This window comes from Haplochromis burtoni, unplaced genomic scaffold (genome assembly GCF_018398535.1).
Source record: "Haplochromis burtoni strain Fernald_Lab_line unplaced genomic scaffold, NCSU_Asbu1 Contig_5, whole genome shotgun sequence".
In the NCBI taxonomy this organism is placed as follows: domain Eukaryota; kingdom Metazoa; phylum Chordata; class Actinopteri; order Cichliformes; family Cichlidae; genus Haplochromis; species Haplochromis burtoni.
In genome coordinates, this window is record NW_024582366.1 from 2,825,519 (window position 1) to 2,960,487 (window position 134,969).

The 134,969-nt window shown below is 40.3% G+C and overlaps 3 protein-coding genes and 1 long non-coding RNA gene across 7 annotated transcripts; 3 read left to right on the forward strand and 1 right to left on the reverse strand.

Moving 5' to 3' along the window:
- The first annotated feature begins 2,837 nt into the window (after positions 1 to 2,837).
- Positions 2,838 to 28,615, forward strand: ankrd13c (ankyrin repeat domain 13C). Its single transcript, XM_005920980.3, has 13 exons — positions 2,838 to 3,548; positions 5,165 to 5,206; positions 11,733 to 11,837; positions 17,425 to 17,510; positions 19,276 to 19,321; positions 20,233 to 20,299; positions 21,537 to 21,681; positions 22,113 to 22,244; positions 23,130 to 23,291; positions 26,266 to 26,345; positions 26,556 to 26,654; positions 26,839 to 26,939; positions 27,056 to 28,615. Exons 1-13 carry the CDS (start codon positions 3,152 to 3,154, stop codon positions 27,184 to 27,186), a joined length of 1,593 nt encoding a protein of 530 aa, XP_005921042.3. The 5' UTR covers positions 2,838 to 3,151; the 3' UTR covers positions 27,187 to 28,615.
- A 1,975-nt stretch (positions 28,616 to 30,590) lies between these two features.
- Positions 30,591 to 38,066, reverse strand: LOC102301899 (serine/arginine-rich splicing factor 11). 4 transcript variants are annotated; one of them, XM_005920976.1, is made up of 12 exons: positions 37,690 to 38,066; positions 36,498 to 36,631; positions 33,757 to 33,866; positions 33,092 to 33,181; positions 32,949 to 32,995; positions 32,727 to 32,857; positions 32,478 to 32,559; positions 32,257 to 32,370; positions 31,957 to 32,046; positions 31,709 to 31,780; positions 31,448 to 31,625; positions 30,591 to 31,365 (listed from the first exon to the last, which is right to left on the reverse strand). In XM_005920976.1, exons 1-12 carry the CDS (start codon positions 37,809 to 37,811, stop codon positions 31,162 to 31,164), a joined length of 1,374 nt encoding a protein of 457 aa, XP_005921038.1. In that variant the 5' UTR covers positions 37,812 to 38,066; the 3' UTR covers positions 30,591 to 31,161. The 4 variants fall into 4 exon arrangements, with proteins under 4 accessions (XP_005921038.1, XP_042078469.1, XP_005921041.1 ...); XM_042222535.1 differs by adding an exon at positions 34,144 to 34,263 and having other exon boundaries at positions 36,498 to 38,066; XM_005920979.2 differs by having other exon boundaries at positions 33,757 to 34,263; positions 36,498 to 38,066.
- A 224-nt stretch (positions 38,067 to 38,290) lies between these two features.
- xxylt1 (xyloside xylosyltransferase 1) lies at positions 38,291 to 65,117 on the forward strand. The gene is made up of 5 exons (XM_014333195.2): positions 38,291 to 38,933; positions 40,364 to 40,991; positions 47,302 to 47,449; positions 52,024 to 52,156; positions 61,256 to 65,117. Exons 2-5 carry the CDS (start codon positions 40,455 to 40,457, stop codon positions 61,650 to 61,652), a joined length of 1,215 nt encoding a protein of 404 aa, XP_014188681.1. The 5' UTR covers positions 38,291 to 38,933; positions 40,364 to 40,454; the 3' UTR covers positions 61,653 to 65,117.
- Positions 65,118 to 97,948: 32,831 nt separating this feature from the next.
- LOC102301300 lies at positions 97,949 to 129,181 on the forward strand. Its single transcript, XR_315688.2, has 4 exons — positions 97,949 to 98,146; positions 105,180 to 105,314; positions 127,547 to 127,600; positions 127,675 to 129,181. It is a non-coding gene; the product is annotated as an uncharacterized LOC102301300 (long non-coding RNA).
- Positions 129,182 to 134,969: the final 5,788 nt, after the last annotated feature.

A 134,969-nucleotide genomic window follows, 5' to 3' on the forward strand; every position in this document is an offset into this window, starting at 1 on the left:
AAAAAAAAAAAAAAAAAAATTAATGGGAGCTGTGTGTTTCAGACAGTGTTAATGGAGCGTGTTGATTTGTACATGTTTCAAGGATTTAGGTCTGTGGTTGGAGTGCACAGCCAGTGTTGCATGCTGACAAACTATTAATTGTTACCACCTGTGCCTATTAGGGATTAGGTCCCGGTAGTGTTTTGTGGATGGCTGCGCCCACATGTGCATTAGAACTGCTGAGGAAAGCCTTGTGCTAAAATGCATTTGTATTTTTCTTATTATCTAGTAATATTAAAGATTTTACACATGAAATTGTGAGTGCTGTAGTTCTTATTCATAAGTTAATACTTCCAAACAAGTTATATTTGTTCAGTCTTCTTCTAAATGTACTGTCATGAACTTAAACATTGAATTTGTTAACCGAAGTCTGCAGAATCTGAAGAGTAGGTCTTGGGCTTTTGGCAGTTTCTCTGAGCATTGCACTGTCTGAACTGGAAATCCACTCTTGGAAAGACTGTTGCATTGTTTTAACACAAACTGTGAAAACTTCTGCTTTTACACTTCCAGATAATCAGTAAATCAAGTCCATTTGATTAGTATCTGGCTGCTACTTACTCGCATAATTCCTGTGGAAGCAGAAAGGGTGTATTTAGTTTGAATGCACAGTCACATGAAACCTCACATGACTGTGACTACTGTAAAACAAGATCTCACCTTTGTTTTAGGAAACTGTGGACATTTCATGGTTTTGCAGGTATCCAAACAAATCAAGCTGCTGCTGCTATGGCCTTTTCTTGGCAAAGTACTCACTACAGTTTGAACAGAAATTCTGTGAATAAGGGCTTAGAGATCGTCGTGTTTTGTTTTGCTTTTGTCTAAGTATGTTTATGACTATTTATGAAACGGAATCTGTCATATTTCTTGTATTTTAAATACCTTTCTTTTTTCCTGAAGCACTGAGTCCATCATTGTCAGAAAGAATTAATGTTCATTGTTCACTCAGGCTTTTGGTCATACACTTCATTTTAAATGATAACATGAAATAGATTATAAACTAATTACTAATTAGTGGTGATAAAGAAATGCATTCACTGAGTTATCTGGGTGCAATTTTAAATACATGTTTATTTCTGTTCTTCTTAGTATAGATCTTCCACTATAGATTAATTTGAGAGTTAATATTCCTGGTTATTTATTCGAGCTATTCAATGCAGATGATCCACAGAGAGTATGATACACATAAGATTTCCATCTCCAGCTCTAAACTTTTAAAGTTTTAAAGCTGAGGTCTGTGGCTGAAATTAACACTTCCATATAAAAACATTCAGCTGATGTACTATGTGGTCATTAAAATGTAGAACTTTTATTGTCATCGATGTACATTGATGTATTTTGTAGTATGACCTTTAAAAAAATTAAAGTACCTTAACATTTTACTGAATAAAATATTTATTTATTATATTAATATTTATTTTATGTTGAATTTATTATTCAGTATATATTGCAGATCACGTGGGCAGATTACACACTGGTAAAAGACCTTAATAAAATGCAGAAGACACAGTAATAAAGTATAAAAATTTAAAATCCAATAATGAGTGCAATAGGCTCCTTTTTTATGAATAACAAGCATGCTTGTAACTCTTGTAACTCTACAAATAAACAGTGCAGTGTTAAATAAAAATAACAGTTCCACAGTGTTAAATTATTACTTTACAAAATGTCCTTCATCCAAGTTTTTGTTTTCTGAAAAAACAAAAGAGAACAATATTTTAGAAAGATTTAGCATAAAGAGGTGGTAAGTACACTGTACTGTACACACAGCTTTTATGAAAATAAGAGACAAGCCCCTATGAGCAGACAGTTTTTGTTACATACATAAAAAATATATATAATTATTGTTGGGATAAACGAGAATAGACTGTGTTAGCTGCAGGGGGTTGCTGGCTGTTTCCCATGTGTCATGTAAGTTTTAAAAAATCATAGGAAGTGTTGATATATTTGTGTTGATATATTTTTGAATGCAGTGCTTTCATGCACAGTACATAATAAAAATAAAATATGTTTAGATTTTAAATAAGTTGCGACCTCCAGTTCGGCAGAATTAACAGCCTGGAAAAAGTAAAATTAAATTAAAAATCATTAAAAAAAATTAAAGAGGCGCGAGGAAAGACTTTTCATGAGAGAATTAATTGTAGTTTTTGGGGGATTTTTTTTTCTTTTTTTGAGGAATTTGGTTACTTGCGAGCAATCTGAACGCTTTCAGTTACAAGGCCAAAGCTGATGGGTAGTTGATGTGTGTGGGAGTTGGATTTCGGTGTTCGTGTAGCTATATTAGAGGTCATTTTAGATTAAAAATGTAAAATATCAAATCACTTTTATTGTCACATCACATGTGCAGGTACACTGGTACAGTACATGTGAGTGAAATTCTTGTGTGCGAGCTTCACAAGCAACAGAGGTGTGCAAAGTACAATAACATAAGAACAAGCAAATATAAGAATGGCTAAATCTGAGAATTATATGAATAAATATATGTACAATATAAGAGTGTATGCATATTACTGAATGTGTATACTAAATATGTATGTCTACGTGTGTATATATGTGTGTGTGTGTGTGTGTGTATACATATTTTACAAATTAAATAGAGTAAAAATAAAATAAATATATAAAATATACAGAGGTTGGCTCTTATATGGCTCTTAAATTTGGACTCAACTCAAATACATGAGTAAAATAATAGAAAACCTGTTTATTTTACACTACTGTAGGCTGTGTTTTGATAAAATAGGAGCGGCTTCAGTGAGTGGCCGGTAATAACCTTTCCCAAACTCTCGCGATAATACGAGCCGGAAGATATCAGCCGAAGCGTTCGTACTAGTCAACTGGAGCCGCTTATGTTGTACTGCAGCCGTCGACAGTTTGGGGCGGTAGGAGGAGAGTGGACTGTTTGTTTTCATAAGAGACCGGCAGGAGGGGGGTGCTACTTTTTCGTCCTCGAGCAAACTGTAGTTTTTGTGTGTCTGTGGGAGAAGTAAGTGTTTTCATGTTGTGCAGTTTCCAGTGTTTGCGCGAAGACTTCCAACTGGCGAATCGCATCAGTTCGCCCGGAGGGTCATCGTCAGCGACGACACCCTCTGCTCCGTCAGCGTCGACCGTTTAGAAAATGACCGGAGAGAAGGTCCGCTCCCTGCGCAAGGACCACAGGCCGAGCAAAGACGAGGACTTACTGGAGCCCGACGAAGAGGCTGCGACCGGGACGTTTACAGCCTCCAGGACGAACAACAAGAGCAGAGCGAGTAAAATCTTCAGCAACCACAAGTTAATCAAGTCTTCATCCACACAACAACAACAACAACAACAGCAGCAGCAGAACCAACAGTCGCAGATTAATGCTAACACCAACACACTGTCAACAGCCGATGTTATCGATGACAACAACAAAAACCCCATTATCCGAACTGGGCAGGACTTTCCGGTGCACGAATGTGTATTTAAGGGAGATGTCCGACGACTGTCTTCGCTCATACGGACGCAGAATATCGCCCAGAAAGACGTCCATGGTGAGTTTAACAACTGCTCATCTCAGCTGCCTTTAAAAAGCCCACAATGAACTGCCAATTTCAAGGTCCAGTGAAGCTTAATTTTAGCTAATAGGCCATCATTCTCCGGCAGCATTAGATGTAGGCGAGGTTTCTTCTTGCCAAGGCCCAGATAACTGATGTCCAAATTGAGGAGCAGTTTAATGTCAATACCCTGTAATTTCTTCAAATTCACTTCTTTCAAGCCTGCATAAGGAAAGGTTCCAGCGGCCTTTCAGTCCACATTTCAAATTTATCACATATTCCTTGTGACATGAGTCATCTTTAAACACTGGATGATAAGTTGGTTCAGGGCCCTATGGCTAACGTATCAAGGCGTGTTGTGCGAAACTTTGGGATTCCCAGACTTGACTGCAATTCATCTGCAAGGCAAAGTCTGTTCAGATAACGCCACATTTTCCAAATCAACGCATTCTTAACTGACAGATCTACAGCGAAGGGTTGTTCCGGTTCGCATGTAAAGAAAAATGTGCTTACTGTCAGCTCTGGAATGTGTTCTGTCCTCAAAACACTGACATGCTGTAATGAAACAACGTAGCAGAAGGGGAGGGCATTTACTCTGGTGATGCTGAAGAATCTGAACTTGTTAAGCCTTTTTGCCTTCTCGGTTGATGGTTACCTGGGCTCAGTATCTTGAATTCGTGGCTTTATTCCCATAAATTTTTAGCTTCTAGTGGATATAAGTTGAAGCTGGACCATCAAATCACTGAAGTAAGGCAGGCTTTGTTTGATATGTTTATTAACACTATTATATTTCATCCATTCACTTTGCTGTTTTGTTATGATTTTTTTTCCAGAAAACTTGTTGCTTAAAGAAATACCTTTTAAACAATTGTTTTCCACTTGCTTGTGGGAGGGAGGAAATAGTCCCAGTGAATCCAGACAATACTTTCGTAACACTGTGTTGTTGACGAGTTAAAATGCAGCTTGTTTACAGATTAAACTTCATTTACATCAGCTGACTTTGGATTGGTGCTTTAAAAATATCAGTGGTTTATTTGAAACTGTCTACAGTGGTGGCTGTAAGTGAACTCAGACCTCATATACACAGAAAACAAATCTTTCTGCTGTTCATCACAGCGTCCCTTGTGATTTTTAGCTGAACCCCAGCTTTGGCACATTTCCCCATATTTACCCCACGTTGTTTTTGGATGCGTGCCTACCTCCGTCTTCCTCTGTCAGGGAGAGCCTGAAGGAGCTGGTCCTACAGTTTGGCCAGATAGTAGGTAGAGGCTTTTTCACACCTGCCACAAATATCATTTCTCTCTTGAATGATTACCATGTAACACATTCATTGTGTCTGTTAGCAGGCCATGTGCCTGCCTCTGAAATGTAGCTTGCTTTGTGGTGCAGTTGGGTAGTAATCAGTGGTATTGCCATCATGGTAGGAGAAGGCACAGTGAGCACAGACTTACCATATCATTTGGAGTTTAGCAAAGGCTGCCTCCCAGATTAAACATCTAATTCACTCCAGCTGTGACAGCCCTAAAGGCAAAATGCTCTTCGAAGTCTCTCGCTTGTTTTTGTTATTCTTAAATGCAGTACACAAATTCTGTTTTTTTTCCCCCTTTCTTCAGGAAACACACCGCTGCATCTTGCTGTCATGATGGGACATAAAGGTGAGTAGTGTTGAAACATTCACCTCCACGTGCTTTATTTTGGTTTCTCTCCTTGTCTCCGTCTCCGTGGCTTTTTAAACACGCCTCTCTGTGGGCCCGTACATCTTTTGTTTGTGTGTGTTTCAGTTTATTTCCCTCCCTTTGTGTGTGCATTTGCCAGGCTAAGCACCACCAGACATTTGTCACAGATCACCACATAGATCCCAGAAGGCAAGATGCTCATGCATGAATAAAGAGGTTGTGTTAATGGATTTTCTCCTGGTCAAAATCACGATGGAACAAGAGACCTTTCCTTCTTTATCTGTTAAGAGCGAGTTTTCTTTTCTCCCCAACTTTATAGATTCACAAAGGATTATCAGATCATAATTAATCAGTGAGTACTGGATAATGATGATAGTGCAAGAATTAGGCCCCTCTCAGTAGTTAAAGTCTCATTCTGATTGATGTAACACTGCTGGCTCGAAAGACTTTAACTTTGAAGCTGGCACAGGAGGTAATTAGTTGAGATAAGCGATGTAATTTTCAGTGCCTATAATATTTGCTTAGTCTGTTATTTTTAGTTACCTGCCAGTGTCTCTCGCACCAAAGAGGTTACTTTGGTTTTGTGATCGGTTCGAATTGGCTTGTGAGAAAGAGGTGAACGTGTTTCAGAGGCTACAACAATGTGTATTTTCTCAGAATGTTGAACATATAACAAATTGCACATTAGTGAGATCTGGGCATCTTAGAATAACTGTGAGTTAAGAGTATATAATGAATATGTCATGATGTATCAAGGCAATGTAGGAATCTTACATGAGTTTGTTTTTAGAATGAATTGCTCTGGCTGGACTGAAAGCATCCACATAAAACATTAAAACGCTGTCCCTTCGAGACTCAATGCCTGCATTTTAATATGACAAGGAAACATCAGAACATGCTTCTGAAAAATTAATTTAGCCTTTTTTGCAGTCAGCTCCTGATCAACCATTCAGGCATAGGGTTACCCGTGCTGCACATTGTCATTTGTGGTGTTTGTCACTGAAGCACGGGTTTCGATTGATTTCACATTCGCACAGCTCAATTTCTGTCAGTGTGATGGCTCTGGCACTACCTACTGGTAATTCAGATAGCAGAGTACCGAAGTGTTGTCGTGGACGGGACGCCATGGAATTGATTTTGCTAATGAGGTTGCCTGTCTCTTGCCTGAGCTGCTGCCTGGTCCTCTAGGGATGCTCAGGCCAGACGGGCTGAAGGCTACAGCATGAGATCACAGCCTGGGTGTGGCTGGCCTGTTGGGATGCAGAGGACAAGGCTCTCTTTGTTTCTGGCTTTTCTGCATATATGTCCGCCATTGTGGTAATGACAGTTGTGCATATCAGCAGTCTACTGTCTGATCGTTTGCATGACCGGAATAGTTGCACAGGTGAAATATCTAACGTAAAAGACGAAGAAAATCCAAAGCAGAGCATAATGCAGTCCTGAAAGCTGACGTCATTGTCAGAGGAGTAAGACAGTTTGTCTGGATTCTGCTTCCTGTCGTGTGCCTGGAAAGAAAACTCTTTCTTTTTTGTTTCTTTCTTTTTTCTTTTTTTGTTTCATTTGTCTAATGGGTGTGAATGAAAGATAAAATGGTGAGATTCTAAAAATGGCTTTGAAAGATACAGTTCCAGTGAGTGTTTGACATTAGTGGGCCACCCTGGCTGGAAAAAAATACTCTAAAGTGGCACACACATGCTCATTTTAAGATTTTGATTAAAATAGTGCATTTGAGTCAAACAGGAAAAGAAAATTTCCTGTTTGACTCAAATCCACAATTGCAAATGTTGCTGAGCATGTAAATAATGGTTAAAAAAAAAAAAAGCCAGATCAACATTTAAAATGTACTCAGACTTAGTCAAAACTGTAGGGTGAAGGTAGGGAGCTTTAACAGCAATCAGATCCTGTCGACAGAAGCCCCATCTGCAGCCAGTGCACAGCAAGTAGCATTAGATAAGTGCTTTACATCACCATCCTGCTCCCTCACTCATGAGTTGAATGCGACTCAAGCAGGACGTCTGTGCAGCAGATGCACGTGCAATCAGCCCAGCAGCCCACAAGGAGTTTTCCTTTATCAGTGCTCACACAAGTGCATATTAGATCGAACAAGACAGCAAACGGTGGCTAATAACAAGCAGCCTAAATGTCATTTTATCCAGTTAGCTAACTTTGTTTATATTTAAAACACTAAATGCACACACAGCAGTACATTATAGCCATTTTGTATAGAAGCTATGCTGCCCAAATTGGGACAAGTGATCCCAAATTTGTCATGATTTGATCATGGTTATATAAAGTTCAATTTCATTTTATTTATATAGCGCCAAATTACCACAGCAGTAACCTCAAGATGCTCTTATATTCCAAGGTAGAGACTGTAATACACAGAAAACAACCTCTTTTGAGCAAGTACTTGGCAACAGTGGGAAGAAGAAACGGGAAGAACCCTCCAGCAGAACCAGTAGGTTGGGAGTGATGGGAGGAAGGCAGGACAAAAACACACTGTGGAATGGATCCAGTGGAAGAGATAAACAATAACTAAGGATGAAATGCAAAATGGTGTGTGTAAGCTCATAGTGAGTGAAGAAGAAACAGCCATCATGGAAAGCCCACAGCACCCTAGGCCTATTGCAGCATAACTAAGGGAGGATTCAGGGTCAACTGATCCAGTCATAACTCTATGCTTTATCAAAAAAGGAAAGTTTTAAGCCTAATCTTAAAAGTAGAGAAAGTTTCTGTCTTTAATCCAAACTGGGAGATGCTTCCACAGGAGAGGCTGTAGCTTAGGGGAGATAGCAGGTCATCTGCTAATCGGAAGGTTGGTGGTTTGATCCTTGGCTGCATACCAAATATCCTTGGACAAGATACTAACTCCGATGCATTAATCGGAGTGTGAATATTTGTGAATGTTAGAAAGCACTTACATAGAAAAAGCATAGAAAAAAGTGCTTGTATGAGTGGATGAATGAGGTAAGTTGCATAAAGCGCTTTGTGTGCTCAGAGTTTACCATTTGAGAGGGGCCTGCTTTTAAATATCCTAGGAACCACCAACCAAATAAACTAGCAGTCTTTGAGCAAAGTGCATGATTGGGTGGGTATGGTGCTGTGAGGTTTTTAAGATAGGATGGGGCCTGATTATTCAAGACCTTGTATCTTGTGAGAAGGATTTTAAATTTGATTCTGGATTTAAGAGGGAGCCTATGAAGAGAAGTATGGGTCAAATATCCTCTCTCTTTCTAGTCTGCTGCAGCATTTTGGATCAATTGCAGGCTTTTCGGAGAGTTTCTGGACACTCTGATAAAAATGAATTCGGAAGTGAAAATTCTTGAATGATGGACAGAAAACAAAGCATAACTGATTTATTTGAGTAATTTAGTTAAACTACTTCTGATAACTAAATACTAATCAAAACATTATTGTATTAAAATTTAATTTGTTAGGAATCTTGTGGAAAAATCTGATGTTCAGGTCACAGAATTATCAGGTAAGATACTTTTGGAGAGAGCCAAAGGAAATAAAAAAGGGGTGGGTGTGTCTGTCTGTGTCCTTGACTCTGTAGTGACCAGTGAAAGATAAAACAGTATCTGTTTGTCTCCACCTGAGCACCATGTCCATGATAATGTGTAAATCGACTAAAAAGGTCCTGCATGTTACTTTGTTACGATAAGAAAACAGAACTCTCGGCTGTTCCAAAAGTTTGACTTGTTACTCATTCCTGAGAGAAATGCAAGTCTTTGATATCTCTGAAAGTGCCTCTGTGGATGTAGCTGCCATGTTGCTGTGTGTGTCTTTCTGAGAAAATGTTTGATGGTTGATTATGAAACTGTCCTTGAAACCAAATGGTGGCGTGCCAGACACAGGCACATGCCACCTTCATCCTGACCTGCTTTTAAACTGATCCTCATTTGCTGCTGTTTGAAGCCATTTCATCTACAGCCATGGCTCAATATCATAGCTCAGTCTTTACTTAACTGTTGGTAACAACTTGAATGCGTCACAAATGCTATTATTTCATCAATAAGAGCAAACAGGAGACAAGTGCTTGAACCGGGAATTACAAATGTTTGCCTGGATGTTCAAGTTTAAACAAACACTTTAGTCAGTGGAATAGCCACGTGTCTTTGCTGTTAGTCACATTTGATACAAAAAGCCTTCATTATCTCAACATGATGTAGCTACAATTGTGCTGTGATGTCCCGCTTACCTCACAGGTAATGGAAATGTATCAGAGTCGATCTTCGAATAGCAACTGTTTGTAATTTTTGTCTTAAAGTGCGAGGCGATTAACTTAGTTTCTGCATTTAATTCACATCATAAACAACTGACATAGAACTCAAGTGTTGTGTGCCTTTAAAACAAAAGTGTATCCATGATGCCGCACTATACGCTTATTGCATCTGAAACACAAAACTCAGACCAGAAGCTTGAAGGTGTGGGGCTCAGGACACACGGCCTGGCTGTTCTCCTCGTGGTTATATAATGCATGTCTGCTAAATGTTGTCGTTATCATTACACAATCGTTGGATTTAGCAGAGGGACATATAGGTCAAAGCCTTGAGGAAATGCAAAGCTTACATCAGAAAGCATGCTCTTGTCCGTTTGTTTGCCTGTGTTGCCTCCATATCAACTTCTGTTATCAGCGACTGAGTCCCGGAGCTGGGTGACAGTTTGAACTAACATGTAAAGACTGGGGTTTGCTGTAATGTTGCATTAGTCATTCACTTTTCAGCTATCTTCCTGTTACCAATGCAGCTATTTTAAGTAATTCAAGCATGCGATATGAACAGTATTAGTCAATCTTTTTGAAGTGGTCAGCTTTTGGACAGCGTTCGACATCAAGCAGAAATTTACCAAGAAAATCCATTAAAGCCAGTAATGAGCCAAGTCTTTGAAACTCTGCATCACTGGTGTGACCATAATGACTTCCCAGCGCCGCGTCTCTGTTCATCTCGATTTTCTTTGCCATGCTCCCATCTTGATGTCTGCTGTACTATACACAACTGGTGTTACTGTTAATTGCTTATGAGGAGAATGTAGCCTAACTGTTTGAACTGGTTGATGTCACATCTTGCCCTTTTTATTTCTGTAACTACACTCCTGGGAGAGACGTGCTTCTCTTTGTTGTGTGGTTAATGCGTCTAATAAGGAAGAGTTTCAGATTGTATTGCCCTCCGTCATTAAGACTTTGTGTTACCCTCTTTCTCATTAATGAAACATGGGGAGTATGTATATGGTGCATGTGGTTTTGTGAATTATTTGATAGCTGTTATTATCTATGCAAAAAAACAAGTCAGGAGGATTTGAATGAGTTCACGTGACACACCCATGACTAAAAAGACCGGTCGAGCAAATGTAACTTCTGGCTCCAACAAGCAAAGGCCCCACATATGCACTCAGCAGCGGTCCATTAGCACTTAGCCCCTGCTTAGCATTTGTAGGACTGTGACTTTTCGGGCCAGTGCTGGGACAGAGCTGTACAGATGCCAACATTATAATGAGTGATGTCACAACAAAACTGACAGCTGAGCCGGAACAACAGGCTTCAGTTTTGGCTGGCTGTAGTTTGTTGACACGCTGCCCGGAGAGCAGAGGGATTTTATGCTGCACTTACTGCTGATCTCACCATAGAAAAGAGACGAAGCTCTTTGGCTGTTTTCCAGGTGTTAGAATTCAAGCACCGCTCAGAGGGTGACTACATAGTACCAAGGGATGTCTTTTCCTATTGCTCAAAATTTAGTTCGTTAATTTAAAGCAATGCAGGATAAAAAAACAAAAAAAACAAAAAGAAAAAAGGAAAGATTCCAAGTCTTGCATAATTGTAGGTCCCATATGGCTTTTTGGTTAAAGTTCTATACACAAACTAGCCCTCTGGACACCCTGGATACATTGTGAGAAATGTGCTCTATGTAACCGATGACACCTGTGCTGCAGAGTAGTCAGTTTGAAGTAAACACATCAGATAAAACTTGCAGAGCAGGAGAAGTAAAGCTCTTTAACTTTGCATCTCATTTTTGTTCGGTTCCTCTGTGTTTTGAAAATCGAACACATGACTAGAGCTGGACGCAGGGTTTTTCTTCTGTGTATTAAGCAGTCACCATAAAAAATATCAATGTAGTTTTTTTTTTAAAAGTTTTTATTGTTTTGTTTTCAGCATATATTGTATTATGTGTTTGCTTCATATTAATAGGATGTAAAATGAAGATACATAAAAAACAACATACCCCAAAGCACCTTTTACTTCTGTGTATTTTTATTATTAGTTACTGGAACATTAATTTCCTAATATCTATGACTATGAAGTTTGGGTGCTGTCACATTTTCAGACTATTTCTGGTCAGGAAATCATCCTTCAGCCCGTTGTCAAGTCAAGATGCCAAACTGAAATCTATTAGGTCTGTGGTACTGCTAGTGAGTCGTGTGTTAGGCACATTCCTGATGGCTTTTTGGGTTTTCAGTTTGTCCTTCTGTTTGTCTTTTGGTGTTTAGTGATTAACTGTCCTCCTTGCAGAGTGTGCCCATCTGCTGCTGGCCCACAATGCACCAGTGAAGGTGAAGAACGCTCAGGGATGGAGCCCCCTCGCCGAGGCCATTAGCTACGGAGACCGACAGATGAGTAAGTATCTCTGACTCGCTGAGTAGCTGGCTTTGCTCAATAAAACACTCACGCAGAGGTTTGAAACTGATGTTGGTCAGTGAACTCGTTTACTAAAGCGAGGCATCAGGCTTGCACCAGTGGGAGAAGGCGAGAGAGAAGTTTTCATCAACAGATACAAATCAACAAACGGCGCTGCACATTCTTCCACGCGGCCGCCTCGTAGTGAGGCCACCACACCGGCCTGGCTCTTTTGTCCCTCAGAGGGGGGCCTTCCTCAAGGCCCTCTGGCTTTTGTATTCCAGTGAAAAGCAATTCATTAGATATTTCCCTCAGTCCTGATAGGCTGATTATGCTCAAGCCCATATCACACGTGTTTTTGTCCCACGTTTCATAATGGCCCAAAAGTTTGTTTTGAAACAGTGAGAATGTTTTGTATTATTTCACTGTCACGAGTACCTGTGGCACTGTGCAAAATGTCACGTTAGATTTTTTGTAATGACTGAGGGAGAAGGGATTGAACGACAGCTGTTACACTACAGCTAGTAGTGCTCTGCTAGTGAGAATTTCACCTGCAATCTATTTAGAGCTTTTGATGCCAGAAACAGGAAGGCTTGAGGTTTGTTCACTGTGGTGGGGTCTGTAGCTGTGGTGAATGCATTAAAAGTATTTTACAACCCTTCACTACTGCTACAGAACTACCAGGTTAGGTGTTGATTGGCCCACTTCATTCTCAGCTATTGGAACATCTCAAGTACAGCATTCGGATTTTACATATAAGTTAATAAGTTCCAGTTAAAAAATGACTTTGCTAACCTAGTACATGTTGATACATGAATGAAAGAGCTTGCTCCTTCATTCATGTATCCACACAGCCACTTCGCACCAATGTTACGTCATAAACGGAAGCAGCTTTAAGTTCCTCCATCGACTGCTTCCTCTAATGAACTGACTCAAAGTATGTCTGTTGACTGAAACCTCTAATGACATTTCATCTTACAGCTGGCAGGTTTCTTGTGCAGGTGACCATGCAGGTACATGTTGCAGTAAGGTTTTAAAGAAAGGTGTAGCTCTCTATTCTCTGCTCAACATTCATTTCCCCCGTACACGTGCAGCGAGGCTTTAGTCCAACTCTCTATAGAACGGCGCTCAGGGAAACACAAAACTCGGCAGGATTTTAAACTCCTGGGTCAGGTCAGCGTGCTGATCACCTGAATCAACTGACAGGCTCGGAGAGCCGAGAGAGACTTCAGCTTCTTTCACGCTGAATCAAAAACATGTAGGCACAGAGGACTGTTTAACTCTGCCTGCCTGAGGTCTTTTAATGCTAATCCAAGAGTGCAGGGCATTGGCCACTGCTGTGACAGCTACAAAAAGCTGACTCCACACACAATAAAAAATATATATTAAAAAATTCCCACTTGGAATGTGATATCTAAAACTTTACTTGGCTGTCATGATGATATAGAGGAGAAAGGTGCTGAAGGGAACTTATAATTTTTTTTCTCTGTATAGTGCAATAAATGTTTTTCACAGGCTTAGCAAAGCTCTGTTCAGTGTGAGCTGACTCAGCGTTTGTCAGGACTTGGAGAAGGAAGTGGAGACCTGGGAACTTTTGTTTGTTTTGCAGTGAGGCAAACATCAAGGTCTGGATAGTGCTGAGAACAGGATAACATTTTGTTTCTGAAATCTGGTTTTTAGTAGTTTTTCACAGGTTGTATTACATAAATTCTTTCTTTTCTAAGGAAACATTTGGTTGAATGTGATTAATTGTTATTTTTAGTTGAAGAAGTGACAAATTACTATTGACGTCTGTTGTGCGGTTGTTGCGACACAGTGCGTTTGTTACCCGGGTGTGTGGCTTTCCGTTTGAACGAGGAGACAAAATGTGGCTCAGAAATAGTTTTTGTCATGTGTTTGGTTCAGAAAGAGCTATTTCAGTCCTCGCTCGCCTCTGCCACACAGCTGTGTTGTCAGCTTCAGGGACTTGTTCAAAGAGAGTTTCAGTCATATTACTGTATGTGAGGCAGGGAGCTGCTTTTTCATGTGGGTGTCAGGCAGTAATGGTCTCACTAGCCTGAATAAACAACCAGACTTGGCAAGAAAAGTTTAAGTTGAAGAAGTTTGGTTTAAGAAGATCCTTTTCTCTTTCTGTGTCTTTGTAATAAGCTTGAGTTTAGATTTTTCTCACATGTTTTCTTCCTGTATTCAAAATTTATAGAGCTATTAGGAGTCACTTATAAATATCCATGATTAAGGCATTAGAATAGATTAGAATTAGAATAAGTCATGATTCATCAAGTCATACATACACAAGATCACTTCATAATAGAATTAGTGCCAACAATCAGCAGCATTCATACATACAGAATAGAAATGCATCACAGCGTCTTATTTTTCTGTATACTAATTGCTTTTGGCTGAAATAATCCCTGACTATTAAATCACCCTGAGGGCATAAGTTCAACATCAGAATAAAATCAACAATGATCGGGTTTTCCTTAAGACGGGAGAGCTTATCTCATTAGATTTGTTCTCGACCAATTATTTTTTTTAATTTATTTTTTGATTCTCCCATTGCTCTGACGTCCATTTGTTTTTCTCTTTCCACAGTCAGGTTACCATACCCGACTGATATATTGAACATTATGAAATCTTTCCAGAATGTTTTGGCTAAATACAAAGGCTCCTCCCTTCTTTCTAACAAATAATCACTAACTGGCTTTCTTGTAGATAGAATCATCATTATCCATAAAATTCATCTTCTTATCAGTATATGTTGCAGTATATGCTATTAATGTTATGGTGTTATATGTTATAGTGCATGTGTGAATCAAAACAAGGCAGCATTCAGTAACAAATGAGGAGATTTATATTACTCCTCCAACCTGTGCAGAAGAGTCAGGGTTAGAATTCCTGTAAAAGTAAAGACACCAACAACACTATCACCAGCATATTTGAACATTTTCAGTTGGATAGATTTTTATTTCTGAATATTATTATCTTGATTGACTGACTGAATGATATTTTACATTTTGCTTTTTCGGGTGATATGTGTGGCATTAGAAGGAAGAAAAGTTGTTTTTTGTTTATTTATTAAGGCCATAGCAAAGCACACGAATTCTTAAATTTTATTTTCTTATTTATTAATTATAAGCTGCCATAGTTTTATTTTAGCTTGTAACTAGTGAATTTTTCTACATTTATTTGCAAACAAAGGTTTGTTTATAGCCTCACTGTAACCTCACTGACAAATTAATGTAGAGCAAAATTATTGTGCATATAAAAATATGACAGCACAGGCTGCAGGGATAAAGAACAACGGAGTTCTGTTTCAGCTTGTAATTATTTGTTATGTCTAAAAATTACATTTTCCTGATATGATTCGGAGCGTTTAAATGAAACTAAATTGAATCAAGCTCCCTGCATGTGATATGTCATCTTCAGTTAACTCGGCCGTTTGAGTTAGCTTGCAAAATTTGTCGACCTCGGCGAGTTTTCGCATCCATTTAATATTCTGGCCTGTGTCATTTTGAACTTTTCCCACATTCTTGGAGACCTGCCAGCAGCAGCCCTCCACCTGCATATCTTGTTAAATAGTTGCCCTTTGTGGTAATGTAAAAGCAAGTTTTTTTTCTTGACTCTGTCTCTTTTTATTAGTGTGGAGGTGAAACTGCTGAGATCACTCGACTAATTAGTGCCAGCAAAGTGCCCCGATCAGTATCTCGGTGAATTAGTGCCAGCGTGGAGAGTCAGTTGGGTTTAGTGTTGAAACGGCCCGCATTGGTTTCTCAGTCTGTGTTGGCTGGGTGGTCTGTGACCAGATGGTGAGATTTTACTCCCTTCCTTGTCCTGCTGCGAGGCGGTGAGGATCAGGAGGAGCCCCATCCAGAGCTTGTCTACACTCATTAGGCAGCCAGGCCACAAAGACACCCTCATCCTGTAGTTGTGTCTGTGCCGGCTGGCGCATGTGCGTTCCTGTGCTCTCATTTGGCCTAGTTTTACCGTTGAGTCCTCTGCCCCTCTGTGCTGCTGCACGGGGAGCACCAGTTAGACAATATGAACAACATGTTTGTGTATGTTGACTCGCCACATGGACATGGAGGAGGGCACAGGAGATGGTCAGGCTGATGACTATGCCATATGGGCACTGCTGCTTTTAGTCCTATTAAAATGTAGGACGGGCGGGTTCTCAGTGGCCAAACATATCCCCCCTTTTTTTTTTCTTACTTCTTTCCATGACTTAATCACTGGAATAGTTGTTGTCATTTATTCCCTTCATGGCTTCGTCAAAAGCACCACAGTTATGTTAGTGAGCAACTGATGCTCCCACTCCCTAATAAGCATCACATAACCTCTAAATAGTTGTTGTAAATTTGCGTGGAACCGTTTTCTTTTGCACAAGTCTCCTGCAGCCAGTGCTGCAGAACGCTTGTTAATGTGACCCATCATGGCTAAAAGCCCCCTGTGAGCGTTCCTCTCCCCTAGTTCGTTAAGGAGGTTAAAGGAGTTGCTCATTAACAGGCAGCTCTGTATCTGCCATTGCTGCTCCCTTTGAACTTCCTGGAACGGTTTGATCCCTGCAGGCTATGCATCAGGGTTGGTTGGATGATGCTGGGAGTGCCCCATTTGGCTCCAGGAAGCTGGTAAATCTCAGTAAAAATTGCTGTAGCCTGTAGCACTTTTTTTTTTCTTTCTTCATTGTTGACATGATTCGCTTAGAGAAACCGTTAAGTACACAGTATTTCCTGTACGTTAAAAACGTCTTGCCCTAAACTTTAACCTTACCAATATTGCAGGTCTGCCCTTTGCTGTGCAGCATAAAAACAGATGGTATGATATTTTTGGGCATGAAAGAAGCACAGTATCTGTCATTCTGATCACCACCTGTATTTTAAAATAAAACTGACGATGTTCTGCAAGGCACTCAGATTGTGGGAAATCTTGAAAGATGCCCATATGGAAGTGAAGCCCAGCACCCTTAATTTTAGAAATGTTAAAGTAATCATGATTAACCTCCTAGGACCTGGCGTCCACATATGTGGACATCACATTTTGGGTTATTTAGACCAAAATACTCAATTTTGCTCTACAAGGGCCTGATATCCACTTACGAGGACATTATACTGCTACTGTTACTCAAAATTTTAAACGAATATGCTCATATGTGGCTCTTATTTTTCTTAAAAACAAAAATAAATTTAAAAAATAAAATCTGGCAATTCTTTGTTTTTACATTCATCGGGCCCCAATGTGACCAAATATCAAAGAGAAATTAAAAATGCTGCTGTGGAAGAGTTCGGGTTACGGACAGCCTGTCTTTCAGGGAGTGTGGAGAAAATGGTCAGATTTGCCAAAACATGGTTGTTAAACTTTTTTTTTTTTTTTTTTTTTTTAAACATGGTTGATCAACTCACAGTAGAATATTTATTAAGTTTAGCAGTGGCATCGGATCCAGTAAAACAGGGTTATAAAAAATATTCATGGCAAAAAATAATGTGCCATCCAATAACCTTAAATTAAACTTTGATATGTTTTTGTATAGAAAAAGCTGGTGTGTCACTTTTTTCTCTTCTGTTTTTCTGCTCATCTTTCCGTGCGCTCTCAGTCACAGCGCTGCTGAGGAAGCTGAAGCAACAGTCCAGGGAGAGCGTGGAGGACAAGAGGCCCAAACTGCTGAAAGCCCTCAAAGAGGTAACGTAGTCCTAAAGTCCTGCTAGAAGCCAGTTTTGCCACTCTGCACCCAGCTTTGGCAGCCTCTTTTTGTTTTGTTTTGTTTTGTTTTTTGTTTTTTGGCCGCTATTTTGAAGCCTCTGCCCTGAATGAACTGAGTTGGAGCCGTAACTTTATTTTAAATGCTCAATGGACTATTAAAAAAATACATTTGCTCAAATTAAGTTTTAAAAAGTCTTTTTACCTTCAAGTTATACTTCTACAGCTTCATAATGGCTAATTCCAGAGTGCTGACACCATCGATGACTCTCACCGGAGCACTAATGTCATGCTAATTAATTCAGTAAACCAATAAAACCAGCCCTTTTTTTTATTGTAACAAGTAGATATGCCTGCCACTACATTGCAGTGAGTCTCTGCTTTGCATTTGTGTCGGTTAAACCACAGGATTTTTCGAGTACCATTTCTCTCTTTTATAATGTCTCTGATAGTCCTTGCTGCTCCTGACCCTTTGATGGGATATCTTGTTTTATGGTCATCAGGTCTTTTTACCTCTCAGAGTGCTCTCATTCAATTCTGTCCTGTTTCTTTTCCTTTCACTGGGATCTATTCTGCAAGCACAGCCTTAGCACACCTCATTCAGGTTTGTCATTCACAAATTACTGTCATTGCAATGAGCCAGGAAGGACGCATACACGCAAATTATCAGATGGTGCGAGTGGAAGATCTTGATGCTCTTGTGACCGCGTGGTATGACATCATATGTACAAACTGTAAACATGTAACTAGTCGCAGACATGTTGATCAGGGCGAAATGATCCCTTTAGCTTTGTTGGTCTCTTGTGCCTTTTTATATCACTTTTAAATACATTCTGTAAATGTTTAGACATAGACAGACTGGCATACATGTTTATCAGAGTAAGAACCTTTTTCAATGTTGTTGTGGTGTTATTGCTAAACATGAAGTTATGTAGCCAAACTGTAGGCGTTAATCATTTAGAGATTTTGGCCTCGAGGTCAGCTGTGCAGTAATGCTGAGGAAATCAAGAACAGGACACGAGCAAATAAAACTCTGCGTTTTATTGTGTTTAAAGAGGTTATACCACTTCACCTGACCTTCCTCCCTCACTGTAAAAGTTTTAAAGTCTCGAGTACTTGACAGACCTCGAAGGCTGTATTTTCCCTGAAATGATGAGACCGGCGATTTTCTTGTGTCATCATCTCTGAGATTATAAAGCTCTGGGAAGTGATGATCCTCGGCCAGCCTGACATCATTGCTGACGTGTGGATTGAGACCACCGATCGTAGCGGTGATCCAAGCCTTACAAGATAATTAGACTGTACTGAGGTGGGGTTTGCTATGTAAAGAAGCAGAGGCTCAGTTATACTTTCATGTAAAGTGAAACGCTGGCGTGCTACTTTATAATCTCATTAAATAAAACCAAATATGGTGTCCAAGTCTGTGGTTTAATTTATTTTTCTGTTGCATAGAGCTCGCTATGTCACTATTGTTACAGTGGGTGAATTGTTCTGTCATTATCAAAACCATCGTCCTCGTGGTGTAACTCAGTAGGAGTACTATTTATTTTTGAGTATTTTTAATTATTTATTTATTTTCAATCTGGTGGCTGTGAGGCACAGAGAGGGTAGGGAAGTTGGAGAGTGTTGAGAGACAGACTCTGACATTGTGGGTTTCCGGCCTTTTCATCAGATCTGTGGAATAATAATCAGCAGTAGAAACACGTAGCCTTGCTCCTTATTGATTTTTCTTTATCTGTGTTCACAGCTCGGAGACTTTTACTTGGAGCTTCACTGGGACTTCCAAAGTTGGGGTGAGTCAAGTTTCTCTGTCTGCTCTCCTTTGACAGTTTCTCAGATTTGATCCACTGTGGAAATGAATCACATGTCATTGTTCTGAAAAACGAACACTAAGGAATCTGAGGGAGAAGAACAGACTTAGTGTTCAGGTGGTTACGGATGATACTCGGGTGGATACTCAAAGTATCATGAGGGACTTTGAGTGACGTCAAGCTGAAAATGGCAGTGCCTGTTTGAAATGAGCCAATACGCCTTCCTTTAAAATGGATGTCTCACCTTTAATGATCTAATACATGTACTCAAAGATTCATCAGGTAAAACATAACAGCGGACCTCACAGATGGAGCACGGTGTGTGGCGATAGACGAAATGCCTTCACTAGAGCTCAAGCATCAGCATTTGCTTAGCTTGCAGACCAAACCCAGGACTGTAGGCCTGGGCTGATTTCTGTGTACTCAGTGTGTCTTTGTGAATTATTGACAAGGTGAATAGGGTTATGTAATACACACGTGATGGTAACAAAATGTAAAATGGTTACATAAGGATATATTTTTGCCAGTTGAGATGGTGTAATAGTGAAAGTTATATTTTTAAGGTTTGTGTGCTCGGAGAACAACACAGACTTGTATCAGATGCACATCTTGCTTATTGACTGGTCTTTATTTTCTGTTGTTGTTTTTGTTAATGCGCAACTATTCTTCTGTACTTTGGAGCAGCAAGTAGAGTATCATGCCTTCAGTTACTTAATACGATAGGGACTGTGAGTTATTAAATATTTAGCTGTTGAACTACTTCTGGTATGTGGCACTCTAGTTTCCAGGTTTATATGCCACCAAAGCTTTGAAATCTGCAGTTTTTTTTCCTCAAATGTTCTTTCTAAATTTAGACGTTTTACACACCCTTACTGTATCTTTTCATGTTGCAGTGCCTTTGCTCTCCAGAATCCTGCCTTCAGATGCCTGCAAGATCTACAAACAAGGCATCAACATCAGGCAAGTCCTGTCAACAAATGTTCATTTGAATAGCATTCTGACATTTCAAAACTCAGAGTCACTTCTCAAGCTGCCTGTTAAAGTAAACCAGAAGATGCAAGCCCTGCCATATTAAACATTTCCCAGAGAAAGCCTGCTCTTCGTGCACTTTGTTTTTAAGGCTTGCTGGTTTATTTGTAACTGCTGCTGTACACAGCATCCACTCGTCTTTCTTTTCTCTACTTCCAGTTTCTCAGTTTTGTTAACTAGAGTGTGAAATCAGCGCCTGCAGTATGAGCAGTACGAGGAAGCCGAACAGCAATCCCTCTGTGCGCACAACTCTTCCTTCTGTGTTTCGCTTTAAATCACAGTCTCATAGATGAAGCTACTGTACAGTCTACTGTGCTGAGTAGCTCACTTACAAAGAGCATCAGCAGAAATTCATCACACCCTGACACAAGCTGACACAGTCTCAACAGTGAATCTACAGTAGGAATATATGCCGCTGTGCTCCAGCGCCTTTCAGGCAAAAATCTAACGCTATGCCGGCTTGAGGGCTGGCTTCCACATTTACAGCATATGCACATAGATTTTCATACATATATGACAAATCCTGCCACCCCTTTATCACGCACGTAAACCTATGCCTCTACGTTTGGGTTTATATCAGCACAGTCTATTTGAGGATTGAATTGAGTTTGTAAAAGTGTGTGCGTGTGTGCGTGTGCGTCTTCACTCTTCCTTATGAGGTAACCTTGATGTGGAGCTTGTCATTATTCTGTGAAACCGCTCCTGGCTGTCTAATTTGGTATTCAAAATGCCCTCTTATTATGCCAGAGTTGTAGAGAGAAAAAGGGAGAGCGAGAGACGGAGCGGGTGAAAGGAAAAAAACTGTCACAGCAAGTTCATTTACATACCAGCTCCACGGTGTGTCAGGCCTATCGTACCTACCCGTAGCACCTACCGCTTTGTGCGCATTCTTCTCAAGCAGATCACTTATTCTCTTTGCCGTCACGCTTTATTTCAGGACTACCCACTCTGACAACACAAAGAAAATTTTGAAAAGTGCTGTTGGACTCCCGTGGCAGTGATTACCATACACATTGTCTCCGACCTTTCAAAAGTGTAACATCGAGCACAGTTTTGTCTTCGCTCACAGTTTTGACACGGTTGTGCTGCTGGCCTGAAAAGTTAACTTGAGCTCACAATAATTCTGACTTTTGTCTCCTCTGTGTATGTTCACGATGTGTTTATGCAGACTGGATACAACCCTGATAGACTTCACTGACATGAAATGCCAGCGGGGTGACCTCAGTTTCATCTTTAACGGCAATGCTATTCCCTCAGAGTCTTTTGTTGTGCTGGATAATGAACAGAAAGTCTACCAGCGGATACACCATGAGGTGTGTGAAACCCTTGGGGCCCTGTAATTTGTGATGTCTGTTAAGAACAAAGCAGCATATTTAAAGTTTTGTCATTGACTTGAAAAATGCAGGTTTGTGATTCTACAGTGAAGACAACTAAATCTAAAGTTGTTTAGTTGTATTTAAGTAAATTATATAACAGTGTCCCTACATATTTTGGTATTTCTTATGTCTAGCAGGAATATTTGACCTGATGACAGCACTAGACCAAAGGTCAGGGCATCTAAATGTTAACAGATGTAACCCTCTGGGAAACTACAACAGTTCAACATCTTGTGCAAACACTTCAGAAAGAGTTGGAGGAACCGACTGACATCATTGTTTCCAACACTAGGATGTGGCTGTTCAGTGTTCACTATGCATGATGCATAATGATGTGCTATATTTATTTATTTATTGTACACTTTAAGGAGTCGGAGATGGAAACAGAAGAAGAAGTGGATATTCTGATGAGCAGCGACGTGTACTCCGCCACACTGTCCACCAAATCCATCACGTTCTCTAGGGCGCAGACTGGTTGGCTGTTCAGGGAAGACAAGACGGTGGGTGTCATTTGTCAGCTTTTAGAAACTCTGCTCTGACTGTGGACCTTCAGGGATTTTTAAAAGTTTAAGACATAACGACTGTAGTCAACTTTTGAACCCAGTTCTTGTACTTTATAACTCAGTTGACTGGGATAGCTGGTGAAATTAAACTTTACTTATGGTTTCACAGATATATCAGTGTGTAACGTGACATTGATTGCAATATCTCATTTTTAGGTTGTTGTGTTTTTTTGTTTTGTTTTTGACTGTTTTCTTTAAAAAAACCGGACCTGAAAAGAACATCAGCAGCCTTTAGACCGGATCTGAAGCCTGATCGATATGAGATTTTAAGACCGATACCATGTATTTGATGATCATCAGATATATGGATGGATACCAAAACCTTTTTTTTCTTCCAGACACATGAAACATAAACAGATTTTGCTAATGTTGTTAAGTGTGTGTATTTATGAGTCCTTACTATAATAATAAGACGATGGCTTTGTTTTGCCGATGGGGAAATTTGAGCAGTGTTCGGTGGTAAACTATTCGGTGTTAATTCATAACAAAGGTGTTTTTCTTCTTTAGCTTCATCGTTTTTATTTATTGGCAATTTCAAATTCCAGTGCCAACATATCATATTTCCTGTTGTAACCCCCACGCCAGGAAGGAAAGGCAGTAAATAAATCAGAGAGGCAGTGATGACCCCAGGAAGGGAGCTCAGGTGACAGGATTGGGGTTCAAAACAACACAGACAAATCTGGCAGGGTGGAGTTAGTGACTGAAATATGACAGTATTGCTTTTTGCCCTCTCAATCCTTTGTCCTTTTGACTTCTGTTTGAAAGGGAAATTGGTCAGTCTGTGGCAGGGGGGAACTTATCTAACTGTTTATTAATCTCCAGGAGCGCGTGGGAAACTTTCTGGCCGATTTCTACTCTGTGAACGGCCTGGTGCTCGAGTCCAGGAAGAGGAGAGAGCATCTGAGCGAGGAGGACATCTTGAGGAACAAAGCCATCATGGAGAGTCTGAGCAAAGGAGGGAACCTCATAGAGCAGAACTTTGAGGTGAGCATCACTGACATGAATAAAGATTTATGTGTCTTTGTTTGATAACTTCACAAACCAAAAAAACAAAAACAGTCTTCCTGTGGCTATGCCTATTTTATGTGCAGTTGAAGTCCTGTTTTGAAGCTTTAACTTTAGCATTATAGCATCACATGTCGATTCTTTAGAGCCAACCTTCAGCATATTTAGACGAGAGGTTGGATTGATAAGTTATGAGCTATGGCCAAAAAGCTGCTTAGCTATCTGCATCCATATTATTAGGCACAGAGTTATGGAGTGCTATGCAACATTCCAGTTCAAGTTTATTTATATTGCAGCAGCACACAATAACAGTCATCAAATGAACTAGTGTCCTGCTAGAATCCAGCAGACTTCTTGGACAGACTGTAAAGTTAACCGCACATCAAGCCAAAATACACAAGCACTACAATCATAGTCGGGAGGTCCAGTTCAGTGACTTGAATTTGGAGACATGAAGTCTAGCAGACAGCTACCAGCTACAGCTGCCTGTAACGGCATCCAGGCGTCCTTCAAAGTGGTCGTGCTCCCAATAATTCAAACTTTAGGTCCTGATAAGATTTAAATAGGTGAGTTAAGTACATTTTAACAAAGACCTCTCGCTTATGAAAAGGGAAGTGGAGACCAAAGGTTTGTGGTAGTAAACTGAAGTTAGGTGCTTAACATCTGAATCTGTGAAGGGTGACTCGGTTTGGGCCAGGAAATGCAGTTTTTATCACTAAACGTTTGTCACCATACTTCTTTTAACCTTTTTTATTTCTACAGGGAGATACAGTGCTGCAGGTTTGATGGGCACTGAAATGTACTTAATTTACATTTCTCCTCTAGTTCATTTTCCCACAGGTTCTCATTCAGCAGTCGTTAAATTTGTGTTACAGTTTTTTTCTTTAACTTGGGTCAGTTTGTTCTAACATGAATCCTCGAGTGCACCTGTGTAACAAGTGCACCTGTACACCTCCTCCAGCACTTTGTCGATAAACATTGTCTTTACTTATACCTGCAGCGTAACCACCAGTCCAATCCTGAAACTGTCCTGTCCCGCTGGAACATTGGGGTAGGACACGAGCCTCTCAGACAAAATAAACCTCACAGTACTCCTCACCCCCGTGTCCATACAAAGATAAATCCTACAGAAACGGACCCTGTCGAGCCACTTTGTATGGTTTATTGAAAAATTCCTGACTGGATCCCCACTGATGTTCCTTTTGATGTTTTTATTTGTTTGAAGACAGAATGAACAAATGCCCCCTGAGCCACTCTGCATGGATTCAAATTCTACCACTGCCCCCCAGTGGTGAAAGCTACTAAGCTGTTCATCGCTCACCCACCATCCCCTCACTATAGTATGTTCGAGAGGAAGCCGCAAACACAACCACTCTGTGAACATAAAGCCTCTCGACACACAATGGACGCTCACGGCTTTTTGTTTTGTTTTTGACCGTCCTGTGTTCTGTGTTGGACTTTGTTTCATCAAAGTGTTCTCTGTTGTCTGTCAGAACTTTGTGCTGATGTGAATTGGTGCCTGCTCTTGTTTAAAGTGGGGGGGGAAACAGTTTGAAGGGATATCATTTTTTGTTTTAGTTTTGATGTGAAAATAGTCTCGCCTCCACACCTGTGGAAAATGATACATGGGAAGTGGATGAGATAAGCAGCTGCTGTGACGCAACGGTGTTTACTACAGCAGGAGAGAACAAGTCAGTCTGTGGACGCAGGCAGAGCGTGGGAGGCTTTGGAACAGAGCTGGACACTATTGATCGCACGGATGAAAGCTAACCCCCCCCCCCCGGTGCCGTGGAATGATGGGGGAGCAGGTCCGGCATGCCAGCAGATCAAGGTCTCCACAGCCTGTGTGTACTCTGTCCTCATCACAACAATGTGCCAGGCCTGGTACACAGTGTGAGAGGACATAATAAGGCTGCACACCTTCTGTCAGCCATCTCTTGGCACAGAGGTGTCTCATCATCCAGAACCTGTTTTCAGATTCTTCTGCCCGAGTTGTCGTACTCAACCGCAGCTTACAAAACAGAGATCGGCTGGTTTAATAGTGATTTAAAAAAAAATCTGAACTCTGGCAGAGCAGGGAGCTAATATTTAGGAATAGCAGACTATCAAAGCACCTCGTAGTTCAGAGTCATCCAGAACAGATCGTCCAATTTTAATATGAACTGACACCGAAGAAGAACATTAAATCAAGAAGGCCAAGCGCCAAACGTTTTCCAATTTTTTTGTTTTTAAAAAAAAAAAAATTTCTTTTGAAGAAAGTTGTCTTTGATCCTTCGTTGCTCGTGGTAAAAATGATCTGGTGAATGAATCTGATTCGGCAGCGTTACAGCTGAATTTCAACAAAGCTTAACATTTGAAGGCTGTTTACTGTGCAGCTCCTGTTTATTCAGTTATGATCACTGGTTCACACAGTTGTTATCAACCATGAACAATAACATAGGATCTAATTTCAAGGCCGGCACAACAGCATCAACAGCTCTCCTTCTCCTTCTTCTCTGTGACCGATTGTGACGCTCACCCGCTGAATTAACTAAAGATTTAACATCACTGAATCAGGACTTTCTAGATTAAGTTTGGTTGATTCCTGATTTTAGTAATTACTGATTTAGCTTTAATACTATGCTAACATTTAGCTTATTATATAAAGTTACTTTGCTGTTGTTTGATGGCTGTTAATTATGTCAGCATAAAAGTATACTGCTTAGTGATGCGCTGGGGCCCTCTAGTGGCATGTGCCGTGTATGTCATTGCTCTGCGGGGAAAAATTAAAGGTGTGTAGGTAAACACTAATGTTGATATAAAAGTGATGACAAAAAAACATCTGTATGTCACAACTTAGATCAGTTTTAACTTTTTTTTTGTTAGTTTCACTCACTGTTTTTAAGTGTGACCTTTCAGTATTTTACACTTTAGCCTAACCATGACCTTTTTTAATCTCTTTTCTGACTTTTAGCCGGCAAGAAGGCAATCTCTAACCCCCCCGTCACCCAACACTATATCCTGGGAAGAATACATCACGGCTGACAATGGAAAGTAGGTGTCTGAAGTGTTTAGGAATAAATAAAGCAGGAATAAATAAAGCAGGAATAAAGCACAACCTATGTGAATATTGCCAAATGCAATATAGGTTGACATGTTTTAGTTACTGGAAGAACACTGGTAGTTTTCCATGTCTGCATTAATGAGCTGTGAGCTCTTCCTGACTGAACTGCCTTCATCGTGGGATAAAATTTTCTGTCTCAGAGCTCCTCATCTAGGAAGAGAGCTGGTGTGCAAAGAGAGCAAGAAAAACTTCAAAGCCACAATAGCCATGAGTCAAGACTTCCCTCTGAGCATTGAATCGTAAGTCTTCATTTAAGCTGCCCTCCAGATAGTTATTAAAAAGCAGGCAGGATCATTTTCTATTGGTATTTTCAGGCTTGTTTAGTGGGGATAAAGGGGGAAATTATTCATTCATTGAGACCTAAATGCTTTAGTAAAATAGACTTTGTTTTTGTTTGTTGATTTGGGTTCTCGTGTCCCTCAGGTTACTGAATGTTCTGGAAGTGATTGCACCCTTCAAGCACTTTAATAAACTCAGGGAGTTTGTTCAGATGAAGCTCCCCCCTGGCTTTCCCGTCAAGCTCGGTAAGCAGAGTTTTATATGGTGTTGTAAACAGTAGTCTGCTGATTGATGTTCATGACTTTTTCGTGTGATGTGTTCTTCATGTCATCCATATAATTGTGCTCTCGGCTCCCCGCAGACATCCCCGTGTTTCCTACGATCACGGCCACGGTGACGTTTCAGGAGTTTCGCTACGATGAGTTTGATGAATCCATTTTTAGCATTCCCAATGATTATAAAGAAGACCCTAGCCGCTTCCCCGACCTTTAACCTCACACACTGGACACTGAACCGCAAACAAGCAACGAGGCAACATTATGCTACAGAGGGTACTTTTTGAATTTAAGAAACAAAACAAAAAACATGAGGAATAAAAACTGTGTTTTGCGACTACCCCTCGCCCGCCCCGACTCTGAATACAGACGGCGACCAGACAGCCTAACACACCTAAATTTAAATCGGAGGTAGCGGGTTGTTCGACATCTCCTCGTGTCGCAGGTTTGAACTTTACCTTTTAGATTTGATTCGATGCAGCGTCCGAGGCAGGAAGCGCAGGTGACTGTGAGAATCTCATCAGTGAAGGGGCATTGGAGTTAATATGAGAAACAACACAGCAGGTGAATTTTCTGTATATTCAGTACGAGTACGAAAAACAGCAGCTCAGCTGATGCTTTGTATTTAAGTATGTAAGTAATGTTCATAAAGGGACTGTTTTAAACTGATGTGTAGTTAAAGCACTGAGTGACTGTGAGAGACGCTGGAGAGGAATTCCACTTGAAATTGATTTTGAGATCAATTTTTCATTTTTCAAAACACTCGTGAAAAATCATCAGCCTTTTTTTTTTATTTTATGATCTTACATTTATTAAATTACATATAATAATTTATGTCCTAATCTATGTTACAGGCCTGTGTAAGAACTCTATTAAAGAACACACTAGACTATTCCTATTTAATGATTAAGGATGAAATGTGAATGTCCAAAGGGGTTGAATTATTACTAAACTTTAAAAAAAAAAAAAAAAAAGGATTATAGCGGCCATGTTAAGTAAACAAGAAAGTGAAAGGTCTGTTATTTTAATTTGGATGCAAGTTTGAAATGCCAAGAATAAGCTTGACATTTGACTCAACGATATTCTTGGGATGTGAGGTTAATTTAATTAGTTTTTTCTTAAGGTGGCCTTTATAATCCTTTGAGAAGTTTGTTTTGTATAAGGCTGAGTACTTTTTGTAGATAAAAGTCCTTAAAAAATCAGTTTTCCGTAGAATTCCACTTTAACTGTGCACATTTTTAACGTGTGAGTGTGTGTGTGTGTGTGTGTGATGATTTTTACTGGCACAGAGTCAGTGAATATTCGAGGCACTATTTGGATCCACTACACCTACTCGCCTTCCAGCTGACTTCTTAGACTCATGTTGTGAAGCTGAATCTTTAAACCTGCATTTGAAATATTAACTTTTAATGGCGGCAGTGGTAGCGATGCTGCAGATTTTAATGGTACTGCGAAGTCTGAGCGACAGGGCAGTGTAAGTTAGGCTAACCCAGCCTTTTGTTTTTACTTCATCAGATTGTTTTGTTGTTCTTTTTTTTAACTGTGTAACCAACCGTACAGTTGTGCTAAAAGAGGAACTCTGGGGATTGTACAGTGAGCAGGTGTCTGGGAATCAGTAAGTACAGCATTCATGCCCTTTTTTTCTTCTTCTTACACTTAACAAAAATCAGGCCTTTACATCGCACACTATATAAATACATGTTCAGTTATTGATTTGTCTTTTACTTTCTTTTTTTATTCCTACGTGTTTATGGGTTTCAGACATCCTCTGCAAAAAGAAGAGTTGTGTAATGTTTTTTATTTTTATGCATCATGTGACATAATTTGAGACTGTTGGTTTGTAAATGGTGGGAGTTGCTTTTTTTTGTACATACTTATGTTGCTTTAACAAGAAAAAAAAGAATCTCTTAATTGTTTTGTTGGATTTTTTTCTTTCTACTCCCTGGAGATGTGTGGAACCAATAACCTGTCAGCTGTGTGAAAAAGCTCAAAATCAGTCGGAAGGAAGGAAGGAAGGGAGGGAGGGAGGGAGGGAGGGAGGGAGGGAGAGAGAGAGGGAGGGAGGGTTTAACTCTAAGGAGTCCTCGTAGGTGCTGCTATGGTTCATGAGCTCTTAATGTTGATACAGACAGCTTTCTGTGGGATGTTGCTATTGTACTGGTGGCTCAGAGTTGTTCAGCATCCTAATCATTGAAACACCGTGCTTACATATGCATATTTAGTATGATAACCAAATGCAGTTTGACTTTTCACATTCCATAGTACAGGCAGGCGCAGCTAGTGGAAGTGTGCCTCTTCACTGACATAATGCTTTACATTTATTTGATGCTCCTTCCCGAATTCAGCTGATTGGATTTGACATGTTTTCTGTAGGAAATGATTCATCCATGTCTAAATGTCAGTTGTACAGCAAAAACTGTTGTATAAGTCTGCGACACTATTTTCATATAAAATGTACCGAAATAAAAAGCCACATATCTAATAATGTTTGCACTCGTGTTTTTTCTAACTTGGTCATATTAAAACATGCGTGGCACGGATACGACACCTCATCTGGGTATCCTTTGATTCTGAGCTCGTTCTGGGGCATCCTACACTTCCTCTTCTTTTTTTCTTTTTTAACCTTTGTGGGTTTATAAGTCTTTATTTTGCGTTTTACTGGACAATGGGACAAGACATGGTTGTCAAATAGTCAATATTTCAGTTTTTGTTCAACTAAAACGGAGCTGCGATAGGAAGTTTGGTTTATAGCTTGACTGGGCAGAAAAGAGAATCCGCAGCAGCCTTTCAGAATATTTTTGTTCACGTGGTTTCTGAAACAAAGCAGGACAAAAAAGAGAAAAAGTTGACATATAAAGTAAAACATGACCTGTCCTGTACCCTTAATGGTGAGTGTTGACACCTCAGTACATATCGATAAAGATGTGGTTTGATGACCATTGGAACAGTTACCAGGTTTTTCCAAGGGTAGCTGCATAGGCAGAGACCATCCTCACTCATTTTTGATGCACATTCAGTTATTTTGTTCTATACGCAGCCTAAAACAGTCAGACACCCACCAGTTCAGGGAAAAAAAGCTTTAAGGGTTACTCTGTTTCAAGAGTTTAAGAATTAAATTACTTTTGACAAACAAGCACTTGCACCTGAGGTGGGAGGGGCTTATAAAGAATATGTGCAGGAGGAAGGCTTTATCTACAAATATGAATTGTGGCACCCCCACCCTCTGTACAGTTCTAACTACTGCAACGTAAGTGGTTGAGAGAAATAAAATATATTTATTACTGGCTGGCTCATGACTTCTCCACACAACTGCATGCATGCCTCTAATTTAGTACTTTTCTTTCATTAAATAAGGATGCGTCTCTGCAAACCTATTCACACACAATGCACTGAGCTGTTTAATTCTCAGGCAAAGTCACTGTACATGGCAACAGTAAGCATGTATAGTTTATCCCTCAGGTTTCAGTGGAAAGAAACTCCATGAATGTAGAGATTAGGACTGAACCATAACGTGACAACACCTGAGTGAAGGTTAACAGTTGCCAGGCACCCAGAACATAACCACAGAATAAATCCCATCGTAGCAATTATTTTTCAAAATAAGGACCCTTGTGGCGCAACTTGACAGTTTACCCCAATTTTATTTGTGTCCTTTGGAAATTCTATTGCAGACAACATATTTCATTGTCACAACACATTTCAATCTACAATGTACAATAATAAAGGGTTGTAAATAGGTCAGTAGAGATGAAACACAGCTGGGTGTGTTACACAGTTAAAGCAAAACGGTTCGTTTGGAAAAAATAAAACGGTGAGTGGCAAACAACGAGCAGTGTGAATGAGGACAAAGTCCTGACCAGTAAAATATTTACAGATGCTGCGTTTTTAGAGGAAAACGCTGCGTATTCTACTGTCAGAAAGACAAACTCCAATAACAAAATCTTTAAAAAGTACAGCAATGACAATTTAAAACCAGGTTTCATGTTCTTCATATTTTAGTAATTGTTTCTTATATCTTTACAAAAGTTCTGCCTCCCCTCCGTACACCCCACTGCCTGCCCTCCTTTGCAGTGTTTCTACAGTTAAGACAAAATCTGTTTAACTTTGAGCGATCAGGCACAGACATATCGTGGCCTATATTAAAAATATAAAAAGGACAGTGAAAAGACGATGCTATCTGGTTTGGACGTTTTTAGTCGCTCATCTCCATGTCTTCCTGGTGGTGATCATCTCCATTCAGTTTGGACTTTTTGGGGATTTGGCCCTCAGATCTCTCCATCTCCTCCTGGCTTTTCGGGGACGAGATGGAGTCAGAGTCGCTCTTCCTCTCGTCCTCCTCCTCCTCTCCTTTTTCGCTGTCATAACCCTGCTCCTCCTCATCGTAGTCCCGAGTCACCTGTGCCGCATTTAATCACGTTAATGACGAGCAGAGTAATGCATCCAGCCACCTGTCGCTAAACAGTGCCTGCTCTACATACCTTAACATCTCCTTTCTCGCTGTCGGACTTGCGGTCCCGATCTCGTTCTTTGTCTTTGCTCTTTTTTTTCTTACTGTTGGAGCGTTCGCGTTCGTCTCTGCTGCGGTCCCTGTCCTCCCTTCTGTCTCGGTCCCTTTCCTTCTCACGGTCCTTGTCCTTCTTTTTTTCTTTCTTGTGGCTGTAAAGAGAACAAAACTAATTTTAAACTGTGGCACTCAAAATTAAATAAACTTCATTGTACATCAGATGGAGAAAGCTCACCGTCTGGGGGACGGAGACCTGGAGACCCTTCTCTTAGGGGAGCGAGAAGCACTGCGACTTCGCCTGTGTCTCCTGAGACACACAAAGGAGTAAAATAAGTAACATTCATAAAAACATCCTCATCATTTATTCAGGACTTACTTGATTTTCTGCTGTCTATAGAAGAGTTAGAGCTTCTGGTCTTTCACACTGTAAATTGGCTGACCTGCATTTCATCATATTATCACACCGTATTCAAGACTACTCACCGATTAATGCTCCGAGACCTCCTGGCGCTGCTGTAGCTTTTGGGGGGAGTCTTGGATCTTTTCTTGGACTTCTCCTCCTTCCTCCTGTCTCTGTACGAGATGAAAGCAAACAAAAACATTACCAAACATTTTCATGCCTGAAAAGTCTCAAAACCTGGAGCTGCCCACTGCCAACATTAAAAAACAAAGCTCAAAAATATTTTCGACAAATTTCAATTTTGAAATGATCAACCTCTGGTCTCCAAGCACACTTTGAAATGAAACACAGGAGCCATTTTGCTCCTCAGGATAACAGCTGACCTAGATCTACTGCGACGGCTTCGATCCCGGGAGTAGGACCTCCTCCTCCGTGGGCTCTTGGACCTCCTCCTGCTCCTTGAATGAGACCTACGCCGAGATCTGCTCTTCGAACGTCTGCTCAAAATAAGCAGCAGCACATTTACAAACAATTAATATTCAAAAATATACTTATTAAGAAACTAGAATGGCTTCACCCGACATTGCCGTAGACTCATCTTTACCTGTGTCTTGAACGAGATCTGGTTCGTCTACGCCGTGAACGCGAACGGGAGCGGGAATGTTTGCGCTTGTCATCTTTCTTACCTGTAACAGTAAAGACAAAGTTATACATGTATTATACATTTACTTACTGCTCTCTAAACATCAATAAACAGGTAAACTGAGAAGTAATTTCCGATAACACGTAATCTATATGAAGCAAGTATTTCTGGTACAGTTATATTTGAAGCGTGCTTTGAAACCGCACTCACTTCCTGGTTCAATAGCTGCAGAAATAAGAGACTGGGCCTCTCGGACTCTCTTCATGGCCTCTTCAATCTCCTTATTCGATGCATCAGCCTTCAGCCCTGGACTCAAGTTCAATCCAGCTGCAAGGTTCAATCTGCAAATGGTATCAATTATTTAGACACTGCTCAAATAAATATGTATGCTGACTGGACTGCACAACCCGTCTGTGTCTGCACTTTTCTTACTTGGGATCCATGGATTGCATGAGCTTCAGGAAATCTGCGGAAAGAGCCTGGAAAGAAAGGAAGACAAGGATATTACTATGATTTTAAGAACTAAGAACTTTTTCTTGAACTTAAACGGCGCTATGAAGGTAACTGATCCTCACCTGGGGGTTCATGTTCGGTCCGGGCATTCCCATAGCAGCCATCTGCTCAATGCTAGGAGCTCCAAGACCGCCAAATGGTGTCGCTCCCATCTGAAATGTGGAGCATAGACACTAGAATATATTGTAGAGGTAAAAAGCATAGCACGCTTTATTTATGTAACGTTTTGGAGGGGGGATTTTTTTTTAATAGGATACTTTCAGATGTACTGTTTTTATTATTTTCAGAGAATTGTGCTTTAGAAAGAAGAGGGGTGCTTGCAAATGGGCCTAAGGCTTTGTGATGGATCAGAGGAAAGTGTGTTCAGCAGGCTCCAAGCACCTGCTAGTCAAAATCTGTGGTCCAGTAGCTAAATCTGATCAAATAGTAGCATTGCTAACTCTGAACCACCAGCAGCTTGCTTAGTTTGAATGAATTACTGTGCTTTTAGACATAAATGTTACCAAATATCCCCACCAAGACGAAAAAAAAAAAGCCTGCTGTGTGTTTGTTTATTGCAATAAGGGAGATTCATGCCCATTTCCAAGTTAAATTTTGATTGATGGCTGCAGAGAAGGTAGGAGCAGTTTTAGAAAATCATCAACATCTAAAATATCTCTTTTTCCCCTGATCAAATAACAGTTAAATATTATTGTATGATATGTTATGTGAAAATGTAAAAACTCACAGATGCCAGAGGATTCGGTGTCGGAAGAAGGCCTCCACCGGGCATCATTCCTGCCACAGCATTGGCTGGAGCCAACAGCGACATAGCTTTAGATTCATCGGGAATGACTCCTGGAGGAAAAACCAAGAACATCTCAGTACATCTTCAAAGACGACGTCGACAACACTCAGACAAGACTTGCAGACAAGCCACCTCAGTCTAACTACACTGTAGTAAAAGAATGAAAAACAAAAATCCACTTTTTTGTCTTGTCTGTAAATCTTGATCCCTGACTTTTGTTGTTGTTGTTGCTGTTTTGCTTTGTTGTGAATATGATTGTAGGATTAGCAGCTATAAGTTTCAAAGTCACAATACACACTGTGGTCAACACTGCCAAGATTTTATCACCTGTACTTGTTTTTTAAGTCATGAACCAAACGTAAGCAAGCACAGCCAGTTGTCCCGTGGGATGTGCTCTCAACTTTCATTAGATGTTTTATGAACAAGCGACTCGCGCCGGCTGCTTCGCTATAAAGCACACAAAAACATTGAGATACAGAAAACAAAGTTCATGATTTGGGTGTAGACACAAGGGTACATTTCAACATCACTTACCATTACCAATACAAAAAACAGAAAAGGCTTACTCATTTGACCTTTTCTAGCCTTTTTCTGGTGGGTTCTCTCTCTTTTTGTTTTTTTTTGTACAACCCCACCACAAAGAACACTTAACAACCAGGTAAAGTACTGCTAATCAAATACAGTACTGACAGGTTTTAGCCAACAGTATGTCAAAAAAATATAGTAAATAAACAATAATCTACACTGAACAATTACAGGCTATTGGCAGCAAAGGTAGTGATAAGAAAAATATTCCCAAAGCTGAAGAGAACCAAACGGTAAAAATGACAGAAAAAAAAATGTCATGAGATGATCATCCATGGCTGTGCAATCTGAAAACAGGCTATTTTTTAATCTGACATGTTTCTTTACATTATGAAGGGAGGAGAGAGGGAGGGAGGGAGAGAGGGAGAGAGAGAGAGAGAGAGAGAGGGGGGAGACATGCACCCACGCACACCCACGCACACAACAGAAAGGACACTTGAGAAACAGGATAAGGCTGCAGAAGACAAAACTGTTGGTGGCATTTTCAGCGGGGCCTGGTAAATAGGGCTGGCTGAACCAGGAAAAAGAACTGTAAAACACAACAACAAAAGAAACACCACTGTTAAACTTGAGATTCACTCAACTCGTTCAGAGTCATGTTTGGAGAGGGTCAATTTAAAAAATTAAGTTAATAAAAATGCATTTTTACGGCAACATCAAGAGGCTTAAAACCATAATTATCTCTTGTGTTAGTGAAAGTTTTGGAATGCAAATTTACAGTATAATAATAATATAGTAATAACAGTAATACAAGGCTTTGGGAAATAAAGCAAGTAAATGCCGAGGGCAGTTTCTGCGCTTATTATGACCAAAAGCCAAATCAGAATTAACTGCCACAACACCCGCTGGCCAAAACTCAGATGATGGCAAACACCTTCAAAAATCTAGTCTAGCATGCACAGCTGATTAGTTCTTCTATTTGGCATGCTTTGTGCTGGTGTAGGGATGTCCCGAACATTTTCTCTTCTTTTATTGGTTTAAAGTCTGATTAGTGTTAACAAAAGGAAACGGACCCAAATCTTGATCCAGTATTCATATTTTCCCCTCTAATGTAGCTGTGTGATACGTTTCCAGCTAAAGAAATTGACATTTAAAAAAAGAAAAAAAAAAGTCAGTTCAGTTTGGATACTTGTGTGCGTGTTTGAAGGGGATGGATTCAACATCCACACAGGTGTTTTCTCTTATTAGGCTGATCAGACCAGTTTTCAGGAGCTTCCCCCTAACTCTTTTCCTGGTTTTCTTGCACCTACTGGACTAGAGTTTGCGATCCAACCATCACAGCCCAACCCAAGCCGATCCTAAAAACATGATCAAATCAACCAATAACCGAAACACCTATGTGTATGTGCAGAGCATTTACTGCTATGTCACTGTGGATCTGATGGCTTTCACAGTATCTAAGACAACATTAAAACACATTGCTGCCGAATTTCAATTCGCAGAAGGTTAAAATATAAACAGAGGATCAGAAATGGTTCCGATATGTTTGGATTGCCTTGACACTATTCTACTTGCTCGGGGTATCCCTTATTTGGTGAATGCCTACTACATGACACACATTGTATCTGAGAATATAAAAAATCCTTTCAACATGTGAGGACATTAGATTTCCCTGCACCCTCCCAAATCCCCTAATTTGATTAAGCAGTTGTGAGGCTATTTTTTATTTTTATTTTTTCAAAAAAAGATGCCTTGAACAGAGAGGAAAAAAAGTTAATATTTTACTGCAGAACAAGAGAGAGAAGGGGCTTGCGATTGGTGCCATTATTTTTTCTAATCTCCTGATGGCATCAGAGGACCACTTTCAGCCAGCAAGGAAGGGGCTCTCTGCAAATGACTTGTCCACTATGAAAACCACAACACAAATAACAGAGAGAGAAGTTTACAGCTAGATTGTAAGACACAGACACAAATGTACATTTCCCTTTTACATACCTAGAAATGCCAAGCACTGAAAAGCTTAGCTGCTTTCTCATGGCAGTAGGAAAAACAGAAACCTCAATGTCTCTAGTGTTTGCAAGTCTAACAAATACACCTACGCATTATGACGTACGTTCAGAGATGACCACAGCCAAAGGAATAAAACAGATACCCACCTTCAGCGAAAGGGACCACGATCAAGGCTCTGTCCACGAAGACTGTGTTCGTCAGGTGTTGGGAAACTCCCACAGACTCAGCCTCAAGGAATTTTACAAAACAGACACGTGAAGTCACAGGCAAGGGAGAGTCACTGGAAGAAAATACAGATAGGTTGTGCAAAGAATACAAACAAGGGGAGACAACATGCCTTCTTCATACTCAGTCTGTGTCCACAGGGACAAGAAAGCACAGGAGTGACTCTTGTTCCCTGCATCCTCTGCATAGTACAACACAGTATCATCCAGAGGTGACACACAACCTTTTTCTTCAGCCATTTCTGATCCTGTTGCACTCCTTAGCACCACAGTATGAGGATAAAACTCAATACTGGTATAAAACTGGCGGCGATCAAACTTTCAAACAGTTACTAAATTGTTACAACTACATCTACCCGGAAAATCACCACCTTGATTATTTCATACCTGTCCAGTAGCCACGTGTAATTCAACAGAGAAAACACAACACAGAGAGAATTAAGGTAAGAAAACACTGTGCAGTGTGTACTGTAGCTCATTATTGTCCACTGTGGATCTAAACAAAGCATGCACCTAAGGAAATATTCCAATTTAGCTCAACCAGGCGTGTAACCAAATGTCCCACTGCTCATTAAGAGTCATAATTAGTTGTTCTTTTGCACTGTTGCTGGTTTAGGATGCTAATCAACTGCTCATTTTATACGAAAAGCTGCCACATAAGTCCCACTTGAAATCAAAATAATTAGGAGCAACTCTGGTGATTATTAAAATTAAGCCATTCATGCTTATTTCTCCCGTGTATATTTTTATGACTTTGTTTTCTGACGGAGAGATTACAGATAACTCGATAAACAGGATGTATAGCTGCCTACCGTGTATGTGTTAGATAACCGACTTACACAAACGATTACCAATTTTTTGATTGCTTAATCGACAAATGTGATAATCGGCAGATGCGTATGGATGAAGAATTGAAGTATTGTTAAATACATGCATATCTAATTTGAGAGAAGCAAGCGTTGCCACGTTCAATAAAGACGCGGGAGCATTAGCATTAGCACTACCGTGCAGCGAGGCCTGCTCGATGCTGTAGGCCTCAGCAAGAGCCCCGCGTGAGCCGCCATAGATTGTGGAGGAGAGGATAATTTACCAGTTCATAATTCACAATACTCACTCGGGCGGGAACAGTTTGAGCTCCTCTATGGTTCCGAGGAATCCAAACAGAGTCCTCATTTGTTCGGACGTCGTACTCGGTGAAACGTTTGTCACCTGGATTACGTGCGTGTTGGAATTCATTTTCGCGAGTGCTATAGTCGAGCTAGCTATATGCTAGCAGCGTCCCCGAATCTTAAACAGAAAAGACAAAAACTGTAAACGTTCACAACTACAAAAACATCAGGCGACCACAAAAGTTAGCATCTTCCCCAAAGATAGATGGTGGCTGGTTTTTTTTGTTTTGTTTTGTTTTTTTCCTCCGGACAGCCCTACAACAGTGAGCACAGAACAACAATGCCACTGCCCAAACTGTCGTGAGGTTGCTTTGGATACTTCAGGTACTGTTTGTAGAATCGTACTTAAGAATTTTTCCTCCATATACAGTCGTCACAGGGTCAAAAATATATGCCGTACGTTTGATCTTTTCAAGAGATGGAGTAAAATTATATTGATCATAGTGGACTGCACTGTGTTACTAATAAAATCCTGGCACTTTGGTTTTGAAGGTGGAATCTAAGGTAGTGCACACAAATGTATTGATGCCTATCTCGAAATTAAACATTTTGAGGTAATTCTCAAAGTCTGTTGTGTTTTAATGTGATATATAAATAAACTTGACTAATGTTCTGTAAAATAAACGAAATAGTGTTTCATAAAGCTGAAACGAGAAATGCACTGGAGAGTAAATAGCTCTATTTTTTCCTACACCACTAAAAGGCAACACGAGTCGGAATACGGCTGAAACCAGGTGGGTGTGTTTAAGGTTGTGTCACATGATTCTGTTGCTAGGCTGTTAGCTGGTGGCTTCTCCATCTGATGTTAGTGCAGTCTATTACCTCCTTACCCTAAACTATGCTATTATACACAAATCGTTTTCAGGCGACAGCGATTTGCGCATATACAGCGAAAATTTTAACAAGCAAGCCCTGATTAATTCTTTTGATATGTGTGCTGAAAAATCATCGCTGTAGTGGCTACTCAACGACCCACATCTAGGCACGTTGCTGGCTAGCTTAGCACCCGTTTTAGGCGGGATGTCAACAGGTTTCCGTAGTGTTAGTCTTAGTTTTATCTTTCAAAACGTGAGGAGGCAATTTAGTAAATGAGACAGAAGCTGCCACTTAAACCGAGGAGATCTCAGGACAGCTTACTCCCTGGATAAGCTGATATGGTTGAACCACAGAGATCAAGAACATGAGACAGGCAAGTGGATGCACTTCTGTGTTTTATTTTGTATCATTGGAGTTAGAGTTGGTGTTTACATTGAATATAATCACTGTTTGCCCAACAACAATATTTAATTTGATTTATTTCTTTATGTAATGCACTGATCCAAAGAATAACATGTTAAAATCAAGACACTCGCATAGATGAGCACAGAATTACTAGCCCCTGTATGAAAGATTTTGCCTTTTTAAGTATTTCCTAAGTGCTGTTAAACAGGACAAGGAATGTTTAGCAGATTTTCCAAGCATCCTAGTTTTATTTGGGATGTCTACATGATCTTATTTTAACAAACAACTACCGGGGTCAAAATTAATAGCTCCTTTGATGATAATAGTCTTTTTTTTGGTGGTAATAGTGTGTTGTAGTTTTCAACAATCCCAGCCTATTCTTCTCTTTGGTGAGTTTCTAGATTTTGATGGTCTTTTGGCATGGACTTTGGTCTTCAGTTCAACCCACAGGCTTTGTGCAGACCAGCCTGTAATGTTTACTTCGGTGCTCTAGTTTCTTCTCATCTGACACGCTTCTACTATGCATAATCTTTCTTCGGGTTATTCTTAGTACACTTCAGTCTGTCTTAAGGATATCTGTTCATCCGAAGTCAAGTTTTTCTTAATCTTCAACCATGCAGTCCAATTCCTTTGCAGGGTTCTGCTGATTTTCTTCTTTGAGAATACAATTCCCAACTTGGCTAAGTCATTCACTCGTGCCTTGGCAGTTGTTCTGGGGTCTTTAGACACATCTCTCACTTGTTCTCTTTCCAGAGTCTTTGAAACCTTTCACAGGCTGCCAGGCTTGTTCTGTACTCCGTGACTCTCTTTGAATTTTTTGATGCAACTTCTCACTTTTCTGTTTCTTCGCAGTTGAAAACACTGTGATAACTTTGTGTATCCATCTCCTGCTTTGTGGGCATAAACAATTCTTTTTCTAAATTATAAACTGATTTTGTTTGTTTTTGGCGTGATGCTTTCTCAACTGACAGCACTGTTGTGTCACATTGAAAGACAAGCCTCAGTTTGAGCATTACAAAGTTAAAGCACAGCAGTGGTTTGTGGTATGGTCAGTTTTTCAGGGGGCTAATATTATTGAAATATAATAATGCCGCCCAACACGACTCTACTCTGGATTTTGCTGCATATCCCAGGATTGGAATAGCAGTGCTCAAGCGCCTTGAGGCGACTGTTGTTGTGATTTGGTGCTATATAATTAAAAATTGAATTAAATTAAAAGGAAAAACATTCAAAGATGAATTTATAAGACCATGGAAATAAGATCTTTTAATGGCTTAGCCAGAATAGATCATCAATCATAATGTTTCACTTAGATTTGGCTGATAGGTGATATTTAGTTTCATGGTCCACGCCAAAGCTTAAAACTAAAGCAGATGTTTGTTTTTGTTACTCTTGCAGGAGAATGTGGAAAATCTATGAAATCAAAGATCATGAAATGGTGAAAATCTTCCCACTCACGCTCCCGTTCTCATGACGCCAGCAGGGAGGTATGGGCTTCTTAAGGGTAGTAGCCAGAATCATGGGTAGGATCAGTACATTCAGGTCCTATCAGCTGGTGCTTCTCCTGGCTGCTGCACTCGCTGTTGTAGCTTTTTACTACTTTGGCTCAGAGAGACAGAATTTCTCCAGCACCACAAAGAGGATCAAGCAGACCCAGGCCAGTCACAACACCAACAGAAACGATGCAGACCTCACCGTGGACACCAGGCTCTCGCACCCGGACGAGCCAAAGGAGCAAGGATGGGAAGAGCGAGGTGTAGAAGAAGACGGCGACGCTTTGACATCCAGGAAAGCGGACAGTGAGGCTGGTTACCAACATTACCACGTGCTAATGATGTTCACCAAAGTGGACAAGAGCCGGAGCTTGCAGGATAAATTCCGAGTGGCCATGCTGTCCATGGTAAAACACGGACACTTCTTGGAAGGAGAGGTGTTGGTTCTCCACTTTGTGAGTGACCAGGCCAGCCAAGAACTGGGCAAGAGGATGCTGCTGGAGCTTTTCCTTGACACAACGTTTAAATACGAGGTATTTCTCGACACTCACTCCAGTAAATGCCGTTAACTTATTTATTAGTGTTTCTGACCAAGTATCTATTTATTTTGACATATTAGTTTGTTAATAACAAAACAAAGGAGTAAGTGATTTATGCAGTTAAACACTTGACAGACTGTGTTCAGCTTGATTTATATTTCTAAGATATCTCTATTTCTAATAGGGAGGGAAAAATATGTTTATGTAAATTCTTCTTGTGGGTAGCAGATCCTATTTTTAGAGCCCAAAATGCTCATGATCCACACACACTTTCTGGGATGGTATTTATATTTTTGCACTGAATGAGTGAGAAGGATTTTTTTTTTTTTTAAAGGGAGCTTCTGATAGAAATGTCTAACTTTTGCAACACCTTGACTAATCACTGAATAGAGCTGGTGCGCTTTTTCCTTTGATAAGTACTTCCTGTGAAGCTACTTGACCTTTTAATCAAAAATCCTTCCGTTTAAGAAACACATTGGCTGTACTTGCTATTTACAGTTGAAACACAGGGGGGCAGTGTTTTCCTGCCAAGCTGATGCCTCACACATGGGAATATCCCTCCCTTATTGTGTTCTTCCTGCCAAAAAACAGGATTATTTCCCCCCTCTTGTGCTCTTTCTGTTACATGCATATTTTACCCACTTTCTCCTGTTTTGTATTTCTCACAGAACACACCATCATAAACTGGCTTACAAACTACAATCTCCCCTTTCAGATCTTCGTCGACAGGCAAGGCCTCCTTTCTCAGGAATGTCTCATCTTATAAAACCTCTGCTGTGGATGTTCCACTGCTCTTTTATCTTAGGCTGATCGCATTCCTGCTGGGATTGGTCAGGGATCTGCTCGGCTTGGGATCTTGGCAGTTTAGTGGCTGCAGGTTGGATCGGATCCCGTTCAGATGATTCTTTTGCAATCAGACCTTACTCAGACTTTTCTAGTGGACAAGTTTTACTATGCAGAGCTAAGTCCTCAGAGGACTGCTGCATGGATATTAGAAAAATGTTGTGTCAAAAACCCATTTTTGGTTATATTTGCTTAAAGCATTAGCAGGGACTTGGTCAGACAAGAGTTCCTCTGTGTTGGTGCGGAAATACTAAACCTGACTTGTGGGTATTTTCTTTTCCTTTTGCATTTACTATTTCTGTCACAATTCTATGTCCTTCTTACTGTACAGATCCAGTTTTGTGCAAAAGTCTTGAGCCACCACTCATATCTTTATATTTGGGTAGGAAAGTGGGTGCACGGATTCATTGAAACATGTGCAAACACACGTGGAAGTACAGCATAGAAGGGGAAAAACAATTCTAATGAGCTTCAAAGTCAGTATTTGTTCAATCTTCAAAGCAGCCTGAAATCACTTGGGTGAGTTGTCTGCCCATTTCTGTAAGTAGACTTCAGGCTTCTAAAGGACATTCAGAGTTCTTCTTTGTTCTGCTCCCTGTCAAAATGACCCCGCACTGCTTCAATAATGTTAAGGTCTGTGCTCTGCGGAGGCCAATCGATGACTGATGTGTTTTTCTCTCCATGTTTGCTTTTATTACATTAGCATTGTGTTGGGGATCGTTGTCACGCTGAAAACTGAAGTTGCCAATCTGAGACTTCACAGATGATTTTGAATGGTGGAGCAAAGTCTGACTGCACTTTTCTGCATTCACGATTCCATCACTTTTTGACAAGATCCCCAAAACCTTCGCTTGAAATGCAGCTCCACTGTTGTACCTCTCTCCTGACCTCCTGGTTTTCAGTCCAGTTCTTGTGTAATTTGACGTATTTCAGCCTTTTCCTCCTGTTCCTTTCATTACAGCCACCCTTCCACTGAGACTGTTTGTGATCAGGCTTTAGTAAACAGTAGATGGATCGACTAAGCACCAGATCCATCTCTCAGGTCCTGTTTCAGGTCTTTTCTGCTTTGTTTTTTTCCCTTTTAGACATGACTTTCAGATACTGTTCATCTGCTGTGCACAGATTTTCAGGCCAGCCACCTCTTCCCCAAATCTGCAATTATCTCAAACATCTCTGGCTTGCCACGTATGCTTCATGCTCCTCTCTCCCCTGGTTTCCTCTCAGTATGCTCTCACGTGAAGACGTTTCTGTACTTTCTGTACTGCAGTGCCCTCTCACCTTTAGTCTGATGTAAACACATCTTGACAGTGCTTTATGTTGTTGTTGTTGTTGTTTTTTTAATCTAAGCTACACGCTCCATACATTCAAAGTCGTTTTTTTTCCTCATCAGTCTCATAATATCATTCCAGACCAGCGATTTAAAAAAACAAAAAAAAAAAACATGTTTCTAGATCATGAATCATAAAACTGCCTTCTGCCGTCACCGCCGCGAGTACAGCCGCTGTCTCTCCTGCTTAGAGACAGCGGCAGAAACGTATACCAGCAGTTTAGATGGGACAGAGACTCCTCGGGGTCTGACAAGGGCAGTGTTGACATCCTTGTCTGCTCATCTTGAGGCTCATTCCTGTTAATGATTTAACTTTAAGGAGCACGAGGATTAGATGAGTATGTATTTTAGGCTACATTGCTTCCCAGCAGCAGCACATTAAATGGCCCACTTGACATTTGCAGCAGAGAGACTGCAGAGTCACGCTGCCTAGAGGTTACGCACTTTACTCCCTAACCATATTTCATGGAACTCACTTGAGCAGTGTCTCATGCAGTGCTAACAGCTCACGGGAATTAAGCAGTGTTGTGATATAATTCCTGGGTTAATATCTGCATCCTAATGGCAGTGTTTTTGTGTCAGAGCCATTGTACAATGTGTTAGTATTCTGCAGCTGATAAGAGGACATAAAAGGCAATAACAAGTCGCTCAGGAGAATCTAGGAAACACAAGATCAACTCATAACATGGATTTAATAAAACTCAAGAAGGCTTTTTAAGGTCACTGATTTCTATTTATCCTGTAAAGTTCAGGTTCAAGGACGAGGTTAATGTCTCATATTCCTGAAGTTAATGTCATACTGACAGAGACTTTTGTGTCCACATTATTAAATCCACTTTGTAAGCATCCATCCTCCATGTTTATGTTACATATGTTCATCATTTCTCTAGCTTTTCATTCAAAAACATGTTATTGCTCATTAAGTAAGCGCAAAGTCCGAATCATTTCAAGCTCTGTGCTCTCTGAAGGGAGCGCTGCTCAAGTCAGGCCACAGAAGTCAAAAAAGGAACTTTTGCTCAGTCCTGGCACGCCTTCAAAAGCAACACGGCGGCTGCCAAACATGTCCAGCCTTTCAAGTTCACTGCTAATATTACTCGATCAACTGATATTTTAAAACATCAGAGCTCGAATGATGTGCTCGAGTTTCTCTGCTTGGTTTTTGTCGGTCAAACAAAAGTGAAAACTCTCTGGCTTTCCATTTATGTGCCACAGGTAAGAGTTTATGAGTCCGAGTGTCAGAATAAACATGCACAACAGTGTGAAGTTTTGGGGCTTTGAAAGTTGGAACTGGGTGTGTTGCAAAAATAACTACTGTTCATTAAACCAGGACACAGTATTTTAGTACTTTCACAGAAGCCTGCACTGGGAATTGATAAGGTTTCTCTGTACCAATATAGGTTACCTGGGACGTTTTATGACCTTTTTCTTTCCTTTTCTTCACAAATCCACCTGAACAATACATTTAACCCCTTAACTCTTTACCTCCTGAAAGCCTCTCGGCCTTCTAAGGCTACGTCCACACAAGCCTGGATAGATTTGAAAACACTCCGCGTCCACACTATTGTTTTCAGTCGTTTTCAGAGTTGTGCGTTCACATTGAAACGGCCGAAGACACTTACGTTCCAGTCCTGCGCATGCGTGATAGTGGTGTGTGGATCGATATTGAAATATCGATTCTTCCTATGCCAGTCATTTATGTTCTAGAATCTATTCTCATTTTTTATTTCTATAGGATTATTCTGCATCATTAAGCTATAAGAACAAGTAATGTAATCATTATGACGCTATATTATTATATTATTATATTATTATTACAATTACATAATGCAATTTATATATTGTATTATTAAATACAATGAAACATGAAGTTTTTGTACAGAGTATCGGTATCGGATCAGTATCGTCGATACCACCCTGAATTTTACTTGGTATCGGATCGGAAAGGAAATCAGTGGTATCGCAGATTCCTAATGTGTGAAACGCCAGAAGATTCGACCTGCCTCATTTCTGTCTGCCGCTTATTTACTTTCCGGCTCTTTGAAGCGTCGCGGCAGAATGTCGAGGAAAAGCAGCGAGTTTTTAAAATGGACTAATAATGAGGTGGAGTTGTTGCTGCGAGTAACACGAAAGTACAAAGTTGCAAAAGCGAGTGAGAATTAAAGAATTTGAAGAAAAGCTATCTGGAGCATGTACAGACTGATATTAATCTTTAATAGGGCTAAACAACTGCTGTATAACGCCCTCTGCTATCTTAGTTTAATTGGTCACATGACTGCATCATGTTTTAGAAAGTCTGCGTTTTTTCTGTCCACACTGCAACGCAAAAGCACCGTTTCCAAATGTATGCGTTTTCAAGAGCGTTTTCAAAACGCTGCGTTTTCCATCAGCCAAAACACCGTCTCAGTGTGGACGGGAGGCCAAAACAGAGAGAAAACCCAGAAACTATACTAATGGACTAAAACTACATCTTTGATGTATGCTGTGGTGTCAGAGCTCGTCTTTAAGGGTACAGGGGAGGTCATCAAATATCGTCTGTATGTTGAAAACAGTTAAACCTTTAATTCCTTTAGTGGGGAAAAACACCATACAGCTCCTTTAATCTGTGACCTCAGTGAATGCTGATAGATTTAAGGTCTCAGTCAATGCTTTCATGTTGTATTCAATGTAATCGTAACTGTAAATTATGATGGGGGAGGCTTTAGGGCAGGGCTACCGTAGGATGTATTATTTATTTGCTCAGTCCTATCCTTGTTTTGCTCTGTTCAGCTTTAAAACGGCAAGTTATCGACAGATGAAATGTTCTGCCTGAAGCTTTAAGATTTCAGTTTTATTTATATCGTCAGCTCACAACAACAGTCGCCTCAAGGCTTTTTATATTGTAGGGTGAAGAGACTACAATATTAGAGAGAATAGAAAACCCCAACAATCAGGGGAGACTCTGAGCAAGCAATTGGCAACAATAGGAAGGAAAAACTCCCTTTTAACAGGAAGAAACCTCTAATGGGACATCATGGGAGAGAGCTGAAATTGCTAATTGAATCATTTAATCATTAATCATGATAAAATGCAAAAGTATAAACACAAAGAGAGAGAAAAGAGGTGAGTAAAGAAGCACTCAGTAGCTCGTTGGAAGTCCCCTAGCTTCCTAAGCCTGTTGCAGTATAACTAAGGGATGGTTCAGGGTCACCTGATGCAGTCTTAACTATATCTGCTATCAAAGAGGATCATTTTAAGTCTAATCTTGTAAGAGAGTGTTGTTTCCTAAATCCAAACTGGGAGCCCGTTTCATTTTTTTTTTTTTAAAGAGAGAAAAAAAGGACCTGATATCTGAAGTCTCTGCTTACTATTCTACTTTAAAAACCTCTATGCACGCCGTCTATCCCTGCAGTGCACAAGTCCCGGTAATTGCAACGGGTTAAGACTTCTTTTCGCCACACTGACACGTGTCTGGCCTTAACAGAAAGTAGCCCAGCCCAAATCGACTTACTTATTTTTCCTCCTGCAAGAACACTTTAATGATAATCACTACTTAGTGTATTTTTTTTAAATCCTCTTGCCCTAATCTGTAGAGATATCTACTGTACAAGATGTTGTGGGATTTGAAGCTTGCAGAGGCAGCATGAAGGGAAACTTGGACATAAGAAGGCAGCACTTAATGGAATTTGGGTCATGGACTGGTGCAGCTGTTTTCAGCCATCGTCTGAACTGAAATCACCAAAACGGAAAGATTTCAGCAGAACTTCCACAGTGGAGTCAGCGTTACTTCATTGGGTCATTCTAATAGGCAGGTTCTTCATCACTTTACTTCACATTAGCTCAAGTCCAGATCTTCTGCTTAGAAAGTATCCCGTGCACCCCTGATCCTTATCACAGTGCGTAGCTCAGCATTGCTCACTGCTTCAAGTATTTGTCATAATTTAGTCCAAATAGCTTAGTGTGCTGTAAATGGATTTCAGTATGACATAAACATTTGAGTAGACAGTTACCGACACGGTAAGCGGGGGAAGTTAAAGGTGATGAGCTCACTAAACCTGTCCAATGCAGACAGTGGCCTCAAGCTGCACCAGTTGTTGAAAACAATATTATTTTCCCAGCTTTCTTTCACAACTCAATTTTGTTCATATTTTCCTGCAGGTGGTGTTTCATGACGTCGTGGCTCTGACTCAGAAGCTCTTCCCTATTGTGGAAGCCATGCAGAAGCATTTCAGCGCTGGCTCCGGAGCCTATTACAGCGACGCCATCTTCTTTCTGTCCGTAGCTATGCATCACATCATGCCTGAAAGTAAGACGTGGAACATTTTATCCCATTTAGTCCCTTTAGTTCTTATCCTATCTGACAGCAACCGTCGCCTCAGTTATTACTCTGTTCCTTTGCTTGAGGAGAGAAATGTACATAACAGATCATGTTTCACATATAGAGCTACAAGCTGTTGTTGACGGGTGACGATATGTCAGAAAAGTCTGCGTTAGTTCTCTGGCGTACCGAGCTTTAAATAAACTCAGTCACTCACTTCTTTAATTTGCTGGTGCGCAGCTGGAAAAAAGCAGGTTGGGCAGGTATCTCACATGCACGTGGCATGCTGCAGAGGCCCTGGGGAGTGAGGAAGGAAGGATGTGCTCTGTCATTACTGTCCATACCGGTGCCTCCTGTGTGGGTGCTGACTGTGGGCAGAGATCTCTTCTGTTGTGCACTGTTGTGGATCACTTCAATGGATGTGCAGCATGGGGCATGCAATAGAGATCAACAATAGAGAACAGCTTACATTTTTCAAATGTTTTCAACGTTACTCCGTATTCCAGTTTCAATTTATCCTAACATGAACAAGAGGGATGAAGCTGAAGCGTGTTCAGCTTGATGGTTGGTGATGGCAGTTGTTCAGGTGAAAGCTTGAAGAGATGAGCCTTTAAGTAATTTTAAGAGACGTCATTCATCCAACTGTCTAATTGTTAGACTGCTCAAACTTTAAAGCGAATAATTCAAATAACAAATAAAATCTCGCTGGAGATCGTGTCCTTAAAGCGCTTATTGATCAACCATGTGTTGCACGTCTGCTCTGTGTGCCCACGTGGTCACACATTTCTATTTAAAGAATGCTTTTATCTAGAAAGGGCATAATGTGGTAGTTTTGGGACAGGTGGGGGTGAGAGTATGTGATGCACAAAGCTACAGCAGGGTTGTTTTCTAGGCACCAGTCTTTGATGTAACTGTTTCTCTCATCACTGCGTGAGATAAGCAGCAGACAAAGAAGCTTCTGATTAGTGGCACAAGTGTGAAGGATGGACGTTTTGTCAGATTTGTTGCTGTTTTCAAAAGAGAATTCATGGAGGAAATTGTCAGCACTGTTACTCTTTCCTGTACACAGTCTGAATATGAAAATGTTTCATCAGCGCATATGAGAAATGCAAAATGTATTTGAGGTCCTTATGTTAATTTTTATTAATTTAGGTACAGGTTACGCCACACTGATGCTACAGTAGAGTAGCATAACATAAAGAATTCATGAGGACATCAAAACCATGTAAGTGTAGCATGCAGGTCATTAAATGTCTTGAAAACAGATCTATGTATTGTCTGTCCTTTGAGAATAGGCGAGAAATAAAATTGCACAATGGAAAGCTGTTAATTAATGACAAGGTTCCTAAACACTTGTTCTGTTTAGAGGAAAGGTGTTACGTGCTTTTGTGTCCCCTCGAGAGGTAAACGTGCTGCTACTTGAGTCTCTGCTGCGACCTCGTCTTTTGTTTTCCACACAGGGTTAAAGTGACACTGTTAATGTGCGAACCGCTTTGAAAAAGTGACAAAGATGATAACTGAATCCCAGGAAGAAGCAGCGGTTTTGTTGAAAACTGTGATTTTGAGTCACCTCTCATTTGCTTATATTTTGCTTCCAAGATGCCAGATGTCATTTTTTTCAAGTGGTCTTGAGAGATGGTTTTCCAGTTTTTCTTTGTTTTAGGCAGCAGCCTATTGCAAGAACACATCTTTTCCTCCCCATTTCTTTAGTTGAATCTATAACAATTGAAAACGATAACACAGTTTGACAGGCTTAAACTCCCAACGAGCTCTCAGCCAAAAATCTGGCACATCTCAGCGTGTTGTACAATGTGTCCTTAAAAAATTTGAGGAAACTGGACAAGAGGAGAATAAAAGAAGCGGCAAGCCGTTTGCAAGCCTAAAATACTGTCACTTAGACTTAATGAAGTTTGTGAATGCAGTACAGCTGCTTTCTGTTGTCCTGTTTTGCCATTTTATTTTTACTGTTTGTGACTGTAGGACCTCGTTGTTTGGAGTAAACCGTTTATATTGAATCAGGAAACGTACTTTTGGTGGCATTTTCTAGTGAATCTTGGTAAAAGCAGAAAACAGCGTCTCATATGAATAGACTAACATCAAGGCTATTATTACAGCTTAATGAGGTTGACCCACTTTCTTACTTTAAAAATAAATAAATATATATCGTGTTAGGTAACAGTGTCTCTGTTGTTTTGTTGCTGTGCCTGAGTTTGACCAGATCTGACCAGAGCCTCAGGCAGGCTCTAAGCCACACTAATGACATTATTCCTGCAGTAAATAAGTAAAAGCAGCACCCACACACCTGGCCCAGATTGACCTCAACTCACATATTTTCCACATAACAATATTTTTTTGTTTAACTGTTTGGGGGAAAAAAGAGTTTTGTATTTTGATCACACGGGGATGGATTCTTTTCAAAGGATTATTTATGTAGAGAAAATTAAATTGAAATAAACAAACAATGTAGAAGTTTCCTACTATTTTTATATGAGTGCGTTTAATTTATGTTTCATATCTTAGACATAAGGATACCGTTAAAGATGCCTTCAGTCTGTTTGGAGATTAGTACATACAAGTTTAAGAAATTAATTAATTTAATAATTAAGAGAGGTTTTCAACAAAAATACAACAAATCTCGTCCTCATCTCTAAATCAAACTAAGGAAATGCACATAAAAGTTTCATTGAAGTTTTGACTTATGTGTACACTGACCGCTTTCAAACGTGAAGTACCCTATTTTTGGGGCTATAAGGTGAACTTAAAATCCTGTAATTTTCTCCAAAATCGACAGTGTGCCTTATGTATGAATTCTGGTTGTGCTTACTGACCTCGAAACGATTTTATGTGCACGGTGCTCGAGAATCTGTCAAATGTTTTAGTGCGACTTTGCTAAGCTATTAAGTCGCACCGCTTGATGGATTGTCGGAGCGTTACGGCTATCGTAGGCGGAGTGATACGTACTGCGCTTCAACATAATATTACCGTATTGTGTGTGTATAACCTCTTTTTAAGTTTTGTGGATGTTATACATGGTTATGCTGAGGATATGTCGGCCAGTTTCCACTGGAAATGCCTTTTGGTTAAACTGTCAGCGAGGAATTTGCATTTGCACTGTTAAATGTTTATATAACTTTAATGCACATAAAGAACAGCTGCTTGTTTAAGTGAAAATACATTGATGGGGGGTTTGCACTAATAAAGTTGTGAAGTTGTAAAGTATTTTGTCTAGTGTCAATTATATCGTCAGTTATATCGTTATCGCAAATTTTCAAATGTATATCGTGATAAATAGTTTTGGTCATATCGCCCTGCTCTAGATAATAATATACGATAATAATATAAAGACGTACAGCAATGTAGGAGCTGCAACAGGGTTCTTTGTGTTATCATTACTCAAAAATGTAAAAAGATAAATGTTGATTTGAAAACCTGCAGCTCCACTTTCACCTTCAGAGGACTTTGTGTTGAGTTATTGGTCCAACATCAAACCCACCACATTACAATGTTGTAGGAACTGAAGGCCTTCTTCCTGTTACACTCACGCTCGTTAAGCCATGTTAGTACAAACAAACAGCGCTGACCACGCAGAGATTACGCTTCCTAGCCCCTCTGTGTTGCCACAGCACATTCGGGCATTGTGATGTGCAGCTTCCTTGTTTGGAGAGCACAGAAAACAGGTTGCTGCCGCACTGCTGAGCCATCGTCTTTTCACGTCACTTGTTTTAACAGACAGAAGCACTTAAATATGTTTATGTGTGACCTAGCTGAGTTTTTCTAGTGACTTAGGCAACATTAAATAAATAAGGTCACTGTCTTTCATTGTACGACCGCATTAGTAAGACTGAGGAGACATTTAATCACCAGACATTTAAAAACGAGAATGATGTTCTGAAGTGTCCTGGATCTCAGAAAGTCGCCACATCTTTTCAGTCCATCAGCTTTAGATGTTGTTAACTCGACAGCCTGTAGGTGTTCATCGTTGACTTTACATCCGAAGTTGACACAAGTTTTCATCAGTTCATAATAACGTTGTGAGCACAGTGCCTCATTCCTGAGCATTTCCCATCCTTTCATCACTATGCCAACCAGAATAATATAGGAAGCTGAAACAATGAACTGATGAGGGCTCGAATATCCTGGTTACTGTTATTACAGGTTCTTTCCCAGACCACAAGATGCAGTGTTAAGCATTTACTCTGCATGCTACGCCACTGTGTTCACGTTTCGTCATATTCCTCTCCACATTTTCTTCTCGTGCATGTTTCTCATTTCTAGGTCAGTGCTAACATTGCACAGAGAGAGGCCAAACGAGCCACCTCGGAGCAAAACCTCTGTCAGTGTCTGCTCTTATTTCCTCTAACTCGGTATTCCTGGAAGGGCCAGTTCTCTCACTAAATGTTGTTATCCAAGCTGAATGATGTGCTAGTGGTCACGGAAATGGATCCTTCAGGGAGATTTTACTCAGAAATACATTTTCTTGGGATCATTTTTAAAATAGACAATCTATTTCCATTATCTGTTCAACTTAGTCTCTGCATTTGTCCTCTGTGTTTCCATTTCAGGTCTGACGCGCATAGTGCAGCTTGACTTGGACCTGAAGTACAGGACAAACATCAGGGACCTTTTTCAGGAGTTTCACCGGTTTCCTCCAGGAGCAGTTATAGGGATCACCAGAGAGATGCAGCCAGTATACAGGTAAGCAGTGCAGACCTACAGAGCACCTACTAGGGAAATCTGAACCTGCCAGTCGTTGGAAGCTTCAGACTGACACCAGTCTGCTGCATCTTGACATGCACATGAATAAAAGTGAGGCTCTCTGCTTTTAACTTCGGCGCTCTTGCTTTCAAGTGTTCGCTCAATACGTCAGTATAATTTTCGGCTCAGGCTAGATCAAAGGCTACCATCTGTCATGAGGAGAGACTCGACTGCTGGGCTTTGACTTTTGGCGAGAAAGCATCCTCACTTTGTTTTTAAATTGTGCCAAAGTAAAATTCAGGTGTCAGTCTGACAAAAACAAATTACACCCTCTTTCAATTCAAAGGTTTTATATGTCTGGATGTAATAAAGAAATTCATCTGTTCCTAGCAGGTCTAAAAATGTGACAACTACAGCCTCAGATTAACAGTGGCACACAGCATATACTATATTGTGTCAGTATGTATTTAACAAAGAGCATATAAGAAGGTCATAAACGGCTAAGTGCACTTGATTAATTGAGAAGTTTTGTCAGTTTTCTGGTCTGGAGCGTTCAGGTGTGTCTTTAACACAGTGCCAGTGAGGAAAGACGTCAGCAGTGATGTTAGAGAAGCAATTGTTGCTGCTCATCAATCTGGGAAGGGTCATAAGGCCAGTTCCAAACAATTCGTCCATTATTCTACAGCGAGAATGACTATTCACAAGTGCAAAGCATTTAACACTCCTTCCCAGGAGTGGACGTGCCAGCAAATTCACCCCGAGGTGAGACCACGATGCTCATGAAACTGCAAAAATCCCAGAGCTGCATCTCAGACTCTACAGGCCTCATTCAACATGTTAGATTAGTGTGGCTTGTTTGGATGGGTTGCAAAAGGAAAGCTTCTTCTTGCTAAAATGGGGCGACCGTGGCTCAGGGGGTTGGAAAGCGCATCTGTAACCGGAAGGTCGCCGGTTCGATAGTGGCATTGCAAAGCGTTTTGGGTGCCTTGAAAAGCGCTATATAAATCCAATCCATTATTATTATTATTATTATAAAAACAACACGGCAGCACGGCGTAGGTTTGCAAAGCTGCATCTAAATGGACCACAAGACATCTGGAATAATGTCGTTTGGATAGATGAGACTGTGAGAGGTCCCGGGTTCGAATCCCGGGCCGCACAGCTGTGACAAAAACCCAGAGATGCATAGGAATGTTCAAAACTATTTTATTATTTTTTTATTTCATGCTAAGTTGAACCTGGCTGAAATAGTGTGTTGGGACCAAAAGAGAGCAGCGCATAAACAAATGCAGGTAAACCTCAATGAACTGAAAGGGCACCGTCAAGAGGAGTGGACCAAAACTCTTCAACAATAATGTGAGACACTGATAAAGTCATACAGAAAGCAACGAGACCCCAAACTTCCTCAGTTGTCGGAGGTGGTACAGGCGCTGCCTAGCCTTTTCGGACTGGACCTGAATGTGGGCAGACCATGTCAGATCTGAGGAGATGTGGACACATATGGATACATATCAATAATGTCTGTTTTATATGTGTTTTGGTCACCAGTACCACTTTCAACCGATAGTGTGACATTAACATGATTTAATCCACTGGCCTGACAAAAAGTAAGGGAAAGGGAGAGAAATAGAAAGTAGAGAGAGAAGACAGGAAGCAGGAAGTTCATCTTCATCTGCTAATTCTTCTGTCAAATGAAGTATAAAGTCCCTGAAGGTGACAAGCAACCCTTGAATTGATCGGGATCGTGCATACATACGTTTGTAAGTGGTGTAAGTGTACACACCACATTTTTAATGAAATATTAATAACAGGTTGAAACGCTGTACAAATCTCAGTCGCTCTTGTTGACCCCAGATGGATTTCAGCCTTTTTGCGCCTCACATGCATGCTCACAGTTGGTGTCTCTCACAGTTGCTAAGTGAGAAGGAACATCAGAGGTCTGGTGTCCAGACTGATTCACAGGAACCTAAACGCTGTGTGTCTTTCTCAGATACAAGCACAAATGAAAAAGTTGCAATGCAGCCTGTAACAGGAAATTAAGCAGCCTTTCTGATTGTAGTTTCAGGATTTTCATGCGAAATGAAACGCTGGGATTGTGAAATATCGACATGAGGCGAAATTCCTGCAGAATCTGAAATTAATTTGAATTTGATTTATGAAACTGCATCCTTTTCAGGGTTTTGGAAAAAGACATCTCTGTTATGTGTTTGGCAGCTATGGAAGAAATTAACTTCATTTACTGGAGACAAACACAGTTTAAGGGGAAATGCTTTGAGGGGAAATGAGGCTCTCATATCTGCAGAGACTCATATTTCACCTCTGTCGTGCCAGCATCATCCTAATGCGCTTAACTTATTTGCATCGTTTCCAAGTAGTGTTGCTAGTTTATTATTTTCATATTGTCATCTGGACTTGAAACTTGAACCTTGAGCACTTGTTGCATATCTGGTATTTATTAAGGGTGTATTGGACTTTACCTCAGCTGAACCAATCAGACCGGCTACCCAGGTCTTAACTATACCTCGATTTAAAGGTTCACGTTAATAGATTTGTTTCTAGAAGCATGTTTTGCCATTCAGCAAGGCTTGGTACTAATATGTCATTTATCTTTTCTCCAACTATGAAGAAAAGACAAATTCCCCAACACTGAAATCTGAAAACTAAACCCACTGATTGACAGTCCAATGAGATACACAAGAAACGGCAGGTGAACTGAAGATAAATAACACAGTTCATAAATAATTGTTGTCACTTCACAGCGAAGATTCAGAAAATGATTTAAAAAACAAATACAAGAAAAATCTTTGTGGAGAAGGAAAAAGAAGCGTTTTTCACTGGGAATAAAACAATCAGTCAAACCAGCAGGGGTCCTTTTCAAAGCACCCGTATACAGAAATTCAAATGGAAATTTTTGGAGAGTTTTTACAGTGAAAAGGGCTCCACATGTGGTAACAGGCCTTTACTACGTTAGTCAAATGGTTTAGAGGTCTGGCGGACTGTCCCTAAATACTCTGTCCGATCTAAAATCTGGTTTGTTGTAAAGTTTATGAGATGATGTCAGTGTTACAAGCTGTGTTGTCAAACCTGCTGATAGAGGAATGTCCTAGATTGTGACTTTACACTTGCTCCGATTTATAAGTCAGATTTATAACTGGCTTAAAATGAGATTCTGCAAGTGGCATAACTATAAGGTCAGACTTAGAAGGCCAAGTTATGACAACTATGGTGAAAATGTTGTTTTGAGTCTCTCATGCCAGAATAATAATTGAGGATTTGGCAGGAACCACGATGAGTCACCTGTTAAGAAGTGCTCTCGTCCTGCAATTCATATTTATCTCCTGTCTCTCTGTCAGAACTGCCAGGAGTAAACAAACTGTTCATCACTCACACTCAGAATCCAGCAACACGCTAGTTTGATTCATACAGTACAAAACTCTGAGTGCCCTCGTTAGGCAGTGGAAATTTATTAAATCCTCTTGGACATGAGGATCCAGCGCTCCGATGTGGCGCTCCAGATTGAATCTCTTTCCTCCCGTCATCCTCGGCTCTGCAAACATGTTTTTAAAACACTGCCTTAAATGCTCATTATATTTTATTAACATACAAAGGCGTTAAAATCAGCAGATGTGGTAACAGATGTCTGGTCAGGTTCTCTCAGTCTTTTCAGCATTCCTTTATTGGCTTTCTTACCGTTGCATTTCTGAACTTTATGAATGAAAGGCTCATAGGTGCGTCTATTCGAAACCTTGGATGAGTTTGAATCTCAGTGACCTCGACCTCAAGGTCAGAGTACGTTTTCTGAAACTGTTGTGAATGCAATAACTTGAGAACAAACCAACATAGTAAGTGTGTCTGCTGGGAGGGTGATGGGTAGCTGCATTGCCATACTTATGATGGGTTGCCAGTATTTAACTTACTCACTGGTGTCTGCACCCACAGAAGTGAAACTGAGCTGCACGCTAATAAATCTTAAAAATGGTTACTTTTATCAAATCAAATCAAATCAAATCACTTTTATTGTCACATCACATGTGCAGGTACATTGGTACAGCACATGTGAGTGAAATTCTTGTGTGCGAGCTTCACAAGCAACAGAGTTGTGCAAAATACAATAATGTAAACAAGCAAAATACAAGAATGGCTACATCTGAAACTAATAAATATATGTACAATATATAATAGTATATGCATTTCTGGATGTGTATACTAAATATTTTTCTACGGTGTGTGTGTGTGTGTGTACACATATTTTACAAATTAAATAGAGTAAACAATAAATAAAATATATAAAAATATACAGAGTTGAGACATGTGGACAAGAGAAAATCAGTGCATTACTGTACAGTATGAGGAAAACTGAAAGTTCGCATAGGAAGCTGAGGCATTGACGAAATACTAGCTGTTGCATAGCATAATGAGCAAGCAAGCCTATAATTACTTTGTTTCAGAAAGGTACAAGCCTTGTGCTAATCACTGCTGCTGCTGCACCACTGCATATTACTATCAAACTGACCAATCACAGTTGTTGAGGTCTGTGTTTCTGCAAAGGGTAATTATATTTCTGTGAAGATTCACATCAAGCTCTGTACACTGACTTAGTCATTGATGTGTGTGTGTGTGTGTGTGTGTGTGTGTGTGTGTGTGTGTGTGTTTACACACAGGTAAACAAGGGCCCCGATTTTCAGGCTCTTTGTTCCTCAGCTGATTTTTTTTTTCCAGTTTTCTCCAAGATAATAAAACAAACACACCAGGTCCGTTTAGACTACTTCACTGTTTTCCACCCCAGCGCAGCATCAAAACAGGACGTCACTGTGTGTGTGCTTGTGTGTTTGTGTCGATGTCTGTGTGTGTGAGATAGTGAGACTCAATGAGCCAAGTCCAGGTGGGAAGTTTCATGCAGGAGCAGCTGCTATACTGGTCCAAACACGGGCAGGTGGTTTCCTGTGGGCTCTTGAAGACTGTGTGCTAATAAAACAATTAATCAAAAAGTGTTTAATTTTAGAAAGAAGCCAAATAAGGATAACAAGTCACAGGTTTGCTTTCTTTGCACTATTTTTAAACCCTTCACTAGGGTGGCTGTAGACAGGAGGTAGGGCAGGTCACCTACTGATCGGAAGGTTGGTGGTTCGGTTCCTGGCTCCTCCAGTCTGCATGTCAAGTATCCTTGGGCAAGATACTAACTCCAACTTGCTCTCCGATGCATCCATCGGAGTATGAATGTGTATGAATGTCGTTAGAAAGCACTAAGTGTAAATAAAGTGCTTGTGAGAATGGGTGTGATTGGGTGAATGAGGCATGTTGTATAGAGCGCTTTGAGTACTCCGTGAGAGTAGAAAAGCGCTATATAAGAATCAGTCCATTTACCAATTTTTTTCCAGCAATTTCTCAGGCTTTTCTTTAGACATGGCTTACACATCGTACACAGAGTGCTTGTGTATGATAAAGTACAGGAAATCTTGTCAACGTGAAGTTACAGATTAAGATTTCAAGTGCACGTGATATTGAAGGCGACAAGTGTGATATTAATATCGTCTTCTCTGCAGTGCCTGTGCATTAATCTTATCACTAACCCCTAATAACTCACGCCAACCAAAGTTAAATTCCTCTGTAGCGAATGCGTTTCTACGGCCACATTTATATGTTGTTTGGAATGCTTTGTTTGCTCTCAGGATTTGATTGATGCTTGCTTGTCATGTGTGGTGGAGAAGTGCCATCAGTGGAAAAGCAGTGTTTGTGTGTGCATGCTAATCAGTAAATCTGGTGTCTCTGTTCTTCCCAGTGGTTTACCAACACTGGGAATCCCCACTAATGTCCTCCTGTGGGCCTGGACAGGCTTATTCAGCAGCAGAATACCAAGAAATCGTATATCAACTTAAGTTTTTCCACATTAAGCTCAGTGTCTGTCTCTGCACTGACATGCGACTCACTCACTCTTGCAGTTTGTGGGGGTTAAAAGCACATTCCCCGAGCTGCAATTGATTTTTCTCCTCTTTCCTTTTTAAAGGAAATTTGAAAGTGTTGACAGCGGTTAGCTTTTGCGTCACTGAAATTCTGGAGGATATTGCTGTAGCCACTGGCTGAGATCAATAGAAAATACAGAGAATCAAGTTTTTATTGTTTTTCTTTCTCTTTTTTTGGTTTGAGGATTTGTTTTTGTTCCAATCGCAGCGACAGGTCAGGACCAGTGTAATGTCAGGATGCATGATCCAAATTAAATAAGTAGCACTGACTCTGCACCCCAAAAGAAAGAAGCCTTTTATTTAATTACATTTAACCCAGACTGAGTGAACATTGGAGAAGCCTATCCGTTATCTGTTTGTTATCTCTGCATGCTGCCCTGTTAATTGGCCTCTAGCTAATGGACTTGATAATATTTAAATTTTTGAGACTTGCTATTAGCGAGGCAGAGTGCACGTCCTCTTTTCCTGTGCCGAGCAGAGAGAGGGCTCTCAGCTCACACTGCGTTTTGGTGCTAATGGACCGAGCATTATGCAGGAGAATACATCCTCCCACCAGCCACACTGAGAGCACATCCTGCCCCTGAAAAGTTCATTATTGGAAGAAATGCCCCGTGCCTCTTCCCTTGCAGCTGTCGTCGTAATGTTTTAAAACCCCGGAGACATGCTTACATAAGTGTCACAGCCACGGGCGCACACAATGAGCAGCGAGGAAATTGCTCTCTTTAAGCTTTGTGTTTTGAGGTGTGATGCATCCCACATGTTTCCCCTTTTTGCTGTAAGATGATACCGAATGCTTAATATGAAATAATGACTAATGTAGCACGGACACTGAGACACTTTGTCATTGATCTTAATAAAATTAGATTTTGCATCTGGCGGTCAGCATCATCATCAAGAACAGCGAGTCTACCATGATGCCTTCATTCAGTCAACAGAATTGCCAAACGTTGTTTAACATGACGGTGTTAAATGACTTCAATCATGCTTTTTAATGACTCTATTCTAAAATTAAGCTCTTTATCATCTCTTCTATTAAAGCGTCTCTTTTGCATCCATCCTGGAATTTTAATGTGTTTTTGTGTATCCCAACTACAGACGAAAAGGGCCGGACTTTTCATTTGCACAGCCCAGACTCCCTTCTGTCGGTTAGCACATTTTTTGCAGTTATCAGAAACCAGGCTGTTTCATATTCTGAAGAAGCAGAAGCATGCATTTGGAGGGGATGGCAGCACAGACTGCCCTTGTCACCAGCTACTGCTTTTCATTCTTTCACAAGTGAGACAGACACTTGATTTGAAAGGTTGGCAGTGAAAATTCAAGGCAGGAGAGGACGGAGGTGTGAAGAGTATGAGCCCTAATCTGAGCTAGTGAGCTTATTTGCTCACTTTGAGTGAATGTGGTGTGAGTGTGCTGGTACAAAGCCAGAGAAAGTCTTTGTGTCACAGCATGGAGAGCCATTCTCTATTATTTGCTCAGTTTTCTAACCTTCTCCAAACGTAGAGCGGAACGTTTCATTAAAGTTTAAAGGGCTTTTCTTGGGAATATGCCTTGCCAGTGCCCAGTTAGACTCCATTAACATTGCGTATCATAGATTCTAAAAGGTGCTTGCATGCTTAAAAATATTCCTCAGAGATTTTTTTTTCTCCCACGTTGACATGATTGTATCGCACAGTTGCTGCAGATTGGTTGGCTACACGTCCATGATGCGAATTTCCTGTTCCCCCACATCCCAAAGGTACCCTGCTGGACTGAGATCTGGTGACTGTAGAGGTCATTTGAGTGCAGTGAACTCACTGTCACGTTCAAGAAACCAGTTTGAGATGTTTTGTGACATGTGGCACGTTATTCTGCTGGAAGCAGCCATCAAAAGATGCGTACGCCGCCACCACCGAATCGTTAACACAACGCAGAATGGATCTATGCTTTCATGGTGTTTGCCAGCTTCTGACCCTGCTGTCTACCCTCAGTTTCTTGTTCTTCGCTGACAGCTAAGAACAGGGAAATTTTGACTAATATTAGCTTCACATAAACTCTGGAATGCATTTTTGTCCAAAAAAAGAACGGGGTCCTGTTGCCTTATTTGTCATGTCTGTAACTAGTAAGATAGAAGTCATACATTACTGGCCATCATGATGCTGAAGAAAATGCAATTTATTGTTCTTAATATATTTTACTCAGTGCATGCTTACTTACTTACTCCCTCAGAGCAGCAAAACAGAAAAGTAAATGTTCCCTGACTTCACCATGTTTACTCTGGATGCATCTCAGTGCACGTACATCGTGCAGTGCACGTAGACACAGTGAATGTCTTTAAAATGATAAATACTCCACAGGGGCCCCAAGTCCCCAGTCACTAACCACCACACTCTATAAAACTGTGAGGATAAGCTACAGCTGCCAAATATAGGTCAGCAATAATACGAAAGTGTGACTCAGAATCTCCTGCTCCCACAAGATTTGATCAAACTGCACACACACAGAGAAAGACAAATGCATACTGTGTGTGATTTTTATTTATTCTTTTTCATTTTTTTGCCGCCCACATGCATTTATTTATCCAAAAAGTCAGCAGAGCAGAAATTAAATGAGTGGTTAATTTTGTTTTCTGTTTCTGCGTTACTATTTCATCTACTGTAGCTTTCCTCCTCTGTGGCCCAAACTAAGAATAAGCTGTATCTGTGTGTACGTGTGCACAAGCAAGCAAGTAAGAGCACATTTCCATTCATCCTCGTCTTCAGTTGGCACGAAACATCTTCGCACCAGCTGTCAGTACACAGAAGGAGCATTTTGTACTTTCTTGAAGCAAACACTTCATCCCCACCCCCACTCCCTAAAAATAAAAATGGTACAAGCAGCAGCATAAAAATCCTGATCTCCCTAAATTTGATAGGGACGCCTAAACCACAGCAATAGTTTTCCTGACAAATGCATGAGGGAAAGAAACAAAAGGTCATGACTACTTATGTTTCTTCTTCAAATGAAGTCATCAGTTTATTCATCAGTCTGAAAAAAGGCAACTTTCCCTTACCTCCAACCCTTCATATTCAACCTAGTGTTTTGACTGTTACACACATTTTGCCCAAATGCACTTCGACATGCAGACCCATCCTTATTCTGGCACCTCTTCTTTTTCCCTCAGGCACACTTTCTGGCAGTACCGGAAGGAGAACCCTCAGACCAGAGTCGGGGAACCACCTCCTGACGGCCTCCCGGGCTTCAACAGCGGTGTGATGTTGTTGGACCTAGGTGCTATGAGGTCCTCGGCTCTTTACAATAAGCTGTTGGAGCCCAGCAATGTGGCCAAACTAGCAGACCAGTATCGCTTTAGAGGCCACCTGGGTGATCAAGACTTCTTTACCATGATCGGAATGGAGCATCCTGAACTGTTTTACTCCTTGGCGTGTGGCTGGAACCGGCAGCTGTGCACCTGGTGGAGGGATCACGGATACGGAGACATATTTCAGTTGTATTATCGCTGCGATGGACCTGTCTATATCTATCATGGGAACTGTAACACCCCTATACCAGACGACTGAGGTTTACACTGGCTTGATACTACAACTGTTTTCATTTTATGGCAGTTCCCTTTTGTGACCGCAGTCAGATATCTTGCCCCCTGCTGGCCAAGGGGACCCCACCCCCCAACAAGATGTGGTGTTTGTGGAAGTTGTTTTAGCACAGGTCGCCATTATGAGTGAAAACAGCTCTGCATTACAGTCGTACAGAGTAGTGTATTAACAGGAGGTTGTTTTTTCCGGTACTACACACATGACATTATGATGTAATGTATACAGGTCCATGTGGGATTTGAGCCCATCACTGCAGAAGGATTTTACCGCTCTTTCATGTTCCGCAAATGCATAAACTTGTTTGCTAGTTTGGATGTGACTTAGACCCCAGCCACACAGGCGTACAGACTGGTGTGTGGCAACCAGCGGTCGTGAGGGAGCTGTGAAGGAGTTGTGAGTGGTTGCTTGAAAAATAATTGCTAAAGCACGAGTCACACAGGCTGGGAACCTTTGGGAAAACTGTATTCCTCTCCTGGTTGGCAAAAACCTTGGAATTGCTTTGGCTGGTAGCATATTGGCCTGAGCTGCAGTGACAACATGAAAGGTGCGCCACACTTTTCCAGATTTTACTGCAGCTCTGCTAGTAGTTAGCGAGTGTTTGCAGACAGCATCATGTAAGTACGGGCAACTGTGGAAATCTGCGAGCAACCAAAGCAATCACTGTGAGGTTTTTGGTGCGTTTCCTTCTATGAAACAGAGCTCACACAGCAAGAGCCAGCAACTTCCAGGAGTCAGCTGCCAACTCGTTGGGGAATATATGTTTCCCTAGCAACTGCATCCAATGTGGCAGACAGCTCTTGAGCAGTGCAATAATGATGTCACATGAGAAGCATCTTTTATTTCTGTGGAGAGAAAAAATTGCAGTGTTGACGTTTGATTTAGGTTTATTGTTTATATATTTACAGTTTCAGTTTATGTGTTTAACAAACTTAAAAACAAGAGAATCAAGTACACCAAGTAGTGTACAGTATTTAATGCAGTAACTCTATCTTTAGCACCATTATTACATCCATACAATATTGATTGTAAATAAGGTTAGCACGTTGTTAAAGCAGGCCATACAAAAGGAGTCATACGTTTTGTTCACGTCGAGTTTTCAGTGTCCCAAGTTCAGCCTACATCACACCGTAGCAGGTGAGGGCTAATCTCTGTCAATTACTTGTATTTTTTCTTTCTTGCAACCAGAGGGATCGCTCTTCGTGGACTTTGTGGGTCAGCCACAGCTCTTTTCAAACACGTCTTTACAGGTAGAAAAGCAGAAGTGAGTGGGTGGGGGGAGACAGCAGAGAGCTGGCCACAGGGATTGGAGAGATAACGATTAACAATGACGACACTGAAGGCTGTTGTTTGTGCCCCATGTTTGCAGTGTAGCCGAGGCCAAACAGACCCACTTCATTCAGACACGTTTCTGAAGGAGCGTTGCGGCCAAAAGCGTGATTGTGGATGCTGACCCACTTTTCAGTTTTCTTGCTGTGCTCAATGAAGTCCTGCTCAGATTCAAAGAAATGTCAACACTCGATATTAATCAGAAACTTAATCGCTTTATGTAGCACTGAAGCACGCTGCTGAGGAGAAAACGAACCGTGGGATAAGACTATAAAAAGAATGTCTTCAGTTCTCAACACCTTATAGCGTTTTCTGTTTTACTACTAACAGAGCCAGTGGCTTTACTGGTTACATGATGATTACATTAGTTTTACTGGGATTGCCACTATCGGTGTACATCACTATCAGTTTCAGTGCATTACAGTGTTTAAAATGACATAAAATGGTTGATATTGATAATCTATCAGAAAGCATGTACAATTTTTTTAAGTACAGTCATGTACCAGAAAGGATGGATTATTAAAGGGAAGGATGAAACCATACGTTCCAGCTTGGTCTTATGGACCTCTGCCAACAGCTGTATTGTAAGTGTCATACAATATATCCATGTGATGGTTTGTGTGTGATCTAAAAACGTGTATATCAGTTTCTTGTTGGTACTCTGCTAACACATACAAACCTATTTGTGTCATCATCTAAAAAAATGTTATATGTGTATCGTCTAGAGATTCACTCACACAATTTCTGATTCCAGGTTATTTTTGTTTGTTTGTTGCCAATTCTGATTTTCTTTCTAAGACCTACACCTGACAGATTATAGAAAAATTAAGTTTTCTTTAATGCACCAATTACAGTTTGGAGTTACAGGACATGTTACTGAAACAATTGAAAATAAAATGCTTTATTGATATAAACAGAACTAATGTCAGTTTCTTAGATCATTTTGCATATAAATTTACCAAATAACAGAACAGTGATCCTTTTTTATTTTTCACTCAACTCCACAACTTTCCTGTAACTGCTTTGGTCCTTTGCTCATACCGAGGCTCACACCAAGCTTGTGGCTAGCTCTGAGCTCTGGCTAGCTTTAGCTTTAGCCACGTTCCCTTCTTTTAAATGGTGATGTGAACGCTTTCATGGTTCTCCCCTACCTATTTGCTTTAGTGTCTTTACTCACAGTGGAGAGCCTCCACAGTAACGACATATTAACACATGTCTGCGAGTGTGCAAGCGACTGTTTGTCTGCACTGCTGTCCATGTGCTGAATATGCATGAAACAGACGGGGTCACTGGTCAGTTGATCGGTATTGTCAAGTGCTTATTCCTGTGTTACGTGCATCCATTGCCATGTCAGTTGTTTCTGTTGTGTCCTTCAAACACTCAGACTTTGTATAAAGCGTTTTAGCTCGTTTGGCTAAATGACCAATGCACTTATGCAATTGTGAGGCATCCATCATCTGTCTGTCCCTATTTGTGAGCCTCTTTGACATCTCGTTGGCTTTTAATTAGTCATTAGTTTGTGCAGATGCAGTCAAGCAGTGACAACAAAACTTAGACAGACAAGCAACTACACCCTGGTTAATCTGACTGAGATCATGGAGAGTGTGAATAATCTGGTGTGTATGGCATTGATGTACTAACACTATACTTACCAAAGTAACAGCTGTCTGTATTTTTCACTTTAATAACCCCTCGGCAGATGATGCTAATGTCTAAAGATCAAATTTGTCTTGACGGAACCAAATGAGAAAGCTTTACATGCCCGTTTCATTTAAAGTCTTCCTGTGACAGCAGCAGAGTTATCAAATCTTTAAAATGTTGTTACATTGTGTGTTTCTCTTTCCTAAATAAAATGTCTTGCTGTTATTAAAATTCTTTGTCCTTATTGTTTGTGTGCGCGTGGGAGGTAAAGCTGCCAACACTTCAGTAAAAGAGGATGCGTTTACTTACGTAAAGTATAAAAATGCATACAGATCAACCTCGCTTATGTTATAACACCAGTCCATGTCTGTGCTCTTGTTTATCTGCTGCAAGCCAGGCCTGACCCATTTCTCTCACTCAAATTTGCCATCACACCCAGTTAAAGCTCCATAAGCAGAATATTTGCAAGAATGTAATGATGTTATCTTTGTCATCAGTGACAGCCTTCATTCACTTGTCCTTGTAAACATCTGCAATCGTTTGAATGGTGTTTTCTTGTACAGCAGGGTGCAGCGTATTGTGGCCTGTTCCTGTTGTGTTAATGTGACAATCAGTGAGGAGATGACAGGCTCGTTTCTTTTCTGCTTTTCGTAGAGTTTAATCATGACAGCAGAGATCGCAGCGACAAACAAAAACACACTGACGGGCAAATTCAAAACCTACATTTAATTGAGAAAAGTAGAAAAAAAATCAGCATAGCTTACTCTGAAACAATATCTGCTCTCTTTCAGTTTGCTGTAGGCAACAGGTTCAGGTACACCATTTTAGTTTTTTGCTTTTCAAGCAGCCAGATGTTTTCAGTTGTAGCTGTCCATGCTACATGCGCTAATACACCTCTGTTTCACCTTTTCTGGGATGGTAACAAGATAGATTTTCTCATTTTGATTAAAACCACAGGACCAGTTTTCCTTGACACCTGTATCCAGCTCGAGCACAAAGAAGGACGCGGTGTTTGTGGACCTTTAGTGTTTATCTGTTGTTTTTATCTGCGCTTGATTTTTTTCCCTAAGCCTGCCGCTCACCTCTCGTCAGATGGGGAGCAGACAGCCGTCCCCCTTGAGCACTCATTTCGCCTCTTCTTCAGTCAATATTTCACCAGCACTTGATAGGCATAATTAAAAATTCAGGCAAACGCATGTGTGTAATTAAAATTGAACACTTAAACTGCTGGCTTATGGTGACAGCTGCTGTGGTAGAAAGAGAAAAGTAATTGAAATTCAGCAGACTTTGCTGACAGTCTGTCCAATTTGAACATTCAGACCATATCGAATCAAAGATATATTGCCTTTGCTGCTTCTGAAACACATTCAGCTGACAGAAGCTCCACGTAACCCGTGTGCAAATATGTGTACGTGGAGTGTTTTCACTTTAACCTGTGTGTGATTGTTTGTGTGTATGAGAGTGTAGACAGCACAACACACCAATTGGAAAAACAAATGTAGGCCAGTACCTTCCTGAGAGCTCCTCCACCTTGTCTCTCCCTCAGCTCTTTTCTCTCTAGTATCTCTCCCACCCATAGACCGGGCAGGCTGCCCACTAAAAAGTTGAATAAGCGGCCTTCATCCATCTGTACAGTTTGTTCTGCACTCATTGTTGCTTTACTCAGACTCCATAAATGTCTTTAGAACTCAATATTCACGATAAAAAAAAATTATTTTTAGTTTTTATTCTTTTACCTGAAACTAAAGGGAAAACACACCAGCCAGCCTGGAAGAGCATTGTATTGAAATAGATACAAAGTTGCATTATGTACATGCTGTGTATGTGTGCAATATTTAACTATTGGGGACTTTAGCACAACATTTAAAACCATCCTTGCTGCAAACTGATGAGCAAACTGACAGACCTGGGACTGCCTCACTCCATCTGCCTCTGGATAAAAACCTGATCACTCCCAGAGGGTGAGAGACGGCCACTACATCTCCTCACCTCTCAGTCTCAGCTCTGACTCCCCCACAGGGCTCTGTGAGGATCCCCCTACTCTTCACCCTCCCTACTTCCCATTGCATACTCGCCCAGTCCAGCAGCAGCAGCATCAAACTTGTGGATTACACCACCGTACTGGGGCTCATCTCTGGGGTGGATGAGTAACTGTCTGGTTGGTGTAAAAGGATTACAACTTGATCCTTAACACCACCGACACCAATGAGCTGATGATTAACAGGAGGAAGGAAATTGGAATTCGGTCCATTTTCATCAGTGGGGAATGTGTGGAAAGGGTGTCAAGCTTCTGGATCTGCGATGTGCACATCAAAGGGGACCTGACCTGGAGCACAGACAGAAAGCAGGCACAGCAGAGGCTTCACTTCCTGAGGATCTCCAGGAAGAACCAACACATCCAAAAACTGCTTGTGTCCTTTTACCATAGAGCATATTGACATACTGAAACGGTGTGTGGTTTAGCAGCTGCACAGTGGCAGAGTGGAAAATGCTGCAGATTGTCATCACCACTTCCCAGAAGACCATCAGATGCCCTCTCTCCTCTCTGCAGGAACTTTGCAGTCCCTGCTGCCTCAAAACAGCCCAGAGCATCCAACCCCAGACACCTGTTTGAACAGCCGCCCTCAGGCAAGGACAAAGAGATTAAAAAAATACTTTATCCAAAAGAAACAACTTCATTTACACTGCTCGAGCTGTGCAACTTTTTAACACAATGAATTATTTTATTGTTTCAGCTTAAATGTCTTTTATGTGTGATATGATGTGACACTTACATGCATATTTTATGGCCTTTTTAAAAAAAATACATTTACTTTCAATGGGGTTGGATGAATCAGACGTTTCCACTGAGATGGTTAAATCTGATTTCACTGTACATGTGAAATGACAATAAAGATGTAATTATGACACTTAACCTGTCAAATGTTCTGCTATGTCTAAAAACCAAGTTAAAATTCACTGCAAGCCAACAAGTCCAGATTATAAGACAATGTAGTGATGTTGAAAAAAGGTTTTTTTTCAATAGCATCTATCGCTTCATATTCAAAGCACAATCATGGTGAATACCTGTGTTCTAATTCATTTCACGTGTGGTTCAACAGCAGTTTGATGCACTGATGCTGTGTACGAGTTCCCACAACAGCACGTGTCTAACCTTGACATAGTCAGTCAATATGCATTAAAGTGTTTCATTCAGAGGACAGAGAAAAACAATTCAACAATTTCTAACAATAGTCAGTCCCAAGGTGAGTGTAATCAATGAAAAACATTAAGTGCAGCTGTCACGTGCACATGAATCCTATGGCTTTATCCAATTTGTCACCAAACACAGGCTTACTATTTTACACTGAACTAAGCCTAAAAGGCTTTAATACCAGTGACCTAATTTGTCAGCTTTAAACAAAGTAACCTAGATCAGCACCAACATTAAATGTGTTCGTCTGGATAAGTTTTATAAAGTTTAGGGTAGGTAGGTATTCCTGACAAACACACCAACAGTCAAATACCACCAGCTGGAAAATAAAAATATTGGGTGGAGTATCAGGAAACAGATTAAAGCTTCAGACAAGAACAATAGTGATAAAGGACAATGATTTGTATGCAAATGTTCGGGTCTTCTTTCCTGTCCTCCTTTCCCTCTCTATCCATTACTATTTTCCATCAGGCTCTGATCTTGGCACCCAAGTTTTTGCATATGCATAGCAGTACACAAATTAACATGCACTCACACACGGCACCGCCATCTGTGGCTTTTGGAGATTGCCTTGTTTTCAGCCTCTCAGTGTCACAACAGCTGTAACTTCTAAACAAGAGGGAAGATTATGATGACAGCAGAGGATCATTTCATGAATCACAAGCGATGAAACATCAGTGCAAATGGCACGACCTGAAATTGGGCCACGGACTGTCAGCGCTGTTGACTGAGGCTGATTAGATTAGCCAAACAACAGGTTTGAACTGTGCAGTTTTATAAAGTTTTATGCAGTAAGGTGATGAGCTATTATTCTATGTGACACTCACTGATGGAATAGATTTCCCAGGGGGGGAAAAGAAGGAGATAATGCCACGCAGAGACAGAGAAAGATGTGAGACAGGAGTTATTTCAAAACTTGTTAGACTGGAAATTTTAAGCATTCCTGTAATGCCCTTGTTCATTTTCCCCCTTTTGTTTCATCATCCTTTATTTACCCAGGTGAAAAGTCTCATTGGGATCAAACAGATACTGGTTGCAAAGCCTACACGATGTGTTGCTGTTTTTTTATATTGTGAAACATCCTGCAAAACAACTTCAAGTATACTACATTTATTGTGTTCAAAGGTTGCATGAAAATACCAGGTAGTTTTAGTGCAGGCCACACTGGTTTAATAAGTTTACAGTGATTAACTGGTGCAGAGGGACTGTGTTGTTCATGATCCGGGTTGAGTTGGGTGGTGGTGTTGCTTAGATTCACTCACTGAATTCTCACATGCATGATAGCTTGTGTAACATTAGCTTACATCGGGTTGAATTCAGTTGGATAAATCTACAAACGGTGAATCCAGAGCAGCAGCAGCACACAAAATCTACTAACTTATTTTTAAGTGATTCTTTTCCCTACATAGTGCCACTAGAACTGATCTTAGGGCTGAATCTCACTAGCTGAGGACATTCATTAAAATTAGAAATTTGAAATAAAGTTTGTATTCAATTGTATTAACAATAATTCAATATTATCTTTAAATGGCAGGTTATATTTGTACAGAAATACCTGGTAGAAGACACTATTTTTATACTATGAGTATGTTTCAGAGGCTGTACTAATTCACTTTGTGCTGGAGATCTGTTCCTGTTAAAAGTGAGTTCCTTCTTCCTGCTGTCACCATTGGGCCACTTGTAGGGGATTATCTGTTTGTTGCAGTTTTCTCTCTAACGTTGTTCATTCTTTACCTCACAAAATAAAGTTCTTTGAAGTAACCGTTGAACTGAATAATGAGGAGAACAGCAAACACACAAATATGTGTGTGTGTCTTTTTATATACACTGTATTGGCAAAAGCATTAACTGAATTCAGGTGTTCCAATCACTTCCAAGGCTGCAGGTGTATAAAATCAAGCACCCAGTCATGTGTAGAGTAGGTTGCTCTCGGGAGCTCAGTGAATTCCATTGTGGTACTGTGACATGATATCAAGTGGATTGTGCCAAGGGTAAAGTTTGGTGAAGGGGGGATTATGGTGTGGAGTTGAGTTTCAGGTGCTGGGCTCAGCCCCTTAATTCCAGTGAAAGGAACTCTTAATGCTTCAGCATACCAAGACACTTTGGATGATTTCATGTTCCCAACTTTGTGGGAACAGTTTTGGGATGGCCTCTTCCTGCTCCAACATGACTGCACACCAGCACACAAAGCAAGGTCCATAAAGACATAGATGAGCAAGTCTGGTGTAGAAGAACTTGACTGGCCTGCACAGAGTTCTGATCTCAACCTGACAGAAAACCTTTGGGATGAATTTGAGTGGAGGTTATAAGCCAGTGTCTGAAGAATGGTCCAAAATTCTCATAAACACTCCTAAACCTTGTGGAAAGCCTTCCCAGAAGAGTTGAAGCTGTTGGGCCAACATCATATTAAACCAAGTTCATATGCATGTGAAGGCAGACATGCAAACTTTGGCAATATATATTTATATAATAATAAAGTTTCTTTACTTTTCTTAGATATTTATGTTGAGTTTCATGTGAATGATTGAGTGGGAATGGGACTGATTCATTGGAGAGGTGCGTCACCAACCACGGGGAATATGGCATCTCACAATGGGCAGACAGTGGGATACTTCAACCGGCTGTCTCAAGAGCTACACCTAGACACATTACAGCCGTTAATACACGAGATATGGAATTACAATGCCTTCTGGAAGGATACAAACTGTGAACACTGGCCGGGAGGCTGACCCATATAATATATGACTCTGTCTAGCTGAAATTAGGTCTCTGTGTCGCCCTACTTCTCCACAGGGAGACGTGTCCACACTGACTTCTAATCTTGTATTTAACTGCAGAATCTGATTTACAGTCTGAGGTGACTCACGACTCTATCATGTTGAGGTCATAGAAACTGAACTTATCTTCAATGCACTGGATTCACTTAATGTCCAGTTTCTTGAACTAACTCAACAGACTGTTGGAATATTTTCATCCTTTTTAAGCATTTCTGTCCAAACAAAAAGTTATTAGACACGAAGTGCGGCAGCACTACATTAAACCAGGTATGATTCTTTCATGGAAATGACTACATGGGTTCAGGAACACTCCAGAAATCACTGTGTATGAACACAGGTCATCAGGTCATCCACAAATGCAAGTTAAAATGCATGAATGAAAAGTAGGGGGCATCATCCAGGAACACTTTCAAAGTGGAAAACTATTCTGTGCTCGGTCGAACAAAAAAATGTAATTCTTTTTGGAAAACATGGACAGTTCATCATCTGGACTAAAGAGCAGAGGGACCATCTAGCTTGTTATCATCACACAGTTCAAAAGCCTCCTCTATCTTTGCTGGTATGGGAGTGCATTAGAGCTCCAGATGATTTCACCCAGAAAAACTGCATCGGAGATCACCTGCTGCTTAAAAAAACATTTGATTTATGATTCTGAAGTTCTGGCTAAATGCAGAATTTCCACAGACACAACCAGTTATTTATGTTAGCACCGTGAATGCATCGCACAGATGAAAATAGAGGGTCTATAGGAACCTTGGTGTATCATTATTTTCTTATTACTCTATGCCAGTGGAAAAGAATGACAGGCCGCAGCACACACACTAACTTTTGATGGTAATATTTATAATTTTACCCATCAGACTTAATTACTCATTGCTGAAGGTGACAGACGCTGTTCTGGTGCATTTTAATCTATGCTGCATAGCTGTTTGTACAGACAGTCAGAGCTGTTTGACTGAAAAGGCATCAAAAGGTGAACTTGACCAATAAAGGATGGTACTGGGCAAGTTCCTTGAAAATGGTAAATATATTAATTTTGTAGTTACTCATTTACATGGTCGCCTAAGAAGACCTTTCAAAAGATCTCTGGTGTGGTCCCAGCAGGAGACACAAATCCCTTTGGAGTTTTGTCAGGAATGGCATCCAGCATAAAAAATCTCCCAAAATCAAACACGCAGCGCAACCTGCTGTGGCAACCCCTTGTGAATAAGGGAACAGCCAAAAGTAGTTTTCTTTCTTTAGGAATTACTCACAGTTACTCACCTAACAAGGGAAAGATCTTTGGTTTTACTTCAAGAGGAGATCAAATCCCTTGGGGGTTGCATCAGCAAATGTGAAATCTGCCTCGGAGTGCTTTGAAATCACACGGAGTGAGCTGCTGCAGTAACACCTTGTGAATATGTAGCACACATCTTGCGATTAACACACAAAACATAAAACAAGATACTATGATGGGCAGATCAGCAGTTTGCAATTAGTTCATGTGACTAAATGTCCAATTTTAAACCCTCATACGTCTCATTATAAAATGTAATTTCATTACACTAATAAAATAATGTGTTACTGCCTGACACTGATAATGAAGAATACAGTAAAGTCCTGTCCACACACATTCAGGCTTCGGCATCATGGCTCATTCATTGTGGCTGGTTACATTTAATTACATGCAGTACAGCATGGCCAGTGTCACTAATGCTAATAACACACTCAGCGCCTTTACCACCCCACCCTTCAGCTTCTGTGCTGGGCTCTCATGTGCCTGATTTAACTAAGATTTAATGTTCCTAAGTGTGGTCATTTGTTTCTCAGGTTAACTGATTTCTCCGTCATGTTGAGATTCATCACAAGCTTTTTTTTGTTTTAAATCACTTAAACTGGGCTTAACATTTGCTGCCCTCACCTCCGTGAACTGCAGTGATTCCCATTTTACTAGCTGTTGCAAGGTGTGGCTGCCTGATTCACTGTACTGTCAGAAAAAGCTTGTTTAAAATTAAAAATTATATTCTAATTGTATTGTTGGGAAAATAAACGAAATTCATGTTTTTATACCCAAATTTGAGTTGGCACACTAAATTTCTCTGGTGATACAATAATATTAAACCACTAAAAAAAAATTTTTCTGTTTGAGAATCCAAGTAAAAATAGTAACTTGGCATCAAAAATAATAATAATGTATTTTACTATTTTTTCAGCAAAACAGTAAATTTATAAATTCACAGAAACGTAATATGATATCATTATATTTTGATTCAGTTCAATTCAATTTTATTTATATGGTGCCATTCGTCACCTTACAATGTGCCACATTTCCTACAGTAATAGAGAAAAACCCCCTGCAGCCCCTGTGAGCAAACACTTGGCGACAGTAGGAAAAAAACTCCCTTTTAACAGGAAGAAACCTGCAGCAGATCCAGGCTCTGTTAGTGTTCCTGGGTTATCGACCCAGTGTTTTGTGTTTTTTGGTTCTTTGATTTTGTTTTTTTCATTATGTTCTAGTTTTCTTTGTCTAAAGGGTTTAAGGTATATCATAAGTTTAGGTTCTCTAACTGGTTTATGTTAGGTTGTTTAATCCTTGCCGTTAATAATTATGTTTACCTCCCTCAGTGTCTAGCCTTGTCTTGTGTTTTGTGAATCTTCTCTCTGTTTTATTCCTCCCGTCCTTAGTGTTAAGCTTGCGAGTCTTGAGTTCAGGCTGTGTGTTTCCTGGTTCCTGTCTTATTTTGATAGTCCCAGTCCTGTGTGCAGTGTGTCTGGTTTTGTTTCTCTTGTCTCTTTACCTCTGATTTGTCCCAGCTGTGTTTCCCTTCTGTCTCCCATTCCCTGATTGCTCCCTCTGTGTATTTAAGCCCTGTGTTTTTCTTGGTCTGTGTCATGATCTCCCTTATTTCTCACTGTCTGCCTGCTTAGTTTGTTTGTATTTTTAGTTTAGCCAGTTTTCTGTTTTGCCATCCAGCAATGAAACTGTGTTTGAGTTCACCGTCTCACCTCCATGAATCTGCACTTTTGGGTCCACCATTCCTGCCTGCACACAGTACTTGACAGGGAGGGGCAGTCATCTGCTGCTACTGGTTGTGGGGAAGAAGACAGGACACAGGAAGCATTTCAGCATTAACAATCGTGATTAAAGTGCTTGTAGATACTGGTGGATTTTAGTGCTGTCAGCGTTAATCTCGTTATAATGAGATTAAAATGACATTAACATTAGCATATTAACGCAGCAAATCTCTGTTAACGTTAACGGGTTGACGCCATCCAATGCCACGCATGGGGCGATCCGCGTTAACTTGCTAACGGAGATTTGCCGCGTTAATGCAGTTATGGCGTTAACCCTCTCAGGCTCAAATTAAGTTTTTGTTGCTAATGCACAAAAGAATACCTGCAGTGGTACTTCTGAGTAAAAAAATCTCATATGTATGTGGGGTAATCAGGTTGTGAGCTTTTACTTGTTGCAAATCTGCAACGCCTGCCTTGAGAGGGTTAACGTCATTTTAACGAGATTAACTCTGACAGCACTCGTGGATTTACTGTTAAAAAATACATAAAACTTAGTTTATTAATTATAATTAATTTATGACTGCCATATCAGAAGTGTTGCACTGGGTGGTGATCTAATTTGTTAAGCACTGTACTTTAGTATACTGTCATTTTTTAAGAAACGATCAACTGGAGAACGTGAGAGATTTGTGGTGATTAAAAAACATTTTCTCAGAAGACCCATTTCTTCTGTTTGTTCTGTCGTCATGATTACTCTGACTAAACAGAAAATGAATCTCCCATTAGTTTTACGATTCAAAACGTAATTACTTTAATTGTAACATTTTTAAAAAGACCATTTATGACCTTTTGGCTCCAGCAAGGCATCAGAACACGAATGACCCACATGTTGAAACACCTTAGAAAACTGACCAACAGGGGTGACGAAGCCTGAGACAAGACCACAGAGAGCAAACACTGCATCCAGCTCTCTTTGAAAGAACAAGATAATTCTCTTATGGTTATATATCAGGTTAATCCGCCTTGTGTGTGTGTACTAAGAACTGCCACCTCCATAGTTTGAGCTCCTCAGGTAATTCAAAGCTTTATGTATTAGTTACATGACAGAAAATGTTGACCCCATTCTGCGACATACGTTGGTAACAGGCTTCTGGTGAGATCATAGGACGGAATTTCCGGGAGTATTTTGGGATAGCAGGGTAAAATTGGGCAGTCGGTCAGTGCTTAAAGACAGTCGCAGAACAACCTTGGTGTGCACGCAATGACTGAATAATACTGTGACTGCATAGCATTCTTAGTCACATATATAATGGAATCACTGAATTCATGCACGTACGCTCTGGCACACTTAATTACACAAGCTAGCTGAAAGGTCATGACTATGAAGCTCTTATATGTTGATGTCATTTGTCAGGCTTGATATAAAAGACAAAAACATGCCTCACACTGTAAGTAGGTCAGTGTGCTACAGAACATGCAACAGGCTAGCAGTGGAGAAGCTCCAGCAGTGATTAACAGCCAATTACTGCATGTATTAGAAAACTGGTATTAGGTCATCATTAGAAGACCATCTGTGGGGAGTTCATCACAGATCTGCTGGGCTGTTTTAATTTTATTTAATCAATTCAAATCAAAGCTTAAAAATTCTTGAATGGGCTGAAGGTTGGCGCAATAAGCAGATGGATGCAGTGAGTCAGAAAATCAGCTGACCTCGCAGCGCAAGTGTTGTCATTCTTTAACCGCCACCGCTCCGTGCTGCGTGTAACAGAGAAATCACATGATTGCAAAATAAATATCTTTATGCTAACAGATCTGTGAAGGCTCTCCATCATCCAGGTCATGCAAACATAGCTATGCCCAAGCTTTCTAAAATGCATTGCTGCCGTCTTAAAATGTTATATTTTCTCAGTTTAAACCTTTTGCATATTTTCTATTGTGAATCAGTTTCTACTATGGGTTTGTGAGATTTCCACATCATTATATTCTCTGTTGTTTACATTTTACACAGCTCCCCTCCTTTTACAGATTTAGGGTTGTACTTTAAGTAAAAGTCCGTCTTCAAGTCTATGCACAAAATTCAACTCAATCCATCCAACAACTTTTTCCCCCTTGGTGCTATTGCAATCATGACTACAGAGATTTTACACATGCATCCTAAAACTACACCATCTAGACCAGGGGCAGGCAACTCCAGGCTTCAAGTCCCGTTGTCCTGCAGGTTTTAGATGTGTCCTTGATCCAATACAGCTGATTTAAATGTCTAAATTACTGCCTCAACATGTCCTGAAGTTCTCCAGAGGCCTGGGAATGAACTAATCATTTGAATCAGGGGTGTTGACCCAGGGTGATATCTAAAACCTGCAGGATACTGGCACTTGAGGCCTTTTTAACCTTTACATGTAGTTTAGTTTAAGATGGTAAACAAGGATGTTTTTGTGCATTTATCTCACTGCCTGTAAGGCTCTCCAGCACAAACCCAAACCTAGCTCAGACACTCCTTTCTTCACACAGAGCTGCTCACAAACAGCATGAACATCAGAAATGCTGTGAACACCTTTTAATTGCCTGGCACAGTGGAGCACGTATAACTCATGACACCCAAGCCACACGGGTTGGCATGACTACATCTTGCAGCCTGTGCATGAGAACTCTTAAGGTCCCAGTATGCTACTGCGTAAGAAGCAAGCAGTGATTAGTCAACGTGCAGCAGCTGTGTTAATCAGCCCTCCCTGACACAGCTTCCCAAACCTTTCTGCTCCACCTGTTTTTCTGCGACTGAGCAGAAACAATCACCAGACACTGCTGTCATCGCTGTCATCGCTGTCATCGCCTCGCTTTAATGAGCTGTCTGGATCGTGTCCTGGTAAAGACGTGATTATTAACAAACCAATAAATCAATTATTGACTGAGCTAGACGGCTGATAGAAACACTCAACTTTGCTATGACAAACAGTTATGCTGTAACTTCCCTATAAGTGTGGTCTCTATTGTTTGGAACATCATTATAAGCCACCACAGGGCCATATGCTCAAAAGCTCTGCCCTGATTCCTTGGCCCAGATGGCTAGCGTCCACTGGCTCTGTCTCTGCCAAGGCAGTGTTGGTGACTCACTGGCATTTAGGGAGTCAAACCTTCTGAGGTGACAAACACGCTGTTGTTGGACTGACATCACTGACATGGAAGCATCTTAATCACAGGTTTCATATATGTGGAATGGAAGATATGAAAATGGAGTTTTGTCATGGTGTGATTTCGACTAAGTCTGAGGGTTTTCTAAAGAGACGTTTCTTAGAGAAACGCTTTCATTACATTTTATTATATTACTGATTCTGACACACTATCCAAAAATAACTCCAATAAGCAATGGCTTAAGTTTCACATATAAAACAGGGGCATGTACAAAATACATTAATCTTAGTTGGTGTTTTATATAAGCGAGCAGTGAGAGTATGTTGTAGGTCACAGCTTCATCTACCATAGAAATAGTAAATGTTAACGTATGGGCTGCTGAATGATCTCACATGTCGACAAATCATCTATTTTATATTCACAACCACAAAACTCACATTCATTAACCATATGAAGTCATTCATTAATGCTAACAGCAGGACTCGGAAGCTTCGGGGTGAGAAATTTCTCAGAAATTTCTCAGCAGGCATCCTTTGAAGCCCATAGTCAATTGTTATTCATCACATAGAAAGTCAGCAGCTCTGAGCTTCTAAGAGCCAGGAGGGCAGTTGCTGGAGGCTTGGGTTATGTGCAAACTTTAATCTAATGTCCACAAGTACAAATAAGGATCCTGTTTAGAATCATATATTAACGCTTAAGAACAATTGTTGTAACATTGTTTCCAGCCAACAGAGAGAATACGAGGAATAAATCTGTGTCTGCGAATCTATATTTATGCTGGCACGAAGAGCTCTTTGTTTACTGACATAGCCAAAGATTTATCAAAGGGGTTTCATGTAGGCTCAGTGAGAGGGGCTCTATGGCAGCTGTAACAGGTGGAGTTTTAGAGATTTGTAACATGAAGGATGTCCAGGGGACACACAGTGTTACAGGTATGAACAAATAACCCCAAAAGGAACTAGAAGCCTGATATTAAGTGATGAAGTGCAGGCGTGGTAGCCAGAGAACTCGCTGGTACCAGTGAATAGACACACCCCTGAGATTTCTATTCAAATGCAGAGAAACCTGTTCAAACCCACACATTTGGCAAGACAGGAAGAGAGAAGAAAAGAGAGAAGGCGGGGAGTTGGAATTGAAGACGTGGGGAACGTGACTAAATGTCAAATGAACATTTCTAAATGTCACAGTTAAAACGATAAAGATTAAAAATGTAAAACGTTTGTTTGGCTAAATGGATGTGACTTAAAAACCAAACCAGCAAGCTTGAAAAATCCTAAAATGCTCCATAGATTGGGAACTGGAGACCTTTGGATGTATTTTTCTTTTTCGTCTTGTCAGCTATTCTGTTTTTTCCTTGCTGATTAATTTCTGTGACAGACTGATGAGTAAGTATTAGTTTCATCTCCAGTGAACTTAATAATATGCCATTAGTATAGTAGTATAGTGGGCAGCAAAGGAAAACTCACTGGCAAATCAAGATGTTTCAGCACAATAAAATATATTGGCATGCTTCTGCAACCTTCTACATCAAATCTGTGCCTTCTGCATGAATTCAACATCCTGGAATCGGTTTCCACATTCATCTGCGCACAACAGCATTACACATGCTGAGATGTTTTGATCAGTTATACCTGCCGGTTTACCCGCATTAATCGTGCTTTGCTTCTTTGTTTTCTTTATGTATGTAAGTTTTAGAATAGAATAGAATTAGAATAGAATTCACTTTATTGTCATTGCACATGTCACAGGTACAGGGCAACGAAATGCAGTTTGCATCCATCCAGAAGTGCTTTAGTGATATAGATATATTACAATATATATTAGCAATAATATAGATATGTAAGTATATTACAGAAATGGGTCTATTATGGTATGTTATAATGTACACGGTATGAAGTATGTTATGAATATTCTATAACTATAAGTATGTACAGGCTGTAGTGAGTACAAGCTATGTACAGGCTATGAACAGGATATAAATATGAAATAAAAAACTATACAGAAATCTGAGATATACAGTTATACAGAAATGTGAACTATGCAAGTTATAAACAGTTGTAGGATTAAAAATTATCGTATGTACAGAATGATTATTTACACAGAGCTATACAGTAGTGCAGTTAAGATAAGTGAGATATAATTCCTACAGAGGCTATATAAAGTGCTGGTGGTTGTGTGTGTGTGTTTCAGTCCATGAGTTTAACGTGGGTCAGATGTCAGGAGGCAGAGTTCAGGAGTCTGACAGCTGTGGGGAAGAAGCTGTTCCGGTACCTGGTGGTCTTAGTCCGGAGGCTCCTGTAGCGCCTCCCAGAGGGCAGGAGGGTGAAGAGTCCATGTGATGGGTGACTGGGGTCTTTGATGATTTTCCCAGCCCTTTTCAGACACCGCTTCCTGTAGATGTCTTTTATGGCAGGAAGTGGTGCTCCGGCGATGCGCTGGGCAGTTTTCACGACCCTCTGCAACGCCTTCCGGTCCGAGGCAGAGCAGTTCCCGTACCAGACTGTTATACAGTTGGTCAGGATGCTCTCGATGGTGCAGCGATAGAAGTTCACCAGGATGTCTGAGGACAGGTGGTTCTTCCTCAGAGTCCTCAAGAAGAAGAGGCGCTGGTGAGCCTTCTTGACCAGCTTGGAGCAGTTGGTCGTCCAGGTGAGATCCTCGGAGATGTGGACTCCCAGGAACTTGAAGCTGCTCACACGCTCCACAGCCGTCCCCTTAATGTGGATGGGTGGATGTGGGTCAGCATTCCTCCTGTAGTCCACGATGAGCTCCTTGGTCTTCTCGGTGTTAAGCAGCAGGTTGTTTGTGTCGCACCACTCAGCCAGACGATCCACCTCCTCCCTGTAGGCGGCCTCATCGTTGTCACTGATGAGGCCAATCACCGTGGTGTCATCTGCAAACTTAATGATGGTGTTGGAACCATCAGCAGGTCTGCAGTCGTGGGTGAAGAGGGAGTAGAGGAAAGGGCTCATCACACAGCCTTGTGGTACACCGGTGTTCATCGTGATTGTAGATGAGCAGCGGTTATCCAGCCGGACATGTTGGGGGCGGTTGGTCAGGAAGTCCAGTAACCATTTGCAGATGAGGGAACTGATGCCCAGGTCTGTCAGTTTCCTGATGAGTTGTGAGGGGTGGATTGTATTGAATGCTGAACTGAAGTCTATAAACAGCATTCTGGCGTAGGTGTTGTTGTTGTCCAGGTGTGAGAGGACAGAGTGCAGTGCGATGGAGACTGCATCCTCTGTGCTCCTGTTCTGGCGGTATGCGAATTGGTGGGGGTCCAGGGTGGGGAGACAGGATTTGAAGTGTGCTAGGACCAGCTGCTCTAAGCACTTAGTGATGATGGGGGTGAGTGCTACTGGGCGGTAGTCATTGAGGCAAGATGGGTTGGAGTTTTTGGGTATCGGGACGATGGAGGTGGATTTGAAGCAGGCCGGTACCACAGCGTGGGCCAAGGACAGATTGAATATGTCTGTGAGCACTCCTGCAAGCTCCCCAGAACACGCTCTGAGAACACGCCCGGGGATGCCATCAGGACCTGCAGCCTTGTGGACATTGATCCTGCTCAGCACCGCTCCTACATCGGTGGGGGAGAGAGTCAGAGGTTGGTGGTCTGGCGTCATGTCTGTTGTGGTTGTGGGGTTCCCTCGCTCAAAACGAGCATAAAAGTTGTTGAGCTCGTTGAGGAAGGAGACATCAGAGGATGCGGGGGAGGGTTTGGTGGTCCTGTAGTCTGTAATGGTCTGGAGTCCTTGCCACATGCGTCGGGGGTTGGAGTTGGAGAAGTGTTCTTCTACCTTCTTTTTGTAATGGTGTTTGGCTTTTTTGATGCCCTTCTTTAGATTAGCCCTGGCTGTACTGTAGGCGTGTGCATCTCCTGACCTAAAGGCGGTGTTGCGGGCCTTCAGGAGGAGACGAACATCCCGGTTCATCCAAGGCTTCTGGTTGGGGTACATGGTGATCCGTTTCTGGGTGGTGACACTGTCTGTGGTTTTGGAGATGTAATCCAGTACAGATGAGGCGTACTGGTCCAGGTCTGTGTGGGTGAACATATTCCAGTCTGTGTTTTTGAATCTGTCCTGGAGCAATGCGTCTGTCCCACCAGGAGACATGTTGGTGGAATCGTGGGAGGACTGTCTTTAAGTTGGTGTGGTTGAAGTCGCCAGCAACAATAAAAGCAGCCTCGGGGTGTTTATTCTGGTGTTTGTTAATGGCTGCAGAAAGTTCTTTCATGGCCAACCTAGCATTAGCGTCAGGGGGGGGATATACACCGCAGTGAGTATGATCGAAGTGAGTTCTCTGGGGAGATAATAAGGTCTGCATTTGGTCTGCATTTGACCATTAAATGTCAAATGCAATTTTCATCTACATGCTATGTTTTGTCAGAGTGTGGTTACACAATAATGTAGGTCATGTTACTCACTTAAGATTTGTATTTTCTTAAGAGAGTATTTTAATTTTAAACACCATTGCAATCTACGAGGAAAGAAAAATGGGATGAAAGACAAAGGCGAAGAGTGACATGAAAGCTGATGTAGACGGAGAGTGAAACAGTATGAAAAATAATAAAAAAGACAAGTGAGGGTATAACTAGGTGAGCAGCTGACTGATTAAATCTCTCAGGCTGAAGATAAGAAGATGCCAAATGAATGTCCGTTAGAGGAATACACTGACAGAACACACCAAGCTGTAAAAGCTACAGCTTAATCACTCCTGGCATGCAGGGCGGTGTCCTGTTGACAGTGAGAAGTGTTGCCTTCCACCAGTTTGACCCAGAAAACACACAGATGCTCTTTCTGTTGCAGACTACCTCCGCTCTTTGTCGTTTTAATTTCTTCTCTCAGAAACGAGCCTGATGTTTAAAGAGAGGATGCAAATGCAAATCACTTCCCATGCTTTGTACGGTGCTTTAGAAAGCAGCGATGTGACGTGGAAAATACCGACGCAGCTTCAGATGTGTCATCAGTGATGCGTTCAGAACATTTTGTTCCACATCAAAGTAAAAGCTCTGAAATTAGGAGGAAGACAATTTTTTTTAATTCATTGTAATTAACAAGGCTAACTGTTTGAGCTTAAGTAAGCCCAAAGCAGCTTCATTACAACTTGCTTGGACGCAGATAACCTTGCTGCGTATGATGGAAACGGCGCACATGCTGCCTGCAGTTTAAGGCAGCGGTGTTCCCTTGTGTTTGTGTGTGTGTAAGAAACGTGTGCGTGCATTAGTCTCAAACCCCAGCGTAAATGTAACCTGACATGCACGTGCTGCAGCACATTTTCCTTCACATTCCAGACACAGACTTGTTTTATACATAAAGTCATGTTCCAGCTGTGCTGTCCATCAACAGCTGTTACTTTCCTCCACAGATTTACCCCTAATGTGCGCTTCATGACGGCTCAGTAGCTCACTACTCTTAATTAATACCTGAGGTAAACTGTAGCAGAACAAGTTCCCAGAAGTTCCATTTTGCTCTTCATCACAGGGCAGAAACTTACTGTGATAAGCAGATTCATCCTTGCATCTTTTTCTGGTTTAAGACCCTGAAACACAATAATTTATTTAATTCAGTTTATTTGTCTGTCTGACTGCTTGTTAGCAGACTTGCGTCCACAGCTTTCAAGATATCATTTTCAAAATTTGTGTGATGATAGATACCAATAACAGGTCCATCTGATTTCATTTTGGTGAAAATCAGGTCAAGGTCACTCCAAATGTGAAAATCAGTAAAAACTTTATATTACCCACAATTTCTTATGGATCGTTTTCACAACAATACCCCAGGCCCAAGAAACCTTATCAAGTAATATGAAAGAACACGGAGAAAGCTGTAAAACACTCTTTTTATTTTTAGTATGATGATCTGCGACATCACAAAGAAGCCATAACAAGCTAGTGTCATAACATTTTGTTAAAAACAGGCTGACGTCAGCATATTGTAAGTGTAGCCTTCGAAGGGAGTTGTCCTCTTTGAGTGATCTTGTTGTATGTTTAGCACGACTAACATAAAACCAGATATTTATTTTCCCATTCCCTTGTTTTTCTTTCCATCCTACCTTGTAGGCAGGGCCGTGCAGAGAGGTTTAAAGGGGTGGGTGCTCAAGCCCCTCTAGCCCCCCCCCCTCTGCACGTGCCTGCTTGTAGGTGCAAATGGGAAACAGGTTTAGTGATTTATTGAAATGTGGGAAACACCATCTTTATTCTTCAACACAGCCTGAACACTCTTAGCTAAACGTTTTTTAAATTTCTTTAAACAGTCTACAGGAATGGTTCTCCAGACTTCTTGGAGGGTTTTTTTTTTGTAAACAGACAAGAAGTTTACAGTTTGCAAACCACATCTGTGCTGTGGGTTCAATAAAGGTTTATGATGCCACAGAGCTAATAAACATTGATGGTTTTATTCATTCATTTTAGACTTTTGGCATGGTTAACCTGTGAATGATCTGACAGTTTAATGTCCTGTTGGTTAACACTGGAAATTTGCAGCTATAGTAGTGCTAAATGCCTTCACCAGCCGATGGTGACAGGCCATATTTAGAGTTTTTTCACTGGTGATATGAGGTGTGCTGGGCGAAAAGCTGTCCAACATTAACTGTCCTGCTGCAAATATGTTGATATCACGAGTAGTTAATACATTAGTAAGATGTTGTCTGTTGCTTTTGTAATAAAGATAATACCAGGTGTCAGTCACGCCTTTCTGAGTCTATTTTTATAGCCTGTGTTCAGTTCTAGGTTCATCTGTCTTCTAAAGTCTTGCTTTTATGTGCGTGTATGGTGCTATTAGGGGATATCTTGTGATGAAAAAACACACAGACTTTTTTGTTGTCTCTTTTTCACAGTGTGATGCTTCAAAACACTCAAACTATATTTCAGAGAGAGCAGTACAACCACCCGTGCCACCCCCATGGCAGTGCCACTTCCTCCGTCTGCCCCAGAGCAGCTGCCAGCTCAGCCCTGGCACAGTGCCCCATCCCAACACTCATCTCTGCTGTGACTTTGGCTCGAGTGACACCAGCCATGAAAACTCTGATTTACTATGCAGACATACACAAACAAATTTCCTCTGAGGCAAAAGATTTGTGTACATACCGTTTTGTTTTTAGTAATGAGATTTCTTGCTCTTTGTTGGCTACATACTGTGATTTAAATGCATTTGTATGCAGTGTGACAGTACTGGTTGAAATCTAGAAAGATGATATGTGAGAAATCTTAAACATCTTTGTCAGACACACCCCACAAACCTGTAACACAACTGCTTCAAAAACCCACAAATGTATGCAACACACACACACACACACACACACACACACACACACACACACACACACACACACACACACACACACACACACACTATTATCTTCATCTATTTATGGATCTGTCTGTCTGTCTACCCATCTATGTCTGTAATAATTCACTCATATACTCCTGTATCACTGATAAATTGATATATATGAAGGCACTGTCACCGATCTGAGCTTGTTAGTTGTGCAGCACAGTGTATTCTGCTGTACACTGTGTTCTGTTCACACGGTGCGTAAAATAGGCCACAGACACCCTTCGGGCCACCTATCGGAGGCGCTGCTGTACCCTGATGGGAGCACTGTTGCTGTTCACGACACGGGACAATCTCTTTGTAGACGCACACTTTGACTGCACCATGTAATCAGCGTTTGACCGTTAGTGTGCAGTTAAAGAGCAGATTACCTGGACCACACACCCAGACTGGTGGGTCTAAGGTACTTTTAGTTTATACTGTCCTGCCCGTCACTAATTTATTAACATTAACTGTTGTTTCAGTCTGTTTATTTGCTGTTTGTTAAAGTGATGTAGGGCTTTGGATTGAGCAGATAACACTGATGATTTGAAATTGGCCAGCAAGCATGTATTATTGTATTATTTCACTAGGAGATGCACAGCATTTGCCCACAGTAAAACATCTGACAATTTCAAAAATGGTCCCTACTTCATTTAAGTGTATGCACTTTGCTTTTTTCATGCTAGTTTTTGATTTCTACTTCTACTGAATTCTAGTCTAGTAAAGAAGTGTGTCTCTTTTCTTTGCTTACTTTTATATAGAAACCAAAGGGAAACACATCAGCATCAGTCACTTGTCACTCAGGACAGGGAGCCATGCTATGACATCCTGTGAGCGTGACGCAATCAACAAAGTAAAAACGCCTCCATCGTCACATGTGCTGAACACATGAAGGTGATGAGGTACAAAGGGGGAAAATAATCTTTTTATCCTTCCACCTGCATAATGATGGTGGAACAAAGGGCTTTCCTTCTTTTTTTCTGTAAGCTAATAGTCACTTTGCTGGTTTTTAATCTCCTGCCCTGTCTTCCCTTTATAGTTTCTTTTAGTAGCACTTTTCATTACAGCTCAGTAATGATGTGGTAATACTGGGGAAATAATGTAGAAACTAGAAGGCAATAACATAGAAATAAGCATTAAGTATTACTACTGAAATAAAATCCAAGTAATATTTTATATGAACAATGGTTTTAGCTGAGTAATATTACACTGAAATCTATGTTATCGGATAATAAGGGGTCTGGAAAGTGTGGAAACAAATATATAACAATCAGTAATAGTTTAATAATGTGTTAGTACCAACACCTGTTAGCAATAACACATTAAAATCTGTCAATTAGACTAGCGGTCCTCAAACCCCCAGGCCATGGACCGGTTTGGTACCGGGCCGCGAGAGTTGAGGCTCAGATGTGAAATTTATGGTTTTCAGGGTTTTTATCAGTTTTTAGTGTTATTGTGTTATGAATAAATCTTCTTTTTTGGTGCCAGTACTACATTTATTTGTTGTATTTATCTGCAACACCTTAAAGGCCGATCAGTGAAAATATTGTCGGACATAAACTGGTCCATGGTGCAAAAAATGTTGATGATCGTTGAATTAGACATTTAATATACTGACTTTAAAGTGACTGTAACCTCATAATAAATAGGTTAGGATACTATTATCATGCAATTAATCTTATCGTATGTTCCAGGCATTCTCTTTTGAGCAAAGGTCACAGTGTAAATATTATGTTTAATGCTCTAGCCTATTAACTGGAAATAGCACAGGTTAAAAACATGGAGTAAAGAAGCAGTAAAATTAAAAGAATTTGAAATTCTTTTGTCCGTTTACAGGTGAAGTTTATATCTTCACAACTTTCCATTATTGATTATTTCCCTGCCGAGAACGGCTGACCCAATGCAGGTCTGCTAATTGCATGGTTACACAGTGTGATCTCTGGCCCATCCGGCGCCATACATAATTAAACAGAGCATTGATTTGCCATATAATGCACAATCGCATTCTTTCAATTGACTTTATCTCTTTTTCCTTTGCCTACTTCTGTCCTGTCTTTTGGCTCTCAAATGTTTTCGTTTGTCTCGTTCTTTTTTGTTGTCCTGTTTTGTTTCTGCGTCTTGTGCTCTACTATTTGAGGTTGCATCCCTTGTTTTTAACACACTGACATACATTTGTGAGTCTGTGACCTACATTTACGACTCCAGGCTTCCATCATTCACGATGAGCAGCCTCCCTCTCTTCTTCAGCGCTCTTCATTTCCCGCTCTGATCCTTTCGTCCCTAACACATGCTTTGCTGATATTCAGCCGTACTATTATTTTCATCATTGGCTCCCACATTGTTATGCTAATGTTATGCTAATGTTGAGTGGAATAATTTCCATACGGTTTTCTTAGGCTTAAATGCTGGATATATATTTATTGTTACATATAGCAGTCTGCTATTGTATTTCAACTAGTGATTAAGTGCAGCATCTTCAGCTACTGTCTCCATAAACATGTCCACCAAATTCGAGAAAGCTGTTAAAAATGAGTGAGCCAACCTGTCGACTACAGTAAGGCACAACTCCCCTTAAACCATGAATAAAAAGAGCAAGCGTGCATCAGTGAGCGTTAGAGGTCCTGGCAGCCCTATTTTTTCCATTTTGATGCAATCAGGATTGTCCTTTTGCTACGTAACTGCCCAGTTAAACAGCAGACGCAGGGGACGCAGGAGTAACGCAGGAGCTTTCATCACCGGTCGTGCTTCTGAACACCAGGCTAATGAATTCCCAACAGAAGCTTTCTATCCATTTTTTTTAAAACTGAAAACATTTTTCTGCCTGTTTTTTATGAGCAACTGTGATTTTAGCATTATGCCACGACGCTTTCCTAGTATAGACTGTAATTTAAATTAATTTTGTTACTAAAAATATTGATGAAAGCACATTTATTTTCCTCTAATTACTCTGTTTTTATATCCTTTGCAAAAGCTACTTTAAAAAAAAAGGACCTGCAGTACTGTGTAGCATTTTATAGCTTAAAAGAAAATTGCAACTTTTGCCTCTTTAAAATAAATATATGTTTTAACCACTGCCTCCTGCTAACCTAAAATATAAAATACATAATAGCTAAGTTTCCATAGAAAGCTCCAATCTCAGTTTCCCTTATTGTAACTTGTTTTTTTTAGTTTTAAAGGATTTGAAGGTTGTGGTGTATGCCTGATTAACAGTTATGTCATTGTGCCTTCATGGCAACCTACCTGCACACTTTAATTACAGAGCATGTAATCACAAGCACCCAGATTTAAATTTCTGTTAGGCTGAGATGAAAGGCTCTGTTGTTGTTGAGTTGTGCTTTTATGGTGCTTTGCGATATCTGTATCAGAACCTACAGCTTTGTGGTGGAAATGCCGTTTCAGAAATAGCATTCAGCCCCATAAACAGCAGGAGGGCAGCCTATAGGTTGGATGCCTGTTTCAGTCTGTTTAGCAACTGGTGTCAGAAGTACAGTACTTTGCAAAAGTCTTAATTCACTCCTTATTTCTTTGTATTTTGCTCCAAGGAGACTTCCCAAAGGACTTTTTTTTTCTTTAACATTTACCTCGAAGTATTTTCCTGTGGAGCCATCAATTACTCAGCTGTCAAATCTTTGAATGGTTAAATTAAATGAAGAAGGAGCATGTCACTCTGACAACCCGGTAAAAATACTTCCTTCAGCACACGTGCTGAACACATGCAGTGATGTGATGGGAAACAAAGGGGGAATATTATCTTTTCACGTGATGCTGAAAAGCGGATTCTGCTGTATGCCTCTTTCCGTCCTGTTTTCTGTGACCACATGATCACGTGGAGAGTCTTTGTGTCTCATCGCCTCTCCTCCCTGCTCTTTATAAGCATTCTCTTTATCACTTTCTCTCCTAGTTATCTCTTTTATTCCTTTTCTTATGATTAGCATTTATTTTCTCTTCTTAATCTCTACACATCTGTTCTCTTGCCTTTTTTTTTGTTTCCCTCTATCACTGTCTTTTTCTGTATGATGCTGATTGAAGCCTCTCTGTGCAGCAGGTGATCAATCAGCCCCTTTCACCCTTCCCTCAAGGCACCAGGGTGCCACAGCAAGCGGCCATAACACGTGCCGGCGTCGTGCCTGCTCCCCCCACAGCCCTGATGCTTGCACTCACAGATGCACAAACCCTGTCTCTCTGGCTTAGTTGTCTGTGTGCCCTTGACAGTCTGTTTGTTGCTTGTTTGTGGGTGTTCACAAAGTATTTATCTTATTCATGCAGCACATTTTCATTTTAATTGTAACCAGTTCCTTTCAGAGCATGCCGTTTTGAAAAAGTAGTGCAATATTTTCCTTGTTTTTAACTCAGTCAGCAGACTGTATATGTTCTCATTATGATATGACACTGCGTGAAAAAACATACTTAGTCAAAATAGCACTGAGCTGCTGAGAGGGAAACAATGATTCAAATATGCTTTCATTCACATTTTACATTACAGTGTAGGTGCAGTTTGCATAGTTTTGTGATAATGTCACAGAAACAAGCTCCTCTGAATGCAAATGTGAAGTTCATGTGAACAATTTCTTTGAAGTTTCGGCTTGAAAATATAGTAGTGTTTATGAATCCTTAGCAACCGTTTCTGTGCAGCCAGCTGGACCAGGCACAATCTCACACGTGGCTGTTTGAGTACAGCATAATTAGTTTTTTTTCACACAGGCTTCATCCTCTACAGTCGTGCCCACACACTATTACAAAACAGCAGAGTGGAACTTTCCTGAAGCAGTTCAGTTCATGTTGCCCTTTGTCTGTTAATGCTGTTGGGAGTTTTTGTCCTTGTTTTCCCCACAGCACTCTCTCTGAAGTCCAGCTTCGTAGTCATTCTCAGCTGTATATGTAGAGCTACATGTGAATTTGACCAGCTGAGGAGTTCAGGAGGGTCTGTGTTATGGCCTTACACTTGACGTGATGTACTGCAGTGTTTGTGAGAATGCAAAACTATAAGAATGTAACTCCCTGGATGAAACCAGCTCTAGTGTGTTACAATATGCTTGTTTGTTTATTTGTTTATTTATAAGGAACCCCATTAGCTTCCACAACAGTGGTTGCTAGTCTTCCTGGGGCCCAAACCATCAAATACCACCAAATAAAATGTTACACCCTTGTGCGACCCAAACTGTTCGGCATGACATTTCCATGCTTCAGTGAGCCGAAATGTGAGCCAAATAGATGCTGTCAGAAGTCTTTTTATGTGTATGTACAAAAATACTAAAGCACATTTTCTTTTAGCAATACACTATTTGGTATCAGCCAACAACAGCATGCTATCATGGTAATTCTAAAGACAATGTTATCAAAAATATTAGATAGATTAATGAAACAAAAAATGTTGGAGGAGTTTCAGGAAGCATCAGGTCAAACAGAGCCCGTTCACCACATACTGTAAATAAAAGATGGACAAAGAGACACACAATGGTTAGCAAGGTTGCATCACATCCTTGCTGTTTTGAAATGAGATGTGACGAGTCCGGAGTGGACGTGACTGAGAAAGCGAGGGAAAGTAATCCTTAAAGTCTGGCACAAATGACCTCGAAGGGCATTCCAGCTCTTTCATTTAACCCTTTAAAACCGGTCAGAGCGGGCACGCTCCGTTTTGCGCAACTACTTTTAAATCCCGGTAGCTCTGCAACCACGTGAGCTAGCGCAATAATTTTTTTTGCATATGAAACCAGAGGAGTTGGACTTACATCTTATGCCATCAGCTTGTCCTCGGTCACAGTTTCCTTCCACATATAGCTTTGCAAAAACTGCATAAAAAGTACTTAAAGCAACAAAAACACAATATTCCAGAAACACACTTTGCCGATCCAATCAGCTGTTCGTAACACTTCCTATGTTGGAATAGACGTCAGCGCGAACTATCGCATGTCCGCCATGACCTGCCCGAAACCGGAAGTGACGTCATTTTCGCGGAAATGTAGTTTTTTACCATCAGGGCCTCATGAGCCTATACTGGTGTTTTTAAAAGTTATGTTTGACTTTATGACTTTCTGTGTCGTTTCTGGGATGCTTAGGACTCATATTGCACTGCTGGAAATAGTTTATTTTGATGCATATGCTGCTTTTTTTGCAAATTTGCATATAATATTTATTTTCGTTTTTCCTGCAGTTATAAAAATTGGTGTATTTCAAAAATAAAACTATGAAGACACTCAAAATAAATTTCCTGTGGTGGGAAACTATTTTGTGCAACTTTTTTGTATTTACAGTTTTGAGGGATAAGCCTCTTAAATTTCTCTAACTAGAAATATATGTTAAAAAACAAAAACGATTTTCAATTTTTTTGTAGTTTATTGCACTTTTTTGCAATTTATGTAATTACTATGCACTTAATGCATACATATTATTAGAATTTAGGCTGTAATGGTTGTATTGATGTATAGCAACTTGAAATGCTCCCAAAAATGGCACTGCAGCCTGTAAAAAATATAATATAAGCTCTTGTGGACTTGGTTCTATGGTAGGTCTTAAAGGGTTAAGGAGTAATTAAATCTGAATGGTAGCTTAATACAAATTATTGTCAGGTGAGATTATTTTTCATGTCATGTGCCACAGGCTGGCTGCTCATCCAGCTGATTCCACAAAGACGCAACTCACTACATGGTACCGGGTTCACGCATTCTCTTTCTTTCTCATCCCTGTCATATTCATGCAGGCAGATGTCAGTAACACTGCTTTAGTGTTACTTCAGAGCTAGTCCTATGAAAGAAGAGCATAAACAGGATATTTTGTCAAACCCCTTAATAGACAGCTTCATAGACATCAGACAATTATGTCTGATTATGATTTTACTGTTGAATTTGACTCCAAGTCCAAATAGTTCTGTAAATGTTGCTGTTGATTAAAAAAGGATTGGAGATGTCTTCATAGATAAGAGTATGGGCCAGTCTTTAGTATAGTGCAGACTTCAAAATCAAATCAAATCAAATCAAATCACTTTTATTGTCACATCGCATGTGCAGGCACACTGGCACAGCACATGCGAGTGAAATTCTTGTGTGCGAGCCCACAAGCATTAAATGCATTGCACTGAAAACTCCAGATTAGCTGAAGGAAAGCTACACACAACCTGAAAAACAAAATCTATAAAAAAAACCAGAGAAAATCCACCCAGACACAGGCTGGTCAGTGGATTCAAACCCACAACTTTCTTGCTCTGAGGAAAAAGAACTAACCCGAGCACCACTGTGCTGCCCCATTTCTGTAAGCAGGTCCTAGCCAAGTTATTTTTGTATTTAGACTTGCTCTAGCAGGATAAAAAATCTCTGCATATTTCACTGCACTGTTTCCAGCTGAGGTGCAACAATTCTCTTGTCACGTGAGTAAAAGTGTAATGAACTTCAGTACTTGGAAACACGTGAAGACCTTTTGCTACAATTTTCCTTCTTTGCTCAGTTTGGAAGTGAATGGGAGAATGGAAGGTGTCAAGAAATTGTATCACGACTTTGCTGGTGTGGCGATGAATTTTGCACCACTTTATCACTTTCACTTGTCTACTGGAGTGATCTGTTCTCATAGCAGTGAGACGATATTCAGTGTTTCTCCTGTCTGAGCAAGAGGCTAAAAATATGCTTGTGCAAACAAGCTGAGTATTTCTAAACCAGATGACATAATCTTCTGATGTAAACTTGGGCCCACTGACATAATTGGTCCAAGGAAATATATGTCAGTTCCTCCTTGATGAACATGAGAAGGCAAACGAACTCAACAACTTCTTCAACAGGTTTGACCAGCCCACAACCCCCCCACCCTCACCCTCACCTTCACTACAGAGTCCAATCCCCACTCTCCTACCTCCCTCGCTTCCCCCCCTTCCTGACACCATGACACCCCCCTCCTCCAATCCCTCTCTCAGCAGCAAGACATCTCCCCCCCTCCCCTCCTCCCAAACATCTCCCAGTGTCACAGTGGATCAGGTCAGGAGACAACTGAGGAAGCTTCGCCCCAGAAAGGCAGCAGGCCCAGACAAGGTGTGTCCTAGGATGCTAAAGGCGTGTGCTGCTGAACTTGGGGAGCCGCTACAACGAGTCTTCAACCTCAGTCTGCGACTGGGGAGAGTGCCCGCCCTATGGAAGACATCCTGCATCGTCCCGGTCCCCAAAAAGAACCGGCCCAATGAGCTGAATGACTTCCGACCGGTGGCACTGACGTCACATCTTATGAAGACTCTAGAGCGGCTCTTCCTCAACCTCCTCCGACCACAGGTACAACATGCCCAGGACCCACTACAGTTTGCATACAAGGCGGGTGTCGGAGTGGAGGATGCCATCCTGTACCTCCTACACAGAGCCCACTCACACCTGGATGGGGGAAAAGGCACGGTCAGGATCCTGTTTCTTGACTTTTCCAGTGCCTTTAATACCATCCGGCCCTGTATGCTTCAGGAAAAACTGAACAGGATGGAGGTGGACCCCTGCCTGGTCGCTTGGATCTCCGACTACCTCACCGACAGACCACAGTACGTCAGGCTGAAGGACATCACGTCTGACACTGTGGTCAGCAGCACAGGAGCACCACAGGGAACTGTGCTGTCCCCTCTTCTCTTCACCCTGTACACCTCTGACTTCTGCTACAACTCTGAATTATGCCATATTCAGAAGTTTGCAGATGACACGGCCATCATGGGGTGTATCTGGGATGATCAGGAAGAGGAGTACAGAAGTCTGGTGAGGAACTTTGTCGCATGGAGTCACACAAACCACCTGCAACTCAACACCTCAAAGACTAAGGAACTGGTTGTGGACTTCGGGAGGTCCAGAGAAGGTCCACTGCCGGTTCAGATAGAGGGGGAGGAGGTGGAGGTGGTCAACAAGTACAAGTACCTCGGGCTGTGGGTGGACAATAAACTGGACTGGTCATGCAACACAGAGCACCTGTATAAAAAAGCCCAAAGCCGACTGTACTTCCTCAGGAGGCTGAGGTCTTTTAACATCTGCAGGAAGCTCCTGAGGATGTTTTACCAGTCGGTGGTTGCTGGAGTACTTTTCTATGCTGTGGTGTGCTGGGGGAGCAGCACAGCAAAGAAGGACTCATCCAGGCTGGAGAAACTGATCAGGAAGGCTAGCTCTGTGGTCGGCATGAAGCTGGACACTCTGGTGACAGTGGCAGAGAAAAGGACATTAAAGAAACTGCTGGACATTATGACAATGCTGGGCATCCTCTGCACACGGCCATAAACAATCAGAAGAGTCTGTTCAGTGACAGGTTGCTTCTCCCCAAGACAAGAACTAACAGACTTAAAAACTCCTTTGTCCCACACGCCATCAGACTGTTTAACTCCTCTCTGGAGGGGAGAGGGAGGGGAAACAGGAGGACAAAGGAGGGGGGAACAACTAAGCTGTAGTGCCTCTTCACCTCACTGTACAATACTTGTGCAATACTTTTGTAAATAGTCAACAGTGCAATAGACTCAATACTTGAAATGTGCAATTCACTTGATTATTTTTTATTCCTATTTATTCTATTTATCCCCTTCGTATATTTTATTTATATTGTCTCTGTATTTATATATATGTGTGTGTGTGTGTGTGTGTGTGTGTATATATATATAATATTCTGTAACTCTGTAACTTCTGTCGGTGCTGTGCTTTTTTGGAAATCGAATTTCCCAGAGGAACCCACCCGAGGGATTAATAAAGTTCTATCTAATCTAATCTAATGTTTAACACAGCATCTTTCACTTGTGAATTTAACGTGTTTTTCCTCCTATTTTGAAAGTCTCCAAATGCTCCCCAAACGATTCATATCGCCCTTTATGGCACAATGTAAACAGAACTCCAAGGCTTCCCTATGTTGGGATTATCGTGTGTCACTTCAGTTCATCCAGTCAAAAATTTAAAACATGCACACAATGCAAAAGCGTCTTAAAATGCTCGTACACCATGCAAGGTACTTTTTAGCTGGTGAACCTCTGCTATATCTGCAGAATCTGCAGAATTGTTTATATCAATGAAGCAAAATCTGAGAAGATAACGAGGCAGACCTGATGCATGCATTCCTTGTATCAAAACTGTGCGCCCCATCAGTTATTGTGAAGCATCTTTTTAATGCCCATTTTATATTAAACAGTTATAATCTATTTAGAATGTAGTCTTGATTTATGAGCTTAAATAAGGGGACGAACGTGAATTCCTTATTTCTGCCTTTTTCTGCCTTTTTGTTAAAACTTTGCTCACTCTAGGAGATTTTCTTTCTTTCTTTGCTATTATGTATCAGTGAAACTTGAGAACCACATAAACAATGTATCAAACTATGATTCGTGAGTTTCCTGTAACACATGGATGAATAGGATTGGCATGACAAAAAGCAAAACAAAAAACAGTTCATGTCTCTCAGTTACTGTCTTTCTTGTACAGTACAACAAGAGGACAAAACAAAATAGTCACAGTGAGACTAAAAGAGAATAGGTTGATCTCAGGCTGACCTCAGTTTAAGTGCAGAGTCCTGGAATCCAGGATTACTGCAGGAGCTTTGCCAAAGATTTAATTTCAGCTCTTTAATGGAGGAGATAAAAGATAGGAGGGGGTGTAAGCAAAGGAGAGAGACACAAGGAAGGAAAGCAAAAGAAAGGGGCACCATATCGTTGCACATCTCCACAGACTGTTGAGCTGACACGGATCTCCGCAGCAAGACAGGAGGGAACACTTTGTACTTATTTTTCAGGTCAGTCAGCACTGAGCACCATATGAATTAGCAACCCCCCACTCCCCCCCTCTCTCTCATTTCAAAAAGGCTGAATGGAAAGCTCCACCTGCAACACCAACAGTGCTCCACATTCCTGCAGTAGTATTTCCTGCATTTTATGTGGACTCAACAGTTGCATAACTGTTTTTCATAACTGCTCCGGCATGTTTTGCACACTTCAGTTCAGCTGGGCTCCCAGGGGTTATAATGGGAAGTATCAAAGTCATAAAAACATGAACTCCAAAATGAATATTAATAAATGCTAGCGATTTGCAAGCCCTTAATGTTCAATTTTCTTTACATTTTGCCCTTTATGCTGAAAGTGGTAATTACGTCTGTTTTATTTTTTAATCTGTTGAATGGGTCAGCTGTCCTTATATGCAAACCTTAATCATAAAGATGTTATGAATCAGCAGTCTCTGTCAATGGTGAAAGACAAGTGGTTCGTTCAATCACTTGAACATATATAAACCGTATTTTTCGGACCATAAGGCGCACAGGATTATAAGGTGCATTAAGCGAAACCAAACAGTCAGATAAGTCAAACTTTACTTAAATCATTCTTCTTGCTTCCTCCACGTCCGCACCATTGATTCATTAATGTTGAATTCTCTCACAGCTGCTCTATTCCCATGTTGTTGCAGTATATTAATGACTAACCTTGTATTGTGGATGGATTATCTCAGTTGTTCTCCTGACTGAAGTTTGGTCCGTTTACAGCATCCTGCCATGCAGATTGCATTTGTCCCTAACCATCGGGAACCCTCAGGTTAACTTTTATCGAGTGGAAAAAAGTTAGCGTTCATCCTTCAGCTTCATTGTGTTTATGTTATGCTAACACAGCTGTGTCGCTAGCGATTACATAGCACATCATTATATACCAGCTAGCCCAACTTAAGTAACCCTACAAAATTCACTGCTGTTTAGTTTCCTGTCTTCATTTATGTTGAAAGTGACAGCAGAGCTGCACATTTGCATTTGTTCAGAAATCTCTCAGTCAGAACATGCTATATTATGTTTAGGTGGAAACTAGCGAGCTAACTTCCGCTAGCTTCTAACTCCATTAAATTTAATAAATTCTGTTTTCATGGGTCCCTGGATGTTAAATGGGAGGCAGCTAAAGAATTTAGACCACTTTTAACTCTCAGTGATGGCACAATATCCCTTTGACTTTATGACCTGAAGCGGAATTTGGACCCAGATGACTCCGCGAGGCTCCTGACTATGGTAGTAGTAATGGTCCGACAACCCATCAGGTGGTGCGGCTTCGTAACTTACCAAAGTCGTACTAAAACATTTTTTGACATATTTTGTGCCGTGTACCACATAGATTGGTTCAAGGTCAGTAAACACAACCAGAATTCATACATAAGGCGGACTGTCAATTTTTGAGAAAATTAAAGGACTTTAAGTTCGCCTTATAGTGTGAAAAATACTTTTTTTCCCTTATATTTCCAGTTTCTGATTAAGTGTCTGAGTAAGAACCGCTAAAGTGGAACCATAAAAACAGCAAAAAAAGGAGTTTGCATAGTTATCTATGTTGTATTTTGTGTAGTTATTTATGGTTGTGTATTTGATTCTACTGGAAGTCTACGTCCTAACTTACAACATAACTGGAAATGACTCATAACTCCACACCGCAATCTTCCACACCATCCACGTCAGTGTTAGGTGAGTCAACTCAACGTGTAGTGACATGTCTTGGGAGGTGCAGGTTACGGCACGGGTTAAAAGATGTTTTCTGGTTACGTCATCTTTAATAGCTCGAATTTGACTAACAACAACTAGTGTATCACAAGAGTTTTGTGCTGGCTAAATGTCAAAGGTATTAGGATGAAAAGCCAAATGACTTTTAAAAAAGTTACGTTTATTTTTACAGAACACGTTTCTTTGTTTCTTGGAAAGAATATTAAAGTAAATGACAGTCTTCTAATAACTGGTATGGGTCTCTTCAGTGTGTTAAGGTTTGTGTGTACTTGTTTATGCACAGCTCTCTCAAAGTCCTGCCACTGAATTTGCTGCTGCGCTTAGGATCATTTCCTGTTGTATGATCCAGTTTCAGCCAAGCTTTAAGTGTCAGACAGATGGTGTTATTTCTGACTTTAGAATACTTTGGTATACAGAGAAGTTCATGGTCAGCTCACTAACTGCAAGATGCCAAGGTCGTGTGGCTACAAAACAAACCCAAATCATCACCCCTTCACCACCATCCTAAACATGTGGTAATGCTGATATGCTGTGTTTGGTTCTTGACAAACATGAAACTGTGCATTATGGGCAAAAATCTCCACTTTGATGGCATTTTTCCTAAAGTCTTGTGGTTTGCTCAGATGCAGTTTGCAAACCTAAACCATGCTGCCATGTTTTTGTGTTTTTTTTTATAGTCAAGCAGCTTTCTCCTGGCAATTCATCCAAATAAACCATACATGTTTGGATGGAACAAAAGCTTGTTCCATGAGCTTTAATATTTAACAATGCGAACAATGCGAGGCCTGCAGAGTCTGAGATGTAGCTCTTGGGATTTTTGCTGTTTCTTTGAGCATTTCACAATCCGGTCGTGGGGTGAATTTGTGGTGATGTCCATCCTTTGTGTTCGCACACAATTGAAGGCTTCAGACCTGCAAAATGCAAAAACTTTTACTTTAGTAAAGGTGGTCACACCATAACACTGAGAATCAGTTAATCAAGTGCTTTTCATTAGCAGCAACTGGGTGCTAGATTCCTATGTAAATGTTTTTCACCAGACTATGACATGAAAATTCAGTCAAATAAAAAATGTCACATTTGTTATTAAGAAAAGCCAATAAAGGCTTTTAAAAATAGCACATCAGTGAGTTTGCTTTTGCTTTTAACTCCAGTATATATACAAGTAGAAGCCTCTGTGTCCTGTTGTAGCATTAAAGAAATATACATGGGATTGTACTTTTAATCGTATATTTTTGTGAGCTCTATATTATAAAACATGACTACTGAAGATCATGTAAGAGTTCCAGTCAGTATACTGTGCCAAAGTTCTGTCCTGCTTGGGTGTGATCTCATTATGGCCTCATTGGCAGGCTGTTAATATACACAGTTTGCATGGGTGAATGTCAGGTCACAGCACTGAGTTAGAAAGGTTTCCTCATGCCTCTCTTTGTGGATGTTAATTGGTGCTCCAGTCAGCCGGGGGCAGCTCTCCGCCTGCTGTCCAATTGGGGAAACTGGAATTTTGGCCAGACAAGACACGGTTGTCCCTCTCTTCCTCTGTCAGTCTTTCTCATAATTAACTTGCACTCAGTCGTTACTTCAAATAGACAATTTGGCATTAAAGTGATGAAGACAGAGAAGGACAGACTGTGTCGGAGAGCAGGACAGAGAAGAATGGTGAGGCTGCATTTTAAAATGTGATAATAAGTTGGCAGTAATGTTACAGTTCTGAATGTCTCTTCAGCTTCAATCATTTTTTTCTATTAAGCACTGATTTATTTCAATCTGAATAAGAAATGACTTGAATCTGTTTGGAGAAAAAGTAAAGATATTACATTTTTATTCATTTTGAACACTTTGAAAAGTATTGTTAGTAGGGATGGGTATTGATAAGATTTTCACGATTCCGATTCCATTTTCGATTCTGTTTAATGATTCGATTCTTTATCAATTCTCTTATCGATTCTTTTTAAAAAGGAGAACTCTAAGGTTGATTAGCTTGGAACTTTGTTTTACATCTTCTCTTTGAACAAGATAGAAATTTAGGAGTAACATGGCCTTACAAACCCAACAGTGAGATCTTAAGAGATCCACAGCCTACGGCTCTTCAATGGGGTGTCACAGGGCCCCCAGGGAGAAAAATTGTAGCAATAACAAAGTATAACATAAATTATTCTGTAGCAATTACACAAGAATATCCAGTAATGTCCCTGCCTACAATTAAACACATTCACTTACCAAAAATCGGGGGCATCTGCTGTGGCAAATGGGTGCAAGCCTTTGACCACAAACTCAGTCACTGCTCGGTGACATTCGTCTATCCTGCCTGAAAGGAGACGCTACCGGCAGACTGGAGCGAGAACTGCCAGCATCTGAGCCAGACTGTCTCTCTCATCATGGTCACCTAAATGCACAGTAATGGCAGGTTATATAAGGCAGATCGCACTAACATAATATGCACTGTTAGTTGATTATTTACCTGCCGCATTAACGGGAGAGGACGTGCAAACGTTACCGCTGCTGCTGGGTTGAGATTCACGAGTCCGGAGAGAATTAAAAACACGACATTCATTTAAGGTCATCACGTGTTTTGTGAGCAAATGCTTTTGCATATTCGTAGTGTTTCCTCCCTTAAATGAAATATCTACTTTTCAAGTATTGCAAGTTTCCCTGTTGTCATCCGTTCTCGTAAAGTATAACCAAACTTTTGAGCGTTTGAGCCGCCATGTTTCCTGCCAAGTAAATGACGCTCCGCAACGTGGTGACGTCATTCGGGGCGACTGGAATCGATAAGGGAATCGTTTGCAAAAATGGCAAACAACTCCAAGGAATTGAAACAGTGGGAACCGGTTCTCAACAACAACTACATCCGACACTGTGCATTGTGCTTGGTGATGTAAGGCTTGGATGCGATGCCATCTTGGAGGGCTGTAGTGACTGACGCTACAGGAAAGTTGGTAACCTCTGCGCACTGTGCCTCAGCATGTTCATTGATTTTACATGGCCTCCCACTTCATGGCTGTCATTCCCACTTGCTTCCACTTATAGCACCACTAACAGCTGACAGTGGAATATTTAGAAGTGAGGAAATCTCATGACTGGGCTTTTTGCACATGGCATCTTATCACGGTAGCACACTGGAATTCACTGAGCTCTTGAGACTGACCAACAAGTTCACAAATGTTTGTATAAACAGTCTGGTTGTGTAGCTGCTTGACTTTATACACCTGAGGCTTTATACATCTGCATACGTAAGAACAGCAAAATTTATACAAAAGGTTTTTGCTACCCAAAATTTTATGCTTTGACTTGTTTGTGCTTCCAGTAGTAACTACGGGCCAATTATGTTTTAGCAGGCTTTAGTTACAAGCATATGTACACTTTGGGTTGAGAGCAGAGGACATATTGAATTTGGCTAAATTCAATCTCAGAACTATAAAATAGCAGTCCCCAACCCCCGGGCCACAGACCGGTGCTGGTCCATGAGTCGTTTGGTACCGGGCCGTGAGAATTGAGGCTCGGGTGTGAAGTGCATGGTTTTCAGGGTTTTTATCAGTTTTTATCATTATTTTTTTAATTGTTTTTTTTTTCATTAACTCGGTTTCCCATATGCTATCAATAAATCTTTTTTAATACTGTTTTTATTTTGTTGTATTTACCTGCGACACCTGCGACACCTTAAAGGCCGGTCCAAATACTGTTGGACATAAACCGATCCGTGGCACAAAAAAGGTTGGAGACCGCTGCTTTAAAATACAAGATATTTAAAATACTATTTCAAATGCATCTGAATTCATACATAAAAGATAGTGGAAAAGAAACCAATACTTTGATAACCATGTCGTATTGAATACTCAAAAAATTATTAGTTGCCTTGGAACATAAGTCAACAGACTGCATCATGAGGTCCCAAACTGATAATAAATGCGTTATCTTCAGAGGACGTGATGTATGGTTAACTTCCTCAGTACAACTAGACTTGGCAGACATCTGTCCAAAGTCAGTCCAATATAAACCTGCAGGATTTTAATGCTTTCCTATTTGAAATTACTCTTACAGCTGAGGACAGAATTATTCACCCTATGATTTTTTTTATTAAGTATTTCCAAAGGAATTCATTTTTTAACACAGCCTTTCCAAACATCCTGGTTTCATTTTTGGATGCTTACATTATTTCACTTGCATGCACACAGAAACAATATCATTTCACAAAAAACAAAAACTACCAGGATTAAAACTATTAATCTCTCAATGGTACAGTAATAGTTTTTTCTGTATTCTTTCTGTACAGCCTGTAGTTTGTTTGTTGTAGTTTAAAAATGTCTCACAAAAAGTCTCATATACGTGTCCTGAGCAATACCAGCCTATTCTACTTTGAGAATTTCTCAGGCTTCTCCAGATTTGGTTGTCTTCTGGCATGAACATGGGTCTTCAGTTCACCCCACAGATTTTCAGTGGGATTAAAGTTAGGCCTTGCATTCTTACTTTGAGGTCGTTCTTAACCAGTAGCAGCACAGGTTTTGGGTCATTGTTGCATTGGAAGAGAAAGTGATGACCCAAAACCAGCTTTGCTGCTCACTGCTTGAGTTTTTCTTTCAAAGTCTTCACATATATCCTTCTTCACAGTCCTTCCACCTTGATAAAATTGCCCAGTTCCAAATAAACTGAAGCTACTCCCACCACCATGTTTTAGTCCCAGGTGTTCTTTGGGTTTCTCATCTCATCTGACCAGTAAACATAATCTTCTCCAAGCTGTCCTTAGTATACTTCAGACTGGCTTTAAGGTGTCTTCTGTAGAAGTGGACTTTTTCTTGATCAGCGACCTTGCGGTCCATTCTTGTGCAGGGTTCTAGTGATTGTTTTCTTTGAGACTTCATTTACCGGCTTGCGCAGGTCATTCACCACTAGTGATGGGATTTCCGACTCTTTTTAGTGAACCGGCTCTTTTGGCTCGACTCACTAAAAAGAGCCGGCTCTTTCGGCTCCCAACCGGCTCTTCAGGTTGTTTTGTTGCTTTAATTAATTTATTATTAACAATAATATAAAATTATGCACAAAAGGAATTACTAATGTAAAAAAAAGTTTATTTATATATGTTTATATATAAATATATGCAGTGGCCTCTTGAGACAAAGCACGTACAAACTCCAAAACACATTTCTAGCTTTAACTGAACTTCCAAAACAGAGCTACCTGGATCACTGAAATTACACAATTGAAAGCATATGTGCATGGTTTGTGTATTTATACACAAGCACTCATATATATTCAAATAATTTTAAAAAAATGTTCATTTACCTGTTACTACCACACACCAAATCCGGTCGTTGGTAATTCCTGGTTTGTGTAGCCACTATAACAAAAGCTCAACACTGCGCCTAGCATCCTGGAGCACTTCTGTTGTCTTTTGTACGTGTTTTAAAGTTTTTAGACATTTATTTATTCACTCCACATAAAATGTAATAAATAAATCATATAATACAAAAACCAATTTTTCACATTTCAGCTTTTAACAATTTAAATTTTCAGCTTTTTCCTTTTAAACAAATTTAAAGTGAAACAACACAAAACACTGCAAACCACAACACAATTAAATATAAATTATAATATGAAAACAAAAAGAAGATGCATATTCTCTGTCATATGGGGCTGCATGAATAAACTTTCTGAATCCTTTATCATCTGCAACTGAAAATAGTTGTGGATGATTACTATACCTTTCTAATGTGACATTGTTGTCCCTGGCACCCTGGCTGAGTGTAACCACCGCCCCACTGCCCAGCGCAAAGCGCAAGGCTCGCGTGTGGAGTGAAGCGGAAAAAAGTGCGAGAGAAAGGGTGAGAGAAAGAAAATAAAACCCATAAGGAGCCGGCTCGCGTCATTCACGTCAAAGATATGGCTCTAAGAGAGTTTCGTTTGCGACCGACGCATCACTATTCATCACTGTGACAGTACTTGTTCTATCTGTATGGCGCTCTTTGTATTTCTTGATGACACTTCTTACTCCAGTTCTTAACAGTTGAAAATGCCATGAAAGCTTTGTATATCCATCTCCTGCTTTGTCAGCATCAATAATAATTTTTCTCAAATTTAGACTGACTTCTTTTGTTTTTGGCACAATGCTTTCTGAAGTGACAGCTCAAACCTTTGCTGAAGTTTTAATATGTTTAAAGCTGTTGTGTTGAAAATCCCTTGTGCTCAGTGTTTCCTTTTATGCTCAGGAATTGCAACGTTTTGAGTGATCAATGCACGAACCTTGACTGAGAGCAGAGCCAGGAGCACAGTACTAATCATGTCTGCTCTTTTTGTTCTTTGCCAGAACAAGAAACACAAAACATAATGTTCAGAGCTTTTGAAGCACATGTTGTTGTGATACTTAGTCATATTAGAGTTTAATCACGTGTAATTTTCATTTGTTATACACCTCAAACATACATGAAGAAACAGAAGACACTGAGATAGTCACCTCATGGTCGTAGATTTGGTGTTCACAGTCTCTGTCTTTGAATAGTTCTACTCTTATTTTAGTATTTTCATTTTTAATTGTTAGTTTTTGACTCCTGCTTCTTCTATTGTTCCACTGATTTTGAGCATTAGTCTTTGTTGGATTATTTGAGTTATGGTTCCTGTTTGGTTTATGTGGAGTTTAGATTGTCTCACTGTTCAATATTTAGAACTAAATTCCTGGTTTTTATTTAGCCTCAGTTCCTATTTTAAGTTTTCTTCTTCTTCTGTGTTTAGTTCAGAGGTCACTGTATTTTAATTGCTACTGTGCGTTTTGTAGTTACCTGAATTAAAAAGGAAGTAAATGGTTGTATCATCTGTTGGGTTTCTTTCCAAAGTGAGCACTTTGCATAAAAGTAATTTCTACTTCCTCTTGTTTTTTCCTTTCTGACTTTCTCGTGCAGAGACTCAAGTAGGTGCACTGGCACTGATAGACACATCTAGGTTGCAGGGATGACCCCTTTGCCCACATTTGTCCTCATTTTGCTTTTTGATTAATCAAATCGATGTTGCATTTACCCATGGCTGACTGACAGCTTACCAATAGGCTGAGGGTGTAGTCAAATCATGGATGGCACCAAAGCTTGATTCAGGGATAAAGGGATGAAGAGAGGTTGGGGGTGGGTAATAAAGCCTCAAAATCATATCTATTTATTTTAAGTAAATGTCAGATAATTACATTAATGTATATTAATGATGATACTAAAAAAAATACTGAACAAGATTTTATCAATGCTTGGAGCTTACAAGAAGCAGCATTTATAAGTTTAAGTAAACAAAGAACATTTTTCATCCTTCCCTTCCAGTGGGCTGCTGTCATTCATGACACACTACCTAATAAAAGTGTGAATTTTATTACTATAAGGTGCCTGCAGCAGCAGCAGCACAAAAGTAGTGTTTCTCTGTGTAAAATACCAGCATAACAAGTTTAAATATCTCAAGTAACTTACTGTTTCGTAATAAAACTAAAACCTTTTCCTCTCCTGGGTGGTCTATCTTGAGTTGAGCTTTTGAACAACTTGCTTAAAACGCTTGTTTCCAAAATCTAACTGCATCAGTAATTTTCATCCACTACTCCTGACACACGTGTGGAGCTACCGAGTGCGAAGCTTATGGAGTCATTTGTTTACTTCTGGGTCGCACATCACCAGCTGCTAACGTGTCCTCCTTCAAAGCCAGATTGTGTTTTTGCCTCAAGCAGTGAAACTAGTTTGCTTCAGCTGGAACGATTTTCTTGCACACTTTTCAAAGCACTGTGTTTTGTTGGAAGTTGTTGAAATAGTTTCCTTTTCAATAAAGCTTCAGTGGAGGTTCATGTCTCATTGTTGCACGCACTAAGGAAAAGTAAATGCATGGTGTCGCCATATCATTGATATCATGGTATGGCACTCCGTCAGGCAAGAATTTACACCTGTATTATCGTGGATGATAGGCTATAGCACAGCCCAAGAGAGACCAAAGTTATTGTGGGTGAATCAAGGATAGAAATGTCAAGATGGGAACAGTTTGTTTTCTAGGTGTGACAGTGAGGTCAACACAAAACGTATTTTATGATCCACAAAGGTTTGCAGGTTTTGTAAAAGGTTATAGTTTCCCAATGTTCTCGCTTCCTGTCTTTGCCCTTTAACATCCTCACACACAGAAATAAGACCTGGCAAGGATCCACTGATAAACCACCATAAATAAGCTTTTATAGGAAATAACACGGGCCTATATGACGAGTCTGGCATTCATAATCAAAACCCGTATGAAGGTGACTGTGAATCCAGGCTAAATGTTGCCACAAATAAAAATCACTTGGCAACATACACTTTTCAATCACCGCTAAAAAACTACAAGTGTACTTGGACCTTGAAAAGGGTGCTCTGAAAACTTCATGTGGGCTTTTTATAAAAACTGGCAAGGGTTATGCTGGAATGGCAGAGTGCAGTTTTATTTATATTAAATGCTGTATGCTGTAAATGCTACTTTTTAAAAAGAAAAATGAGGCAGCAGAGTTTACTGAAGTTATATTTAAAACATAAATGTAACATAAATGTAACCACGATGGTGTTCGTGCCTTGTTAACATGTGCAATGCAATTACAGTGAATATGTAAAATGTTTTCTTTTTCTATATATATATTTTTTACTATTCTTCTCACCTTCTGCTGATGTTTATATTTTAATGCATCTAAAAAATTAGGATGCATCATTTCACTTTGCAGCATATAAAGACCATGAAGACCTCGCTCCAGCTACAAGAACAGCAGGAAGTCCTACAACAGATGGCACCCCCCCCCCAAACCCCAGCCCGAGTTTTGATCAGCATCATGGGATCATAGAGTTGGTGTGAGATTACGGTAAGTGATAGCCTTAATCCAAAATAAGTGTGGTATTTATACAGAGCTAAAACAGCTTAAAAGCAGGCGAGATGGAAATCAGTGTGCAAGATAAAACAGGAAGTGGCAGACAACATAGTCTGTGCAGAAACATTTATGTTTCACAGTATCCCAGTCTATTCATAAACAGAACGACAGAAAATCACATCCTTCTCTGTCACTAACAAAAGTAAAAGAGTTCAAATGGTCTGTGAAGAGGATTTGCCTTCCCAGTACATTTGTCCATGGTGCCAAACCATAATCATATAACTCCAGCGTCAGGTAAGGTAAGAGGTAGCAATTACACCTATTATATTAGGCCATGCCAACAAACAGGCTAATATGTTGGCCTTGTGGCCTTCATCAGAGCACTGCTACTCATCACCTTTGGGTATTTGACACAAAAGTAAACAGCTCTCTCTAAAGAGGCAATCAGGGAAATTAAGCAGTGGAATGCAAGACATTTTTTTAATTTCAAATGAAAAGGATTTTTGTATTCAGATTTGTAACAAGCCTCTTCTGTGGCAGATATTTTGACTTGTCCCAGTAGTGATGATTAATCATGGGAGGTTCTGCTTTTGTGTCTGATTTACTGGCTTCCTATGACACAGCACAAAGGAATACTGGCATTCATTCATAATTATTCTTATTCTTATTTATGATTGCGCATGCTGAAGATGTGGGAACTTCCAGTATTTGAAATGTGGCCAGTGTAGTGATATGGTCCAAGCTGTTTGTACATTTATGAACATAAAAGTAAGATGAAAAAGAAAGATATTTCAATAATTTTGGCTGTAACGTGTGTTTCCTTCCATTTTAATGTATAGAAATGATACCCCTCTGGCATTTAATCCTTTTTTTCTTGTTGATGTAAATTGGTTTTAAAAATACCTGCCAGTTAGAGCAGTTACCGGACCAGTTTATGTCTGACAATATTTTCACGGAACGGCCTTTAAGGTGTTGCGGATAAATACGACAAAATAAAACCAGCACTAGTACCAAAAAAAAGAAGATTTATTCATAACACATGGGAAAAGACCCAGGGAAACCGAGGTAATGATGAAAATGATAAAAAATTACACTAAAAACGATTTTTAAAAACCCCTGAAAACCAGAAATTTTAATCGATCCTCAACTCTTGGGGCCCGTTGTCAAGCAACTCACGGACCAGTAACGGTCTGTTCCCCTGGGGTTGGGGACCGCTGAGTTAGAGGACATGATGGGTCCCAGGGTATGCCCCAGGGATCCATATTAGCACCACCACTTTTCCATATATACATGATTTTCATGATCATTTATCAATTGCCGTATCCCTTTTTAAAAGGCAAATCCAACATCAATCTGATGGTAAAGCTTTAACATTTAATATTCCCAAGACCAAAAACTGCTCAAAGTGCTGAAATAATTACAACAAACTTTCAACATAAACTCATGAACTCAAAGTACAAAGCATGAAACTCTCGCAAGGATGAAACCAGGAACTTAATAACCAGGAGATTTAGGAGCTAAACATGAAAGAGAGAAAACACAGCATGTGGGTGGATCCCCACAAGAAGAAAACTAAGGAATAAACCAGGAATAAACTGAAACCGGGAACAGACTACATATGAAACCAGAACCAGGAATATAATGAAAACAAACCAATGACTGCAGATAAAGATACAAACTCAAACTACCGGGTCAACGACCCAGGAACCAATCACTGTGAGTGCTCTTTAAGTTTGCACTGTAATTAAGTTGAATGTGGCCTGAATGTTGTGTTCAGTAGTCTGTAATTGTGCAAGTATTTATTCCTTTAATTATTATTAAAGCAAGAATATAATAAAACTTTACAGACTGGTGTTAGGACCTCACCTAGTTGTGTATAATTCAAAGTCACTATTTATTTTCCATTTTTCTTGGCCAGGAATAAATGCGAAGAAGAACAGTGATGTTGGTATTTGTTTGTTTTAACAGTTGTTAAGGCCGAGCATCGATTATATGGAAATTAAGATTTGTTCAAGTGTTGTTAATTTGTTCTAAAACTTAACAGGACAGGACATTGTTAATGAAACCTGATCTATACTGTAATAAATCAACATATTGGTGGCGGAAAAGGTCTGAGACAGCAGTTATGGGTATTTGAAGATGGTGTAATAACACCACTGCTGGAGTTTTCATGCTTCCTGTTTAGAGAACAACAAATGATTGAAAAGCTAAATAAAAAGAGAAAACTCATTATGGCAGAAGCACGTGCTGTATGCATGTCTGTGGCAGAAATCTTGGAAATGAGTTTGTTTGTTCACGTGCAGCAGAGAAGCCAGTTATTACCTTCCTTTCATCTCCTCCTATTTTTTCAAGGCAGCAGACAAAATAAAGAACAAGTTGGCATTCAGCCTTCTGAACAAGAACGCATCCTTAGGGTTAGAAGTTACAGGAAATTGAGGTGTGAAAATGGGCCTTGATGATGACGGGCCGCACGTGAGCCATTACATGGATCTGTGACTCAAACTCGAGTGACATACGAGGACACCGCAATAAATAAGCTTTTATTTGTTTTCCTGATGCTCCTGCAACGTGCGTGCCACATCTTCCAGTTGCTTCACGATGGTAATAGCTTCTCTTTGCTCCATTGACGAAAACAGAATTCAGTTAATGAGATGCAGGAATTAAAAGTCAGCTGGGAAAACGCATTTAGCAGCTAAAATAGAGCAGATTCAGTTTATCTGCAGTGACATCAGTCACTGGGAACCCTCATTCATCCCACATCACTAATGCCATCGCTTTTTCTTCATAACTTGCACAGCTGTGTTTTTGCAGTCATTTATTGTAAATTAAATATATTAGAGAAGTATTCTTAAAAGCACCTTTAACTATGTTTCTGTCCACACAAACCTGCACACAAAATGCTCAGCATCAACCCCGGCACTCTTCCTTGTCCTCTTTCCTGGTTGTGCTTTGATAGCTAACAAATGGAACAATTATGTGCTTGACGGGTTTGATGTCACAAGTTTTGAACATCTGCAGCTCACGTGGCACATGCTCAGAGCCATTGTTGGTGAAAATGTTGTTGTTCATTTGATTTGCTTTGTGAATCGCTTTGGACACAACTGAAAAGGGGAATGCATCTTTTTTCAAGGATGCATCCTTCCCTTGAAAAAGGAAAAGCAAATTCAGTCAGTCTCAACAACTCTACATGATCCAGCTCCACAAACCAAGTGCACCAAATGATCTCCAAGCTACTCAGTGCCTCCCATGGGTTGCACAGAGAGAGAAAAAGCAGCAGTTAAGCAGAGGTAAGCAATGTTGCCTTGATGTCTTGCCAATGAGCAAGCTACATCACCACTGCCGAATATGCAGAGAGAGGTAAAATGTAGGCAAAGCAGTGCTACGCACCTGTTCTAAGTAATCAAAGACATGTCTCTGCTACTTCAGGGCTACCATCACCCACACAGTCCATATAAGTCAGCAATATGTCGCTGTGCTGTTCCTGATGGCACCATGATTTACTGACTACGTTTCTCTGTAATGCTGACATCGTGCCAATGGTTTTATGTCATTCTGCCACTAGAGCATAACCTCCTGTCCTTTTCCAAGGCAACATTTTTGGAAGATACATGCACACACGTGCTATTCATACTGAAGCGCCTCTCAGGTAGATGCAGTACACCACAATACCTGCTGTCTCTGCCATGGCCACTTAGCCTGGAGCTAGCCAAGGCCACAACAGCACGTCCTCACCTTTTACCATATTTTCACAATTGGGCTTCTGCAGAATCCTGGTGTGGCAGATAATGGCTCAGTGCAATATGCGGCTCCATACGCCTTAGCATGGGCTCTTTGCACTATTCCTTCAGAGTGCCAGAAAAGTAAGGATGCTTACCTTCTGAGCACAGCCAGACATCAGCCTTGGAAAAACACAGATGCTCAATTTAAAAGGAACTGCTGCCATGGCACTGCCACAGACACCTGCTTTAGAGTCGTCTCCTCCTTCTGAGTCGCAGAGAAAGAGCCCGAAGGAGATAAAGTTTCTTTCAGGAGACTCGCTGTGAGTGCTGTTGTAGCTCACTTGGTTGAGAAGGTAGTACGTATGCCAAAAGGCTGCAGTGCTCAAGGTTTTTCTCATTCTCCCTGCATGTGCTTTGTGTTCTTTCTACATTGTGAAGTTTAAAAAAAGAAAAGGTTGCATGTATCTGCAGTGGTCCTGGAGCTTTGTCCCCGTGTAACCGAGTTCTTTTGCATTTTGAATCCTTTTGTATCATCATTGTTTTTACCTTTTAATGAACACTACGTTGAGTTTTTATTCCTGTTTGTTTTCGTGATTATTCCAGGTTTCTTAAATGCATTTCAGAATTATAGTTATTGTTAGATATGGAATTTGGTTCCCTGTATTTTCCTTGAATTTCGGTTTACAGGCACTCCACAGTGGTTTCTTGCCTTTGTGGGGGATTTTTCTGCATTCTTTTATTTCTTGTTTTACGTGGTTGGTTTGTGCCTCGTCTGCCTTGTTCTGAGTTTTACATCCTGTCTATTGATTGCATTCATTCTGTACCTCTCCTTTGTTCTTTGTCAAAGCTTCTGCATACCACCTCTTTGTTCCTCCTTCGTTCTGCCTGTTGGATTTTTTTTGTTTTGCAGTTTGTTTCCTTCTGTATTTTTTTCTTTTTTGTACTTTGGGCTCCTGTATACAGTCGTAACATAACATTGTATTTTCTGTTTTTGCCTAATCTACTTCATGACAAATATTGCTTCATGTTAAAATCTCAACATGATACAAAAAATTAAGTACACTCCAACATTCCTGTAAAAGACATTTCCACCGATGATGTTGATAACAAATGCAACACATGCTTGATTAAGCTGACGTAGCAAATCTTTCCATTTTTAGTTCTGAATACATTTTTTTGCTGGTGTTGTTTACATGTTTTCCTGAGCTGTTCAGGCTGCTGTTATTGTTTTTCATTTGCTCTTCTCCATTTGTTCTCATTTACTGCACATGATTGCATCAATGTTTATTGCAGCCATTAGTCTGAAACCCTAGCGTCAATAACCGGTGTATGGGGAGTGTGATTGCATTAGTGCGGCTGGATCAATAGTTTCTGGAATACTGCAGAACCCCAGAAGAGGCGAGGTAGCCCTGATTCTCACACTAATAATGAGAGAGTGACCTTCATAGTTTGAGTTTTGATCATTTTTATGAGCTCAGACTGACCTCATTCTATGTGATGGGATCTTCTGACCCCCTTTTTTCATTAAGTTGGTTCCACTTAATAGGAGTGAGGTGTACGATATGTGGTAAAAGGGAATGGGCATTGTTCTTTATGGCTGCTGTATTGAGATACCACTCCTCTCTCTGTTTTGTCTCTGGGTGTCTCGCTCTCACTTTACCTCCGAGCTTGTGCTGAATAACTCAGCAGTGGTGGCTGATAGGCTGGTGGCCTTATGTTATTTCAAGCTGCAAATTATTAAATGCACTGATGCTACAAACTGACACCTAGTTGACCCCATTTCTACACTGATGTGTTGGTATCACATGAAGGCCTTTGGCAGCAAACAAAGAATAAATAACCTGACTTATCACACTACAGGCATGTATCATAGTGCACACACGAAACCTGCACAGTCTTCATTATGTAAGTGAACTTGGTCAGTTGGATAAGTTCATACAAACACATTATTCATGCTCTACAAAGTCCTGGAAATAGCCTCATTACAGAGGACAGGCCTTGCATAACAGACTTCAGTTCTGTACAAAACATACAGTTTAAAAGAGGTTTTTAAATGTCAATTCTTCATCAAATGAACCGTTGTATTATACTTTTTATTTATGTTTATGTAGCTGCTGTTGCACAGTGTTTGTACAGGTTTGAGATCCAATATGATGCTTTGCAATGTGTTGCTCCTTAAAGCCTCTAAAATTTCTTCTCTGCATCCAGAATAAACTATTGAGAAATGACCATGGTAATAACCCTTAAAAAAAAGGTGTGGTGCGTAATATGTAAATAAAGAAAGAACGCAGTGGTTATTTTAGTCAGAACAGAACATTAACAAAAACATGGGACGACTAATTAGGTCAGTTGGCAAAAGGTGAGTAACATGATTGGGTATAAAAACAGCATCTTAGAGAGGCATAGTTTCTCAAAAGTAAAGGTGGGCAGAGGTTTACCAATTTGAACAAAAATGCATCTACAAATCGTGGAACAATTCAGAACAAGAAACAAAACAGGACTGAAACTGCTCTTTTAAAAGTTTTTAATGACCTTTTAACATTTACTGACTTGGGAGATTCTGCCACTATTAGACCTCAGTGCTGCCTTTGGTGCCGTAGCTCATAGGATTCTTACCTCTCGGCTGATCACTGTGTCGGAATCAGAAGCACTGCACTGGAATGGTTTAAAGTTAGATTGGGGGATACGTCATCCTCAAAAACCTCACTTTCTTGTGGGGTGCTCCAGGGGTCCATTCTTGCCCAGTCCTTTTTTCAATTTATATGCTCCCTATGGACTCAGTTTTTTATTTTTTATTTTAAATGCGGCATCTCGTTTCAGACAACTCACAGATTTACCACTGAAACAGAAAACAGAGGTCATTGTGCTGTCCCTGTGGCCACTACAACTTTGGCCCTTTAGAAGGAAGCCCCCTAAGTTTTGACACCACAGATCAATGCTGTAATCAAGACCAGTTTCTTTCCAACTACTTGGAAAAGTGAAGCCATTGCTCTGTTTTAGAGACTTTGAGAGAGCTATCCATGCCTTCATTTCATCTCGTCTTGACTTTTGTAATAGTCTTTACTCAGGTGTCAGTCTGTCATCAGTTAGCCGACTGCAGCTGGTCCAAAACTGAGGTCTGCAGATCAAGTGCTGGTAGCTGTCCTGAGGTCCAGATTAAAGCACAGAGGACATCAAGCCTTTGCTGTGACTGCTCTTACACTGTGGAACAAATTGCTCCTTCACATCAGCACCTCCCCAACATTAGACTCTTTCAAAACCTGTCTGAAAACCCCTCTTTTATTCCTTGGCATTTAAATCAGAATCACTTTTATTTCTTATTTCTTACTCAAATCTTTCCGCATTTTATGCTTCTTTTCTTAAATGTTATCATGTCTTCCTATCTTTTTATCTCTTTAGATTATCATAAATGTACAGCACCTTGGTCAACAGTCGTTGTTTTAAATGTGCTATATAAATAAATTTGACTTTGACATAAAATGACAAAAACTGAATATCTTATCATCTAGAGCAGCAGCGAATCTATGGTCAGAGTTTCTGGGATGCTCAGCTTCCAGTCATAATGCCAGCACACAGTGCCTTGCAATTAATATATCAGGAATATGCTACTTGTAGTCAACTCTTTTCACATTTGCAAACCTCATTTCAGTTGGATAACATACTTTGCTACCTTCAAAAGCAAATTAAATAGTTGGATGACCTAGTTGAGTGTCCAAAATAATTCAGAATGAATAATTACAGATTTTAATATAATACACCAGTTTTAGGGTGGACACTTTAGCTATCAAATTTGTGCAAAGGCTCAATCATGTTGACCACAGTTTTCAAAATAAGTTAAATAACAGTTTGTAAAAGAAAGAGGAAACATGCACAGCATTGTTTCAGTCTTTTAAACACACAGAGGAAGAAGGATTAGTCAGTAAAGAAAGGGGAAAAATCGCACTGCCACACCATACACAAGCAAACTGGTCAGACAGCTGCTTAAATTAAATTAATAAAGTTTTTTCTGCCTGTCACATTAATATAGTCACAGCCATCTTGTTTACCCCATGTTTATTGATATGAATCCGGTTAAACGCTACAATTCATATCAATAAACATGTTCTTTACGTTCTGCTGGACATAGACAGGTGTCATCCTCTGGTCTTACCCTCACCTGGATCTGGAGCTGTACTGTAAACAAACAACGAAGCCCAGAACAGGAATAGAAAACTTTCACAAACTGAAATAATATTTGATTTTTTTTATTTTCCCAACTAGCAATGTAGCAGCAGACTATTTGGCAAATATAACATTAGAGGACGATGCCAAAATAATACTGAAATACATCATCATTACTAATATTACCATAGGTATTTTTAGGGGTGCTGTGATGGAAAAACATTTGAGATCCAAAGAAGAAGCAAACCAGAGTTAATCTTAAACTATCTTCTGACTCCATATGTTTCATCTCCAGACGTTCAGCTGTAAGTTACATGAGGCTGGGTCTGTTCCTCTCTTTGTAGAGATGAGAAGCAACCAGTTGTACCACTGGACGGCCTCCTAAATGAGACCATTGTATCCTCATGTATCTTCATATTACACACCTGTGTCTTGAACTTTGATCTAAGAAATCACATCCCTATAAGTACCTAGCTTGCCCTGATACACAGAAGTCTTTGTGTTCGTGTTACTCTGTAGACTTTAAGAAATCTCGAGTACCACAGACGCAGGACTCGGACAAACAGCTGTGTGTGCCTCTGAACTGCAATTTGAATCTGCTTCCATGCTCATACTATACTATAGTGTGCACTTTCTTCTTTATTAGAACCTTCATTTGAACCTCTGAAAGTGACGCATGAATAGAAGTCTCTCAGTTCAGAGGGAGACGACAATCTCATCTATGTTTGAATAATTAAACTTTAGAATAATTTAAATGTTTCCTGTGGAAGCTTTTTCCTGCCACTGAAAAAAAGACCTTTTTGCCACACAGAAATTTGAGGTTATTCGTTTTGGGGCTGGGTATCTTCAGCTTTTGAGCTGGATATCTGAAGATTTCAGCTCACTCAGAATTTTGAGATACATAACCTGAAAGTTTGAGATGAATCTAAATTTCGAGTTAGGTCTACCGTGCAATTTTCTCTCCCATTTTTTTCCTTCCTAATTGGTGATAACTTTCATCTTTGAGATCCTCCGCATGAGGACATTTTAAATCAGCAGTTTTCATCTGTACCCTAAACCAACACGAAACACAACTTGAAATCATATCACAGAACATTTACGGGCTTTTGTTACATTTTATGGTCATTATGAAAACTAATTTAACTAACTGGGTGGTTTAACTACACAGTCAGTGGTGGATGGAGAGCAGGTGGACTCTCTCTCCTGATCTCACCAACAAGTGATTTTATTATATTCTTCTGACATGAAACTTGTACTAAGGGTCTTCAGTCTGGCAAAAGCAGGCAACATTTCACATGTGGCGTCATGTTTCCCTTTTCAAGGTACAACTTGATCAGATTTCATTGTCCTGCACACAGTAATATTTGTGGCTAAACACGGTTAACTAACACATACATTTATACTGCCCTATGTTTTCGCTGTTCAGCCTTTTGATGAATTAGTATTGTATATATCAGTCTAACCAGTTGGCATCTGATTTATGCAATTAATTCTTCTGCCAAGACTGTAGTAGTGACAATAAACTGTGTACCCAATGGAGCATATCTGCTGGATAGAAAATTTAAAAACGAGGTGAGGTAAAAATGCCACTGCATGTTGGAGCTACTGACAAGGATCATTAAAAAAAATAATAACACGGTTTAACGGTGGGAATATGTGTTAGTGCTTAAAGAGTTCTCGTGTTTTACCTTCAGAGTGTCAGCTGACGAACTGGCAGAAAAGGCCTCATATGGTTCATTAGCAGCAAGTTCACTGTGGTCAGAATCCAATGTGGGTCCATCTGCTTTCCATCCATCGAGTCTTTTGGCCCTGTAGTTTCTACACCACTAACAATCTGCTGTGTAACGGACTGTTTACAAAGTGTGCTCTGTAGGTTCACAAGGATTTACAGTTTTACTAAGGAAACACTGATGTATCAGGTGAGCATGTAATTAAAAGCTTTTTGGCCAGCTGGAGAATCAAAAGAAGCGGTGAATACAGCGTCCGCATACTGCCACTAAGTCGATATTGCAAACTTAGTAACAAACAGTTGTTTATTTACAGATCCAGAAGTTACAAAGCAGCGTTTTAAATTAATACAGAGTGATGTTTCCTGCTACCCGTAAAATGAACAACTGGCATGCCGTTGAACTCTGTCTTTGGTCTCTGCCTAAAGCACATCTGTCTCAGTAGCTGCTAATTAATCCACTATGATGACAAGCTACACTGTGTCTGTTTGCTGTTTGGTGATAAGAAGGTCTCGTCTGTTACAAGAGTGTTTTTACAAAAAGCAGCTAACTACTAGGTTAAAATTTTCTCTCTTAATTTACTAGATTTCACAGCTGTGTGAAATCTGCTCGATCGGGGGCTAAACATGGTCTCACAGGAATGAAATAACAAACATACAAATACATGCTAACTCTGTACAAACATGTGGACACCCTCTAATACGACCTTTGTACAATCTCTGATTTGTTGTTCCCGCTGAAAATGCATTTACTGCATCGTGCTCTTGTACCACAGTGGTGCTGAGTGGACATGAAGGTGAGCAGTGGTCGTGTTACCTTCTGGCCTGTCCTAAAGAAATGAGATTAGGAGGCGCACGGCTAAATCGAGCCTTTTATATCCTATGCTTAAAAATAAACCCGAACAAGCAAAACAAGTAAGAAAAACTAGATGAGACGGTTTGACAGGAAGGACTATAGACAAAGTGCAGGGAGTTCTGAAAAGTACAACAGCTTCCTGAACTTGTAATACACTTATAAAATATTGAACCTCAGAACTGGGTTGAGCCAGGATAATATAATACAAAAAGGGAATAATTGCAGTCAATTTGGACAGGACTTTCTGTATGACATCATCACTAAACACATTATTCTGTACAGAGAATAAGAAAAAATATGAGAATGAGAATTGCCAAGATTAATACATTATTAATGTCTGATTATCATTTACAGCTCATAGAGACAAAAACAATGAAATCTGACTCATCTGAAGTTCAATTTCACTTCTCAAAAACAAAGCCAGAGATCTGGTGATACTGTGTCCAATCCCAGGTTCCTGCTCCACCCTCAGGGTGACTATATATCAAGTCTAATTATTTCTTTCTTTGTCTTACCTGGGTTGTGCTGCATATCCTACAAACTGTCTTCTAGACGTGATTTCAGTCCCACTGCCACAGATCTACAAAATAATGCCCCTGGCCATGCAGTCTGCATTTACAAATATTTGTTAAAGAATATGCTATTCTATAGAGTTCACTGAATTTTTGTATGCTACAATCCTGCAACAAGTCAGTTCATTCAATTTCTTAATTCCTAAATATTCCAACTGTAAGTGGTATTATTGCATAGTGGAGGCATATAGGAATCACAGCATATAAAGTTATAGAGCAGGGTTGACAACTGCTCAGGTGCTTATTGCATAAAAGTCGTCGACACGCCGCTGACTTAGTAACTGCAGAAGTCCAAACCTCCTCTGGCATCAACATCTGCACCAAAACTGTGCACTGGGAGCTTCACAGTGTAGATTAAATGCATAGGTGGCCCAGAACATTTTCCATACAGACTCTGAGTGTAATAGAGACGCAACCTCTATTTGAGTGCGAGGGCTCACTGCCTTGGCCTGCTGTCTTTTCCCTTGTTTGTCTCTTTGTGTAGTCTTTCAGGTTCCAGGTAGGCAGGGTTAATTAGTGCGACTGGGAGCACCTGGCCATCTCTCTGGAGCATTGAAGAACTAGCCACCTCAGCTCTTGCTGGCTTTTTCCTCTCCATTCAGGCAGCATCATGTTATTTGTTTGGTAGGCTACAGCCTGGTTGTTTTAGGTTTTACACTGTACAACACAATGCACACTTAATCACTCATCTAACTACTGACACACATGAAAACACTGATTAGCATACCTTATGCAGTGCTATGGTTTTCTACTTTATTTTGTTTAACTTGAGAGTTTTGGTTCAAGTTGTGTCTTTCTCATTTGAAATGGCCCTTGAGCCAGTAATTCATTTTAAAAAGGTATCCCAATCTCTTTCAACTACATCTGTGTGCTGAGTATGCGAGAAAATATTTTCTCTTTACAGTTTAGCCGCTTCCTTTTGTCAGGTGTCCAAACCCAAGAACCAGATTCAGACCGCAGAGTTTTTCAAGGTTTGTTTACAGAACTCAAGTAAATAATAAAGGGCAAGTGGGCTGTAGAGCAGGGGGCTTTTTCATCATGCAAACTCAGGAGGACTCTGTAGACAAGGAAACAGGCAGTTGGAGAGGGACAGCTGATTATGAGAATTTGTGAAGGCATATAATGAAAAATGTCTAAGGCCTTACTTGCTGTAAGGGGTTGCAGGTGGGCAGAAAGACTTCATGGAAACTTGAAGTGAATTTGGTGGAGAGTGGGCAGGTAAACACTTCTTTCCACTGTAGCGAGCCTATTCCAAAGAAGGTGCAGGTGAACTTCAAACTCCTTCCAGGTTTGCAGGAGAGAATGCAAAGCGACAGGCAGTAAACTTCCTCTCAGGATCTATACAATTATGTGTTTTTGTTTCTTGCTAGCTCAGCTATTTTTTAGTTTGAACATTTTTATGGCTCTGATCAAAAGAAAGAGAAACAGAGCAAAAGATTAATGTGTTTCCTTGAGAAGCTTATTAAAATCAGCTTTAGAAAACATGTCACTGTTGTAAGCTATAGATACAGATACAGAAAGTTAAACAAAAACAGGATGGATGCACGGATGTTGGTGCTGTTAAACATGATTTTTTTCCTACAGTTTATCAGAAATAAAAAATGTTGAATGTTAGCATAGGTCAATTATTTAACTGTAGAGGGTTAGCCTGTCTTTTGTCTCAACAGCAGCATGAAAGATGCGCTGTACTCTGTCTTGTGCTAACTGCTGGTAGAAATCAATGCTAGAAAGCAGCATGTTTGAGAAATGGGTGCACAAGGAGATATATGTACAGCTACTATTGTGTTACAGCTTTCAAGCTTGTTTTTTTTTTTTTTACCTTATTAAGGGTATTTAAGGGTATTTTAACTTCATACAAATCACTTATCTTTGCAGTAGAGACCAAAAATCAATCATTAAACCTGTGTGCAAACTGCAAACCCTGTTAAGCCAAAATGAACTCTTTTGGTTAAAATATCTTCTCTCCAAAGGAGAAACCAGCTGATCGTCCAGCTGGTTTGCAAAGACACAAAAAATAAAGCACAGACATCCACAAACATACAACAAGCTTGTTGCGAACAGCACGGCGTAATCCTGATTCCAAACAGGGTGATTAATAATGAAAGGGGTATTAGAAGTTCCAGGCTTCCACTCAGCAGATAAGGTGGGCATTTACTGAAAACAACAGCCAGCGAAATTCAATTGAGATTACATAACTCCCAAAATCAACAAGGGCTGTGGCCCCGAGATGTTTTGTTTTTCAGGCTGTGATGTAACAGGCTGGTGGCCACAGACCCCTCCAAAGACATTTTCTCTGATGATCTCTTGAGAGAGTTATTCTTGTCTGGTAACTCTGTCCAAGTTAATACGCAGCAGGCCTGAGCCTAAATGCTCCAGGTTCTGTGCAGCCGTAATCCTCAGGCACCTCATATCACACAGGACCAGACGCAGCAGGTCCGGGGTCAGCGCACGCTCCACAAACCTCCATCTCATTCATCCTCTCTGTCAGCTCTCAGAGCCAAAATATAAAGTGTCTCTTTTACAAAGTGGGATCTAAGCTTTCTTTAGAGGCTTGTTTAAATCCTGTGCTCTTTAAAGGCAGTACTACCTCACAGGGTTTCCGACCCAGCAGCTGCAGCCGGTCACAAATATTGGGTGATATTATTTTCCTGGGTCTTAACTTTTTTTCCCATTAAAAGTCTGTAAATTTTTCTGAGGTAAGTTTTAATTCTGCACATAGCGACTGCTGTGGGTTAAAGTTTGTAAGCGTTCAGGGAACCTCTATTGGCAAGGGGCCCCATGCCGTTGGGGCAAGCTGTCTTGCTTGATGGCAACCTGAACCTTAGTGTAAGGATGAATTTTTGCATTATTTATTGAGCAACTCCAAATGCAGTAAGAAGGTAATTAATTACATGTAAATTTCTGGCCCAGAGCCACTGGGCTTGGATTGAAGCTTAATTAACTTTGATCACAAGGTTAAAAAATATGTCACCTAGCACGGCCATCGGCCCTCCCGTTCCTGTGTTGGTAAGCTTTACTTCACTAGTAATTTGTAATATTTATTATAATTCCTAATAACATATTTTGGTTTATTGTCAAGGTGAAGAAGTGTAGGAGTTTGCACTCTGCTAAACCTTCTGCCACCCTTCCTCATCCTCCTTTTTTTCCAACCCTCCTTCACCTGCTTGTAATTTTTCACTTTATTAAACTGTCTGCTGGAGAGCGTGAGTATAATCATTTATATAGAGCATTTATTGTCCCCTGAAATATTCATAAGAGCTTTGTCGGCCATATTTATAGTCTGTAAAATAAAAGCAGGTTAACGGCTTCTCACCAGCTCGGTCAAAAGAAAGAAGGTAAAAGAAGGTAATACTCAACATGTTTGACTGCCAAAACATGTAAAACAGCTGAATATAAAAAAAAAAGAAAAATGTATTCAAAGCAGTTTTCAAGGTCTTTTTAAGAAAAATAGTTTCTGAAAACCTACACTGAACTTTGAGACCTTTGAGGGTTTTATCATAAATCATTTGTCTCTTTTGCAACAAATCTTCCAACATACAGATTCTCTCTAAGCAGCTGTACAGTTTCAAGCTGCCTCGCTTTCTGAACCCCCTCTCAGTCAAACCCCATGGTTTTGGATTTACATCTAATGTCGACTTTCATTGCCAGTGCACGATTTAATGTGTCCTTGATTTGGACAGGTAGAAAAAAAGCCGTGGTGAGGAGGTCGGGGGGGGATAGTCCACCTGAGCTTCAGGATTCCTGCCTGAAACCTGCTAAAAATGTACTGAATCTTAATTGGAACTAAATCCTGTGGCTGCCTTAGAATAATGTTAGTAAGGTCAGTCTTTACAAGAATGTCATTATCTTACTGCAAATAAAAAATGAAGTTTGTGAGATATTCATGTCAGAACTGATAGTTTTTAACTAATTAGCCTTGACATCAGTACACATCATTAATTTCTTCCTAACAAGGGGAAATATGTGTAACTGCTGGGTGAGTGTATAAGAGCTGATCCAGGTGGCAAAACTGTTGGTAAATACAACCAAACTCTTCAGTCCCTGTCACCTCTTATGTGCTTTTTAGTGTTTTGGTTTTGTACCATGCAGTCTTGCTGTTCTGGTTGCTTATCACCGCTCTATGCAACAAGTGTGTTCAGCAAACAGCTGCAAAAGTCCAATCTGGTCGTAAACAGTGTGAAATATGGAGCAGCTAAAGAAAAATATTTCCTTCAAGAGTTACTGTAGCCAAAACAGAGATTGTAGGGCAGCGAATGCTCGACTTTGATTTAGTCATCGAACTGGAACAAATCTCCAAACAACTACACACTACATAAAATGTAAATAAAAACAGAATGATTTGAAAATCACATAAACCCATAATTTATTCACAATGTTACATAGAAAACATATCAAAGGTTTTGAAGTTTTAAAAACCTCTGATGGTATGGGGGTGATTAGTGCCGGTGGATTTGGCAGCTTGCAGGTTTGGACAGGCACCACCAGTGCAGAAAAATCCAACAGAGATTCTTGTCCAGGTCTTTTTTGACAAAGGCCGAACATTTTTCAGTAAAACAATGCTAAACTGCATCAGCTGCAAAGCCGAGTCCAGTCCATCTGCAGTTCAGATCTTTCACCAAATGAAAACATTTGGTCCATCGTGAAACTAAAAATACGACAAAGAAGACACGGGACACACATTCCTTTCCCACAAGTCCAACAGCTGGCCTGCTCAGTTTGCAGATGTTCACAGGCTGTTGTTAAAAGAAAAGGAGATGCATGCAAACATTCGATAGTTCAGTTTTCTATGTCCTGTTGAATTGACATAATCTGCAAAACACTGTTTTTTACTTACAGAACATTCCAAATGTTTTGAAATTGGTGTAACTGTGCAAAAGTACCCAAAGATAATTGCAGGTTTAATGGCACCTTAAAAATAGACTTTATTGTAATGAAATTTGGTACTTATAACCCATGCATGTTTTCAGACTCTCCAAATTTCCACTATGACTTATTTGGAGGCATTATTGTAATATATCTGCTCATGTTTGCAACATTATAAAATCACCTCTCTTGTAAGACAAAACAGGGGCATTGTGCCCAGAACTACAATCTCATTCTGGCATTTGGTAGTGTGATTCTTAGGAATGCTTGGCGTTGGTGTTAGTTACATTATAAAACAAGGAAGCCACTGTGAAGAATGCAGCACTCTGCTGTGCCCACAGCTCATTCTGAGGAGTATACAGCAAAAAGTAACAGCCGAGTCCATCAATACAACATCTGCTCTCTAATCTGTAAAGGCCCCCTGCACTTGGAAAAGCCCCCATTAACACACTTCTCACTTGCTCCTAATGGATATAAACTCAAACATACATTATGCGCACATGTAGGCTGCATTCAAGTGCACTTTAACACAACTACAGTATCTTTAGCTTTGGGCATTAAAGTGGAAAAACATCCCAATGTGAATCCCATCACTTTACCGGATTGAAGGATTAATAAACTGAGATAAAAAGGTAGATTTATGATGGAGAAACCTGCTTATCCAGAAATGTAAAGGCTTTGCTAGCTTAAAGTGCTGTCTTGCATAGGTACTTTTGGTTGCTCCCTTATTTCCCAAGGAGTCCCGGCAGATGGATCCACATGTTTGAATTGGCAAAAGTTTATGGGGCGCCGTATGAAAACTGAAACATGCTGAAATTAACGGCAACATTTTTCTACATTTACCTCAAAACCTTACAAAAACATGTTTTTTCAAGTCATTTTTTACAATATTTACTAAAATATTTGTAACTTTTTATATTTAAAACACAATTTTAGATGTGAAATATTAAATCTAAATGTTAAATCTAAATATTACATTTAAATCTAAATGTTACAGGAAACTAAAAAATCTCCTGACCGTCACTTCTCACCGCCATGAGCTGCTTCACTTGTTACCTACCAGCATGTCCAGCAATTTAGCTGAAAACATTGGAAGAGTCGTTTTGTCGGCCATCCAAAGGTTCAGCAGTTGTGCGCCCTCAGCAGCTGCAGTCTCTACTTCACAATCACCGCAGCACATGTCCAGCTAAATCCATTTAACATTTAACATTTAGATTTACATATAAAAAACCTTACATGTTTTTGTAAGGCTTTGAGCTAAATGTGGAAAAAATGTGCCGTTCATTTCAGCATATTTCAGTTCACAAACGCCGCCTCATAAACGTTTTACACTAGATGTCCTCCCATTTTCCGAGCTTGGGACCAGCACTGGTAGCACTCTACCTTGTGACCACCAGTTTGTGAGGCTGGGATTGTGACTCCTCCTGGTCTCAAACCATTCTTGTGTAAAGCATGTAAATCTATTAACCACTAACCACTTAGCCGCCTAAAGTACCTCCATGTACTGAAGCCAAAGTAATTAAAGCAAAATCCTTATTAATGAAACTTTTGTTCAAAAACAGCTGTAGTTTAATGCATGAAAATATTTCTTATAAAACATAAATAAATCGAGCACGTTTTCCATCTGCTTTAACCTGTAAGGTAATGATTCCTCAGATCTACAGTTGCAGAAGAGTTACATAATCTCTTCTTACACAATAAAAACAAGAACAATTCCTCTGACCTTGTCTGTTTCAGCCCTCAGTGAATACAGGGAATAATGCATCAGTGCTCCTACAGTACATGATATTGTTTAACATTCCAGATTTCCAGACAGTGGTTCTGAGTTTCCAAGAAGCACTAACCTGCGAAACCACTCGGGCACGCAATTTCTTTTCTGAAAACAAATACGGCCTAAAACGTATTTAGGACCATCGATCAGTATCTTGGATCACTAGATTTTCAATACTGGCATTTTGGGATTTATACTAGGAATATATAATAAATAGATTAAAAAAGAAGAATTTGATATAGCTGCATAATGAAAATAAATACAATAAAGTAAAAAAATATATAAAAAATGTTAAAATCATCAATGCATAAACAGAATGCCAAATATTAGAAGTAAACAGCACAATAAAGTGTCTCAGTGTCGGTCAAGTGTTTTGAGAGTGAAGGGTTAAACTAAGGCTTGACTTTATCCATTTCCTTTTGTGACCTGAGGGAGGCAAAGTTGTTCTTCTCTGCACTGATACATAAAGACAAATGAATGGATGGCCCAAAGGTCTACGGCCCCCATATGGCCCCCCTAGAATGTGTATGTAGGTCAGACATAAATCCGCACAGCCATGCACCAGATTTAGCAGGTTCCTGTTGCTGTTTGCATCAACAGAGGATGATCAGTTATTGTGTGAAGCTTGTTAGAAAGCAGACCCTCTGAGAGGCTTTAGTACAAAGTCCTCTGAGAGTCAGACATATGCTCCTTGCAGAGGAAGAGGAAATCATGCTCCTCTCCATTGTTCAAGCGTGGGGGGAGAGGGTTACGGCTCCTCAGTAATTGGTTGTGCATACTTTATTACTGCAAACTTTCTGTGGGAGCTACATTAATGCAGAGCAACTGCCATGTCTAATTATTTTTTGATTGTGAGCAATCCGTATAAACACAAAGCTTTATTATTCAGACTGTACAGTAATTAAAGGGAGGAGGGGACAAAGTTTAGAACAGATATTGGCAAGAAAAGACCTCTAGCTAGGCATAATGAGTCTGCTCAAATCAGCGATGATGACATTTCACAAAATTATCTTTAAAATAGGGCCATAAATGCTTTTTCCACTATAACTGGAAAGGTCACATAACTATCCTTATTTATTATTATGTAACAATGAGGTGTTTATTTATCTAAAAACTAAAAAGGCCCAAACAAAAGCATGCACTGGCAACCTTGCCTGTGGCATTGATTCTTAGTTGTGAGTTTTAAATTAGCTGCATGAGTTCAAATGTGACACCACCAAACCACTTTCTCTTTTTTTTAACAAGAGAAAATAAGAAGTTGCTGTTTTGTTTCATATGCAGCTTTTCAGTCTTCCCAGTCACAGTAGTCCTGAGCATTTGAACTGGAGGCACTTCACATCTCATCTAAGAGGCTTGTTCGGCTTTAAAACCGAATGGAGTCCCAGGTATTTAACCCAGTAGTGGGGTTGACCAGTTGGAGGTGGAGCCCTAAGATCCCTTCCAAGCTGTTTCCCTCACACTCACATCTACCCATGTGACCTTAATTACCCACAAGATGGTGGAGTGGGGCATACCTTCACTCATGGAGGCCCATAACAGCTCACATGATGACAGGGCGGGTCAACAAATACCTTTTCAGTTGCCTTCTCCTTCATTGGGCCTTTTTTGTGTCACATTTCTCTGAGATCATAAATTACTATGCTGACTATGAAACAAAAGAAGATAAGAAGAGCAGATTTGAAAGCAAATAATATTTGTATAAATGGCTAAAAACTTCACATTTGAACAGATATACATATTTCTGCTAAAATTAAATGTACTAGACACATACATAAAACCTGATTAAGCAAAATCAGTTGGTGAAAGGAGATGGTGAAATTTGGAACATAATTAGACACAACAGGCCGATTAAGAATAGCACAGTCATGAAACAATCAGTCATCAGCAAGGAGAGAATTTCCTCTGGAAAGCACATTTAGATATCGGTCAGTGTACAGCGTCATTGCTGAGAATAATTTCAGCAGAGTGATACATTTTCCAGTCTGTTGCATTAGATCAAAAATCCCCACAGTTATTGTGTGAAGCCAGGTCAGAGCTCCTGTTTTATCTTTTACCCAACATGACAGTGTGGTCACCACTCCCACTCTGCTAATATGTTAAAACACGAGTCCCTTTGGAAGCCATTCAAGGATTTTGTTCTTTGGCAGCCCAGTCCACTATTGTCCACCTACTCAAAACATCTGGGTTATAAAAATACACTTTTTGTATCATGGTAGTTTTGTTCTGACCATATGCTCTATTCAAGGACATTTGTTCAGAGTTACAATCAAAGCCGTCTTGCCACAAAAACTATATTAAATGGTAAAAAGGTCCATCATAACGCTCTCAAGGCCAACGGAGCTTCTTAAGGTTTTGTTTTGTGTGAACCATCAACTGAAAAGTTGAAAGAAAAACTGCTAAACAGCAGAAGCTGGTGGGTTTTTTTGGGTTTTTGAAAAAGCACTTAAAGAAGCTGTTGTAGCTACAAACACTGCAAGAATAATAGTCGAGGGCAACACAACCTACAAAAATGATCTGGTTGCCCTGACACTGTGTGTGTGTGTGTGTGTGTGTGTGTGTGTGTGTGTGTGTGTGTGTGTGTGTGTGTGTGTGTGTGAGCATCAAGAAAACCTGCAATGGGTGTTGTGACATTTCAAGATGGGGAGGGGCGGTTTTGTTTGTTTACAGTGTGCATCATCAGCCAGTCATCCCTGTTTCTTTGCTCTTGGGCATACAAGCCTTATAGCTTAGCACCTACAGTAGCAGGTAGAGGTGAGCTAACTTTATCACAAGTTTAAATGCATCTCTGACTACAGGAGTGATCCTTCCTGCACAAGATGTCCCTGTGACTCAAACCTCAATTATACTGCATGGCCTGGCAATAGAAGAAAAACCCAGTAACTCATCAAGCAGATGCTAAAATAAACCACTTTACATGAAAGAGGTCACGTTCTGAAAATAGAGCACCTATCGTCACGACGATCTTTACATCACAGAGGGTGTTGTAAACTGAGGTCAAAGACAGTCAACAGTGTCAGTCAGTGCAGAATAAAAGCAGACAAAAGGTCACCTCCAGGAACCCAAACATAATATGTATATATATGCTAAAGACAAATCTGTTTACAAACATGATGATCTTCACACTGGGTCAAAAATATAATATTATAATAACAAAACAACTGCTGTAAGAACATCTGTCACATTATTTTGTGCCAATCTCCTGTCAAAAGTATTATTTCTATGATTGCACAACCTCTACATGAAAAACAATCCAATCATGTGTGTAAAAGAAAAACAGAAAACAAATGACAAACAGGGTAGATGCTGCAAAAATTAACTAAATTAAATGAATAATAATATGAAAAAAGCCACACATCTGCTACTTTTAGAGTCTGAGAGCTATCCAGCTCTCAGCTGTTCTCCAAAGCAAACAGAAAGAGAGAAAAGGTTTCCAGAATAATCACATAAAACTCTGCTGACATTTTTAACCAATATTAATGATGTTATATTTCATTATTGCATTACAGCCCAGTGCTCGCCAGCTCTACTGCTTTGGGCCTTGCTGAACACAGCTAGCATATATATCTATATGTATATCCATGTGTGAGATTTATAGGTTTTGGAGTCCTTGTTCAAAAAAGAAAATGACGTTTGCTTTGTTTTTTTTAATTAATAAAATAATTTGATTAACATTAAATTGATCATAAAATGTTGTAACTCAGCAACAGAAATTAAGAATAAAAGGGTAATTAATCATTGAACAACTGCTTTTTCAATCATGTTAGCACAGCTGAAATTGTTTTGCTTAAAGACGTAAGAAATCTGGTTAAATCTGTAGACATGAGCTAAATATCTGCCTCAGCAATCACTCGCTAAAATGCCAAAGATCTGTAAAGCCCCGAGTGCTACAAATGTACAAAGTTTGAAGAACAAAGTTATTTTTTCAAATAAAAGTCTTTTTATCTTCACTGTGTCACAGCTGTCTATCCATTATGAATCCTTTCAAAGGAGAGAAGAAAAAAGAACAGAAGTATTTTTTGGCCCAAACCTTTGAGCTTTAAATTTATTGCAACTTGTGGCTGGAGTGTTTCTCTGTGATATATCGCTCGCTCGCTCTCATCTGCTGCTTTATGTATCTTCTACAAACACAGAAAACGGTTACTTGTGACATAAAGTCAGTGTAATAATACTGTCATCTAGAAAAATTAGCAATGCAGAGAGCTGGCTGCATGACAAAAAGAAAAAAGAAAAAAAATCCAAAAATAATCAAATATCCAATATCTAATCTGGTAATTGGCCACACCAGTATCAGTGAAGCCACAGTTCTCAGCTTGGAGTTACATTAAGATAAGAGGAGAGGCTTTGATAACAAAGAAGAGGGAAAACCCAACTGCATACAAGTGTTACATACAAAACAGGTGATATCAGCATCTTAAACTTGATGATGCTCTTTTAGCCGTGTCATAATGTCAGGAAATTTGAATTCAAATTCAAAAACAATTTAAGGGTTTGTTTACAGAAAACTCGGGAGTCACAGACTCTGAACTGCTGAGTAAACAGGTAACTGGATCCTTTACAGGAGCGTCACAGGGACTTCTGCCAAAGAGGGGAGGACACGTTAGAGCTGGCTGAGGTAATTGTTTCTGTCACGGTTTGAAGTTGTTTAGAGATTTGGTTTGATTGCTTACTTGTTTCTCTTCTCTATAGCAGGCTGCAGGGAGGGAGCCAGAGGAACAGAGGTGAGCAATGGAAACTGGACAGATAGGCTGATGTCAGCCAGTTTAAGGATACAGGTCATTAGGATTTGCAGGAATCAACTGGAATTTTTCAACAGGCAGGAATTTCCAGCCATAACATCAAATGTTATGAGAGCACACAAGAGAACAGAATTAGAAAATTCTTAAGGCAACGGCTCAGAGAAAATATGAGCAGTCTGATTACAACAGCTGAGGGGGCAACGGTCTGGTGTAGTTTGGAGGCTCAAGCCATCCTGAAGGAATGAGCGAGAGAAAGGAAGACAAAGATCCTCCTCTCGAGGACAAAGAGAACTTTTTGTGTAATGACGGACATTGTCAGGTGTAATGTACTGTACATCTATTTCTGCAAATAAGTATATCTAGACATGTAAAACAGCTTGTTTTGCACAGCTAGATATGCTTTACATATGCAATTTTAATTCTGTTCATTTCCTGGATGTCTGCAAAAACAATTTATTTCATTTTTTCTTTTGCGGCGTCAGGCTCTTAATACCTGCTGTGAAGCAGTCAGAACAAATTATGGCTGGTTTGACAGGATTAACATCATTTGCTCTCGTACACTGTAATGTTTCAATGTTTTCATTGTCGTGGGAAAGGTTTACCCAACATAACCCCCACACCCACCCAAGTCTCTGTGTTTTCCATTTAGGCTTACACATAACAGCATCAGTCCCCCATACGCAGGCTCAAACAGAAGGAGAGTTTCACTAAATGAATAAAAGTGGTGGCACATTACCCCTACAGGAGCCCCTACTCAACCCATACCACGAAGCTCCCGGTGCACGTTTTCTGTGCTGATGGTCTTTTTCTTCATCGTTATGTCCTGGCTTGGCTTGAGTTATGTTGCCCTATAACTTTGTGTGTCAACTGGTTGAGTTGATGTGGTTCTTAGACACTTCCAGTTTAAAATAATAGCAGTTACAGTTGATTATAGAATGTCCAGGGAACAAATTGCACTTGTTGCATTTATTATATATATTTATATACTTGTGCTAACTAGGCCAATTCAAAGATATTGAATTTGACCCAGTACAGCACAGTTTATCTCATTTAGATTGGGACTAGCAAAAATGGATCGCAGGTGAATGTTGTAATCCTTTTGTAAATTGGAAGCAGAGTTGGGTGGATAATATGAGCGCATTGTGCAACACAGTCATGTGTTCTGGCGAGCTGAGCGTCCTACAAAAACACGAGAGACGAGACTACAACCTGCCTTCCTCCCCTCGCCTCCAACCAGATGACCGCCCCTCCCTGAGCCTGGTTCTACTGGAGGTCACTTCCAGTTCAAGGGGATTTCTTCCTTCCCACTGTTGCCAAGCGCTTGTTCATGGGGGTGTTTTGATTGTCGGTGTTTTCTCTGTATGATTGTAGGGTCTTTACCTTACAATATGAATCGCCTGCTGGAGGCAACTGTTCTTATGATTTGGAGCTATATAAATAAAGCTGAATTGAACTGAGTCCCAAATTTGTGCATGTCATTAATGTGTCTGCATTTATTTTAGACATGCGTCATGTCGAAAGTAAAGCAAGTCCAGACTAGTAAGATTATTATCACAACCTTTAGGAAAAAGTGATGAGGGTGATGCAGGATTAGTTGACTGAGAAAGGGACTTGGTAGAAGACGTGGTAAAAGATTGCCACACTCAGCACTGCATTTGACATGTGAGGAAACTTAAATCACTCTCTGAAAGCTTGCTCCTTTCTTATTGCCCTCCTCAGAGCATTGGTAGCCCTGTGAAAAATCTCTAAGCCTCTAAAGCAGATTGAGTTAACGATTAACTAATAGTGAGGCAGCTACATGTAGTTAGGTGAGCAGAAGGGCCACATATTAACAGAGCTTAATATGTTTGCACTTCTCTTTTATTTTGCAGTCTGCTTTTGTTCATGAACAATGACAGGCATATGTTACATAATTCACATCTATTGTTTTCACTATCCACAACTTTCAATCCGTTTAAACACATGGCTCATGAGTCGTGACTCAAAATCTATATATATTTAGATGGACGGGGAGGATGTGAAGCAACTCAAAAAAGACACCCTTTTATTATATTGTAAAGGTTTCCTAGCCCTCTATCGCAGCAAGAGCTGTCAAACTGTAGGAAATGGAGAGTGTGACACTGAGAATGAAAGCTCTCAAGACAGCCACAATCAAAAAGTGTCACTTTTTGTGTTTTCCAACTTTTGTTGCACACTTGGAGTATCTAAGGATATATACATAAAACTAAATCTGAAGCAAAAAAGTGGTTATAATGTATTAACTTTGAGTTTTCATAGTATGTTTGTGTATGACACTCTGTGCCGACAGATTCAGGAAGAATGCACACTGTGTTCCCAGTATTCCCAGTGAAAATATTGAATAATTAAAGGGATCTGTTTACAGTGAAGTGTGCAGACAGATGGAAATTTAGCTCACACCTGAAGCCAGTTCCTAGAAGTTAAATACTGTGAAATTCTGACTGAGTGTGTCATGTTGTGATTTTGTGTTGACTGTGGCGAGCCATGGACCAATAAATGATGTCACCTTTCTTTTCTGAGAAGACTCTATCAGTGGAGCCAGACCAGGTTATTTTTCCACACCAGGTGTCTTTTTCTCACCGAGGCTTTGAAACGTTTGTCTGAATGAAACTGCAAGTACACAGTGTGGCAATTCACAATCAGTTAATCTGTGAAAACTTTCAGCATTACTTTAATTATTTATTTAGTAATGTTAATGTGCGATCGTGGCTCAAGAGTTGGGAGTTCGCCTTGTAATCGGAAGGTTGCTGGTTCGAGCCCCGGCTTGGACAGTCTTGGTCGTTGTGTCCTTGGGCAAGACACTTCACCTGTTGCCTGCTGGTGGTGGTCAAGGGCCCAGTGGCGCTAGTGTCCAGCAGCCTCACCTCCGTCAGCGCGCCCCAGGGTGGCTGTGGCTACAATGTAGCTGCCTCCACCAGTGTGTGAATGGGTGGATGACTGGATGTGTAAAGCGCTTTGGGGTCCTTAAGGATTAGTAAAGCGCTATACAAATACAGGCCATTTGCCATTTTTAATGAGGTGTACAGTACAAAACACATAAAAGGAGATATAAAATTGGCGATTAAAGGGTTTTCCTGGCTGAGACTGGGGCTTCAGATGTGACTACACACCTAAGCATGATCAGTCAGAAGTTGATGCAGTTTCCCGTGATTCACAAACACTTCAGGAACAAAATGATAATCATGCTTAAATAACTGAATTCTCAAAATTATTGTTACCATGGTGGTTTCCTGTTTCACCACATCCTACACTTACTCTGTTGAATTGAACTCTGATGACTGTGGGAGCCATTTGAGTCCAGTGAAACTAGTTTGAGATGATTTGAGGTTTGTGACAGGGCATGTTATTCTGCTGGAAACATGATATATAATGCAGGATGCATGAGTCTAATCTAAGCCTAAGCCTAATCCTGTCCTTACCACCTTAATGTTGCAATAGAGATAAACACTTATGAGATCATTTTTCCAACATTGTGTTTTCTATTTTTGCTGAGCCTATGGAAGTTGTAGCATCAGTTTCCTGTTCTTACGCAGCATCAGTGGTATCCAGTGTGATCTGTCGCTATAGCTCATCTGCTTCAAGGTTGATAGTGTTGTGCATTTAGTGAAGTGATGCTTTTCTGCATGTTTTGGTTATATTTGTCTGGCCGGTGACCTCAGACTTCTGGCAACAACAAGGCATTTTCACTCAGGGAACTCCTGCTTACTGGATATTTTCTCTTTTTCATGCACTTGCCTGCAAACCCTTACTTGGTTGTGTGGGAAAATCGCAGGAGATCAGCAGTTTCTGAAATACTCTCACCCTTAAAGTATTCTTCTTCTTCTGACTTCAGCTGGTCAGCTTGAACATCTCTATATGGCTAAATGCACCGAGCTGCTACCTTGTGATTAGATATTTGGGCAAAGATGTAGTTAAACAGGTGTACCTGATAGTTCTTTTAGTTTATCATAGTAATTATTAATTATTCCTTTTTACAATGAATTTTTTTTAAATGTATTTTATTTTAAGCATTTATTTTAGAAAAATGCTTGTTGTATTTAAAAGATCTGCAAAGAATGTCATGTTTCCACAGCATGTCTTTATCCTGTCTTCCTTCTCTCACCCCAACCAGTCGCAGCAGATGGCCCCGCCCCTCCCTGAGCCTGGTTCTGTTGGAGGTTTCTTCCTGTTAAAAGGGAGTTTTTCCTTCTCACTGTCGCCAAGGTGCTTGCTCATAGGGGGTGATATGATTGTTGTTTTTTTCTATGTATGTATTATTGTAGGGTCCACCTTATAATATAAAGCGCTGTGAGGCGACTGTTGTTGTGATTTGGTGCTGTATAAATAAAATTGAAATGAAACTGAACTGAATGTTTGATACAGAAATTTCATTGGCATTTGTTTTTATCATCCATGAAGACACAAACCACTGACACGTAAGTTTAGGTCCCACTCCTGTTCATTGGAATGATGCATTAGCACTGACACCATATTGTTTGCATGAAAATGTATTCAAGCATAAAATCCTTAAAAAACAATTTAACTTGATGTTAAATTTGAACCAGTTTTCACTTTGCTTTATTTCAAATACCAGACACACGTACGTGATGCATTCAGAATTTGAGGTTTTTGTTTAAAATGTGCTTTTTCATACACAGACCTAATTATTAAAAGTAGCATTTAAAATTTTTCGAATGGCCCGCAGCTGCTTCTAAGATGTTCTTCGGTAAAAAGTGATGTTAAAGTGCAAGAGGTAAAACCATCATTATTTAAACCAGTTGTCTGTCCAGTCCTGCCAAAGTCATCGGACTTTAAATGGCAACTGCAAATGATTGAATATTCATTTGGCTCTAAAAGTGTCTTCTCTGCAGTGCAGCTTTCTAACGTCGATAAAACAAATCCATGTGAAGAACGCTCCACATCTGCATGTCTGTCTTCTGTCCAGTTCACACACACATGAACTATTCCTGTAGTTCACTTTAGTGCTAGAAACCGAGAACACTCTTTAAAACTGTTTAACAACACAGACTGGTCACCGACCAAACAGCTGACCAAAATTTAAAAAAAAAAATTAATATTATTATATGTTAATACAATTATACCTTTAATTAATGAATCGATTGTAACCAAAATACATCTCAAACTCTGTATACCTGCATATGAAATGCTGACTCACATCATTGCGTAACAGTTTTCTCAGATGAAGTTCTGCCCACTTGTCACCTGACCTGTGTAAACCCCTAAAAAATGTTTGGCTTCAACAGCGACTGAAAGTCAAACACAGCCACAGGGACTGAACGGTGACTGCTGTGTTTACTGCTGTGTTTCCTACACAGGATTCACTTTTGCCAGTTATATTAACAACTGCCAAAGGAAATTTGGCGAGCTATTTTTAAAATGTAATGTTTTCTTTATCAAAAGCATCCATGACCGATGAACAGACTGAACATCTGTGTCCTGGTCACTCTGTTATTGCATTAGAAGACATGGACACACTGCTGAGCTCCACTCCAACCAGAACCTCCAGTGTGAGCTCTGAGGTCACAGATGCCTCAGAGTGGGATGAGATACGTGCCGGTCATGCAGCTTAATATATTCTGTTGTTTATTTGTTACAGAGCACTTGCTAATGACAATATTTGCAGGTGAGCAGCATACTTAGGGTATTATTGAAAGCCAGATGTGTGCATTATTACCGTATATGAGTAATTATTTATTTTAGGTGCCTAGTATGTGTGGTGCAAACAAGCAGGTGGCAGTGCAAGTAAAACACTTTAATTACTCCAGAAAACTTTAACTGTTTTTGCTCTTTTTTATGTCTCAACTCAGCACCTCAGAACTTCTCCTCCTTTCACTTCAAAGTTATCTGCATCTTGTGGCAGAAGCCCAAAAAGTACTTTTATCATTTAAGAGCTAAGCTTCCTTTCAGCTGTGACCTACTCGTGCATGAAATGATCGTGCAGGCTTCTTGGTGGGCAAAATTAGAATGGCTAGATCCCCTGTATCACAGCACCTGACTAATTTCCACTTTAAAAGGTTCATCCTGCAGCCGTAGCTCTCTTAAGAGTGCGGAGGGGTAGCCTGTCGGTGACTGATAGAACTTCTAATGCCCGTAGGCCAAGATCACTTTCATGTTATTATCTCTCTCAGAAAATTTCAGAAGTTATACAATTTTAAAGTAGTTCCAAGGTACTACTAATGGGTGCTATTAATAAGCAGATGTTAGCGGCATGTGGACGTTGAATGAATGTGCAAATGAGCACCCACATAGAAGTCATGGGAGAGCAGCACAAGTTTGACATTTGCAGTGTGTATTTCAAGGCATATTTATTAAAAATAAAATGTAACAAAAAAAAGTAAGTGTAACAACACACTTGGCCAAAGTGTGGTGATGCTAGTCAAAATGATACAAGATTTATATTTTTAGCTCTGCGTCGCTGTTTAAGTCAGAGGAACTTTGTTCCTCATTGCAGATAAATAAACTCTTGCATATATTTTCAGTGCCTAATTTTAACACATTTTAACTTTGAAACAAATGATGGATGCACTATGTGAAGATCTCCATTTAATTTTCCAAACATTATACATAATACAGCTTGGAGCAGCAAAGGTTTGACTAGCATTCTGACCCTGACCTGATGCTTACAAAGCAGAGCGCCAAGCGGATGAAGCTCAGGCTGTCTAATCTGCTTCCAGCCTTTCTTCACAGTTGTCTCATATGCTCGTGCAGTATTATGATTTTCATTAATAGACTACCTGCCACGTGAAAATGTCATCAGCTGCATTAAACACGGCCGCTGTTGGCAACGTGCAGCCTCTAAAGGTCTGCTAATATCATTTCCTGTGTTGATGGAATGCTGTGTCACCGCGTAATGTGTGAGAGTAAAGATTTGCTGTCCTGATTTAGCCACTTTATTAAGAGAATGGATTGTCAAAATGTGCTATTGTCAAGGATGAAAAACATCAAATGACAAGTGAAATTGGGGACTCACAGCATCACTTTGGAGATACTGATTTATCTTTTGAAACACAGTGTGATTACCTGAATAAGTCTTTCATAGCCTCGTTGTGCTGGGTATTCATTATTGTGTATGTATTGTATATGACAACAGCGGCTAGGATGATAAATTCATCTTGTATAAGTGTGCATTCCTTCAGCTGCCTCTCAGCATTCTTCCCAACAAGTTAAACAACCAGGACTGTTTGTTTGTGTGTGTGTGTGTGTGTGTGTGTGTGTGTGTGTGTGTGT

Excerpts from the sequence above, each read along its gene's own strand:
- LOC102301899 (XM_005920976.1), bottom strand. The coding sequence starts at position 37,811 with ATGAATTCCAACACGCACGTAATCCAGGTGACAAACGTTTCACCGAGT. Across the intron at positions 32,371-32,477 it reads AGATCTCGTTCAAGACACAG|ACGTTCGAAGAGCAGATCTC; the intron begins GTAAAGATGAGT and ends TATTTTGAGCAG. Across the intron at positions 32,047-32,256 it reads AGCCGTCGCAGTAGATCTAG|AGACAGGAGGAAGGAGGAGA; the intron begins GTCAGCTGTTAT and ends CATCTCGTACAG.
- xxylt1 (XM_014333195.2), top strand. The coding sequence starts at position 40,455 with ATGGGCTTCTTAAGGGTAGTAGCCAGAATCATGGGTAGGATCAGTACA. Across the intron at positions 40,992-47,301 it reads ACACAACGTTTAAATACGAG|GTGGTGTTTCATGACGTCGT; the intron begins GTATTTCTCGAC and ends ATTTTCCTGCAG. Across the intron at positions 52,157-61,255 it reads GAGATGCAGCCAGTATACAG|GCACACTTTCTGGCAGTACC; the intron begins GTAAGCAGTGCA and ends TTTTTCCCTCAG.
- ankrd13c (XM_005920980.3), top strand. The coding sequence starts at position 3,152 with ATGACCGGAGAGAAGGTCCGCTCCCTGCGCAAGGACCACAGGCCGAGC. Across the intron at positions 26,346-26,555 it reads ATCACGGCTGACAATGGAAA|AGCTCCTCATCTAGGAAGAG; the intron begins GTAGGTGTCTGA and ends TTTCTGTCTCAG. Across the intron at positions 26,655-26,838 it reads TTCCCTCTGAGCATTGAATC|GTTACTGAATGTTCTGGAAG; the intron begins GTAAGTCTTCAT and ends CGTGTCCCTCAG.